Below are 144,179 nucleotides of genomic sequence, written 5' to 3'. Positions count from 1 at the left end.
CCTCCTTCTTTGCCTCCTTCTCCAGCTCCTCCTCCTCATTTGCCTCCAGCTCCACCTCCTCAGAATCATGTGGATGCTTAAAATCTTGCCTCCCTACAGGGCTTCCCTCCTCGATACTGTCTTCAGGGCCGGGCTTCTGGTCCCCCACATCACTCCCCTCCTCCATGTCTGCAGCTACAGTCTCCTCCTGGCTGCCAATCACTCCTCCCTCCTCCAGGTTCATTTCCTGCTGCTCTAGTTCCTCCCTGGGGACCTGGATCATCTCATCGCTGTCATCATTGCTGTTGTCTGCGCTGTCTCTGTTTTTCTTATCATCGTTGTCTGGTTTGTCGTCTTCGGAGGTGTCCTTGCTGTCATCTGAGTCGTTCTTAACGTCTTTCTCTGGCCAGTCATCGTCTGTGTCAGAGTCTGAGTCTGCAGCGCCTTGTTTGCTGTCGCTGTCTGCCACTTCCTCTGTCTGTGTGTCTTCTGCATGGGCCTTACCATCTAGTTCAGTGTCCTTATCCTCATCACTGTCATCTTTGTCTGTGGCAGCATCTGCAGACAAGTGAGAATGTTAAGACATCCTGGTAATGAATACGGTTCTGTTAGGGCAGGTATTCCCAAACCCCCAGGGATACGTACAATGCCGTCGGGGGTATGCCAAATAAAAATGTGATTCACATTTGTTTTTATATATATATATATATATATATATATATATATATATATTTTCTTTTTTTTTCTTTTCTTTTTTTCTTTTCACATTTTCAAACCGTCCATTTATATTTTCCAACGGGGCTAAACATTTGGTAATAAATTTTCTTGCCTGAGTTGCCTCGTTTCACTGCCAAAAATAAAATGTAACCATCTAGTGTTCAGCGAAATAACAACAAAGTCAAATAAGTTAGCCTAGTCAAATAATTAACATCCATTACTCGCTCGCTGGACACTAGATGGTTAACCATTACTCGCTCGCTGGAATTACACTAACGGTCCGTATGTAGCCAAACATAGCTGCTGCTCATGTTGTTATCTGTACTGATGGCGCAAAAGCCATGACAGGGAGACATAGTGGAGTGGTAACGTGCGTGCAAGCAGTTGCTCCCAACACCACTTGGGTACACTGCAGCATCCACCGAGAGGCTCTTGCTGCCAAGGGAATGCCTTGAAAAACGACAGCTTGAAAAACGTTTTGGAAACTAAAAGTTAAAATGGTTCACTTTAAAGCAAGGCCCCTGAACTCTCGTGTATTTTCTGCACTATGCAATGATATGGGCAGCGACCATGTAACGCTTTTACAACATACAGAAATGCGCTGGTTATCAAGGTGCAACGTATTGACAAGTTTTTTTCAAATTGAGAGACGAGCTTAAAGTTTTCTTTACTGACCGTAATTTTCACTTGTCTGACCACTTGCATGATGAAGAGTTTCTCACAAGACTGAATCTAGGATTACAGGGACTCTCTGCAACTATATTCAATGTGCGGGACAAAATTGAGGCTATGGTTAAAAAGTTGGAGCTCTTCTCTGTCTGCATTAACAAGGACAACACACAGGTCTTTCCATCATTGTATGATTTTTTTGTGTGCAAATGAACTCAAGCCTTCGGACAATGTCAAGTGTGATATACCGAAGCACCTGAGTGAGTTGGGTGTGCAATTACGCAGGTACTTTCCCGAAACGGATAACACAAACAACTGGATTCATTATCCCTTTCATGCCCTGCCTCCAGTCCACTTGCTAATATCTGAACAAGAGAGCCTCATCGAAATTGCAACAAGTGATTCTGTGAAAATGTCATTTAATCACAAGCCACTTCCAGATTTCTGGATTGGACTGCGCTCAGAGTATCCTGTCTTGGCAAATCGTGCTGTTAAGACACTGATGCCCTTTGCAACCACGTACCTATGTGAGAGTGGATTCTCGGCCCTCACGAGCATGAAAACGAAATACAGGCAGACTTATGTGCATCCTTTCAAGCACACCCTTCTCATTAACCTGTCGTGAGTTATTCACAATTTTCGATTAACAAATAAGGTTTTGTATGTAAGATGGTTAAATTAAGATCATAATTATTGATTATTATATAATTATTTGTGCCCTGGTCCTATAAGAGCTCTTTGTCACATCCCACGAGCCAGGTTGTGACAAAAGCTCACACCCATTTAATAAATGTATTGTATAGTGTGTGTGTGGCAGGCGTACAATGATGGCAAAAAACAACATTTGAGAGTTTGTTGACCCTGGTGCTAGAGGTGTCATACAGCTGGAGGTTGAATGTTTGAAGGGGTACGGGACTATAAAAAGTTTGGGAACTACTGTGTTAGGCTATATGAAGTAGAATATGTAGAACCAAGTGAGAACAAGAGAGATCTTAGTATTGAGCCTTTTGGGAGGCCAGTGATAAGACCTACCCTATCATGACCCTTGGGTGAGAGACTAACGTAACCTTCAATGAGCACACTCCCCTGCAGAGTCGTTATCTAACGTTTTTTCTTCATCTGCGGCATCCTTTTCATCTGCACCAAGAGGATGCAGATGAGAAGGAAGTCAAAAACAGGTTTATGACCAACTGAAGGATAGAACAGCTCAAAATTACAGTTTCCCAGACAATCAATGTCCAGTTCAGAAATGTCAACTAAACACACCTGCATCACTCTTGTCGTCACTCTTGTCATCATCTTTGTCCGTCTCTGTGGCCTCATCCATGTCATCACTGGTCACATCTACAATAACACATGATTTATGTCATCAAATTGCCGTCACCTATTATTTGATGTCTTTGAATTGCCAATGAACCTGTCTAGAACAACATTACAATAAAACCTTGATGTTGTTCTTAATACTTACCAGCAGAGTCAGCTTGCACGTCTGTCAGCACTTCATCTTGAAAAGAAACAAAAAGTTGGTTGTGTGTTTTATTATGAGTACCTAATCATATTTTCATTAGACAGGATAATGTATTGTCTACTTATCAATGCTTTGAATGGGGGATCAGTGTATGTGTGTCAGGACTGTCACAATGTCTGCTTTATACACATTTTACCTGTGGAGTCACTTCCTGGAGACTCTGTGGAGTCACTTCCTGGAGACTCTGTGGAGTCACTTCCTGGAGACTCTGCGGAGTCACTTCCTGGAGACTCTGTGGAGTCACTTCCTGGAGACTCTGCGGAGTCACTTCCTGGAGACTCTGTGGAGTCACTTTCTGGAGACTTATCCACACCTGCTGAGTCTGAAACCATAATTCATTTAATTAGCAACATAAATGTATTATATTTATTAATTAACAACATAGACCTGTTGATTTTTACAGCGATGTTTGTTACTGATTATGTTTATTATAATGATAATGCTTGTTACAATGATAATGTTTGTTACAATGATAATGTTAGTATGTTCTGATGATCTGTGAAGTTAGAGTTTGGTTATTGTGTAAGTAAGTCAGAGAGAATGGGTCTTACCCAAATCCTCTGTTGACACCTCTGTCGACACCTTCTCCATGTCATCAGCACCATCTGTATCTGTGGTGAAGACAGACTAAATGAGTCAAAATTCAAACAATTTATGGCCGTTTTGTCATGGGTGAGTGTTATTGTGGCCCTGGTCTAGAATGAGTTAATTGTTTTAGGGTACGTCCCAAATGGCACCCTATTACCTATACAGTGCACTATCGTTGACCTATACTAAACAGTCCTGGGTCAGTATCCCGATTCCAATAACTGGGTGTATCACAATTCCAATACTTATTGTTGATCTGTCTATCTATTGATTGACGTATGTCAAATCAAAATTATCATTCACAGTGATGAAGGACTTGAAGATTTAGGCTCAGTGGTTGTGAAGACTGCCATTGCTTTCTGTGCTGCAAGATGTGCCCTCACCTGGTATATCATAAGTGTCTATGGTCTCTGCCACAGCCTCAGAGGCATCTGAAAAAACAGATCATATTTGATCATGTACTGACAGTCATCATCAGCTCTACCCTACATCCCTCCATTAACGTAGCCATGTGGATTCAGCTAATAATGTAACCTAATGTAGAAGGAGTAAAAGAAACGCCTGAGTGGAGTTCCCACATCCACTTTTCTGCGGAAAAGGAAGCTAGGTTGAAGATAGCTGTATCCATGAAAACAGGATGCATCCGGTTGTTGGCAACTCCACTCAAGGTGCTAGTAATGTAACAGTATTTCTGTATCATTATATTACTATGTATCAGATGAACTATAATTTTGTACTTTATTATATTACTATGTATCAGATGAACTATCATTTTGTACTTTATTATATTACAATGTATCAGATGAACTATCATTTTGTACTTTATTATATTACTAGGTATGATAACTCTAGTCTAGAAGAATGTGCCTTTCATTTTGTATCTTTGTTTTGACTAAAGTAACTGTTGTGTCCAAAAGAATGAGACAACTTTGCCATTGGGTAGCAAGAACATCTCTCAAAACATATTGTTTCACTCACCAGCTGCATCCGTTGTATCTTGGCTGCCTGCTGCTTCAGCTGCATCTTAACATAATGACATTAATGTTATTGAAAGGTATGAAAATACTGTATAATTTCCTACCTTGTTATTGAACATGATTACATAACCATACAGTAGTTTGGCCATCTATTTGCTGCTGATGTTAATTGCCACTAAAATGGTTTATTTGATTAATGCTTGACAATTAGATGTATGGCTGTATGTATGTCTTCCCCCAGGTTTGTCCAATTCGCACTTGAAAGTAGACAGACAGATGCAGTAACTACTGTAAAAAAAATATGTACATTTAAAAGCACATTACAGCACAGCACAGGCCAGTGTGGCCTGGGGAAACAACAAATGCCATGCATTCTCATCGTCACCATGGAAATAATTTTAGGGTGTGTCTGACTTTCCCTCACAGATTTTCACTCAGGCTAATGTGTGGCACGCAGTGCTGTGACACACGATAGAAGAAGGCATCTGTACATCCTGCATTGTTATCAAATGATTTTGACCTTTGCCCTTAACCCTTATCATTGACCTTTGTGTATTTTGCTCCTAGGTCTCACCTGGGGCATCAGAGTCATCAGGATTGCCTGTAGTTTCCACGCTGGTATCTCTGTCTGTAGGACAAGGAAGGGTGAGTATGATGCTCTCTGTGAAATCCCTAGTATAGAGTGTTTTTCATTGAATTCAAATGAATTGGTTTCTCACTGTTTGTGTCTGGGAATATATCACTGCTACTGGCATCTGATAAATGAAGAACAAACATCAGGTGAGTTGGAATTAGACGTTTGGCATAAGACGTTTTAGCCATGGATTCTTCAGTACTAAAATCTGTCTGGGTAAGATTAATATTACCATGACATGTTTCCTTGGTAACTGGTTTTGATTGGGCTTACTGTCTTTCAGATAATGTATTCCTCTAAGACATCTGATGCAGTTTATAGTGGGTGTTAAAGAATGACAGTAAGTAAACAATGTGTTCTGTCATGAGGAGGTTTGGGGAAGTGGCTTGGATTTGAGACCCCTTCGTTTTACTGTCTGGACATTTACTGTCTGGTCTAGAAAGCATTTGTTTAGCTCTGTTTTTTTTTTGGGGGTGTTGTTATACCGTATGTGAGTATCCCCCATTGCAGATCCTCGATAGGGGCTGGTTAAGTGTTTTTTTATAGTCTTATAGCAGGCCCATTTTGTATGCTCACTAATTATTTGCTGTAATTTTGATAATTGTGGCTAATGAATGAGGTGTGTTTCTTACATTATAGTCTGAGCGGCTCAACATGTGTTGTCAACAGACCACACACACCCACCCACCCACCCACCCACCCACCCACCCACCCACACCCACACCCACCCACACACACACACACACACACACACACACACACACACACACACACACACACACACACACACACACACACACACACTGACCTGGGGTGTCTGTTGTATCAGGTGAGGAATCCACTGCACCTAAAAACAAATCATGATCAACAGCTCAGCGTTCCTTCTCTCATGTTGAACTTTCTTCACTGGTACTGTGAGGGGAAATGTTTTACTTTCTTAGGGAATCGGCATATTCATTCTTGTTCTCTAATCTACAGAGTTGGTTTCCTTGAAAGTCTAGTTGAGTTGGTTCTACATCATTCACTCAAGATGGCATTAACTTCTTCCTTGATGGAAAGATCCCCAGACCCTCATACCTCCTGCTAGCTCTTTACTGGAATCAGTCCCATCTGTGGTCCCTGTGAACAACAGAGGATTTCTTATTAGTGTCCGTCGGTATAAAATGGTGCATACCTTGAGTGGTTAAGAAGGTATTAGGTAGGAGATACATTGGCGTCAGTACAAACCTGCGGAGAATCCATCCGGGCTCCCTGTGAGGCCTCCGCCATCTTTGTCACCTGAGACAAAAAAAAGTATCATAGCACCCCTTGCCAATGATCACCCAGCTAAGCCAATACCAAACTGGAAAACTCAGTATCTTAATGTATCCAATTATGCAACAGTCAAATGGTTTGACTTTTAGCACTGTTGAGGTTTTAGTCCATTGTTTTCAAATGGAAATTAAATAAAACGACAAAGCACATATCGGAAGCGATCCATACGTGACCTACATGTGTAAGCTTTGACTGGAGGGGTTGTCCGTGTGCTTACCTTTAAGGTGCACTAGCAAGGGGGCAGCTCTCTCTGAAACACACAGCACAAGGAATGGTGTCATTACACCAGCATAAACAATAGTTCAGACTGAATAGAAAACCACTTCTAATTAACAAAGCTGATTAGCATGTACTTTTCTAACTGTTGTGGTGATTATGAATGTCATGATAAAACACAAATGACACATTACCATCATTCTCTGCCTCGGTTCCATCTGTCAAATAAATATGCATTAGAGAGCATTAGGGGAGCATGATTAGTGGTTTGGGGAACTAGCTCCATTTGAATGGGTCATATATGAGGCCCACCCTACTCCTCTCTCTACCTCACATCAGGCAAAGGACAACAGACCTCTTTTGTGTCTCCACAGAGAGACCAGGGTTCTGATTACACTGCCATTGTGGAGAGGCAGAGGACTCCCATTGTGATTCAATGAGATGGATGGAGGTCTCAGTATACATTGGAAAAGCCTCCTCACTTAAACATTATGTCATGGTCATTTCGGTTTATATATTTGCTCACTTTATGTTTGCAGTGTAGCTTAGAGTAGCTTAAACTGGATAACTGGAAAGGTGAAGCATGATGAATGAAATTAAACTTAAATAAAAACCATTGTCTAGACAACATCTTGTGCACATAACTATAAAATTGTCATTATTATTAAACTGTAGTTACTGATGGAAGAATTCTAAATTCACCCACATTTATATGATTTAGAAGAATGTTTACTTGAATGTTTTCTTACCATTAACAGGGGCTGAGATAGCAAGACCAGCCAAAGCAAAGATCAGAGGAACAATCAACAGTCTGTTAGATTAAGAACACAGAGATAGAACTGGTCACTTCACTTTTTAAACAATCATTTAGTCAAACAGATAGTCTGTGTTCTCCTAGAAGCCATTTTAGGGTTTTTAGTGGCAGTGGAACATTTTAAAACGACTATTTGAGAATGGAAGGTTGCAGGAAATGTGTTTGCCCTGCTCATAGGATTATAGCACATGTGAATATATGTACCTTGCAGCAGGGAAAGGTTCTTATGTTCAACATATCTTATGGATAATTACTGATCACTAAAACCAATTAAAAGTTCATCAATGAAAAGTTGTTAGATTATGTACTTTATCTTTGTAATATAATGAAAAGTCAAACACAGGGTGTTTATTCAACATTTAGACTTTCTCATATTCTGACTTCTCAAAAGCTTTTTAAAGACTGTCTAGTCCCATCATTTTATCTCGTACCACAATCATTATTGGGTTTTTATCCTATTGTTATTGGAGTTTAGAAATGAACAAGGAAATCTTAAATAAGAAAAAGAACTACATCTCCAATATATTGCGATCCACACAAAAACAATTCATTCAACTATCCCCTCTTGCCATCATTGAAATACCCAAGGCAGATGTAAACTTCTCATGTAGAGTGACAAATAAAACTTCCCCCAAGAATACAGATATATGTCCAAATAGATTGAGTAATTGTATAAGTACCCGTACACACATGTAAGTTCAAAATAAATACCAAAAGCTAGCCATCCTTGTGTTAGTATTCACTTACCGTGACAACATTGTGATGGAATAGTTTAGCCAGTGGGGCGAAACTCAGGTGTCTCTATAGTTTCCAGTAGGTCTACAGTCTGGCTGGAGGGAACCCAAGGGGTTTTATACGTTCACCACTCCCTCCGCTCCTAGGGGGCAGAGCCTGTGAGACACACAGAGAGACACAGGGGGCTTGCAGAGGAACATCATTGCACTCCTTTAAAATAAGGTTGAGAGAGGCTCTGACAACTTTGTTTGTGTTTCCAAACAGTGATCTGAATCAATCCCCCATATCTCTCCCCTAAACATTCAGCCCCTCACACATACTCATAGCATACACTCACCCCACCCCCTCTCAAAGTACCCAAACATATCACTTAGGTGTGTAGATCGTTTTGTTGTTTTATTTCTTTTGTTTGCCCGTGAGATTTTAATTGTGTTTCTCAAGTGAGCTGTGGTTGGTGTGCTCTTCTGGGGAACAAAACACAGATGTGTGGTTAGGCAGGAAATGTTCTTGGATTTTAACCACGTGCTTACTCTGTGCTTTTTTCTTGGCATAGCAGGCTACTCGTAGACTACCTGCCTAGAAGTTATCTAGTGGTAAGGATATGATGTAGCCAGATATAAAGTAGGTATGTTGTGAGGTTTTTATGGTGTGAACTGAGAGTCAATGGCAGTAGAGGAATGGGTTCTACAATGCTATTTATGAAGGTTATGTAATGCTCACCGACACCGGATGTTGAACATGTTGTCAAAAAAATGTAAGTTTCATCAAATCTGTCCCTAAAATCTTTACATCCTTGTCAGAGCTGAATGCCAGCCGGAGAGGAGGAGATTGTTGAGAGACCTTCAGTCTTTCTTTGTCTTACAAGGTTCAGTATGGTTGTAACAGGGAAGCAAACATCAAGGCAAATAGTCTTGATGTTACCATTTTTAAGAATGTTGTAACATATTTAAAGCTTTGTAACTTTTTGATGACGTTTTCTAGCAGTGTTGGGAACCTCTGTGATAGTCCAGGACTTTGTCCCACCCAATCAACTTTCAGTGACTTCATTAGTGATGATGATTAGGATTTAGCATGTTAGGTTTTGAGACATTGACATAAAGATAAACCTGGACCAACATGGATAACTTTAGTATCATCTCTATGGGGAAAAAAAGTTGCTACATTATCACCCTTATCATTTCACTCCTCACAAGTTGCATCACAGACTTACACTCTCACTCTGAGGAAACTTTTAAAGCCAGTGTTGAAGAGAAAGGATAGTTTTTGTTTCGTAGTTCCAACCCAAACTCTTTTTGCATGCTTGTCAAATAACTATTCTACTAACCTGATGAAAACATTAATCAAGACATTTTCACATGCAAGATACCCCACTGGCAGGATTATAATGGGTCTGGACTTTTTCTTATAGGTCAGATTTAAGTCTCTTGAGGATTGGGGATTGACTGTTTCAGATGCTAATCTGATGCTAATGTTAACATTTGTATGGTAATTAGGTGAAAAGCCAATAGATAGTTACTGTAACAGAATAGAAGATGACTGGCTAGCTTCCAATCATATTAACTCCCTGTTGTTAACTTGACCAATTCCCCCATACATAGTATACTCGGTCATATAATACTTTATATGGTCAAATAATATTCATAGAACAAAAAGGAAAGTTTTACATCTTCCTAAGTCTGAGGGTGGTTTTAACCTTCCAGACTTGGAATTGTATCAACTCACTACCAAAGGTTTATACTTGCGACATATAGTTAAAGCTGCAATATGTCACTTTTTGGGCGATCTGACCAAATTGACCTTGCTTGTTTAGTCACATACACTGAAATTAGGCAAACTATTAGAATAATAGCAACCAGGAAATGGTGGAGCGATTTCTGCATAGTGCATCTTAAACGCACTAAAAAGGAACAATGGGTACATATTGAAGATGTGGATGCTCATCCCCAGAATATTTTTACATGTCTATTTTCAAAGGATAAAGCTAAGAACGTGAACAACTTCATAGTTAAAAACACTGTAACAACATGGAAGACAATGAAACGTATTCTACAAGAACCAATGTGACTTCCTAAAAACACAACCCTATGGAACATTCCTTGGATAGCTTTTCAGGAATCACTGATAAATTGGTCCACATGGAAAACTACAGGCATAGCAATTGTAAATGACATGGTAACAGGAAATACATTCATTCCCATGGCAGAATTAAAAAGTAATTTTGGACAGACCAATGTAGATAGTATCAGATACATGCCACATAAAAGTTATATATCACAAAATTTGGATTAGAAATGTTTTGGACATCAGAGCAACCTTGGGGGAATCTTATTTGAGTCAGAAAATGATGTTAATTTGATAGGGAAAATAGACAAAACCTTGCAGAGAGCATATCCAACTGACAATCTCTTAGAAAAAAATATAAAATACTGGAACCAAGACTTCAGGAGAACTGATGTTGGCACAAGATGGAGGGAAAGTTGGAGCATAACTAACAAAATTACATTTAACAACAATGTACCATTAATCCAATATAAACAAATGTTAATTATACAAGAGACAAAATGCACAGATGCTACAGCACAACGTCAGAGTCATGTCTTAAGTGTAAAACTATTAATGACTCAATAATCCATGCTCTCTGGGAATGCTATAGTCTCCGGAAGTTGTGGGCAGAGCTAGAAAGTTGGTATTACAATGTAAACTTACTTTTAATCCGTCTGTCTGCATATTTCAAGACATGCCATATAGGGATGTCGTGAGATACCCAATGGTTTGGGTGATGCTCTTCTCATCACTCATCTTGAAACAACGTATACTAAAAACTTGGAAATCAATCCGCCATCATTAACACATGGGAAAATCTAATTATTTATTGTTGAAATATTGAAAGTATGTGGGCTACGGAGAGAAACAAAATGGTGCCGTTTCAGGCCATGTGGCAGAATGTGATGTGGGAGCTGGAGATAAGGGAAAGGGGTATACCTAGTCAGTTGTACAACTGAAATGTGTCTTCTGCATTTAACCCAACCCTTCTGAATCAGAGAGGTGTGTGGGGGGGGCTGCCATAATGACATCCATGTTTTTGCCGCCTGGGGGAACAGTGGGTTAACTGCCTTGCTCAGGGGCAGAATGACAGATTTTTACCTTGTCAGCTCAGGGATTTGATTCAGTAACCTTTTGGTTGCTGGCCTACCACTCTAAACACTAGGCTATATATAGATTGGGGTGGGTGTGCTAGTGTGTCTGGGCAGGTGTGATGTAATTGATGTTTGTTCGATGTTGTTGTTTGTATGTGTATGTTTTGTATTGTCTATAAAAGATGAAAAAACATTTTACAAAAAATAAAAAGGATAACTTTAGTATCATCTCTATGGAAAAACAGCTGCTACATTATCACCCTTATCATTTCACTCCTCACGAGTTGCATCACAGACTTACACTCTCACTCTGAGGAAACTTTTAAAGCCAGTGTTAAAGAGAAATGAGAATTTTTGTTTCTTAATTCCAACTGAAACTCTACTTGCATGCTTGTCAAATACAGTGGGGCAAAAAAGTTTTTAGTCAGCCACCAATTGTGCAAGTTCTCCCAATTAAAAAGATGAGAGAGGCCTGTAATTTTCATCATAGGTACACTTCAACTATGATAGACAAAATTAGAGAAAAAAAATCCAGAAAATCACATTGTAGGATTTTTAATGAATTTATTTGCAAATTATGGTGGAAAATAAGTATTTGGTCACCTACAAACAAGCAAGATTTCTGGCTCTCACAGACCTGTAACTCTTCTGTAGCTGTCTGAATGCCACCTGTTTGAACTTGTTATCAGTATAAAAGACACCTGTCCACAACCTCAAACAGTCACACTCCAAACTCCACTATGGCCAAGACCAAAGAGCTGTCAAAGGACACCAGAAACAAAATTGTAGACCTGCACCAGGCTGGGAAGACTGAATCTGCAATAGGTAAGCAGCTTGGTTTGAAGAAATCAACTGTGGGAGCAATTATTAGGAAATGGAAGACATACAAGACCACTGATAATCTCCCTCGATCTGGGGCTCCACGCAAGATCTCACCCCGTGGGGTCAAAATGATCACAAGAACAGTGAGCAAAAATCCCAGAACCACACGGGGGGACCTAGTGAATGACCTACTGAGAGCTGGGACCCAAGTAACAAAGCCTACCATCAGTAACACACTACGCTGCCAGGGACTCAAATCCTGCAGTGCCAGACGTGTCCCCCTGCTTAAGCGAGTACATGTCCAGTCCCGTCTGAAGTTTGCTAGAGAGCATGTGGATGATCCAGAAGAAGATTGGGAGAATGTCATACGGTCAGATGAAACCAAAATGTCACTTTTTGGTAAAAACTCAACTTGTCGTGTTTGGAGGACAAAGAATGCTGAGTTGCATCCAAAGAACACCATACTTACTGTGAAGCATGGGGGTGGAAACATCATGCTTTGGGGCTGTTTTTCTGCAAAGGGACCAGGACGACTGATCCGTGTAAAGGAAAGAATGAATGGGGCCATGTATCGTGAGATTTTGAGTGAAAACCTCCTTCCATCATTGAAGATGAAACGTGGCTGGGTCTTTCAGCATGACAATGATCCCAAACACACCACCCGGGCAACGAAGGAGTGACTTCATTAGAAGCATTTGAAGGTCTTGGAGTGGTCTAGCCAGTCTCCAGAGCTCAACCCCATAGAAAATCTTTGGAGGGAGTTGAAAGTCCGTGTTGCCCAGCAACAGCCCCAAAACATCACTGCTCTAGAGGAGATCTGCATGGAGGAATGGGCCAAAATACCAGCAACAGTGTGTGAAAACCTTGTGAAGACTTACAGAAAACGTTTGACCTCTGTCATTGCCAACAAAGGGTATATAACAAAGTATTGAGATAAACTTTTGTTATTGACCAAACACTTATTTTCCACCATAATTTGCACATAAATTCATTAAAAATCCTACAATATGATTTTCTGGATTTTTTTCCTTCTCATTTTGTCTGTCATAGTTGAAGTGTACCTATGATGAAAATTACAGGCCTCTCTCATCTTTTTAAGTGGGAGAACTTGCACAATTGGTGGCTGACTAAATACTTTTTTGCCCCACTGTAACTTTTCTACTAACCTGATGAAAACATTCATTAAGATGTTTTCACATGCAAGATACCCCACTGGCAGGATTATAATGGGTCTTTGTCTGCTCTGTTTCGTATAGGTCAGATTCAACTGCTGGGGATTGACTGTTTCAGATGTTAATCTGATGCTAATGCTAACCGCTTGTATGGTAAATAGGTGAATAGGTGATCACTGACGAAAGGCAATAGCTGGTTAGTATAACAGAATAGAAGATCATTAGCTAGCTTCTACTCCCTGTTGCTAACTTCGTTGGGTCGTCATTTTAGCATTGTAGTGGTAGAGGTTCACCATCAGCCCCACATAGTTTACGTAGAACTAAGGGGCTTTCCACCCTCGACTAGCGGGACTAAACTGCAGACCATGTTAGGAGCTAGTAACATAAGCATTTCGCTGTACCCGCTATAACATCAGCTAAACTGTGTATGCAACCTTTGATTTGATTTAGTCAGATGGTAGAGGCTAATTGAAATGACTCGGTACCATTAATACATTTGGTACAGATGCTAACTTCAGAAGGGGCTTCCCACCCTATAATAGCAGTAGGACTAAGCTTTAGACCATTCAACAGAGCAACAATCAGTCAGCCTGTGCAACAGATAAGCATTTGATATCTTTCTCTTTCGTCTTAGCTTCTTCCTGACTCTGATGTCTAACCCCCGGTAGATTTCCAGAACACCTTGATAGTCTTTCCTTGTTCTTTTTAAGTTACACAACATTTCAGTGGATGAAACTGTGAGTGAACTCAGGTTTTTGCTGACCTGGTTGCTAGCTTGGCATTATCAAAACGAACTGCATCGTATCAGATTTAAATCTATTGAAATCTCTCGGAAAAAGGCTTTCATGTAAATAAGGGAGATTTCAGTGCCAAATGCTGACCACTGATGAAACGTCTCTGTTTACTGTGCAGTTTTTGAATGAAAATAGTTCCTGAAATCTGTTGAGGAGGTATACTGTTGTGTAATGATGAGTCTTGTGATTGAACAATGAAGATAGTGTGGTATAATGGATTAAATTGGGTTTCAGTGTCAATGGTCTCAAATCACATCTTTTGCCATATTCAGTGGTTCACTAGTTGGCCTCAACACTACAGTATTAAAAAATAGTTCACTTCCTTCCCAACATGGCTGTGGACCATCAAGTGTGAGGCATGACCTTACAAGTTTTTAACAACCTGCCAACTGAAACCTACTGACCCATTAGTTAATACAGATTCAAGTCCAAGGTTTTAGGGATAGAGAGTTAGAGATCAGTGCCTGGTCTTTCCCCCTGCCTGCTGTTGTCCTTTCTAGTATACTGATGTATCTTGCTCCAACCGTATCACTCTCATGGCACGTTCTAGAACACTGTTTCTGGTCCTGGGCACGCTAAACACCTGGACTGAGGTCACCTCTATCACAATTTCTGCCAATTGATATGATATGATTCCAAATCTATCTGTCCAGTGTTATTACTGAATGGACTGAAATTAAAATGGTATTATCTCTCTCCTTCTTCCTTTATTCAGAGTTGGGTAGTTTATTGTATCATAACGGATGTACAGTAGTAGTACAACTGACCAGTCATATCAATGCTTTGAAAGTGAAGTCTTCAGTCAGTGGTGTTTGAGCTGGCGCACCTATGCCCGTTTGTACACCCACTCAGTATTAACAGGGAACACCTCCTCATTCCTCTGATGAGAGCTTTTGGTAGGGTGGCTCTTATCTTATCTTCTCAAATCAAATCTCCTTTTACCTGGATGTTAGCTCTGTAACACAAAATGAGAGGCCTGTTATTTTTAGCCTAACACTTATTTAGAAGCAAGCACCTGTTTTCTAGCTCAATCCCAACCCATCCCTTCTGCATGAATTACCCTATACTGTAGTGTACATTGTGAAAATAATTAAGCAAGACTTAATTCCTCAACTGTGCCATCTTTAAAAAAGATGGCCACGTCTTTGTCAGAAAATAAATTCCTTATGTCAAGGAACTTCATGGTTAGGTAAAGGTTGATTAAAAATACAGGGGAATGTTCCAGATGTTGTCTCCTTTTTTTCCAAAGGGAGCTTTTATGACATTTTCAAATATGACATTGTAATGTCATCACAGCCAAAGGAGAGAAGGAAATCAATTTACTCATTGCAGCTTTATCGACAAGTTCTTTGCAATGAATGCAATGTATTGATTTATGCGTCAACACTCTTGACGCTTATCTCTTTGCATTGAATGCAACGTATTGACTTATGTGTCAATACTGTTGATGCATATCTTTTCAAATCCAATCAAAGTTTATTAGTTGGGTACACAGATTTGAAGGAATTATAGCAGGTGCAGTGAAATGCTTATGTTACTAGCGGCAACAGTGTGTCTCCCAATACAATACAAATACAGAAATCAAAACAAGAAATCAAGATATGACAGAACGAATCCAATTAACAAAAGTAGATATGTTAGAGTGAGCATGTCTCAGAATCCAGAATATAAATATGTGGTGTGTATAGATAGGATATGATTTGGAAGGAAATTGGTACGTATATTAGGATGAGGATGAGAAATGTCAAGAATACAGTACGTACATACACAGTGAGTAAACAACAGAAACAGAATATGAGGTGACCAGCATTCAATGAGTCTATATATATATATATATATATATATATATATATATATATATATATATATGGGGCATTAGTCTCAAGGTGCAGGTCTGAGTACTGGGCAGGTAGCCCACTACTGATGGCTGTTCAACAGTCTGATCGCATTAAGATAGAAGTCGTTTCTCAGTCTTTCGGTCCCAGCTTTGATGCACCTGTACAGTCTCTGCCTTCTAGATGGTAGCAGGGTGAACAGGCCCTGGCTCGGGTGGCTGCGGTCCTTCATGATCTTCTTGTCCTTGACACGTGGTGCTGTAGATGTCCTGGAGGGCAGGCAGCATGTCCCCTGTGATGCTTTGGGTTGACCGCACCATCCTCTGGAGAGCCATGTTGTTGAGGGTGGTACAGTTTCCGTACCATGTGGTGATGCAGCACGACAGAATGCTCTCATAGAAGTTTGTAAGGGTCTTAGGGGCCTTGCCGAATTCCTTCAGCCTCCTGAGGTTGAAGAGGTGCGGTAGCGCGTCTTCACCGTAATGTATTGACTTATGCGTCATGGTCTTTCTTTGTATTACCAATGATACCATATTGGGAGACCTAGACGTCAGTTCAACGTCTAGTTTTGATTTACATTTGATTCACTTGTCAAACATGAAACAACGTTGAATCAGCCAGTTTGTGCCCAGTGGGAAAGGCCATATGTATTTTTCATCACATTTAAAAAGAACATCGTGGCCTATGGAGGATGGAGTTGTTTTTATGGAAAATCATGATGTATTCCTCATGGCTGTTCATTTGGTTATGGCTGATATCAGGAACAAATGATACATGTGCGTATATGTGGGAAGTACAAATCCCTCTTTTCAACTCAAGTCACGTAGAGCTAGTTCCTCTTTGTAAACAGACTACTTACCTGTGAATGTGCAGCTTCGTTAAGGAGAGACTTGTTAGCCTGCCCTTCAGTAGCCGTGCTCTATACAGCTGCAGTCACAACAGGCCTGGACAGAAAACCCGGAAAACAGAGGACAAAGTGAGGTCTCAGGAAACTGGGGTTGATGGATCCAACAAAAGAGAAAGGTAAATCTTGAAGACAGACACCTCTGTTAAAAGATGGAGGCCATTCAGTGGAAGTGCAAGCATGGTAACCAGCCAAACTCTTTCCATTGCTCTGTGTTTCTTCAACTTTTTTATTCACAGTTGGAAGCTGGTGGTATGCATACAAACTGCTCTTAATGAGAGAGAAAGAGAAAGAGAGAGCGAGAGATTACTCCGAACTTGGTAAAACCCAAACCCTGTATATAATTGACAGAATATACAGGCTACAGTTCCCCTAATATACTGTACATAGTATTGGTTAACAAGAATCCCACATCTTTATAGGCCTAACTAATACACTTAGCTGACTAGGTGATGGTGGAGAACCCACTACTCTACTACAACTTCTTACCACTGTCTGTGTTGTTGAGTGTCAATAGCAACCGTGTTGGGTGGTTGAAGCATGCCTCTAGCCTGAGAGAAAATAAGGTGCCGGTTTTCTGACTAATGCCCTCCTCTTCTCCCAAGCACTAGGCCTAATTGTACTTACCTCAGTGTCTGTGTTTAATGATGGTGAAGTCACACAGAGAGCAACTGGTTAGACTATTTATATTTTAAGGTCCTCAGTGAGTGATAGACCTTTCTGAAGTTTGTGTTTGGCCTGGTCTCTAAAAGGATATCAAACAGTTGTTGTTGTTGTTATGTTGAGTTGCTACCATGCCTTGTTGTCATGGGTTGCTGCCTTGCTATGTTGTTGTCTTAGGTCTCTCTTTATGTAGTGCTGTGTTGTCTCTCTTGTTGTGATGTGTGTTTTGTCCTATAATTATATTGTATTTATTTTTTTATTCTTAATCCCAGGCCCCTGTCCCCGCAGGAGACCTTTGGCATTTTGCTAGGCCGTCATTGTAAGAATTTGTTCTTAACTAACTTGCCTAGATAAAGGTTACACTTATTTTTTTTTAAACAGGCCTAAAATACAAAAGTAAATGTATTATGTGTGTGATTATGATTTTAGTTCTTCATCCTTGTTTCATTTGGATTCACTGTGTTTAGTCTTGTGAAACGTAAGCACAACAGACACCGTCTTACTAACACGAGTGGGGAAAAAATCACTCTGGTAATGTCTCACTTGTCTGCAATCCTTCTCAGGAGCAGCAGGGAGCAGCACTGATGCCTCCACCCGATGAACTGTGCACTAGCTCATAGACAGGACGTAACCCTAGCAGAACTTTATAGTAGCCACATCCTTTCCTAAATTCAGTTCAGAATTGGGTCCCTACAAAAACCTGGACAATACAATATGCAGGAGATGTCAGTTTGACACGTGACTGATATTTTAGAGAGCATGTTCACGTGATCCTTTTTCATGTAAGTGATGTGAAAGACTGTTGCTGTGAGCAACCGAGCGTCTTTGTCTTTCTGGCACCTAGTGTCTGTGAGGGAGGCCTTTGAATGACGCAGCACATCAGAGACAACAGACAGACCTTAAACTGCTTTAAAGTGGTTGTGTTCAGAGTCTGTACTGAGTTTAAGTGATGCTGCTGTAACTTTAGCTAGTCGGTTCACCTTTAAAGCCGTTTCAGGAAGCAGCCAATCCAAGTCATAGCAAAGATGTGTTCAAATATGCAAAGTTCGTTGAATTGTTCCCTATATTGACCTTAGGCAGTATATGCTAGGTTTGTCGTTAACATCTTTCAAATATTGCAAACCTTTACAACAGTTCATGAAACATTAAAACACAACTAAGAAACACACTGAGGTAGTACAGCATGATTAACATAGAGCTTTCGCTTCACTGAGTTATACCTGCAACAGAGGGCGTTTTGTGGTTGCAGGGAAGTGGGGGGGGAACCCAGCAAAGGAAGGTGACACCGGAGACCAGTGAACCATAAAAGGTCGATAGAATCTAGAGGAACTGGGCTGAGTGTTGTTTTGTCTTACCGGTGTGTGGGTGTCACTCTAGAAGTCAAACCCCTCACAGAAAATATAAGCGGGAGGATGGAGTGGAGGATTATGGGGAGGGGAGGTAGCCTTAATGCCTCATAGGATAGGCTTGGAGGGTTGAGCTCTATAACCTTCTTGCATGGTGGTGTGGGATTCAGCTGAGAGAGAAAATAGACCCTGGTTGCCTCTCTCTGAGGACGGCTGCCTGGGGTCGGGCCGGATCCAGGGGCTTATCCATCCGATAAGGGCTCTTGCAGGCCCCAGAAGTTTAATGTATCGGGCTGCAGGGGTGTCCAGTAACCTGGTGGGTATCCACTTCAGTGTAAGACTAAGAGTGGTCTGACCATTATCTGGGAATAGAACAGGTAATGCTGTTGTTGTATTGATGGTTCATAACTCTGATGGTTTAGTGTGGGGATTGGAAGTGGGACAATATTTCATGTTGCTGAAAAACCCTTTTACACTAGAAGGGACCTTGAGCAGGGTTACCCTCTGTCTGTGCATTCACACAGGTAATGGGGTTACTAAAGTCAAGTATACACTAAGAGGGTAGTTTGGGAAATGTTATTCTGATGTACACTGAAGGGACACCTGCTCTTTCCATAACACAGACTGGCCAGGTGAATCCAGGTATAAGCTATGAGCCCTTATTGATGTCACTTGTTAAATCCACTTCAATCAGTGTTGATGAAGGTAAGAGGTCAGGTTGTATGCCTTGAGACAGTTGCGACAAGGTTTATGTCCGCAATTGTGTATGTCCGCCATTCAGAGGTTGAATAGGCAAGACAAAATATGTAAGTGCCTTTGAACAGGATATGGTAGTAGGTGCCAGGCGAACTGGTTTGAGTGTGTCAAGAACTGCAACACTGCCGAGTACTGAAACGCGTAACGTGTAAAAATATGTCCTCGGTTGCAACACTCACTACTGAGTTCAAAAACTACCTCTGGAAGCAACGTCAGCACAATAACTGTTTGTCGGGAGCTTAATGAAATGGGTTCCATGGACGAACAGCCGCACACACGCCTAAGATCACCATGCGCAATACCAAGTGTCGGCTGAAGTGATGTAAAGCTCACTGCCATTGGACTCTGGAGCAGTGGAAACTTGTTCTCTGGAGTGATGATTCACGCTTCACCATCTGGCAGTCCGATGGACGAATCTGGGTTTGGCGGATGCCAGGATAATGCTACCTGCCCAAATGCATAGTACCAACTGTACAGTTTGATGTAGGAGGAATAATGGTCTGGGACTGTTTTTCATGGTTCGGGCTAGGCCCCTTAGTTCCAGTGAAGGGAAATCTTAATGCTACATCATACAATGAATGACATTCTAGACGATTCTATGCTTCTAACTTTGTTGCAACAGTTTTGGGAAGGCCCTTTCCTGTTTCAGCATGACAGTGCCCCCATGCACAAAGCGAGGTCCATACATAAAAGGTTTGTCAAGATCGGCGTGGAAGAACTTGACTGGCCTTGCCTTGAGGCAAGTCCCCGCAGCAATGTTTTAACATCTAGTGGAAAGCCTTCCCAGAAGAATGGTGGCTGTTATAACAGCAAAAGGGGACCAACTCAATATTAAAACCCATGATTTTGGAATGAGATGTTTGACGAGCAGGTGTCCACATACTTTTACTGCATGTAGTGTATGTGGTTGTGTTCACGCCAGTGGAACGGAGCAGGAGTTAAAGACTTCAGTGAAACTACACATGATTATTGCATTTCCATTTTCATTGGTGTGTTGCATTCAGTAGCATCCATGAATCACATGTTTATGCACAGTATTTACGTCAAACGGAAGAACCAAGGACACGGATGGTTTCTGATGTTGTGAGATTCTTTCTGGTGTTTACAGAACAGCTGGTGCTGTGAGATTAGGATATCAGGACCCGCTTAGACAAAGCAATTGTAACAGCAGAGCAAAGGAATTGCAATATATGGGAAAATGAATGGCTGCAGTATTGCTGTTATAATGAGTACATGATGCATGGAATGCTAAGGCATATATGTATGAAAGTGTGTATTCTTATTAAACATGTATGTAGTTCTGTCCTTGTGCTGTACTTGTCTATTCATGTTATGCATTATGTCATGTTTTATGTTTTGTGTGGACCCCAGGAAGAGTAGCTGCTGCTTTAGCAGTACCTGAAGGGGATCCTAATAAAATAAGAAATCGTCAAATGTATTCATTAGTGGTTACCTTGAAAAAAGTGTGTGCTCGAGAAATACTACGCTGGAGAGAAGCACAATGCTCATGTTGGCACCAAGACTCCAGGATTGGTATTCAGAACACAGGGAGCTTCAGGTCAGAAACAGAGAGCAGTGTGCACAGCCCCATTGTAAACACCAATAGTACTACTTACTGTATATACTAAGATGTTACATGGAAAATGGTAATAACACTAATAACCTATTATTTTTTTGTACTTAGGTCTTCTTTCATCCTCATATTTGCATGTCGAATTACATTTACAGATAACCTTTCTTGAAACAGTTAGAAATGATTTAAAGTAGAACACAGGTATCTAGGTTTTACAAGTTAACCAGAATAATACGTTTTGAAATGCCAGCAAATCAAGGCCATTCATTCTAAACAAAGGACCATTTAAAAAAAAATCCTTTTGTTATTTTGGAATGTATTGTCAATTCATTATTATTATTATTATTCATTTTTAACAATCTGGCATGGTTCAAGGATGGAAAACAGTCAGAAAATCACTTTGCTCAAAGAAGTTTATTTGGAAAGATATGATGTAAGATACAGAGGTTCACACTTAAACATGTTTTGAAATTGATATTCATCAAACATGTTTCATACATAATGTGTTGAATACTGTGGGTATAAAAATGATGATTAGAAAAAAGAAAGAAACATTTCTGATTGAAACACTGGTTTTGTGTTCGAGAGCAGGGTTGTTTTGAAAGATTATGCACTAAAAGATATGCTGACTGAGGACAGTATAACAGTCTTTGGGTAGGCAGCAACAGTAAAAGGTATCCTCATCAACTGAGAGAAATTATGGGATTTCTTTAGCCTTTTTCTGTAAAGAATATCTAGTCTTTTCACTTTAGCTAACAATATTGTATTGCTAGTTCGTAACTCCATATTTCCACCAACTGGCTCGTGATCAAAATAGCAAGTCTCTCTAAAGGCACTGACACACCGGTAGCGTTTGCCAGCCGAGAGTACTTAGCACCTCTGAACAGAGTGCCAGCTGTAATTTGCAAACCGAGTGCAAACCACGCGAAAATGTTGGCAGTCAGACGCCCACAGGCAAGTGGTCCATAAAACACACCACGCCGAATGAACGGCGATCGACATTTAGTGCGGTGTGTGCGCTCATTTAGAAATGGACCTATTTTCATGGGAGTGAGGTCCTTGCTATTTTGAAACAGGTTGGTGAATTTAGAGCCGTTTCAGTGGCTCTTAAGGTCAAGGTCAGTTATGATAATTTGGCCTGGTTTTATGTCATCACAATACATTGTTAATTTAATCCTACATTTTTATTCACAGAGAAATGCCCATGAGTTTGTATTGAACATACCACTGAGTGTTTTCCACAGACGTTACAGTAAACAATATGTCATGTCTTGCTGACTGTTCTGCTGCTCAAGATACATCAAAGCAGCTTCATCATGCGAGTACGGTTCTGTACACGTTCATGTTATGGCATATACAGTAATAGGATACAATATGTTTCTTCTTCTATGCAATTAACTAAAAGTAAATGTTTGCCTCTGTGTCTTTTTGGCATTTCACTGCTGACGGCGGGAGGGTCGTGATCTCCTCTTTTGTTGTGGGGCTGGGGCCTTTCTCCGGTTCCCACCTGCTGGCCCAACTAACTTTCCTGAGTTTTGTTGTGGAGCAGGAGGAGGAGGAGGAGGAGGAACATTTTTTTTTTTCAGACCTTCATCTGAGCTTTCATCCTCTGAAAGATAAGGAAACGTTCAACTTAATTGTGGAACATTACACACATTTGATTGGTTCAATATTTGTGTTGAAAAGGTGTGTGTGTGTGTGTGAGTGTGTTTCTCGTCCCCACAAGGATATCAAAACATGGAAAAGGGCTATTTTAGACTTAAGGGGTTAGGTTTAGGGTAAGGGTTAGGGTAAGGGTTAGGTTTAGGGTAAGGGTTAGGTTTAGGGTTATTTGGGTTAGGGAAATTAGGATTTTGAATGGGAATCAATTATTTGAGCCCCACAAGGATAACAAATCAAACATGTGTGTGTGTGTGTGTGTGTGTGTGTGTGTGTGTGTGCCACCTCTGGTCTTTTGGCCCTCTCACCCCTCTTCAAATAGTATTTTAAATAATCCCACAGCCCCCCACACACACACACACACCCGCTCCTCACGCCCAACCCACTAAGACTCCCACTTGACTTTTTCCCCGTTACTAGCTCTGACTTTGCTAATAACTACTTTATTGAGGAAAAGTGTACTTACTATGCCTGTGATAAGTGGTTGTGACCACCTAGCTATCTTAAGATGAATGCACTAACTGCACTAACTGCTCTGGATAAGAACGTCTGCTAAATGACTTAAAATAAACCATTTAAAAAATGTGTGTGTGCGTGGTGCTTCCCTGTTTGTATATGGTCTCTTACCCTCCTGGTCCTCAACACTGTTTGCTGCAACACCTACAATAAGGAATTAAAGCACATTCATATAAATGTTATTTTTTCTCTCCCCCAGGCAGGTGTCCTGGCTAAATTCCCAATCTGGCCCTTGAACCATCACAGTCACCTAATAATCCCCAGTTTACAATTAGCTCATTAATCCCCCTCCTCTCCCCTGTAAGTATTCCCCAGGTCGTTGCTGCAAATGAGAACGTCAACTTAACTGGTAAAATAACAGATAAATAAAAAATAAAAATACATTTGTGATTAAATGGAACCCATAGGTCTATGGGTTATATTCCTACACATAACAAAAGGATACCTACCAGGTCCAGTGACCCCATTAGGTTTAGGAGCTGTAGGGAGAGAAATGATGAACAGATACTTTAGATATCCACATAATTATGTTTATTTCTTCATTCATAATTGTTATTATACCAGTATTCTTTCAATGGTTTTATTGTGAATACAGAATGACATAAACTCATCATCTTGTCTAACCTCTACACTTGTGCTGCTTTACATCTAAGATGAAACATGTTGACATGTTACAGAGCAAGGCATACATTTTCTGTCTAAATAATGTTTTGTTTCCTTTAAATACATCATATTTTATTGTGTTTAATCTTGTGCTTTTTGACAAACTGTAATTATACTGCATCAGATCGTTAAAAAAGCCCCTACCAGCAATCCCTCATTGTAATACTGTGGCATATCTATAAAGAAATTGCAGAAAAATTGCATCATAAAAAACAGTATCACCAGCTATATTGTCTCATATATGGATTCAACATTTATGGGTTGCGTTATTGTTTGCCATCAAGCTTCACTATACTGAGGAAATGTTTCAGGATACAAGAAGTACCACTAGATGGCGATGCAGGACAAAAGGTTCCAGGATCTCTCCTGTTTTGGGCGGTTCTAATGAGTCACGGAAAGGGCTCTGCAGACTTTTCTGAAGTGCAATCTGATATATAATCTCAGAATTTGTTCAGCAGACAAACAACCATCTGACCTGGGTTGGTCAAGACTACAAGACCCACTTTTATTTAGAGAGAATCAGAGGCTTCGTACCAGTAATCCACTCTCTTCCTGAAATGTGCACTCGCAATCTCCCTTCCAGAGTTTGCCCCATGCCTAGACCTTCCCCTCTCCCATAGGTAGGACAGCATAAACGCCCCCTTTCTGCTGTGCTCACGTGCTCACCGTTAGGCTGATCCGAGGAGATGGCATTTATGCTCTCTGTGGAAAAAGCAGAGATTGCCATTATGAACGGGTATATAGACCACAGATTGATTACCGTTACGAATGGGTATATAGAACACATATAGACCACAGACTACAGGCATATTGAGCACTGGTTGTAGTAAAGAGTTAGCCAATGAGGTTATGATGCTCTTACCAGTTGGAGCTTCCTCCGAGGTTGAGTCCTTATCTGTTTGTGAGAAAAGGGAGTATGGTTCAGAATCAGGCAGCAATGGGCTAGTCTATTCATAGAATTTAGATCCAGACAACTTTAATGTCCTTAAATAGGCAATTCATTTTGCAGCAATCACGATACATACAGACAAAGTCAAAGTCACAAACACAACAAGATCAAAATAGCAATGGATATTTACAAGCAAGTTGGCTGGGTAAGTGCAGTGCAATTTCAGTATACAAATGACTGAATAAAAATGATTTTCAAAGTCACATAAAGGTCAACATAGGAGTTAGGCAAAATCAGAACATTTCTCAGAATACCTGTGGACATGGCTTGGACAGCGTGATCTGAAAGTGTCACACAGAGACACACATTGTAACCACCATTCACAGATACTGTTAGTAACTCAGTAATAACAGTTAATAACTACTTTATGCTGATGCTACTGTACATGCTGTTTGATTCAGCATCTGTTTTTCTGTATTCAAACACAATTGCCAACACTTACCGTTATTAGTATCGAAGTCAGCTTGTACTAGCAGAACTGCCAGAGAGCAGAAGAGGAGAAAATTCCTGGAAACAGAAATTCAAAATTGGAATTTAAAAACCAATGCTAATTGCAGACTAGTTAAAGAAGCAATGGCCTCGACACAGCTGCCTTCTCTGTTTCAGGCTCTTTGACTTTATGCCTGTCTCAGTGATTTTATGACCATCTGTTATTCTGAATTCTAATTTCCAATCACACACCAAATCCTTGTAATCAACAGGCTGCTTTGGGAATATTTGAGTTAAGGTGCCAAACAAAGGATCTCTGAAATCCACAACTTATTCCCATTGACCTGAGGGCAGACGTGTTCTTTAACCAGTGTATGGCATGGCCATTGTAAAATACCTAAGCCATCCTAATGTGGTGTTTTAAATCCACTTTCTATTGAAAACCCTGGAACCAACAAAAAAACATCTAAATTGTGAAGGTATAGTGGTATCAAAAAGAGGTAAAGTGTGTAAAAAAATATATTATTTTATTTTTTATTTAACTAGGCAAGTCAGTTAAGAACAAATTCTTATTTACAATGAAGGCATAGGAACAGTGGGTTCCTAGGCCTTGTTCAGAGGCAGAACAACACATATTTACCTTGTCCGCTCGGGGATTTGATCTAGCAACCTTTCGGTTACTGGCCCAACCATCTAACCACTAGGCTACCTGCTGCCCTGGTTATGTGACAATCATTCAAATTAAAGATGTAAACTAAAAAAAACAGCACTAAGTCTGCTCAATTCTGATATTTTGCCAAATGATTGATCTTTTGACCAATCAGAACAAATATTTTGCCAATAATTGGAGAAAATATCATAATTGGGCTGTCTGTGTAAATGCAGCCTTAGGGTCCATGATGACATGTCACATTCTGCATCATACACTTAACCTTTAAAAAAAATTGTATTAACAATAATACACTTACCTGGTCAACATGCCTTGAGGTTAGAGTCTGGATCCTGAATCGTACAGTACAGGCTTCAATATTGCACTTCAACTGGTCCTGACGCAGAGGATGGTGGTGCGTTTTTATACCTTTCCCAAAGCCCCTTGGAGATGGAAGGAGGAGGGGCCTGCTTATTGTGGAAAACCCGTGAAAGAAGAAAAAAACGGTGTCATACCTATTAGATTTCATTAGTTGCGTGGCTTAATGTACAGATTCATAGGTTTCCTACCTACATGTATTCTCTCAAAGGAATCTTATTCCCCCAAAGGCACATCTAAATATCACAGAAAACCTTTTGTTATATGAGGGTGTTTCTAACATCATATTTCCCTCTCTTTTCTGTGTGTGTTTTTTTTATCTGAAGGAGACGTTGCACTACAGTCTCTGTAAAGTTCAGCCTCTACGCTACAGTGGCTGTCTGAGGGGGTGTTGGGAACCTGTGCCAAGAAGCAAGGATAAGGTGGAAACCAGAATGGGCTTAGGGCCCATAGGGCTCTGGTCAAAAGTATTGCACTAATAGGTAATAGGGTGCCATTTGGGACGTAGCCCTGATGATGGGAAGCTTCGAACAGCCTCTGTCCAGACCAGACTACCTGGCCAGGATTACACACACTGCTTCTCCTGAGAAATGTGTGTACTTCCTGCATTTCAGGCTAGTGGGCGGCAGCATCTCGATAAGGGGAATTCCCTGGTCCCAAATAGGGATCCTAGACTGAAATTTAAGTAAGTAAGTAAGTAATTAAGTAAGGCAAACCCGGACTAGGTGAAGGTCAGGAGGAACAGTCTGATTTTGGTCCAAAATGTTGGTGAAATAAGGTTACAAGGGTCTGTTTCATTCAAACATAATCCCAAGGACCTAGTTTCTAGAGATGGGCTTGATAGACTTAACCAAGATTGTATCAAACTTAACAACAGTCTTAGCTTGGCACAGGCAGATCTTATCCTGTGGTATTCCACTTCAAACTCTCTACGTACAGTAGCTTATACTACACTCTTAGTGTGCTATCTAGAACCGAAAAGGGATCTTCGGCTGCCCCCATAGGAGAACCCTTTTTGGTTCCAGTTAGAAATCCAAGTAGAACCGTTTTGGTTTCTATGTAGAACCTTTCCACAGATAGGTCTACATGAAACCCAAAAGTGTTCTATCTGGAACCAAAAAGGGTTTTACTTGCAACCAAAAAGGGTTCTCATATGGGACATTCCGAAGAACCTTTTTGGAACCCTTTTTTCTAAGAGTGCACTTTTTAAGTGCAGTGGACGTGGAAGTGGGATCTCGCCTTACAATGCAGACTTCGTGATCTCAGGGTAGCCTACAGCATATAGTTACTATTGTATGTAGAGTTATGGAGAAGGCCTCAGGCCCTGACTGACCTAAGGATATACTCTTAGAAAAAAAGGTGCTAAGTAGAACCATACAGGGTTCTTTGGTTTATCCTCATAGGGGAATCATTTTTGGTGCTGGGTAGAACCCTTTGCAGAGGGATCTAGAACCACTATGAGGGTTCTTTTAAAAAACTACTGCATATGGTTCTACCTAGAACCCTCTACGAAGGGTTCTGTCTAGAATCTTCAATGAAGGGTTCCACTGAGAACCATTTTAACATCTAAAGGTTCTTCCTAGAATCCTCTATGAACGGTTCGACTAGCCTTATTAGCCTTTAAAATGTAAATCTTTATCACAATGCATTGCATGTATCATAAGGCCTAGTTATACCCTAACACACTGGTGTTAGGAATCTCCTGGTTTACAGGCCACATCAGTTCTGTAGTTTTGTAGAAATACACATTATGGAACAGCAGGGACTGTGAAGAGACACACGCAAAGGTACAGACATACTCATACATTGTAATATTATTGTATGGTGGTATTATACATTTTGTATTGTAGATATGTAGTGGTGTAATAATGTTATATGATACTGTCTAATCTTTTGTTTTATATGTAATGCAAGTGCTTTAATGTGTTTGGACCCCAGGAAGAGTAGGTGCTGCCTTGGCAACAGCTAATGGTGATCCCTAATAAATAAATATACAAAATCAGGCCTGCAAGTCACATTATGCTGGGTTGCAAAGTGATGTGTGATTCCTTTTGGAATCCAGCTAAAGTTAGGATATCCAACAAGTGGAATTGTTAATCATCTGGATCCTGACTTCAGTCAGAATGACTGCCAGGGTAGGGAAGCTACAATACTGAGACTAACTCAAACATCTAAACTGGAACAACCATCTCAGTAATGGGTGCAATAAATCCAATTACAATCAGATTGGATTAGTTTAGATGGTATGTATCTTTGTGTAGCATAAAATGAATCAACCAACCAATGTGCATGCAAAAACACATTTATTACAGTAAAACAAACAATTCTGAAATCCCCCTGTAATAGAGCATGCTGCCTTTCAAAGGATCATCAAAGAACCCTTCATTCCAAAAACAGTTCTTAGAATGTTAAAGGTTCTAGGTAGAACCCTTTGACTTACAAAGAACCCATCTTTTGATCAAAACAGCTATTGGTAGAACTCTATCCCTCCTTCAAGAACCCTTTTGGAACCCTTTTTTCTACGAGTGTAGTATATGCAGTCCTTTAATACACGAATGCCAAATCCAATGTTGTGTGAAAATATTATGGAGCTTATTTCAACAAAACCAGCTATTAATGAATGAAAACCGTCTCCAGCAGATAGCAATTTCATAAGTATAGAATAAGAGTAATTCGAGTACAGAAACTGTGTGAACTCATTACCCCAGTCTGAATACAATGGCAACACTGACATTGCTCTCTGGAGAATGAAAGGCAAATTTGAGCCCCAGACTGCGGTAAAGTTTGCCCCATGTGCATCCAAAACAACCTGAAAAAGATGAGAAAGAAATCCAGCACTACCTGCGCGGACATGGTCAATTTCACAAGCTCATGCAGCTAAGACTAATGCCCTTGTAAGCCCCCCCCCCCCCATTCACATCTCGTCCACCGCCGTCATCCGATCTGCGGGGTTATTTGCTTTTTATCAGACGGAACAAATGCCAATGGAAATGAATTGGCCGTCCTCAGACAAGACAGGAAGTCTAACCATCTGGGTTTTACCTTTCCTGGCTTTCTATGGGAAGGCTCCTCTCCAGAGCAGAACAGAGGTTAGAGTGCTGATAATGGGAGAAAGTAGTCTCCCTGTAGTACAGTTACATCTCACACGTCTCCTTGCTTTGGTATTTAGGCCTGCTCTGGCCCAGGTATCAAAGGAGTCCTCTGTCTGCTCTCACTAAAAGGATTTCTCTCTTTAAGTGTAAAAGGATAATTAGCTATTTCTCTCTCTCTCACATTATGGATCCCCTGATCAGGCCGATGGGAGCTGTCTTTTCAAGGCAAACATTGGCCTGGAAAGCCTTTGAAAGCTGGTAAGGTCAGATTTACATGTGCATAGGGAGGAGGAAGCCTATGAGTGCAATGGACTACTAGGGTTCCATCCCAAGCACTGAAAGGACTGGGACCCAACTTCACTTTTAATTAGGGATCGTCATACAGTAAGAAAATAAGAAGACTACAGTACTGTATATCAATGACAGTGGCAGTGACCCCTCTTAGGGAAAGTTCATGAGATTGTAAACACATTATACGGAACTCACTGACCTTCACTATTTTTGATGTATTGTTTATTAAACAACATACGAATCCTTGAGTATGAACCTTATACACTGGGCTCTAGTAAGGTCTTACCTCACAAAAAAAGTGGGGGGAAAGAAATTACGATATTCTTGATATTAATTACAAACCACAATATTATTTTTCAAGACAACATATTGATTTACTCGACTTTTAATGTAAAAATCTGTTTTGAAGACAATGTGATGACAGAAGACAAGAGCACAACACTCTCGGGTCTCCAGTGTCCTCTAAAATACTATTGAATAAGATCGTTCGGTGCCAACTTTAGAAATTGCCTATAAAAATTCAGCCGCAATTTTCAGAGCTCTCCATCACCATGAAAAATTAGACCCTTCGACCAGCACATACCAGACAGGATTTATTAAACTGGGGATGGTATTGAATATCTAAAGTGTCACACATAGGCCTAGAATTAACCTGAATCATGATGCATTGTTTTTATTGTGATGGGGAATAATCTTTGGACTCTATAATCTGTGGACTCACCAACTCTAATGAGCAGTATCGAGACTTACCTGTCTTTTGGGTTGTGCTGAGGGACATGTTCAACACCCATTTATGAAGGTAACACCTATAACATATGATATCTCCAGACTAGTTAAGAATTTATATCTGTATATATTATCTAAAAAGTACTCATGTCCCCTTTATGGTACAAACAAAGAACACTTTGTTTTTGGTAAATTGTGTTGCACAACAGCACTGGATTTACAGTACCAGTCAAAGTTTGTACACACCTAATCATTCAAGAGATTTTCTTTACTTGTACTATTTTTTACATTGTAGAATAATAGTGAAGACATCAAAACTATGAAATAACACGGAATAACATGGAGTCATATAGTAATCAAAAAAGTGTTAAACAAATCTAAATATATGTTATATTTGAGATTCTTCAAAGTAGCCAACCTTTGCCTTGATGATAGCTTTGCACACTCTTGGAATTCTCTTAACCAGCTTCATGAGGTAGTCACTTGGAATGTGTTTCAATTAACAGGAGTGCCTTGTTAAAAGTTCATTTGTGGAATTTCTTTCCTTCTAAACATTTTTCAGCCAATCAGTTGTGTTGTGACAAGGTAGAGGATAGCCCTATTTGGTAAAAGACCAAGTCCATATCATAGCAAGAACAGCTCAAATAAGCAAAGACAAATGACAGTCCATCATTACTTTAAGACATGTAGGTCAGTTGATCCAGAAAATGTCAAGAACTTTGAAAGTTACTTCAAGTGCAGTCGCAAAAACCATCAAGCACTATGATGAAACGGACTCTCTTGAGGACCGCCACAGGAAAGGAAGACCTAGAGTCACCTCTGATGCAGAGGATAAGTTCATTAGAGTTAACTGCACCTCAGAAATTGCAACTCAAATAAATGCTGATAAATAAAAAGAGTTCAAGTAACAGGCATATCTCAACATCAACTGTTCAGAGGAGACTGTGTGAATTGCTGCAAAGAAACCACTACTAAAGGACACCAATAAGATGAAGAGACTTGCTTGGGCCAAGAAACACGAGCAATGGACATTAGACCGGTGGAAATCTGTCTTTCGGTCTTGATGGTCCAAATTGTACATTTTTGGTTACAACCGTTGTGTCTTTATGAGATGCAGAGTAGGCGAATGGATGATCTCCACATGTGTGGTTACCACCGTGAAGCATGGAGGAGGAGGTGTGGGAATGCTTTGCTGGTGACACTGTCTGTGATTTATTTAGAATTCAAGGCACATTTAACCAGCATTCTGCAGCGATACTCCATCCCATCTGGTTTGCGCTTAGTGAGACTATAATTTGTTTTTCAACAGGACAATGACCCAACACACCTCCAGGCTGTGTAAGGGCTATTTGACCAAGAAAGAGAGTGATGTTCAGTGAACAATGATTGGGTGATGTGTACCTGCCTGATATCTGAAGACTTGCATTAGCTTTATGAGTGAATACTTTGCTTGGCAAGCTAACACAGTCTTGTGGTAACATTTTGTTCACTGCCAAAAATTACAGTGTGGGGCTTGTTGTGATGTTGCTTTGTCCCTGGCTCTATTCTGACATGCTTGGATATTACTAGCCTACTTGTCTATCAGAGTTTCCCAAACTCGGTTCTGGGGCACCCCCTGGGTGCACGTTTAGTTGTTTTGCCCTAGGACTACACAGCTGATTCAAGTAACTAATTTTCAAGCTTGGAATTATTTGAATCAGCTGTGCAGTGCTAGGGCCAAAAACGTTCAGCCATGTGGGGCCCCAGGATCGTGTTTGGGAAACCCGGAATAGTGCCCATCAAATGAAATGCAGACAAGCGCCACCCCGACGAGTGGAAGTCTTGAGGAACTGCCTTCCTTTATCGCAAACTGGTTGCCGGAGTTCGGTGTCGCCATATTTTCAATCCGAAGCTCTGAGAGGTAATATACTGTATATTTTAATCTAGTTTACCCCCGTTTAATTTGCCGTTTTTGCGTAGGAAAAACCTGAATGTTTAGATTGTAGTGTAGCCTTCAATACTTGTTCTGTCGCGCGCATGTTATCATCTCGTGGAATGAATGCGGTACCATAGCTTGCTAACTACTGGGAGTTTTTCCCCGGACACGGATTGCTGGTGAGCGGCTAATGTTAGCAAGCTACTATAGCTAACTATCTCTTATGGTTTTGTGGCAAGGCGTAAACCAAGGCACCGAGATAGAAATAAGACACTGTACTCACGTAAGAATATTGAAGTAGCTAATACACACACTAGCTTTAACATGAATAAAATCTCAATGTGGACATTTTTTTTTACCATTCTGAACCACCGGTTTTAGCTAGCCTCCTCGATTATCTAGCTAGGAAAACACCATGCTTGTGGCCTGATGACCGTGTGATAATCAATGAAATTTGCTTTTCGTAACAAGTATAACTACCAATGTTGATGGGGCTAGTGATAGCTTTAAATGGGTTTGAACCTTTTTACATATATTTTTAAAATGTAAAACTATAGATACTACTGGAACTAGCAAAGCGTTAGTGAATATCCAGTTAACTGTTAGTTAGCTAGATATTTAACGTTAGCTGGCCGGTTAGATGAATATATCAACAGCAAGCTAGCTAACGTTAGCTATAATTCTAGCCAAGATTAGTTGGAAAGCTATCTTTAGGGGTCTATTGAATTACCTTTTTTAATGTGTGTTGTTGTATCTTGTACAGGTGTTTGACCAACTCGTCTAGATAGTTGGGTTTACATTTTGACAGCTGACATTCTGATGTTGAGTGTGAAGCTAAAGAGGACAACTTGTCTTCCAACAAAATATCTAACCAGCCAGCTACCTAGCTAATTTGTTCAATGTATCTCGTCTGACTAATATTCAATTCAAATAATACAACTTGTTTCTATCTAGAAGCAATTAAATCACATGATTAACAGTTCATCAATTCCTTGAATGCTCACAAGCCTGACTCAAGCTCTGGCTATGTGTAGCCTTTTACAGGGTAGCTGACTAAACTCAAATCCATGGTGAAAGAAGTTTCTGATGGAGTTTAGTCAGCTAATTACAGGGGAATTCTAACAAGGTAGCTAGCTATCTTTTGCCGTTGTTTCCTTTCTGTGTTCAATTAGGTCCAGCACTACACAGACAGTAACTTCTGATAGGGAAATTAAGGGAGTGGAACCAGAGTTCACAAAATAGTAGGTAATATGTTGGTATGACTCATGTAGCCACATTTTTAAAATGTCTGTGTCCCAGACCCCATCACGTTTTTGGGCCATGTATCACATCTTGGTTTGCAATGGTTGCTCCTCCACCTACCATTCAAGGTGAATGCATGTTACCTGGGCATCTATATTTATCAGGTACACCTAGCCTATATTGCACTCTCAGGGATCATGTCTCCCATGATCATTAGGCTAATGCCCCTCTGCCCTTGTTATTGTTGAAAGCCAGCTGCTATCTTATCTAGGCCTATGCAATAATTTGATATTAATTGAGACAGTCTTTCAACGAAAATCTAATGTAGTCTGTTTGATCTAGTCTAGGTCTCATATGGTACCTTCCCAAATACTGAGATCAAGATCCCTTTGCATAGTTTTTTTTATTTTATTTTTTTAACTTAGAATGTCTCTGGTATTTTAGATTCGACTCCCTATCTTTATATTTTCCACTTTTTTATCTGAGGGGAACAAAGATCTGCCTTAAGTGCTGGCACACAGGCCTTGTGACTGGCTCTAACTTTGAGAGAGGCATGTGATCTGAAGTTAGTTTAGCTATGGTACTGTTTAACAAAACAGCTCACATTAAGGTAGTGTGTTGGAAAAGGGGTCCTTGGAGTCTCTGGAACGGTATTCTAACCAAAAAGTTATGCTGCAAAACACAATAGCTTTTCTTTCTGTTCACCTCTTACAATGCACAAGTGTCTGTTATATTTTTATTATGCGCGTTGGCTTTGGTGTTTTGGTTTGAGTGGAATGTGTCTAGTTTCAAGTTTTGGTATGTGAAGCCATTGTGATACTATGTGCCATTGTCATGTTGTGAGGCGATATGGGTTTGTGAGATTTGAGTGTTTCCCTTTGTTGCAGTAACAACAGGTTAAATGACAATGGAACAATTCTGAATAATATATTATTTTTAAAGATCTAGCCTAACCTATGTTTCCTTAAATTATTTCTGTAGCATACTACTACTGACTTTAGTTATCGTTGTGTTAATCAATTATGTTTGTGATGCTTCATCTTTAGCTTGTATAGGCAGGGTGAAATAAGGGTCAACAACATTCACTGAAGGAAAGGACAGAAGGGTCTGTTCTTTACTGGTGGGGGAATCTGTGAAGTTGAATATTGCAATATTATTTGAAGAGATTATAAATATATTTATTTCTGGGTTGCACTAGTCTGTTGTACCTATGTCAACTCCTTTGTAAATAATGAATGAACTTGTTTTCAGAACTTTTATTTGCATGACTGATCAAGAAAATTTATTTCTCTGCAGCTGACAGGCCTATAGTGAGCAGTATGCTTTGGAAAATTGAATCGCGATACTGAATCACAATGCATATGGTAACGGCACCTAAGTGTCCTGATAATATTGTATTGTGAGGTCCCTGACAATTCCCAATCCTACAGTTCTTATAGTGTTCTGCAGGTATTATACCATTAGGTCTGCTGCACAGAATTAATTCTTCACACAGGACAGGAGGGCTATCTCGTGTTTTTGTGAAGTTAGGCAGTGATACTCCCCTCCCATGCTGTTGCTGTTTTTAAAATTGCAATGGCACACAGTTACCATATGCCTTTTCCAGACAGACTTTACTGTATGTTATCTGAAAAATAAAAAAAATAACAATTTAGCGCTCAATTCATACAGTCCCGTTTGTACCACATTGCTTAGATAAGCCTTTTATCTTCTGTCTCACTCCTAGTTGCCAGCATGTGCGGTAGACGTGGGTCCATGTGGGTGGAAGTCCACTGTATGTATATATACATATCATCACAAATCATTATTAAATGGTTATGGGCAGGTCCTAAGAAACAAAACTACCGGTAATCTATTTTCAAAATAATAGAATGGCATATTTAGAGTTGAATTATGTTACTGGTCTGTGCAGTCTATATGCTACGTGGCTGTGCCATGCACAGGAACTCAGTAGTTCTTTTGTTCATTAAACAGACAAGACACACTTAGGCTACCCTTATCATAGTCAATACATATTTTATAGTAGGCTAAGAATAATATGAAATATAACAGAATCAAATATAAAGGACGTTTTTCCCACACAACTTGCGTCATGGCAATGTGTGGAGCCATTGTCATAAAAACAAAAAGAAGGGAAGCCCATACTTTATTGATCCAGGTTTCATATTTTTCTTACCAGCACTCTGCTTTGTTAGGGAGCAGGCGTAGGGTCTTACATTGAGTAACTTCAAGATACATTGAAAATATAGATTTATATTATTTTCTAAAGCATGTGTTCATATTTCACAACCTATGCATGCTTTTGTATGGGGCCAGATACCTGCCAAAAGGTTGAACGTACGTATCGTTAGGATCGTAAGAAAATCCTTGCGTGAAACATGACTGTGAAATTTAATCTGTGAACATACAAACACCATGTTACGATTACAGACAAAATATTTAGGCTTGTCGAAATTCTAACATGCAATAGTACCTTTCAGAGTTTTGGCAGTTTCATCTCCCCAACAAAATAAACATATACCAAATGGCCTGTGAGGAGTACTACCCCGAACATGTGTAACACTGTGTGTGTGTGGGTGTCAGCAAAAAAATAAATGTCCTCTCACTGTCAACTGCGTTTATTTTCAGCAAACTTAACATGTGTAAATATTTGTATGAACATAAGATTCAACAACTGAGACATAAAGTGAACAAGTTCCACATACATGTGACTAACATAAATGGAATAATGTGTCCCTGAACAAAGTGGGGTGGGGTCAAAAGTAACAGTCAGTAACTGGTGTGGCCACCAGCTGCATTAAGTACTGCAGTGCATCTCCTCCTCATGGACTGCACCAGATCTTGCTGTGAGATGTTACCCCACTCTTCCACCAAGGCACATGCAAGTTCCCGGACATTTCTGAGGGGAATGGCCCTGGCCCTAGCCCTCACCCTCCGATCCAACAGATCCCAGACGTACTCAATGGGATTGAGATCCGGGCTCTTTGCTGGCCATGGCAGAACACTGACATTCCTGTCTTGCAGGAAATCACGCAGAGAACGAGCAGTATGGCTGTTGGAGGGTCATGTCAGGATGAGCCTGCAGGAACGGTACCACATGAGGGAGGAGGATGTCTCTCCTGTAACGCACAGCTTTGAGATTGCCTGCAATGATAACAGGCTCAGTCCGATGATGCTGTGACACACCGCCCCAGACCATGACAGACCCTCCACCTCCAAATCGATCCTGCTCCAGAGTACAGGCCTCGGTGTAACCCATATTCCTTCGACGATAAATGCGAATCCGACCATCACCCCTGGTGAGACAAAACCGCAACTCTTTTTGCCAGTCCGTCTGGTCCAGCGACTGTGGGTTTGTGCCCGTAGGCGATGTTGTTGATGTCTGGTGAGGATCTGCCTTACAACAGGCCTACAAGCCCTCAGTCCAGCCTCTCAGCCTGTAGTGGACAGTCGGAGCACTGATGGAGGGATTGTGTGTTCCTGGTGTAACTCGTGCAGTTGTTGTTGCCATCCTGTCCCTGTCCTGCAGGTGTGATGTTCGGATGTACCGATCCTGTGCACGTGTTGTTACACGTGGTCTGCCACTGTGAGGATGATCAGCTGTCTGTCCTGTCTCCCTGTAGTGCTGTCTTAGGTGTCTCACAGTACAGACATTGCAATTTATTGCCCTGGCCACATCTACAGTCCTCATGCCTCCTTGCTGCATGCTTAAGGCATGTTCACGCAGATGAGCAGGGACCCTTGGCATCTTTCTTTTTGTGTTTTTCAGAGTCAGTAGAAAGGCCTCTTCAGTGTCCTAAGTTTTCAGAACTGTGACTTTAATTGCCTACCGTCTGTAAGCTGTTAGTGTCTTAACGACTGTTCCACAGGTGCATGTTCATTAATTGTTTATGGTTCTGTGAAGTTATTTGGATTTTTACGAATCATCTTTGAAAGACAGGGTCCTGAAAAAGGGACGTTTCTTTTTTTGCTGAGTTATTTATATATATGGAAACTGGAATGAGTTATCCTGCATGTTTTCAAGTTAAGACTCAATTACTCAGTTGAGTTGACTTCACAATAAGGTGGCTAATGTCATGGATTTGTTTGCCAGCCCAAGTCTAGATAGCATTAGCTGTGTTATGCCTACAACAGTGAAGTTTGAGTCCGCTAGGTGTACCTCTACAGCATGGACATATCTCTGGGTGACGTGAACATTGCCATTCATGCACCTTATCAAAATATGAGTAATTCAATATTGCACCATCCCATTCTCTGGGCTCTGTCTGCAATCACAACCAGTAGTATCTACCAGGAATAATTAAACAGAATAGTAGATGTTTGGTGAATCTATGAAATATGTATGACCACTGGAGTCTTTGCAACTCAATATTTTGATTATTTATTTCATCTCTCATTCTTGCCAATGCATATTCTGTAGGAAGGGTTAATATGAATTTGAAATAATTTGACATGATTTATATTGGGTCATGAACATATGTACTGTGAAATGAACAATGTAGAGGTTAAATGTAGGTTAAGTCTGTTATAAGCTTATTCCCACTCTTTACAATATCTCTGTTGCAGTGGTCTTAGGTAGTCTCCGTATAGGATATTCTCTCCATCGCGACACTGCTGCCTAGTTGAAGAGCTTGTGATCTCCATGCAGCGCCTTGGGAAAAGCACACCTCGGCCTCAGAAGATGCCCTTCTGGAGGAATGAAACCATTGTCATTATACCCGACTGTAGGTCTATTTGCCTACTAGCCAAATTAAGTGGAGGGCATGCATGATGGTTGCAACATATTTGAACATTTGAATTAATCCTTCATTCAGTTCAGTCATTATGTCATCCATTGTCATTTGTCTGAGTTGCAATCGGAACTAAATCAAAGAGAATAGAACTCTTATCCATATGTTTATTGAAATCCATGTGTGTATTCAAAATTAGGCTAAAGAACTTGAGAATTTAGAACTTACAAAAAACATGCATTTCAACTTGTAGGCATTGCAATTTAGGCAAATTTTGGGTACTGTTTTGTGGAATAGTTGAAATACTCTATTTGTGTTTAAAAAGAAACCCTAGCTCACACGCCTCTAAATACATTTTCAACAAAGTTGTTGAAGCACTTGCAGTGGCTGATAGGGAAAACAGATCTGACCATAAGAATAGGCTGTAGATAGTCTTGACCATTTGGGACCCCTTGGCTATTTCAATCAGGACAGGTTATAGCCAAGACGATCAATATTTTGTTTTCTCATTTATTTATATGGCTATAGCCTCTGTGGGATGGGGTTGTGCAACGCAAATGGCTATAACAAGCCTACATACGGAATGGAATTCACTAATACAACAGTCAAAATGCCTAATATAAGACCAATAGTCTGCTCCCAAATACTGGAAAAGGTGTGATTCATTACTCACCACAGTAGCCCCATGCGGCTATAAAAATCAATTATGAAATTATATGGCCATTTAAATAACACAACAGCATGGCATATTTAGATAGTGGAATAGGCCTAAACCTAAATCATAATTACTTTCTATTTTGCAGCCCAGGCGGTTATTCTAAATGAGGCTCGTTTGTGTCTTTATCATTCTCACACAAGTAATTTGCAGAAGGCCCAAGCCTATACTACTTCATCTACTGGTATAATGTCCTTATTAAATGCAATTCTAAAACACACTTTTATTTTGGAGATGAACTCGGAAGCTGCAAAGCAACTCTAACATCTGGGCTAGAGTTGCTTGATTGACAAGCTGACTTCGGTTCATGTCCTTTGCAGATGCCACGTTACTAACAAGTTTGTATAAAACACATCTAACCGTTAAGTAGGAATTGAAGGTGTAACTGTTCATTCATAGTCGTAACGCGGTTGGTACGTTTACACATCTAGTTTAACGTTTCTTGATTCCCACATGGCTTTTCTCATGGTCCTAATGATACCTGCCAAAAAGGTTGAGCGTACGTATCTGGTTCCATACTTTTGGAGTTGCCTATATGCAAAATAATGGGCTCCATTATTGCGTGCTGAATGTTTCTGATCAGTGGTAGATGAGGAAATGACTAGATTATCTGCCCAGCCAGAGAATTAACCAAATACACAGATGGAGATTCAGTGAAACAACAAAATCACATTAAGACGAGTCCCAGGCTTTTTGGTTGTGAATAGGCCTAGGCTACTGAGCGACTACGAGTGAAGAGTCAAATAATACCCTTGTTAAACTACATAACATGCTGACAAAATGTCAGTCCTAATAAATGAGCCAACTAGACAAGATCATCATGAACAGCACTCGCATCAAATTAAAAATAGTTTTTTTAACCCCTTTTCTCCCCAATTTCATGGTATCCAATTGGTAGTTGTCCCATCACTGCAACTCCCGTAGTACTCGGGAGAGGCGAAGGTCGAGAGCTGTGCGTCCCCCGAAACAACCCAGCCAAGCCGCACTGTTTCTTGACACAACTCCCGCTTAACCCGGAAGCCAGCTGCACCAATGTGTTGGAGGAAACACCGTACTCCTGGCGACTGAGTCAGCGTGCGTTACGCTCGGCCCACCACAGGAGTCGCAAGTGCGCGATGGTACAGGAACATCCCTGCCGGCCAAACCCTCGCGTAACCTGGACGACACTGGGCCAATTGTGCGCCGCCCCATGGGTCTCCCGGTAGCGGCAGGCTGTGACAGAGCCTGGACTCGAACTATGTTCTCTAGTGGCACTGCTACTTAGACCACTTCGCCACTCTGACCCCATTCAGGTCAATTTAACTAACGTTTCCAGAGCCTAGTTGTAAACTAACCAATATGTTGATTCAGTGAGAAGGAAAATTTGACCTTTATTGATTTTTATCAAGACCCCACACTTCTCTCAAAGCAGAGCGAAACGGTGCTGAAATAGTTGACCACACGTGGGTAGGCTAGTGTTTTTCAATGTTCTATAACAATTGGATCAGTAAGCAACAAGTTGATGCCTTCATTGCACTGGTCTACTTTATTCCAATATTTTAGTAATTTGGTTATTATTTATTCCCACAGTAATTCGTTATGCATTTGTCCAGTTGTGGTTAAGAAAATTGTGCATGTGGTGGGCTATGTGAAGAGATGGGTGAAGTGACATGGCTCGCAAAGTTTAGAACTGCCAGGAGGATAGTAGTAACGGGTGCTGCTTTAGCAACCATCAAGGGCTTAAGAAAGTAGTGCTGCCAATGCACCACGTGAACTTTACCGCTTTTTTTTTTTTTTTTTTTTCACCTTTATTTAACCAGGTAGGCTAGTTGAGAACAAGTTCTCATTTGCAACTGCGACCTGGCCAAGATAAAGCATAGCAGTGTGAACAGACAACACAGAGTTACACATGGAATAAACAATTAACAAGTCAATAACACAGTAGAAAAAAAATGGGCAGTCTATATACAATGTGTGCAAAAGGCATGAGGAGGTAGGCGAATAATACAATTTTGCAGATTAACACTGGAGTGATAAATGATCAGATGGTCATGTACAGGTAGAGATATTGGTGTGCAAAAGAGCAGAAAAGTAAATAAATAAATAAAAAACAGTATAAAAACAGTATGGGAATGAGGTAGGTGAAAATGGGTGGGCTATTTACCAATAGACTATGTACAGCTGCAGCGATCGGTTAGCTGCTCGGATAGCTGATGTTTGAAGTTGGTGAGGGAGATAAAAGTCTCCAACTTCAGCGATTTTTGCAGTTCGTTCCAGTCACAGGCAGCAGAGTACTGGAACGAAAGGCGGCCAAATGAGGTGTTGGCTTTAGGGATGATCAGTGAGATACACCTGCTGGAGCGCGTGCTACGGATGGGTGTTGCCATCGTGACCAGTTAACTGAGATAAGGCGGAGCTTTACCTAGCATGGACTTGTAGATGACCTGGAGCCAGTGGGTCTGGCGACGAATATGTAGCGAGGGCCAGCCGACTAGAGCATACAAGTCGCAGTGGTGGGTGGTATAAGGTGCTTTGGTGACAAAACGGATGGCACTGTGATAGACTGCATCCAGTTTGCTGAGTAGAGTGTTGGAAGCCATTTTGTAGATGACATCGCCGAAGTCGAGGATCGGTAGGATAGTCAGTTTTACTAGGTAAGCTTGGCGGCGTGAGTGAAGGAGGCTTTGTTGCGGAATAGAAAGCCGACTCTTGATTTGTTTTTCGATTGGAGATGTTTGATGTGAGTCTGGAAGGAGAGTTTGCAGTCTAGCCAGACACCTAGGTACTTATAGATGTCCACATATTCAAGGTCGGAACCATCCAGGGTGGTGATGCTAGTCGGGCATGCGGGTGCAGGCAGCGATCGGTTGAAAAGCATGCATTTGGTTTTACTCGCGTTTAAGAGCAGTTGGAGGCCACGGAAGGAGTGCTGTATGGCATTGAAGCTCGTTTGGAGGTTAGATAGCACAGTGTCCAATGACGGGCCGAAAGTATATAGAATGGTGTCGTCTGCGTAGAGGTGGATCAGGGAATCGCCCGCAGCAAGAGCAACATCATTGATATACACAGAGAAAAGAGTCGGCCCGAGAATTGAACCCTGTGGCACCCCCACAGAGACTGCCAGAGGACCGGACAGCATGCCCTCCGATTTGACACACTGAACTCTGTCTGCAAAGTAATTGGTGAACCAGGCAAGGCAGTCATCCGAGAAACCGAGGCTATTGAGTCTGCCGATAAGAATATGGTGATTGACAGAGTCGAAAGCCTTGGCGAGGTCGATGAAGACTGCTGCACAGTACTGTCTTTTATCGATGGGGTTATGATTTCGTTTAGTACCTTGAGCGTGGCTGAGGTGCACCCGTGACCGGCTCGGAAACCAGATTGCACAGCGGAGAAGGTACGGTGGGATTCGAGATGGTCAGTGACCTGTTTGTTGACTTGGCTTTCGAAGACCTTAGATAGGCAGGGCAGGATGGATATAGGTCTGTAACAGTTTGGGTCCAGGGTGTCTCCCCCTTTGAAGAGGGGGATGACTGCGGCAGCTTTCCAATCCTTGGGGATCTCAGACGATATGAAAGAGAGGTTGAACAGGCTGGTAATAGGGGTTGCGACAATGGCGGCAGATAGTTTCAGAAATAGAGGGTCCAGATTGTCAAGCCCAGCTGATTTGTACGGGTCTAGGTTTTGCAGCTCTTTCAGAACATCTGCTATCTGGATTTGGGTAAAGGAGAACCTGGAGAGGCTTGGGCGAGGAGCTGCGGGGGGGGCCGAGCTGTTGGCCCGAGGTTGGAGTAGCCAGGCGGAAGGCATGGCCAGCCGTTGAGAAGTGCTTATTGGTTGGTAGCCGGAAATAAAAGTAGAGGCTTTGTCGCTGGCAATACCTTTCATATATAAAGAACATTTGGTGAATTTTTTAAATTTTTTATTTAACCTTTATTTAACCAGGTAGGCTAGTTGAGAACAAGTTCTCATTTGCAACTGCGACCTGGCCAAGATAAAGCATAGCGGTGTGAACAGACAACAGAGTTACACATAGAGTAAACAATTAACAAGTCAATAACACAGTAGGAAAAAAAAGTCTATATACATTGTGTGCAAAAGGTATGAGGAGGTAGGCGAATAATTACAATTTTGCAGATTAACACTGGAGTGATAAATGATCAGATGGTCATGTACAGGTAGAGATATTGGTGTGCAAAAGAGCAGAAAAGTAAATAAATATAAACAGTATGGGGATGAGGTAGGTAAAATTGGGTGGGCTATTTACCGATAGACTATGTACAGCTGCAGCGATCGGTTAGCTGCTCAGATAGCAGATGTTTAAAGTTGGTGAGGGAGATAAAAGTCTCCAACTTCAGCGATTTTTTTTTTGCCATTTGTTCCAGTCACAGGCAGCAGAGAACTGGAACGAAAGGCGGCCAAATGAGGTGTTGGCTTTAGGGATGATCATTGAGATACACCTGCCAGAGCACGTGCTACGGGTGGGTGTTGCCATCGTGACCAGTGAACTGAGATGAAATGCGAAAGTTGGTGGAAAAACGTCTTGAATTAACCAAACCTGTAGTGTTGTCTTTTATTTAGCCTTTTTACATTTAGTTAGAGGCCATGTTTTTCCCTGTTCATTGATTCAGTAGCAGAAATCCAATTTGCACCAAATTAAGGAAGTTATCCTGCTAAATTTGTAAAAAATTAGCGCCCACATGATTACCATTTGGAATGGATAGGCTAAGATTCTACAATGGGCCGTGATGACAAAAACACCCGTTTCATATGGCTCCACACTACAGCTCAACCTATAGTTGATAAAGGTGTCTGGACTCAAATTAGGCCATAGGATTCAAAATACAGCGACGTGTCTGATGCCATCAACATCACAAACAACAAAAAAGTAGTAGTCAAAATACTCAAGCATTGGACTAGTAACCGAAAGGTTGCAAGATCGAATCCCCGAGCTGACATGGTAAAGATCTGTCATTCTGCCCCTGAACAAGGCAGTTCCTAGGCCATCATTGAAAACAATAATTTGTTCTTAACTGACTGGCAGCATTCGCGTGAAACTGAAAGCGCGAACCACTGCTTTTAATCAGGGCAAGGTGTCTGGTAATATGTCCGAATATAAACAATGCAGCTATTCCCTCCGCAAGGCTATTAAACAAGCTAAGCGTCAGTACAGAGACAAAGTGGAATCTCAATTCAATGGCTCAGACACAAGAGGCATGTGGCAGGGTCTACAGTCAATCACGGACTACAAGAAGAAACCCAGCCCAGTCACGGACCAGGATGTCTTGCTCCCAGGCAGACTAAATCACTTTTTTGCCCGCTTTGAGGACAATACAGTGCCACTGACACTGCCTGCAACGAAAACATGCAGTCTCTCCTTCACTGCAGCCGAGGTGAGTAAGACATTTAAACGTGTTAACCCTCGCAAGGCTGCAGGCCCAGACGGCATCCCCAGCCGCGCCCTCAGAGCATGCGCAGACCAGCTGGCCGGTGTGTTTACGGACATATTCAATCAATCCCTATACCAGTCTGCTGTTCCCACATGCTTCAAGAGGGCCACCATTGTTCCTGTTCCCAAGAAAGCTAAGGTAACTGAGCTAAACGACTACCGCCCGTAGCACTCACTTCCGTCATCATGAAGTGCTTTGAGAGACTAGTCAAGGACCATATCACCTCCACCCTACCTGACACCCTAGACCCACTCCAATTTGCTTACCGCCCAAATAGGTCCACAGACGATGCAATCTCAACCACACTGCACACTGCCCTAACCCACCTGGACAAGAGGAATACCTATGTGAGAATGCTGTTCATCGACTACAGCTCGGCATTCAATACCATAGTACCCTCCAAGCTCGTCATCAAGCTCGAGACCCTGGGTCTCGACCCCGCCCTGTGCAACTGGGTACTGGACTTCCTGACGGGCCGCCCACAGGTGGTGAGGGTAGGCAACAACATCTCCTCCCGCTGATCCTCAACACGGGGCCCCACAAGGGTGCGTTCTGAGCCCTCTCCTGTACTCCCTGTTCACCCACGACTGCGTGGCCATGCACGCCTCAACTCAATCATCAAGTTTGCGGACGACACAACAGTGGTAGGCTTGATTACCAACAACGACGAGACGGCCTACAGGGAGGAGGTGAGGGCCCTCGGAGTGTGGTGTCAGGAAAATAACCTCACACTCAACGTCAACAAAACTAAGGAGATGATTGTGGACTTCAGGAAACAGCAGAGGGAACACCCCCCTATCCACATCGATGGATCAGTAGTGGAGAGGGTAGCAAGGTTTAAGTTCCTCGGCATACACATCACAGACAAACTGAATTGGTCCACTCACACTGACAGCGTCGTGAAGAAGGCGCAGCAGCGCCTCTTCAACCTCAGGAGGCTGAAGAAATTCGGCTTGTCACCAAAAGCACTCACAAACTTCTACAGATGCACAATCGAGAGCATCCTGGCGGGCTGTATCACCGCCTGGTACGGCAACTGCTCCGCCCTCAACCGTAAGGCTCTCCAGAGGGTAGTGAGGTCTGCACAACGCATCACCGGGGGCAAACTACCTGCCCTCCAGGACACCTACACCACCCGATGTTACAGGAAGGCCATAAAGATCATCAAGGACATCAACCACCCAAACCACTGCCTGTTCACCCCGCTATCATCCAGAAGGCGAGGTCAGTACAGGTGCATCAAAGCTGGGACCGAGAGACTGAAAAACAGCTTCTATCTCAAGGCCATCAGACTGTTAAACAGCAATCACTAACATTGAGTGGCTGCTGCCAACACACTGTCATTGACACTGACCCAACTCCAGCCACTTTAATAATGGGAATTGATGGGAAATGATGTAAATATATCACTAGCCACTTTAAACAATGCTACCTTATATAATTACTTACCCTACACTATTCATCTCATATGCATATGTATATACTGTACTCTAGATCATCGACTGCATTCTTATGTCACTAGCCACTTTAACTATGCCACTTTGTTTACTTTGTCTACATACTCATCTCATATGTATATACTGTACTCGATACCATCTACTGTATGCTGCTCTGTACCATCACTCATTCATATATCTTTATGTACATATTCTTTATCCCCTTACACTGTGTATAAGACAGTAGTTTTGGAATTGTTAGTTAGATTACTTGTTGGTTATCACTGCATTGTCGGAACTAGAAGCACAAGCATTTCGCTACACTCGCATTAACATCTGCTAACCATGTGTATGTGACAAATAAAATTTGATTTGATTTGACTTGCCTAGTTAAATAAAGGTACAATTAAAAATGCCTTTAGCCAGTGAAATGCATCATGGGAGCGCAGCGGCTTCACAGCTCCGGTCCATCCGTCTGTGTGTTTCTCTCTCTGTTTAATGCATTTCTATGGTCTTCTTCTCTGCCTTGACCCACAGGTCCTGAGGCAGCCTTTGCGTCCACCTGAACATGTCTGGCCCGGTCACCAGTCGATCCCGGGTTTACCCCGACGTGAACACACAGAGACCCCGGGAGTACTGGGACTACGAGTCACACGTTGTGGAGTGGGGGTGAGCTGAGCTAGCCATCAAGCCATGTGACTGTCCACGGCAGCACCACACCCTTACCCATTTCAGTGTCAGACATACTGACGTACTACTCGCATCATCTCTTCCTTCTGGCTTTCTCATGCAATGGGTTTTGAGAACGAGGATAGGAGAAAGGTCGTGAGGAGTATGCCATTTAGATTCTCCCTATGAGATTTATCTATGGCGTGCTCCCCTATCTGGGCCGTGTTCAGCAGAGCACAGCACAACTTGTGTGGAAATGGAGCGTTCACATAAAAATATATGAAGTAGAACAAACATGCCTTGTGTAGAGTAAGGACTGGCATGGGCTCTATTCATCACATTCCACCTACAACACGGCCCTGGTGCGTTGCAACTCTAATTAAGAGTTGGAATGTGCCAGCTTTATCATCCCGTATCAGTGTTAACTCTGTTGGGGGAATCGTGGGCTTATCCGTCTTAACATTGTTGTGAATGTTTGTTGTCATTGTTTTTTTCTGTCTGACCCTCAGGAATCAAGATGACTACCAGCTGGTGCGAAAGCTCGGCCGAGGCAAATACAGCGAAGTGTTTGAAGCCATCAACATCACAAACAACGAGAAAGTAGTAGTCAAAATACTCAAGGTACTGGTTTTGGACTTCTATTTCACTCCATTGAATAGTTACTGAGACCAGTGTTTCTTTCATATATATATATATATATATATATATAAAGAAAAGTCCTTTTTTTCAGGACCGTGTCTTTCAAAGATCATTTGTAAAAATCCAAATAACTCCACAGATCTTCAATGTAAAGGGTTTAAACACTGTTTCCCATGCCTGTTCAATGAACCATAAACAATTATTGAACATGCACCTGTGGAACAGTCGTTAAGACACTAACAGCTTACAGACGGTAGGCAATTAAAGTCACAGTTCTGAAAACTTAGGACACTGAGGCCTTTCTACTGACTCTGAAAAACACAAAAAGAAAGATGCCAAGGGTCCCTGCTCATCTGCGTGAACGTGCCTTAGGCATGCAGCAAGGAGGCATGAGGACTGCAGATGTGGCCAGGGCAATAAACTGTAATGCCCGTACTGTGAGACGCCTGAGACAGCACTACAGGGAGACAGGACATACAGCTGATCGTCCTCACAGTGGCAGACCACGTGTAACACCGGCACAGGATCGGTACATCTGAACATCACACCTGTGGGACAGGTACAGGGTGGCAACAACAACTGCTCGAGTTACACCAGGAATGCACAATCCCTCCATCAGTGCTCAGACTGTCTGCAATAGGCTGAGAAAGGCTGGACTGAGGGCTTGTATGCCTATAGGCCTCAACAACTTCACCTATGGGCACAAACCCGCCGTCGCTGGACCAGACAGGACTGGCAAAAAGTGCTCTTCACTAACGAGTGTCTCACCAGGGGTGATGGTCGGATTCGCATTTATCGTCGAAGGAATGAGTGTTACACCGAGGCCTGTACTCTGGAGTGGGATCGAGGTGGAGAGTCCGTCATGGTCTGGGGCGGTGTGTCACAGCATCATCGGACTGAGCTTGTTATCATTGCAGGCAATCTCAAAGCTGTGTGTTACAGGGGAGACATCCTCCCTCATGTGGTATCCTTCCTGCAGGCTCATCTTGACATGACCCTCCAGCATGACAATGCCACCAGCCATACTGCTCGTTCTGTGTGTGATTTCCTGTCAGTGTTCTGCCCCCCCCCCCCCCAGAAATGTCTGGGAACTTGCAGGTGCCTTGTTGGAAGAGTGTTGTAACATCTCACAGCAAGAACTGTCAAATCTGGTGCAGTCCATGAGGAGATTCACTCCAGTACTTAATGCAGCTGGTGGCCACATCAGATACTGACTTACTTTTGTTCTCCCCCTCTCCTTTGTTCAGGGACACATTACTTCATTTCTGTTAGTCACATGTCTGTGGAACTTGTTCAGTTTCTCAGTTGTTGAATCTTGTTATGTTCATACAAATATTTACGCATGTTAAATTTGCTAAAAAGAAACGCAGTTGACAGTGAGAGGACGTTTCTTTTTTTGCTGAGTTTCTTTTCGTGTTATTTAGACAGTTGGAAACAGTAGGAGACAGGCAAGCGGGAATAACAGTAGGAACGGTGGAGACTCGGCTTGAACCCCGGTCTCCAGTTCAGCGAGACATGTTACCACTAGACTACGGGCTCTGCACCTCAGACCCAAAGTTACTCACGCTGTGGATGGGCTTCAGTAAGGGCCTGGCAGCTAGCCTTTTGTTTATAATTTGGCCTATAGACTGTACAATGGGCTCCCGGGTGGCGCAGCGGCCTATTGCACTGCATCTGTGCTAGAGGTGTCACTACAGACCCTGGTTCGATTCCAGGCTGAATCACAGCCGGCTGTGATTGGGAATCCCATAGGGCGGCACATAATTGGCCCAGCATCGTTAGGTTTTGGCCGGGGTAGGCCGTCGTTGTAAATAAGAATTTGTTCTTAACTGACTTACCCAGTTAAATAAAAAATAAAGTACATGTTCTGGGTAAGGCTTTCTAGATACTGCTCACAGCATGGTATTTCACAGAAGCACTGTCCAACTTTATTTTCCTTTCAATCTCCTGCATGTTCTTCTCTTGTGCCTAACAGCCAGTAAAGAAGAAGAAAATCAAGCGAGAAATCAAGATTCTAGAAAACCTGCGAGGTGGCCCCAACATCATCACACTTCTAGACATCGTCAAAGATCCAGTGGTCAGTTTCTCCACCTACTAATAATGCATGCCGTCATGCTGCCCGGTACATATCATATGACATTTTGGGCACCACTCTCGCTGAAAATCCAGCAGACTCTGGTATGCATCCGCTATGTAATGATTTTACTCAACATATTTGGTCTGTGTTTATGAACATTTCAAAAATACATTTTGTCTTATGATTGCAGTCCCGGACTCCAGCCCTGGTTTTTGAACATGTTAACAACACAGACTTCAAGGTAAGTATTGTCACTCATTTGTTTCCATTCAGAATGGAGGCCTTCGCTTGAACTGTGTGTCATTCTAGTGAACTGTTTTTTTTTCTTTTTCTTGTAGCAATTATATCAAACGCTATCAGACTACGACATACGGTTCTACATGTACGAGATCTTAAAGGTAAGACCTAATTATGGGGGGTAGACAGCGAATGGCTGTCCATAAGTGTGTCTATATATACACTATCGTTTAAAAGTTTGGTCACTTAGGAATGTCCTTGTTTTTCAAAGAGTAGTACATTTTTTTGTCTATTTAAAATAACATAAAATGTATCAGAAATACAGTGTAGACATTGTTCATGTTGTAAATGACTAATGCAGCTGGTAATGGCTGACTTTGTATGCCTATGTAGATATTCCATTAAGAGGCCTATTATCAGCAACCATCACTCCTGTGTTCCAGTGGCACGTTGTGTTAGCTAATCCAAGTTTACCATTTTAAAAGGCTAATGGATCATTAGAAAACACTTTTGCAATTATGTTAGCACAGCTGAAAACTGTTGTACTGATTAAAGAAGCAATATAACTGGCCTTCTTTAGACAAGGTCTGGATTATTAGCATTTGTGGGTTCAATTACAGGCTCAAAATGACCTTTCACTCTCGTCAGTCACTCGTCAGTCACTCGTCAGTCTGTCCTTGTTCTGAGAAATGAATGTTATTCCATGTGAGAAATTGTCAAGAAACTGCAGATCTCGTACAACACTGTGTACTACTCCCTTGCCAGAACAGCGCAAACTGTCACTAACCGGAATAGAAAGAGTGGGAGGCCCCGGTGCACAACTGAGCAAGAGGAGCCGCACATTAGAATATCTAATTTGAGAAACAGACGCCTCACAAGTCCTCAACTAGCAGCTTCATTAAATAGTACGTGTAAAACACCAGTTTCAATGTCAACAGTGAAGAGGTGACTCTGGGATGCTGGCCTTCTAGGCAGAGTTGCAATGAAAAAGCCATATCTCAGACTGGCCAATAAAAAGAAGATTTAGATGGGCAAAAGAACACAGACACTGGACAGAGGAACTCTGCCTAGAAGGCCAGCATCCCGTAGTCGCCTCTTCACTGTTGACTTTGAGACGGGTGTTTTGTGGGTACTATTTAATGAAGCTGCCAGTTGAGGACTTGAGGCATCTGTTTCTCAAACTAGACACTAATTATTTTAATGGACAAAAAATGTGCTTTTCTTTAAAAAACAAAGACATTTCTAAGTGACAAGGACATTTCTATAGTTATACAGCAAGTAACTGCATGTGTTTCACGATCAGTTAAAATCAATTGATCATGTGATTTCAGATACGTCAGGGTAGCCTCACGATACATCTCAATATTGGCCACCAATATTGGATTTGAGATTTGGCAAAACTGTGGCACTGTGTTGTGACACAACTGCACATTTTAGTAGCCTTATATTGTCCCCAGCACAAGGTGGCCCTGTGTAATGATCATGCCGTTTAATCAGCTTCCGGTCAGGTGGATGGATTATCTTGGCAAAGGAGAAATGCTCACTAACAGGGATGTAAACGACACCTGCCACTTACATTAAATGTCACAAGCATATTATCCACCTGGTACTGGACTGTTATGTTGAGTCAGGCTGCATCAATGACATTATGGCCTGACATCGGTAGGGTATAGGCCAGTACCTTGCATTCACCTCTGAGATTAGCCTACATTCTGATGCACGGTTCCTGTACTGTATTTAGGACATGTTATAGAGCTTTAGGGAGGACTAGGGTGGGGAGCATCTAGTCAGTCTCTCTCCCACGGGGGAGGGGATTTACCCTAGCTGCTACAGTGTTAATTTTGGCAGCTGTGTTAGATTGTTTTAGTCTTGGTCACGTTTTAGCAACTTTATCCTTCATTAGTTTTTAGTTCGACTAAAACGCTGGACAATTTGTCTAGTTTTAGTCACAGTGCATTTTCTTCCCATTTTTAAATAATGAATATTTGCCGTTAACGTTCATCATTGGCATAATCAGATAGCCTTGTCCAACTAGGCCTACTGTCCACTCTTATACCTTAACTGGCAACATTGATGTGGCAGATTGTAACCAATGCCAGCCATAATAACCATACAGGCTATAAAGCCTTGGCTACAGGCTAAACAATTTACATAACTGTTTGAGGGGGGTAAATAACAGTGATTTCATTAAGGTGTAGAATCTGAGCTTTCCAACAATGCTTGAAGTATTACTGTACACTTAAAATTCAGCAAATAGCATTTTGTTTTTCCAATTGGATAAAGGGAACCACAGCTCTCATTTGCAGACCTCGAGAGTGGCAAAACGGATGAATAACGGCGTATGTGGCAAAATGGATCTCATGTGATCAGAGCAGAAATTGCCTATACGAAAGCAAAGATATTGTTTCTAATTGAGGGAAGTTGCAATTGAAGTGCCCTGGCTTCGTGGCAGTTCAAGAGGCAAGTGATTGAATGACCTCCCTGGAACTGTGTGTGTGGAAGAGCCTGCTTTGCTCAAGCAGCCCACGCAACTGAAAAGTTATCAGCCATTGAGAGGATTGTATTAAATATTCTGAGAAGCCATGCATCCTTATGATTGGACAAAACGGTTGAAAAGGAGATTTGTGGCGTTTTCGTGAACTAAAATGAAAAGTAATTTTAAATAGTAATTTAGTAAATCGTTTTTTCCCCAGGGTGCCTTGTTATAGTCATTCGTTTTTGTCAGGAAAAATAGGTAGTTGACGAGTGTATTTCGTTGTAGTTCTTGACTAAATTAACTGAGCCGTCGCCGCTGCTGAGGGAATCTCTTTACTGTGGCAAGCAGAAACTCTGAGCTGAGCAGGTGAGGAAGAGGCAACCCATATGTAGGAGACGTGTTAAAAGCATGACGATTTATGAGTGGACAGGCCTGACACATTGTGCCTTTCTGTACTCTCAGCCCAACCCCTGCTCAGCTATAGTATTTCTACCACAGTTGCTCCTCACGCTGGTGCTACAGGAAAACTACTATGCCTGAGACTTCAGTTTATTATGTAGCCTGTATGGATGGATGAAAACCTACTGGTTTTATATTTATTTTAATAAAAATTAAGCATATACCAAATATGACTCTGAGGACAATGGGAAGATACTGTACTTTTGTCTTCATCTTTTTCTCTATAAATGGCTGGTGGTGGATTACAGTACAATGGTCTGTCACAGGGTTCACCATGGTTTTCTGCTCTATGGCAGCTCTGTCTCAGTGGTAGCAGCCTTGTTGATACGTGCTGCCAAGCTAAAGTGTGCTAAGCTGGATAACGGAAAGCTTTCCCCAGCCCACAAGCACGGTAAAGCATCTGCTCCTGTTCTTATCCCACAGACTTGGCCTTCTCGCATATCTGATGCTCTCTCCCTGGCCTCACTGATGCTGGTGAAACATCAGCTAAAGTAGCTGTCAGAGATCCGGAATTAAGGATCGGAATCCCTGTCCATGGTTGTTAGCCTATAGATTAGTAGTGATCTCAGGACTTATTAAGTCCGTTTAAGTGCTGTGTAGGGCTATATGCTGACAGTGGGAAAGCAAATGAATCATTACACCATCACCACCGATGATACTCAATGGGTGTTGGCCAAGTATTTTCCATTCTGTTTACATCGGTAGGACTTAATGCAGCCATAAAGATGACTGACAAGGCCACTGTCCCTGCTTAATTGGCTGGAATACATGAGAGACCTGTTATTCACCTGAACACCGTGGCATTTTTTTCCCGTTGCACAACTTTCTGTGTCCTAGTTCACCTGAGCCAGTTCCCAGCTGTTTCTGCTCTCATCTCTCCTCTCTGTTCCCACCCACAGGCCCTGGACTACTGTCACAGTATGGGCATCATGCACCGAGACGTCAAGCCACACAACGTTATGATTGACCACGAACACAGAAAGGTACTGGCCTATTTCTCCCTTTTCCCTCCCTTCTTTCCCTGATTGGCTAACTTACTCCACCAAAGACCAACGTATGGGTGGAGTATTGCCCCACAGTGTGCGACTTGTTTAGTTGGTTCACAAAGCACCCGGTCTCATCTGTGATTGGTCCAATTGTGACACACAAGGCATTTAGCCAATTTGTTGATCAAGGCACTTAACCCTGATTTGCTCCAGAGGTGCCGTACTACTTTCCCTGACCCTGTAAAACAACCCATCACTGCACCCATCCGGTGTGTGTGACAATACACTTTTTTTTTTACCTTTTCATTCAGTTGGTAGGATATTTCATGTTTCCTCCTGAGGTAAGACACATTTCAGAGATAGTCTTTGGTTTATTTTTGTAATATATAATTTTTATTTAAGGTTTTGTCCTCCATTGCGACTTGAAAGTGTAGACATCTGATACTCTATACACAATTAACCATTCATGTATTCCACCCACATGCATATCTGTTAAGTTTCGAACAAAATGTCCTGAGTGTTGGTTTGATTTTTCTCTGACTATAAAGTCCTGGCTGTTTGGTTCTAGTGATGTAGCTGTTGATTGGTTGTTTCTAGCTTCGCCTTATAGACTGGGGTTTGGCAGAGTTCTACCACCCTGCTCAGGAGTACAACGTACGAGTGGCGTCCCGATACTTCAAGGGTCCAGAGCTGCTAGTCGACTACCAGGTCAGGCAGTTCTCTGGCTTTTTAGAACATTTATCCCGGTGCTGTTGACTGTGCCCTGATGCCGTTCCCTGTTGACTGTGCCCCTATATAGATGTACGACTACAGTTTAGACATGTGGAGCTTGGGCTGCATGCTGGCCAGTATGATCTTCAGGAAGGAGCCTTTCTTCCACGGACACGACAACTACGACCAGGTGAGAGCTCAGCCACCGTGTCAAATCAACCAAACTATATATCAATCAATTACATTGTATCTGTATAGTGCTTTTAACTGAAGTGTCAGTGTTTTAATAGTAACCTGGCCTTAACCCCCAAAGAGATGTACACACATGTCCAATGTTAATGTGTGTACTGCTTTATCCTAACCCCTCTATATATCTAGTGATGTTCAGACAGCAGGTGCTGCCCCCCAGTGTTTAATGCATGTCAGTCTCGTTTGTTTTGCAGCTTGTACGAATCGCAAAAGTCCTGGGCACAGAAGACCTTTATGACTACATCGATAAATACAACATCGAGCTAGACCCACGGTTCAACGACATTCTGGGCAGGTAGGTTGATCTCAAATCTCGATGTTGTGTTAGTGTTGCGTCTATCTGTCAGTTTGAGCAAGGCGAGGCATAGAATCACATGAGTAGTTATGTGGGATGGAAGGTGATTTGTCGATCAGCGATTCAGAACATACCCAACTGCAACACACCAACACTTACCGTGTGACCATTTATGCTCTGTCAAGTGGTGGGAGAGGTTTGAGGAGAGGCTGTGTCCATGTTGTATTGTTGCTGATCGTTTAGTCTCTTTTTGTTACCCAGACATTCCCGTAAACGGTGGGAGAGGTTTGTGCACAGTGAGAATCAGCACCTGGTGAGCACCGAGGCTCTGGACTTCCTGGACAAGCTGCTGCGCTACGACCACCACGCCCGCCTCACAGCCCGGGAGGCCATGGACCAGCCCTACTTCTGTGAGCTGCACCTCATTATCCGTCTCTTACACCCACTCACCGTGGACCAGCCCTACTTCTGTGAGCTGCACCTCATTATCCGTCTCTTACACCCACTCACCGTGGACCAGCCCTACTTCTGTGAGCTGCACCTCATTATCCGTCTCTTACACCCACTCACCGTGGACCAGCCCTACTTCTGTGAGCTGCACCTCATTATCCGTCTCTTACACCCACTCACCGTGGACCAGCCCTACTTCTGTGAGCTGCACCTCATTATCCATCTCTCACACCCACTCACCATGGACCAGCCCTACTTCTGTGAGCTTTATTGTTACCTCCCTGTTATCCATAGTTTCCGTGTCACTTTTTCCAGTCTACACTGGAATATATTGGACTGTAATGCATCTCTGCACGCCATTTGTGTATTCAATGATGTGCTATGTTTGCTTGTGTGATTGTAATTGAGTTTGTCTCTCTGTCAGACCCCATTGTGAAAGACCAGGCGAGGATGGGCTCGACATCAGGGCTGTCGACTGGTTCTACCCCAGTTAGCTCCTCCAGTATGATGACAGGTAACAAACACAGGATCTGATGATATGTCTGCAAAGGATGATGGTTATTTGGTTATTGATCAAAAACAGAATCGGTTCTTGTGTGATAATTTGCTAATGGAGGAAGTCCCCAGGCACTTCTGTGTTTTTCATCTTCTGTCTGCTACTGCACAGTTTTCATCTTTTAATTTCTCTTCTCCAGGCATCACCTCCATGTCCTCGTCGCAGCCCCTGGCTAATGTGGCGGGCTCTCCTGTGATCTCCTCCCCCAGTGCTCTGGCCACTCAGGTCCCAGCCGCTGCCGGGGCCCAGCCCTGAATGGTGTCCTCAGCCTGGGGCCTGGGATGGACCCTCTGTCTGGCCTGGCCTACCCAGCCAACCACCATTTTTATGTTGAGTATAACAGAGACAAAGGAAAAGATATTAGGTTGCCCTTTTTTTTTCATACAATAATTATATATTGAGATCCGGGGGAGAGAGAAGAGAACAAACATTACTTGCGTCTGTCTGGATAAAAACCGTAGCTGCGTTCTTTCATGATGACGGTGTCTAGAAATGCAACTACGTAGAAAGTAAGCAACATGGACAATAAAAATGATTTTATATGTCCCTAAAGTACATGTTTGTTTTCTATGGATCAGAGGTTGTTGATTTTCTTTTTTTCCACATCAAATGACTCATGGGCTGCTTGTAACACTTTGTTAATTACGTTTTCTGTTGGTCATATTTTCGTCATTGAATTTCTCTCAATAGAACGGCACCCCTGATTTAGTTATTTCAGTGTCATCCCTAATGTTTTTATCACAAGGCAGTGTCACAATGATTATGCTTGTTATTTGGTTGTGGCTATTTCAGGCTCATTGAACTAACTTTTTGTACTTGAGTTACCCTGACATATGACTGTGTTTATAAAATGTATTCAATAAGCCCATGTTGTTTTTACTACATTCAGTGCACAGTGTGTACTTCCTAGTAGTTTAAGAGACTTCCCTGACCTGTTTTGTTCACTTGTGTTTGAAGCTGAGACCATGGAGAAAGTCCAGTTGGCTTGATTAGAGGCTTACTTTTTCTCTAAATCTGCTTGCTGAGTTTGTTACCTTACAGAACTCAGGCAAGGAAAGCACCCAGAATTATTAAACAACCATGTAAGTAGAGATACATCAATGAGACCAGGAATGGAATCTCTAACTCTGTAGCTAAAAGGGGTATTCTGAGATTCAATTTGCTTTAATAGATTCAGAACCAGGTGAGTTAGGGCTCTATTAAATCTGTTAATGTGATTATGCAACCTTCCTGAGATTGCATATATCGTCTCAATCGGAAATGACCTTAATTTATATTGTTGGAACACTTCAGCGATCCAGGTTGAATAAAGCCCTTACTGTAAACAATGGCCACAGCTCAGTGTTCAGTATCTGTCAGGTAGGACTAAGGATGTGCTTTGTGTGCCCTACTGAACATTAGAGGTGGACACCTGTAGATTTGGTAATGTCAAGTGAAAAAGACCCGGCCCTCATGCAATGCAGTCTCCCTAACAGTGGGTACATTCAACAGCAGTACATCTTATCTATTAGATTGAGTACTGCTGACGGGGTTTTCCCTGCTGTGAGTGAGTCACAAGGAGGATCGTGTTACAAAGTCAGTCTTCTGGTTAATTTGATACAGGCAACCTTTACTGGAGCAGAGCACCCACCTAGATTTCATGGAGTCCTGGGTCAGTGCTGGGTCCACGGGTAGCTTTGACCTAATTACCTATATAGTGTTCTACAATTGACCAGGGCCTATAGGGGGGATCAAGTTGGCATTTGGGACACAGCCTGGCAATCTAAATTCAAAGTAGTCTTCCCATGCTAGACCAGAGGCTCCCTACTACCTGGGGAAGGTTAGGAAGGGAAAAACAGCACAGGAACCATGGGGGTGACATGGAGGGCTGAAATGTGTGAGCCCCTAAACAGACAAGTGAGATTGTTTTTGGGGGGGGGACTTGTGTGTTGACCTCGTAGTAGACTTATGGGGGTTGACCTGAGGTAACAGGCTTTCAAGAGCTATGTTTATACCTGGTGCTAATGTCTCATCTATCCACGTTCAAATTGCCCACATTTTTGAGCAAAATAACTAATGAATTTCCACTAAATAGCATAGCCACAAAATCAATTGGCCATTGTAAAAATTCTAACACCTTAAGAGGGTTAGCCATAAGTTTACCAGTGTGGATAAAAATCTAATTTTAAGAAACTGTAGAAATAGGCTGGATTTGACTTTGTGGCTGTGGTAACTAGTGATGACACAGCCAGAGGAAAGGGATGAATTGATTGATTGGGTGAAAGGTCTGTGGGAGCAGTTTACAGGATGTCACCTGTGCAACTAGAGGCGCAAAAAAACTTGAACCTTTACTCCACACACTCATACAAAGCTCGCCCTCCATTTTGGAGAATCTGACCATAATTCTATCCTCCTGATTCCTGCTTACAATCAAACAGGAAATACCAGTGACTCACTCAGTAGGGAAGTGGTCTGATGACTCGGATGCTACATACTGGACCGTTTCGCTAGCACAGACTTGAATATGTTCTGGGACTCATGCGATGGCATTGAAGAGCTTAACACATTAGTCACCGGCTTCATTAATATGTGCATCGACGACGTAGTCCCCACAGTAGGGTACGTACATATCCCTACCAGAAGCCATGGATTACAGGCAACATCGGCACTGAGTTATAGGCTACGGCTGCCGCTTTCAAGGAGCGGGACACCAACCCGGACGCTTGTAAGAAATCGCACTCCCTGCCAACCAGGAACTCTATACCAGGCGGTGACACAAAGGAAGACTCTAAAAATTGTCAGACTCCAGCCACCCAAATCATAGACTGTTGTCTGCTACTGCACGGCAAGCAGTACCGATGCAGCAAGTCTGGAACCAACAGGACCCTGAACAGCTTCTACCCCAAAGCCATAAGACTGCGAAATACAGAACCAGTCAAAAGTTTGGGCACACCCACTCATTCAAGGGTTTTTCTTACTTTTACTGTCTTCCACATGGAATAATAGTGAAGACAAACTATGAAATAACATGGAATCGTGTAGTAACCAAGAAAGTGTTAAATCAAATTATATTTGAGATTCTTCAAAGTAGCCACCCTTCGCCTTGACAGCTTAGCACACTCTTGGCATTCTCTCAACCAGCTTCAACTGGAATGCTTTTCAAACATTCTTGAAGGAGTTCTCACATATCCTAAGGACTTGTTGGCTGCTTGCTCTTAGCTTTGTGGTCAAACTCAACCCAAATAATCTCAATTGGGTTGATGTTGGGTGATTGTGGAGGTCAGGTCATCCAATGCAGCACTCCATCACTCTCCTTAGTCAAATAGCCCCTACACAGCCTGGAGGTGTGTTGGGTCATTGTCCTGTTAAAAAACAAATGATAGTCCCACTAAACGTAAACCAGATGGGATGGCGTATCGCTGCAGAATGCTGTGGTAGCCATGCTGGTCAAGTGTCACCAGCAAAGCACCCCACACCACCTCCTCTATGCGTCACGGTGGAAACCACACATGCGGAGATCATCCGTTCACCTACAGTCGTGGCCAAAAGTTTTGAGATTGACACAAATATTAATTTTCAAAAGGTCTGCTGCCTCAGTGTCTGGATATTTTTGTCAGACGTTACTATGGAATACTGAAGTATGATTACAAGCATTTCATTGACAATGAAGTCAATGCAGAGAGTAAATATTTGCAGTGTTGACAAGACCTCAGCAATCTGCCCTGGCATGCTGTCAATTAACTTCTGGTTCACATCCTGACTGATGGCAGCCCATTCTTGCATAATCAATGCTTGGAGTTTCTCAGAATTTGTGGGTTTTTGTTTGTCCACCTGCCTCTTGAAAATTGACCACAAATTCTCAATGGGATTAAGGTCTGGGGAGTTTCCTGGTCATGGACCCAAAATATCGACATTTTGTTTACATTTACATTTATTAAGTCATTTAGCAGACGCTCTTATCCAGAGCGACTTACAAATTGGTGCATTCACCTTATGACATCCAGTGGAGCAGCCACTTTACAATAGTGCATCTAAATCTTTTAAGGGGGGGGGGGGGTGAGAAGGATTACTTTATCCTATCCTAGGTATTCCTTAAAGAGGTGGGGTTTCAGGTGTCTCCGGAAGGTGGTGATTGTTCCCCGAGCCACTTAGTTATCACTTTTGCCTTATGGCAAGGTGCTCCATCATGCTGGAAAAGGCATTGTTCGTCACCAAACTGTTCCTGTATGGTTGGGAGAAGTTGCTCTTCTCCTTCACAACAATTGAACCGCTCTCCTTGAAATTCTTGATGATCTGATAAATGGTTGATTTAGGTGCAATCTTACTGGCAGCAATATCCTTGCCTGTGAAGCCCTTTTTGTGCAAAGCAATGATGATGGCAAATGTTTCCTTACAGGTAATAATGGATGACAGAGGAAGAACAATGATTCCAAGCACCACCCTCCTTTTTAAGCTTCCAGTCTGTTATCCGAATTCAGTCAGCATGACAGAGTGATCTCTAGCCTTGTACACGTCAACACTCACACCTGTGTTAACGAGAGAATCACTGACATGTTGTCAGCTGGTCCTTTTGTGGCAGGGCTGAAATGCAGTGGAAATGTTTTTTGGGGATCCAGTTCACTTGCATGGAAAAGAGGGACTTTGCAATTAATCTGATCACTCTTCATAACATTCTGGAGTATATGCAAATTGCCATCATACACACTGAGGCAGCAGACTTTAAAAATTAACATTTGTGTCATTCTCAAAATGTTTGGCCACGACTGTACTCTAAGTCTCACAAAGACACTGTGGTTGGCACCAAACATCTCACATTTGGACTCATCAGACCAAAGGACAGATTTCTACCGGTCTAATTTTCATTGCTGTGTCTTGGCCCGAGCAAGTATTTTTATTGGTGTCCTTTAGTAGTGGTTTCTTTGCAGCAATTCAACCATGAATGCCTGATTCACACAGTCTCCTCTGAACAGTTGATGTTGAGATGTGGCTTTAATTTGAACTCTGAAGCATTTATTTGGGCTGAAATTCTGAGGCTGGTATCTAATTAACTTATCCTCTGCAGCAGAGGTAACTCAGGTAACTTCTTTTCCTGTGGCAGTCCTCATGAGAGCCAGTTTCATCATAGCACTTGGTTTTTGCAACTGCACTTTAAGTAACTTTAAAAGTTCTTGATAATTTCCGTATTGACTGACCTACATGTCAAAGTAACGATGGACTGTCGTTTCACTTTGATTATTTGAGCTGTTCTTGCCATAATATGGACTTGGTATTTTTCAAATAGCGCTATCTTCTGTATACCACCCCTACCTTGTCACAACACAATTGATTGGCTCAAACACATTAAGAAGGAAAGAAATTATACAAATGCACTTTTAACAAGGCACACCTGTTAATTGACATGCATTCCAGGTTACTACCTCATGAAGCTGGTTGAGAGAATGCCAAGCATGCGCAAAGCTGTCATCAAGAAAAGGGGGGACTACTCTGAAGAATCTCAAATATAAATATATTTAGATTTTTGACTTTTCTGGGTTTCTGCATGATTCTGTGTGTGTTATTTTTTATTCTACAATGTAGAAAATAGTCAAAAATAAAGAAACTCTTGAATGAGTAGGTGTCTAAACTTTTGACTGGTACTGTAGTTAGTTAACAAATAGCTATGCTGACTGTCTGCATTGACCCTTTTTGGGCTAACCTTTTCACATACACTGCTGCTGCTGTTTACCACGTGTCACTTGACTCCTAGTTATATATACACATATCTATATCAATTACCTCATACCTTTGCACAGACTCTGTACTTGTACCCTTTGTAAATAGCCAACTTATCGTTACTCAATGTGTATCTTATTACGCATTTTACGTTTCTTTCTGTCTGTTGGTAAGGGCCCATAAGTAAGCATTTCACTGTTAGTCCACACCAGTTTACGAAGCATGCCCCTCAATTTTTTAAATGTTTTTACAGGCTAAATGAAGGCATACTGTACTGTCTTTGGAAAAGGGAGGTGAATGGAGGGAGGGTGTTAAACGTAGGCTATGACACAAGGTTGCAAGTTCGAATCCCAATGTGGCTGTTTTCCAATCTTACCCAAAACATTTAACTAATCACATTTCTATCTTTCTATCTACTTGGCAAAACAGGTATTTTTACTGCTCAGAGAACTAAATATGACTTTCATAACAATTAAGACTTTTGTCATACTCTGATTTATGAATAATATATTAATAGTATTTTGGATTGAGTCCATCAAGAACAGTTTTAAATTCACACTGCGTCCAGCCGGTGGTAGCATTGCTTCAAGAGAGAGTAATGAAAGTAGTGAGTCACTAAAACACAGTGGATGGCAGCTACTGGCGGATCTCTCACACAATACTCCCACTCAGCTCTACTCATCACACCAGACAGCACCAGGAATGGACAGTGGATGACTGAAATATTTTATTATTTCTATACAACTGAAGGTGGTTTCTTCAAAGGCTGACAGAAGAAGGCGACTTTCAATGCGAAGAACAGAGACGAGGCTGTGTGTCTGTCTGGTGAGGTGTAAACTAACTACACCTGTACAAGAGTTGACCTGATATCAGAGAAACTGGGCTAGTAACTAGAAAACAACAATTCATGATGTGCATTCATTTTGTGTAGGCCTAACCAGCTATGCAGATGGGGGCGGGTGGGTTAAATCAAAGGGCCCTCAGAAGGCCACTGTGACCCTAAACTTCAACAACATTTTACTCCATGTGGGTAGATTCAGCATACAGCCTCCATGTAACAAAAAGCATGGTGCAGAGAGAGAAAGAGAGGGCCACGTTTCAGTACAGGATATGAACATAGAGCCACCCAAGTGTGCTCCACTCACAGTGTCCCATACGCTCTGGGGTGGTGTGTCCCTTAGGTACAGATCTGGGATCAGCTTACCCTCAACCAATCCTAACCTTAACCATTAGTGGGGAAAATGCTAAACTGACCCAAGATCAGCGTCTAGGGGCAACGTCACCCTACTTTGTCCCATACACCCATTTGCCACATGAGCCAGTGTAAGTGAATAGTCCTACCTGTCCTAACATCAATTACATAGTGTAGGTACAGTACAAATAAATCTGTTGGTTATTATCCAAGTGCACCCCACCTTATTCCTATAACCTTCCCACCTGTTCTCATCTGCAAGACCACTGAATATTAAAGCTAGAAAGAAGCATCATGACAAAAATATATTACAGTAAACACATTATCAGGGCATTGGAACAAGGGTCTTTGCTATCCGGTATCCTTGGGACGTCCAACTCCGACGTCACCCCATAGAGCTCGCCAGGTTGTAGTCCTAAAAAACGGAAATGAGCTACCTTAGGTTCGTTCAGCCATAGCCTATGTGGAAAATAAAATGGGGAAAGAATAAGGTTTTGAGATAAAAGCCTAAAATAAGGTCAAGGTTAACACAGGTTTAGGAGATTTTATGTTTTGTTCTATGAGATAATATCAGTCAGTTAACATGACCTTTATAGATGAAGCCTTTATGCGCATTTTTGATTACATAAATGCTTCAAAATCCAAATCCAAAAACCCAACATTAATTTCCCCATAGGCTTTGTCCAACGAACCACGGCAGAGTTAGTGGCTACAAAAAGACAGCATTACTATCTCTCTATTCAAGTTTAAATGTAAAATGCTAAGGGTTATGGTTGGGGTTAGGTAAGGGTTATGGTTGGGGTTAGGTAAGGGTTATGGTTGGGGTTAGGTAAGGGTTATGGTTGGGGTTAGGTAAGGGTTATGGTTGGGGTTAGGTAAGGGTTATGGTTGGGGTTAGGTAAGAGTTATGGTTGGGGTTAGGTAAGGGTTATGGTTGGGGTTAGGTAAGGGTTATGGTTTGGGTTAGGTTAGGTTATGGTTGGGGTTATGGTTATGGTTGGGGTTAGGTAAGAGTTATGGTTGGGGTTAGGTAAGGGTTATGGTTGGGGTTAGGTAAGGGTTATGGTTGGGGTTAGGTAAGGGTTATGGTTGGGGTTAGGTAAGGGTTATGGTTGGGGTTAGGTAAGGGTTATGGTTGGGGTTAGGTAAGGGTTAAGGATGGCCCAAGGATTCCGGATAGCATTAACCTTGGAACAAGGAGTGAACAGAAAACAGCTCAGTCCCCCTACTGTAGGCAGGGAGAGAAAGGGCAACCAGGCACAAACATTCCCCCTCCCCCATGATTCACATTGGTTTCAGATTCATACAGCTAAAGCTGTCTCTCTTTCAGACAATGATTTGAGGCGTTACCACCATTTGGTAGCAAGGGGGCGTTGGAGGTACAATGACAAAGTCAACTGCAAGTCAAATCATTTGCAGCGAGGCACAACCCCATGGTGATGACGGAGTTCAATGTGGCGAGTGTCAACGTCCTGTGCCACATCCACCATCCAATCCAAGCTACCTCCGGCTGGCTCTTGGATAAAAAGTCAGATTCAAGGAGGGCTTGATCCATCGGCCCCCTCAGTAAGAGCCATCTTTAGGCACCAGGGAGACTCATCACACCCTTCCCCTGGTGGAGCTGCTTAGCTCACTCCATGATTCATAGTTCTCATAGTTCAGTCACAAAGTGCATTGGCTGTGGACTCGTCCATCGTCGTTATCCATTCGGGTCAGATCGATCAGGTGGCAGGCAGTTGATTGGCTGAGGGTGGAAATGGGGGTCACATGATGCAGCACTTGTTCTTGAAGATGTGTGGGTCTTTGTAGCGCAGTCTCTGTTTGGGGCGGTACTTCTCCAGGTAGGTCAGCTGCTTGCTGTTGATCGCCCCTCTGCGCTTCCTGTAAAAAAAAGAAGTCACATTTATATAAGGAAATGGCAACCTGTTCTCATTCTGAGAAATCTTCTATCCAGGTAGGCCACTTGAGTTCAACATCTAAACATAGTGAGCAGGCTATGTTGTTCAAACAGTTAGTGATGGACAGGAGGGTGTGTACATACATGGGTTAGCTGGTAACATCACAAAAACAATGTGCACACTTCAATGTGGTGGAAGTCCATGAATTGTTGTGATTCTGGATGGTCAGATTGCAAGAAACTTCCATGTGGGGAATCATAAGTGGCTGATTTCAGCTAGTTTCATCTTGTTCTTAATACTATGTCTTGTTTTGAGGTGTTTTGACTGATGTCATGTCAATGCTAATATGGCAGAAATTCGCTAGCTAACCAACAACTGTAAGGATGCACGTGAGAGACAAATGTATTTTTATGTTTCAATAAATATTGGAGACAAAATATAGTTTATATGTTCAACATTCAACCCGCCTGTTTTGCCCCACAGTTGAGCACACATTGGTTTTGTTGCTAAACAACCAACCCGTCTATACAGTTCAAAGGTTCTACCTACATCCAAGTTGGCTAGACTTTAAATATACAGATTAGCTGGCTACTCACTAGCACGTGGGCTTGTGCTTGATAGATTGTTTATGAGACCTGTGTTCATTTTCTATAATGCCTGCTACCAGAAGTTTGTCTTTATTAGTGGATGTGCATGGTTCTGGTAAAATGTGTCAGAAAAATTGCATTTTCATAGACCGACATGAAAGCCAGATCAGTGATAATTAAACAAAAAGCAGGTTAAACTATTTTGGTAAAATAATTTAATTATTATAGTTGTGGAAGGCTTATACACTAAACAAAAATATACATGTAAAGTGTTGGTCCCATGTTTCATGCGCTGAAATAAAAGATCCCAGAAATGTGTCATATGCACACAAATCTTATTTCTGTAAAATGTTGTGCAAATTTGATTACATCCCTGTTAGCGAGCATTTCTCCTTTGCCAAGATAATCCATCCACCTGACAGTTGTGGCATATCAAGAAGCTGATTAAACAGCATGATCATTACACAGGTGCACCTTGTACTGGGAACAATAACAGGCCACTCTAAAATGTGCAGCCTTGTCACACAACACAATGCCACAGATGTCTAAAGTTTTGAGGGAGTGTGCAATTGGCATGCTGACTACAGGAATGTCCACCAGAGCTGTTGCCAGAGAATTTAATGTTCATCACTTCATGTTTTAACATGATAATGCACAGCTCCATGCCATAAGGACATGTTCACAATTCCTGGAAGCTGAAAATGTCCCAGCTCTTCCATGGCCTGCATACTCACCAGACATGTTTAGGATGCTCTAGATCAACGTGTACGTCAAAGTGTCCCAGTTTCCGTCAATATTCAGCAACTTTGAAGAGAAGTGTGACAACATTCCACAGGCCACAATCAACAGCCTGATCATCTCTATGCGAAGGAGATGTCGTGCTGCATGAGGCAAATGGTGGTCCCACCATTTTTACCATGTTTACGGACATATTCAATCAATCCCTATACCAGTCTGCTGTCCCCTCATGCTTCAAGAGGGCCACCATTGTTCCTGTTCCCAAGAAAGCGAAGGTAACTGAGCTAAACGACTACCGCCCCGTAGCACTCACTTCCGTCATCATGAAGTGCTTTGAGAGACTAGTCAAGGACCATATCACCTCCACCCTACCTGACACCCTAGACCCACTCCAATTTGCTTACCGCCCAAATAGGTCCACAGACGATGCAATCTCAACCACACTGCACACTGCCCTAACCCATCTGGACAAGAGGAATACCTATGTGAGAATGCTGTTCATCGACTACAGCTCGGCATTCAACACCATAGTACCCTCCAAGCTCGTCATCAAGCTCGAGACCCTGGGTCTCGACCCCGCCCTGTGCAACTGGGTACTGGACTTCCTGACGGGCTGCCCCCAGGTGGTGAGGGTAGGCAACAACATCTCCACCCCGCTGATCCTCAACACTGGGGCCCCACAAGGGTGCGTTCTGAAACCTCTCCTGTACTCCCTGTTCACCCACGACTGCGTGGCCACGCACGCCTCCAACTCAATCATCAAGTTTGCGGACGACACAACAGTGGTAGGCTTGATTACCAACAACGACGAGACGGCCTACAGGGAGGAGGTGAGGGCCCTCGGAGTGTGGTGTCAGGAAAATAACCTCACACTCAACGTCAACAAAACTAAGGAGATGATTGTGGACTTCAGGAAACAGCAGAGGGAACACCCCCCTATCCACATCGATGGAACAGTAGTGGAGAGGGTAGTAAGTTTTAAGTTCCTCTGCATACACATCACAGACAAACTGAATTGGTCCACTCACACAGACAGCATCGTGAAGAAGGCGCAGCAGCGCCTCTTCAACCTCAGGAGGCTGAAGAAATTCGGCTTGTCACCAAAAGCACTCACAAACTTCTACAGATGCACAATCGAGAGCATCCTGGCGGGCTGTATCACCGCCTGGTACGGCAACTGCTCCGCCCACAACCGTAAGGCTCTCCAGAGGGTAGTGAGGTCTGCACAACGCATCACCGGGGGCAAACTACCTGCCCTCCAGGACACCTACACCACCCGATGTTACAGGAAGGCCATAAAGATCATCAAGGACAACAACCACCCGAGCCACTGCCTGTTCACCCCGCTATCATCCAGAAGGCGAGGTCAGTACAGGTGCATCAAAGCTGGGACCGAGAGACTGAAAAACAGCTTCTATCTCAAGGCCATCAGACTGTTAAACAGCCACCACTAACATTGAGTGGCTGCTGCCAACACACTGACACTGACTCAACTCCAGCCACTTTAATAATGGGAATTGATGGGAAATTATGTCAAATATATCACTATCCACTTTAAACAATGCTACCTAATATAATGTTTACATACCCTACATTATTCATCTCATATGTATACGTATATACTGTACTCTATATCATCTACTGCATCCTTAACCTGTTAGGGAAGTTGCGAATTTTCGCAGCTTTTTGTTAAAAATCGCGCAACATTTCAGCGCCCTGCTATTCATGCCAGGAATATAGTATATGCATATTAGTATGTGTGGATAGAAAACACTCAGACGTTTCTAAAACTGGTTAAATCACGGCTGTGACTATAACAGAACGTGCGTTTCATCGAAAAGTGCAGAAAAATCTGATCACTGAAAATGGAAATAAATATCCATGCGTGACTTCAAGGAATTAAATGAGGTTGCAGTGCCTACAGCTTCCACACGATGTCTAGAGTCTTGTCATTTGATTCGGCTTTGATTCTTGGTCAAACCGAAACAAGGGAACCGATTCCCTCCGGTCTCCGACCGGATGTTTTTTTTGAGATTTCTCCTGACAATATTTTCCAAAGGAGACCTATAGAATTTACATCGCCTCCTGATGAATTTTATCGCTTATTAACGTGTACTAATACCTAAAGTTGCATTACAAAAGTATTTCGAAGTGTTTTGTGACAGTTTATCGTCGACTTTTTTAATTTTAAAAAATGACGTTACGTTAGAAAAAGCAATTTTTTTCCGTTGTTCACACAGTATTCTTAGATCGATATCTAGGCTATATATGGACCGATTTAATCGAAAAAAGACCCTAAATGATGTTTATGGGACATCTAGGAGTGCCAAGAAAGAAGCTCGTCAAAGGTAATGAATGTTTTATATTTTATTTCTGCGTTTTGGTTTGCGCCGGCTAACGCAAAATCTGTCGTGTTAGGTGACGTTGCAGTATTTTGAGGGTGCATGCTATCAGATAATAGCTCCTCATGCTTTTGCCGAAAAGCATTTTACAAATCTGACTTGGTGGATAGATTCACAACGAGTGTAGCTTTAATTCAGTACATTATATGTCCATTTTATTGAAAGTTTGAGTTTTATCAACCTCTATAGGTGGCGCTCTTGAACATTTCCGCTGATTGATGTTCCCACCACGGGACCACGGCCCTAACAAGTACATGTATCACTAGCCACTTTAACTATGCCACTTTGTTTACATACTCATCTCATATGTATATACTGTACTCGATACCATCTACTGTATCTTGCCTATGCTGCTCTGTACCATCACTCATTCATATATCTTTATGTACATATTCTTTATCCCCTTACACTGTGTATAAGACAGTAGTTTTGGAATTGTTAGTTAGATTACTTGTTGGTTATTACTGCATTGTCGGAACTAGAAGCTCAAGCATTTCGCTACACTCGCATTAACATCTGCTAACCATGTGTATGTGACAAATCAAATTTGATTTGATTTGATTCCAGTTCTGCCCACAAGTTGTCTATAGGACTGAGGTCAGGGCTTTATGATGGCCACTCCAATACCTCGACTTTGTTGTCCTTAAGCCATTTTGCCACAACTTTGGAAATATGCTTGGGATCATTGTCCATTTGGAAGACCCATTTGCGACCAAGCTTTAATTGATTTCTTGCGATGTTGCTTCAATATATCTACATCATTTTCCTACCTCATGATGCCATCTATTTTGTGAAGTGCACCACTCCCTCCTGCAGCAAAGCACCCCCACAACATGATGCTGCCACCCCCATGCTTCACGGTTGGGATGGTGTTCTTCGGCTTGTAAGCCTCCCTCTTTTTCCACCAAACATAAAGATGGTCATTATGGCCAAACAGTTCTATTTTTGTTTCATCAGACCAGAGGACATTTCTCCAAAAAGTACAATCTTTGTCCCCATGTGCAGTTGCAAACCGTAGTCTGGCTTTTTTATGGCGGTTTTGGAGCAGTGGCTTCTTCCTCGCTGAGAGGCCTTTCAGGTTATGTCGATATAGGACTCGTTTTACTGTGGATATAGATACTTTTGTTCCCGTTTCCTCCAGCATCTTCACAAGGTCCTTTGCTGTTGTTCTAGGATTGATTTGCCCTTTTCGCACCAAAGTACGTTCATCTCTAGGAGACAGAACACGTCTCCTTCATGAGCGGTATGACGGCTGCGTGGTCCCATGGTGTTTATACTTGCGTACTATTGTTTGTACAGATGAACATGGTACCTTCAGGCATTTTGGAAATTGCTCCCAAGGATGAACCAGACTTGTGGAGGTCTACAATTTTTTTTCTGAGGTCTTGGCAAAGAGGCACTGAGTTTGAAGGTAGGCCTTGAAATACATCCACAGATACACCTTCAATTGACTCAAATGATGTCAATTAGCCTATCAGAAGCTTCTAAAACCATGAAATACTTTTCTGGAATTTTCCAAGCTGTTTAAAGGCACAGTCAACTTAGTGTATGTAAACTTCTGACCCACTGGAATTGTGATACAGTGAATTATAAATTAAATAATCTGTTTGTAAACAATTGTTGGAAAAATGACTTGTGTCATGCACAAAGTAGATGTCCTAACCGACTTGCCAAAACTATAGTTTGTTAACAAGAAATTTGTGGAGTGGTTGAAAAACAAGTTTTAATGACTCCAACCTAAGTGTATGTAAACTTCCGACTTTAACTGTGTATAAAAAGAGAGCAAGAGCGAAATTGTTGCATTTTATATTTTTTGTTCAGTATATTTAGCCTAGGTATAATTTTATATTATTCCTGACTGTTGGAAATGTAGTGTATCGACCTTTATTTGTGCAACAAAGCTTAATTTGAGAAAATCAAGTAATTTTTAAATAATTTATTTCACATTTGTTTATCCATTTCACTTGCTTTGGCAATGTAAACATATGTTTCCCATGCCAATGAAGCCCCTCGAATTGATAAATATCATGAATTGCCCATAAATTTGAAAAAAATGATTTTTAGGCCATATTTCCCAGCCCTAGATAAAAAACCTAATCTGATTCTGAAGAGGTTGAAATCCTCTCATAATAGGGCCATTTAATTAAACAAATACAGATACATAAGTCATTTAATCATAGTCAAAGAATAGTTTGTCTGACGGCCATGACAATGAATGTAATATTACTCAAGAGCAACAACCCACTGGGCACTGACGTCAATTCAATGTCTATTCCACATTGGTTCAACACAGAGGTGTGGATTTGAGTCCCATGACATGGACTTGAGACTCGACTTGATAGAAAATAAAATAACTGAGACTTGATTTGGAGCCTCAAGACTCGGGACTCGACTTTGACTTGAGACTGATAGTTTGAAATTCTATGGCCAGGTTCTGTAACGTTTTGTCGCTCATTTTTGTGGCACAGACTCTGTGGATTAAGCTACTCCATCGTACTTGCAAAAAACCTAATTGGCTAGTGAAACGCACACTCGGGACACTGATTCGACAAGTAAACTGTCAATCAACACAGGTCGGGTGAGCTTGCACAGTGAGAAGATTTTAGGGGGGTGTGAAACTGAATGTGAAAAATACATATAGCCTACCATTTGTATTTTATATCTTTACCTTTGCTTCTTCGATCTGGTCACTAACATAGGCCTATGGCATTGCACTAAATTCTTGTTTCAAAAACAATCTGTGCCTCAGAACCAAAAAGTTGGGCATCTCGACTGTTGACCAATGATCAACATTGGTGAGCAAAGGCGGGCTCATATATCTAGATTAGCGACCAGAAAGCGATTGTTTTATTTTCTCTTTGCCAGAACAATAGGAACTTGTAACTTACTTGTGACTCGAATAGTAGTGACTTAGTCCCACCTCTGGTTCAACGTAATTTAAATGATGTGGAAACAGCTTTGATTCAACCAGTGTGTGCACAGTGGGAAGTTGCATAACATTACTGCAGTAGATGATGATCAAGCAATGGTTTGATAGAACAAAAGAAGAGAGAGAGAGAGAGAGAGACCGAGAGACCTAGTCAGGTGGACAACTGGAGGGAAGGAGGGAGAGTGGGAGAAAGGAAGGAAGGAAGGAAGGAAAGGAAGGGAAGGAAAGGAGTATGGGAGGGAGGGAAGGAGTATGGGAGGGAGGGAAGGATATCTAGTCTGTTGTACAACTGGAGGGAAGGAAGAAGGGAGGGAGGGAAAGAAGGAAGAGAGGGGGGATACTCACTGTCTGATGAACTGGATGGCATCCTCATACTTCATCCCACTCTCGATCAGTGCCAACGCCACCAGCACCGGGGCTCTGCCAAGACGGAACAAGCACAGCAGTCCCAGTCAGAAACTACCACTTGCTGATTACCTGCACAAACTGATAGAAAAAGATCTCTCTTTCTTTGATTACGTTCCAGATGGGACGCAAAGGGTCCCTAAGTATAGCCTTGGGAAGTAGGGGGTGCTGAGGGTGGGACATAGAAAGGCTACTCCATGTTTGAAACAATACGTATGTGCCTGTAGTTGGCTGTGTGTGTGTACACTGTCCCATTCACAACCTTTTCAAACAGCACAATCCTTGCAAGGCACGGACAGAGCCACGTGCTTTAAGCCAGACAATCTTCCACTTCCACTTTAATCCACAAAAGCTTTAGCTCAACACTGCTTCCTAATAAGGTGAAGGGGGCTCATCCGCTATAAACTCTGAATTTTGTGTTCTTTTTAATGACGAGGGAGGATAGAGATTTCTAAGTGGCCACAAAAACATGGCAGTTCAGTTCTCAGCATAACCAGGGGCAGACTAACAGATCAATCTGCGGCCATCAAGGTTTTTACTCTTACACACAAATCCAAAAGACTTTACCTAAACTGAAGCCTGCAACCCCCTTTTAGTGAGCCTCCCCTCATAGAAAAAGGGTACAAATGCTGAAAAAGTGTTTCCCCATCTGAAACACATGAAAAAAAAAAGTTGGTCCAAGAAAACATTGGCACCCTTTCAAAAGCCGAGGCTAGCTCCTTGGGGAGGAAGAGACGTGCGTCAGAGATGGGGATTCACCGCCCCCAAACCAGATCGCCAGGGGTGGTGGCCCCTCCCCCCCCACGTCACTGTGTTTTATGACTTTACCCCCCACTACATTCTGTTGAGGCGTTTGTTTCTGGTGTTCGGGTGTGTGTCTCCTACAGTATACACTTCAAGCAGCTACACTGTGAGTGTGTATGTGTGTGTGTGTACATGCGCCGCCACACACTCAAAGATGAAGGATGGCAGCAGCCACACAGTGTGTATGTGTTGATAGAAAGACTGATCAGTATAATACTGTCGTATTGTTCAAAAACGTGTCCCAGTTGGGCGGTTGTTAGCTACAAGTCACTTTCTCCCTTCACAGCTTCTGAGAGACTGGAGGGAAAGTTAGCCTATCCCTGCTGCAGACACTGAGGGGTGGATCCACGGTCATCTCTAGTTATCCTTCGCTGAGAGCTGGGGCCTGATATAATCACTCAAAGGAACAGCAGATTCAATTATAGGGTATTAGCCCCCCGCTCCTCTCCGACTGGGGCCGGGCCTGATCCCAGCAAAAAGGTCATGGAAAGAGCCCAGCGTTTGCATGTTATAGCGGGAACCGTAAAAACAAATGCCTCCGAAAAGCTTCCTTCCTGTTTCGTCTTCAGACTCCCCCGGTGCCTCTAATAATACTGTGGGATTACTGCCTTACTGCGGCACCAAGGGGACGGTTGGTGTTGACTTTGGCCCAGTGCTAGGCTAGAGGGGGGGGGGGGGGGGCTGGGTCTACAGACATGGGTCTAGAAAGAGGGTTCAGTTTGATGTGGTGTCCAATGGCAGTCTATTCCATATATAGTGTACAGGGAATAGAGGGCATTTGAGATGCAACCAAAGAGGTGCCCATCCTATTCTTGAACCAGTAGAGGTGTCAGCAGAGGGTCCACAGAAGAGGAAGGGGAGGACACTCCTACTCAGTAAATTTTTGTTTTGTTTTTGTGAAACATACTTTTTAGATAAGATAATATATTCACATCACCAAATAACTGATTAAAATACACTGCTTTGAAACAAAGGTCTACAGTAGCCTCAACAGTACTCTCTGGGGTAGCACCATGGTGTAAGCCGAAGGACAGCTATTTTCCATCCTTTTCTGGTTACATTTACTTTAGTATAATAAGTAGGAGGCTCATAGTTCTCACCCCTTTCTATAGACTTACACAGTGATTCATGTAATTGCAGCATGAACTGACATGTCCACCCAATCAAAGGATCATAGAATGAATCTAGTACTGAAAGCATAAGCTACAGATAGCGAGCACTGCAGTGCATAAAAGAGAGAGAAAGACGAGAGTTGAACAGTTTTGAACAAATTAATTTCTTCAAAAAATAAGAAGCAGCAGAGAGATAGCGAACTAGCTATACTTCGTTCCATTTTTTTCACTTACTTGCAGCTATTGTAGCTAATTTAGCATACTCAACCTACAGCTCAAACAGAGAGGAATTGTATTTATTTTAGCAAGCTGGCTAAGGTTATCCAACACTGGAACTCCTCCAAGTCAAGGTAAGCTTTCGGTTTTATAAATGTATTGCCACTGGGGCACGCCGGTGTAATTGCTAAACTGCTTGCTGTACACTGCGGGATTGTAGCGGGATTACTAATGTGTGAGATATAGTAACTATGTTGGCTATGACATTAGCTAATATGGTGACAACGATGTAGGGTGTGTGTAGCGGTTATGGTATGAAGGCTTGGAAAGGTTTTTTCGCCTGGTCACAGACAGCTGTAGTGTTGTGCACAACTGAAGTGAAAAGGTGAGAGGAGGACAGCGTGTAGCTGCGAGAAGGAATTATACAACGAGCAAAGTGATGATGCCGTTCGTATGTGACTGCTATGTAAGTCAACTTGTGTGCAGGTGATCATCCCCAAAGAATGATGTATTCATTCTGCCGATTCTAGTGAAAAATGTTTCTTAAATGGAAGCAAACAGAACGAAACAGGGATAAACCTTTATGCATTTCTCCAATAGAAACTATTTTGCAACTGTTTGGACTGATGATTACAGCTTAGTTCAGATAGATGCAGGCAAGATTGTGCAAGGCGGTATTTAATGTGTCACCTTGATTACTCTAATTTCTCTCGACTTGTGCACCTACAGTGGGGAGAACAAGTATTTGATACACTGCCGATTTTGCATGTTTTCCTACTTACAAAGCATGTAGAGGTCTGTCATTTTTTTAATCATAGGTACACTTCAACTGTGAGAGACGGAATCTAAAACAAAAATCCAGAAAATCACATTGTATGATTTTTAAGTAAATAATTTGCATTTTATTGCATGACATAAGTATTTGATACATCAGAAAAGCAGAACTTAATATTTGGTACAGAAACCTTTGATTGCAATTACAGAGATCATACGTTTCCTGTAGTTCTTGACCAGGTTTGTATACACTGCAGCAGGGATTTTGGCCCACTCCTCCATACAGACCTTCTCCAGATCCTTCAGGTTTCGGGGCTGTCACTGGGCAATACGGACTTTCAGCTCCCTCCAAAGATTTTCTATTGGGTTCAGATCTGGAGACTGGCTAGGCCACTCTAGGACCTTGAGATGCTTCTTACGGAGCCACTTCTTAGTTGCCCTGGCTGTGTGTTTCCAGCCACGACCCATCTTCAATGCTCTTACTGAGGGAAGGAGGTTGGGATGGTGTTCTTGGGGTTGTACTCATCCTTCTTCTTCCTCCAAATACAGCGCGTGGAGTTGAGACAAAAAAGCTTTTTGGTCTAATCAGACCACATGACCTCTTCCTATTCCTCCTCTGGATCATCCAGATGGTCATTAGCAAACTTCAAACGGGCCTGGACATGCGCTGGCTTGAAGGGGGACCTTGCGTGCGCTGCAGGATTTTAATCCATGACGGCGTAGTGTGTTACTAATGGTTTTCTTTGAGACTGTGGTCCCAAGCTCTCTTCAGGTCATTGACCAAGTCCTGCCGTGTAGTTCTGGGCTGATCCCTCACCATCCTCATAATCATTGATGCCCCACGAGGTGAGATCTTGCATGGAGCCCCAGACCGAGGGTGATTGACCGTCATCTTGAACTTCTTCCATTTTCTAATAATTGCACCAACAGTTGTTGCCTTCTCACCAAGCTGCTTGCCTATTGTCCTGTAGCCCATCCCAGCCTTGTGCAGGTCTACAATTTTAGCCCTGATGTCCTTACACAGCTCTCTGGTCTTGGCCATTGTGGAAAGGTTGGAGTCTGTTTGATTGAGTATGTGGACAGGTGTCTTTTATACAGGTAACGAGTTCAAACAGATGCAGTTAATACAGGTAATGAGTGGAGAACAGGAGGGCCTCTTAAAGAAAAACTAACAGGTCTGAGAGCCAGAATTCTAACTGGTTGGTAGGTGATCAAATACTGATGTCATGCAAATTAATTACTTAAAAATCATACAATGTGATTCTGTTTTTTTGTTTTAGATTCCGTCTCTCACAGTTGAAGTGTACCTATGATAAAACTTACAGACCTCTACATGCTTTGAAAGTAGGAAAACAGATACTTGTTCTCCCCACTGTATGTTGTAAACTTTCATTCGTAGACTAGGTTGTAACAACCTCATGATGGGTATAGGGAAAATTTGAGTATAATGTAGTAGCTTAACCTATCTATGTTACATTGAACTGGGTGAATGGAATATGAATGACAGTCATCCAATATGCTCTAATAGAAATAAGGACGTGCTCATTAAAAATAAATAATAATCCTCCATGATCTTAAACAGCACCGACTGCCACTGGGTGTTGGGTACAGTTAACCCAGGTTTAACCAACTGACTGTCAGATTAACATGGTAAACACTGTGCAAGCACAGTCTTTGCAGTGACAGTCAACACAACCTCTTGGGTCCTGTTCCCCGTGATACCTTGGTCAACAATGCCCCCTTGATCTGATTATAAGCAATGACAGGCATGATGACTCAAACACTGTTGTCTATTCACATCAAACTAAATTAACTACTTTATTTTTCACTGACTGTCTCCCCTATATGTCCCAGGCGTAAAGGTACAGTCTGTGGATTTGTGAATCTGTTCAGTAGTCATTTTCAGATGTAAGTAAACAAAGTATCCCTTACATGCCCAGTCCAGCCACACGGTGCATCCTACTGGACCCCTACAGAGCATCCTACTGGACCCCTACAGAGCATCCTGCTGGACCCCTACAGAGCATCCTACTGGACCCATACAGAGCATTCTGCTGGACCCCTACAGAGCATCCTGCTGGACCCCTACAGAGCATCCTACTGGACCCCTACAGAGCATCCTACTGGACCCCTACAGAGCATCCTACTGGACCCCTACAGAGCATCCCACAGGACCCCTACAGAGTATAATACTGGACCCCTACCAAGCATCCTACTGGACCCCTACAGAGTATCCTACCTGGACCCCTACAGAGTATCCTACCTGGACCCCTACAGAGCATCCTACCTGGACCCCTACAAAGTATCCTACCCGGACCCCTACAGAGTATCCTACCTGGACCCCTATAGAGTATCCTACCTGGACCCCTACAGAGTATCCTACCTGGACCCCCACAGAGTATCCTACCTGGATCCCCACAGAGTATCCTACCTGGACCCCTACAAAGTATCATACCTGGACCCCTACAAAGTATCATACTGGACCCCCACAGAGTATCCTACCTGGATCCCCACAGAGTATCCTACCTGGACCCCTACAGAGTATCCTACCTGGACCCCACAGAGTATCCTACCTGGACCCCTACAAAGTATCTGTAATGTGAATATGCCTTTTTTAATCCAAAGCGATTTACAGTCATGCGTGCATACATTTTTATGTATGGTCGTCCCGGGAAACCCAATATCCTGGCGTTGCAAGCACCATGCTCTACCAACTGAGCTGGTCCCCTCACCTGCCCAGTCCAGCCACACAGTGCACGGCCACGCAGCAGCCTGGGTCTTCCAGGAAACGAGACCGTAGCAGACCCAGCCAGTCCTCCACCACCTTAGAGGGAGGGGGCGCACCGTCGTCGAACTGCCAGTCCTGGGGAGAGATGGAGAAATAGTGTTAGACTGAGACCTTAGGTTTCAACAACGCACGAGTGGCGCAGAGGTCTAAGGCACTGCAGACCCTGGTTCGATTCCAGCCTGTATCCCAGCCGGCCATGATTGGGAGTCCCATAGTGCGGTGCACAATTGGCCCAGCGTCGTTAGGGTTTGGCCGGGGTAGGCCATCATTGTAAGTAAGAATTTGTTCTTAACTAACTTGGCTAGTTAAATAAAGGTTAAGTTTTAAAAAAACATTTAAAATGATGTTCCTGGGAACTAGTATGTTTTGGAATCTTATGCATATCGTTTTGTAATGTTGTGTTGACTGCACTGTAAGTGTTCTTTGTTGTAATTTTCAAAGCTTCATATACCAATAAAGTCATTTGAAATGAAATGACCGATGACCACAGTGGTGGAAACATTGGTTTGTATGCCACTGCAATGCCAAGCACAGCACACCTATCAGTAAACAGAAGGAGCAGGCATCCTTCCATCTTTTGATTCAACACAGGGTAGGGTGACCTCATTTTGAGGTTGTGCGAGTGAGCCATAGCCCCTCTATAGATATCTATATGTTAGAGACAGTTCACCCTATCAGCAGCCTCCAGTCTAAGACACACATGGTTTATGGTACAGATTTGATTTAGCACAGCTGCCTGGGGACAGAGGGGTACAATACAGACGCAGATACAAAGCAGATAGAAACACACACAGACAGACATGACGCAGGAGTCAGGAGGGTAGTGACGAGATAGGTGAGTGCCAGTCAGTCAGTGATTAGAGGCTTTCTCACAGCAGCCCAGGGATGAACCATAGATACTGATCAGCCATAGCGATCTGGACCCAGGGCCTGTTGATCTCCGGCCACACAGTATCAGCCATAGCGGTCTGGACCCAGGGTCTGTTGATCTCCGGCCACACAGTATCAGCCATAGAGGTCTGGACCCAGGGCCTGTTGATCACCACACAGTATCAGCCATAGAGGTCTGGACCCAGGGCCTGTTGATCTCCGGCCACACAGTATCAGCCATAGCGGTCTGGACCCAGGGTCTGTTGATCTCCGGCCACACAGTATCAGCCATAGCGGTCTGGACCCAGGGCCTGTTAATCTCCGGCCACACAGTATCAGCCATAGAGGTCTGGACCCAGGGCCTGTTGATCTCCGGCCACACAGTATCAGCCATAGCGGTCTGGACCCAGGGTCTTTTGATCTCCGGCCACACAGTATCAGCCATAGCGGTCTGGACCCAGGGCCTGTTGATCTCCGGCCACACAGTATCAGCCATAGAGGTCTGGACCCAGGGTCTGTTGATCTCCGGCCACACAGTATCAGCCATAGAGGTCTGGACCCAGGGCCTGTTGATCTCCGGCCACACAGTATCAGCCATAGCGGTCTGGACCCAGGGTCTGTTGATCTCCGGCCACACAGTATCAGCCATAGAGGTCTGGACCCAGGGCCTGTTGATCTCCGGCCACACAGTATCAGCCATAGAGGTCTGGACCCAGGGTCTGTTGATCTCCGGCCACACAGTATCAGCCATAGCGGTCTGGACCCAGGGTCTGTTGATCTCCGGCCACACAGTATCAGCCATAGCGGTCTGGACCCAGGGCCTGTCGGCCACACAGTATCAGCCATAGCGGTCTGGACCCAGGGCCTGTCGGCCACACAGTATCTCCAGGGAGGGAGGGACACACCTGGCTGTCTGGGGAGATTTTATAATGCACCACTGACTCATACATCTTAACAATAGTCCCACATAGCTACAACAAATACACAATGCAACCACACACAGACACACATGCAGGGTAGTATTACATGCACACACACACACACACACAGAGCCATGTAGAAGAACAAACAGGTATTAGAACAAAACAGTACACACACACACAATTTGGTTTCAGCTGGTGTCTGTCGTTTACAGTAAACAGTGTGGAATTACCACAGTAAAACCTTCTGAGAGAGGAGATAGCCTCATCACACGACTGGACTGGACGCACGCACAAACACAGACATGGAATCAAGCACCACCACAACAGACCAGTTCTCATTTGAGGGTTAGACTATTTATTTGCCTGAGCTGTGTCTTACACTGTTTTCCTGGGGTATTAGCATAAGCTCCTGAAGGTTCAATATTTGCAGTGTAGTACATGTTGTAAGCTACTGCATGATGTTGGCTGAGGTAATGTGGGATATGTCAACAGGGCAGGAACCACAGCAGCACTGGCCTACTTTGGGGACGAGGTATGGGCACACACATATACGCTTTCCTCGCACGCTCACACACGGTTCCATTCAACGTGACCTTGGAATGCTTTTTAGAATGTCAAGATGACCTGCGACAAGTCCATGCCCTGAACACACACAATATACAACACTGTTCACTCATTAGCTATACCAATATGAGGCCCTAGCTTTGAAAGCCTGTAAGCCAAAGCAACTCACTGCATCAGAGCGACAGTGGAGAGGAGACACCGGATAAACAAATCACTACAGATTTCCAATCAATTCCTAGTTAACAGTGATATCCCCATCCAGTTTTACACGTCTTCAGCTGAAAAGCGCCACGAACATCCCCCATTTTACATGACAACAGTTAATCAACGATTGAAGCAGCCATTAGTAATAACAGCCATCCTCCCAGGGCTATGATAACAGAGTACAGCTCTATCTGTCTGTCTGGTCCTATAGCTTCCTGGTTGTTGATATTTTATGTCACTGGACAGCAGGATTGGGGTCAATTCCAATTTAATTCCAGTAAATTCAATAAGTATACTGAAATTCCAATTATCCTAAATGATTTTCAATAAGGAAAATGTGACATTGGGTTTACGTTTCGGAATTGACTGGAATTGAAATGGAATTGACCCCAAGCTGATGGCTTGATCGTGTACAAGCCTTTAACTAGATCTCTCCAGATTTCCCCTATATCACTACGGAGACAGAGGAAGGGGAGGGGAGAGGTAGGCAACTCCCTCCCATGCACTGTTTTTCAAGACTCTGGAGAGCGAGTACCAATTGCCATGATCCTCAATGTTTTCCAGGGCTCTGGCAGAAAGCGAAGTACAGCCTTCACAGAAATAGCAGTTCATGGTGTTGTGCTTACGTAACAGCATACCCTGTAAATCTCTCCTTTCATATCCACACTATTCACTGAGAGAAAGAGGGAGAGAAAGATAGAGAGATTAAAGAGAGAGTGAGAGAGAGAAAATAGAAAAAGGAACTAATTTAATAGAGGAGGCCACGCGGGGTAACCAGGCTCTGCAGCTGTCATGGCAACAAAGGAACGTTGATGTACTGGTAATCAGAAACACGTGCCTTCAAGTTCAGTTACAGATACTGGTCTGAGTTATGTGTGTGTGTTAGTGTGTGTGCGTGTGTGTGCGTGTGTGTGTGTTTGTTTAGGAGTGACCCAGATGAGTCTTTGAAAGGGTTTTGGCTGCTTTCAGGTTGTTGGGTGTATATCAGTATTGATGTGTGTATGTGTGTTTGTTTACGAGCATATAAGGACGGAGCGTGCTCTTCCAGGAACTGGGCCCCAACCCCATTGCCCTCCTCTGAACACAGAACAGTCTGTTTGATAACACTCTGCCTCCTCCTTCCCTACATGGTCATGGCCTTAGTGGAAATAGTCAGTGGCGTCAAACAAACTGGACCAAAGAATGATGAAAATCATGAAATATGAAAGGAAAACGTACACATTATGGCGGCGCCGAAGATTCAGCACTGCTAAATGGACAGCGTGTTTTTACAGGTAGGTTGTTTAGCAACAAAACCGACACGTGTCCAACTATGGGGCAAAACAGACTGGTGGTTTAGAATGTTGACAACATGGAAACTATATTTATTTTTATTTATTTAAACCTTTATTTAACTAGGCAAGTCAGTTCAGAACAAATTCATATTTACAATGACGGCCTACCAAAAGGCCTCCTGCTGGGATAGGGGCTGGGATTAAAAATAAACAATTAAATAAATATAAATATAGGACAAAACACACATGACAAAAGCGACAACAACATAGCAAGGCAGCAACACATGACAACAACATGGTAGCGACACAACATGGTAGAAACATTATTGGGCACAGACAACAGTGTTTTCAATGTTTATTGAAAACATGAATACATTTGCACAATGAGCACTTGTTGTCTAACATATAGGGTTGCACATTTTGGGGAATATTCAGGTGGAAACTTTCTGTGGAAATGAACGGGAATATATGGGAATTAACAGGAATATATGCAAATTAATATTAATACCATTTAAATGTAGATGTTTTCTGCATAAAAAATATAAACATTTTACCTTCTCATAAGTAGACATAATTGCAAATAATTAAATCATTCAATAAATAAATAAATATATATAATAATTTAGTTACGAATTGAACTTTAATTAAATGAGTTGACTCTTCACATGGGATGATTTCACTGAATAACAAAGGGGATATCGAATGATCCCCAATGATCCATTGCATCTCCCAAAAACGTTTACAACATACAGAAAATGATAGTCTAGAAACTAAAGCTTTGGTTGTCTTCCTCTCAGGCTTCCATGTCTTCTCCCTGGACCTCCTCAATGCACACCTCGTGAACATCAGACTCGGAGGCCTCATCTTCAATGTCACTTTCCAACCTTGTTGAGGATGGCTCGTTATCAGGCTCAAAAAGCCTCAAATTTACCCTGATGGCCGCTCTGAGGCGGCTGATGTTGGTGGGATTTGGAGGATGATGGAGGCAACAGGGGAAAGAGCCTCAGATCCACAAAGTCCCTTCCAACAGCTGGTTGATGAGATATGTTGGCACAACTGCCATTTGCATCTCCAATCCAAAGCCCTTGCTTGGAAGTGTACTTCGCCAGACTGCCAAGAACCTTGCCCTCATCCAGGCCAAGGTGGCGAGACGGTAGTGATGAAACCATAGGCCTTGTTGATCTCTGCACCAGACAGGATGCTCTTGCCAGCATACTTGGGGTCCAACATGTACGCTGCGGCGTATATGGGCTTCAGGCAGAAGTCTTCACGCTTTTTGATGTATTTCAGAACTGCAGTTTCCTCTGCTTGAATCAACAGTGAAGTGGGCAGGGCAGTACGGATTTCTTCTCTTACATCTGAAAGCAGAGTCTGAACATCAGGCAGGATGGCATTGTCTCCCTAAATCCGTGCAATGGCTATTGCTATAGGTTTCAGGAGTTTCAGGCTGCTTACCACTCTCTCCCAAAATACATCATCCAGGAGGATCCTCTTGATGGGGCTGTCCATATCGGCAGACTGTGATATGGACATTTCTTGGAGACTCCTTCCCCTCCAGAAGACTGTCAAACATGATGACAACACCACCCCAACAGGTGTTGCTGGGCAGCTTCAATGTGGTGCTCTTATTCTTCTCACTTTCCTTGGTGAAGTAGATTGCTGCCATAACTTGATGACTTTTCACATACATACACGTATCCATTGTTTTCAGTGCCATGATGTCCTTGAGGAGAAAATTCAATCCATGAGCAGCACAGCCAATGGGTGTGATGTGAGGGTATGACTCCTCCACTTTAGACCAAGCAGCATTCATGTTCGCAGCATTGTCTGTCACCAGTGCAAATATCTTCTGTGTTCCAAGGTCATGGATGACTGCCTTCAGCTCATCTGCAATGTAGAGACCGGTGTGTCTGTTGTCCCTTGTCTGTGATCTTGTAGAATACTGGTTGAGGGGTGGAGATGTAGTTAATTATTCCTTGCCCACAAACATAAGACCACCCATCAGAGATGATTGCAATACAGTCTGCTTTCTCTATGATTTTCTTGACCTTCACTTGAACTCTGTTGAACTCTGCATCCGGCAAATGAGTAGATAAAACATGTCTGGTTGGAGGGGTGTATGCTGGGCGAAGAACATTCAGAAATCTCTTCCAATATATATTGCCTGTGAGCATCAAAGGTGAACCAGTTGCATACACAGCTCGAGCAAGACATTCATCAGCAAACTTCTCTGATTCCAGGAGGACCCTGAGCTGTTGCTATCGATAAGGTGTCTGATTCATCATTTTCACCTCAAATAGAAGTAGAGGGACTTTTGTCAGAGGTTGCTTGTTGTGAGCGCTGAGGGAACTTTATGCACTTGGCCAGATGATTCTGCATCTTTGTTCATCACATATGATTTGGCACAGTATTTGCAAAATGTACACAGCTTTTCCTTCTACATTAGCTGCAGTGAAATGTCTCCACACATCAGATCGTTCCCGTGGCATTTTCCTGTAAAGATTAGGAAAACAATAGTAAAAAAAAAAAAAATACAATTCCATGTAAAGATAACGAGTTAAGCAGTTAGATTAAACAACTCCTTTGTAAAGATAAATGTTTTAAATGAAACATGTATGGAAACAGGTGAATTAACACTCTTCGGTAAGCATGCTCAAGCAAGCTAAAACCCACATGGTAGCAAAAACTAACTAGCAGAAAATGTTTATTAATGAGTCAGAAATTTCCGCCTGAAGACATACCCAAATCTAACGGCCTGTAGCTCAGGCTCAGAACCAAGGATATGCATATTCTTGGTACCATTTGAAAGAAAACTCTGAAGTTTGTGTACATGTGAATTGAATGTAGGAGAATATAACACAATAGATCTGGTTTATATAAAATAATGAAAACAAACCATAGGTTTTTTTTATATCATCATCTTTAAAATGAACAAGATAAAACAAACATTCAGATAGGATGATGGGGACAATTTCAGTGAAAAATATAAGAGGGCAACAGTACTTGTGCAACGTTTCAGAATGATAACTTCCAAAATGAGTGTGCTACATGACATTTATCATGAAGTCACCCAGGTGTCCCACACAAGTAGCCCAAATGTACCCAAGTGGCCAAATTGGTGAAGGTATACATTTTGAAACAAATAACTATATACAAAATACCAAAATTGTATTCTAACACCCCCCAAAAGAAAAATGTAGAATTTTTTTTTGGGGGAATCATTATTGATTAAAAAAATATATTTAAAAAAATATATACATTTACAAAATGGGTAATAGCCTGCGGCTATGGAACCCTAAACTGTTCATTTTTACTCTTGAGGTGCTGTCCTGTTGCACTCTCTACAACCACTGATCTCCACCCGGCACAGCCAGAAGAGGACTGGCCACCCCTCATAGCCTGGTTCCTCTCTAGGTTTCTTCCTAGGTTTTTGCCTTTCTAGGGAGGTTTTCCTAGCCACCATGCTTCTACACCTGCATTGCTTGCTGTTTGGGGTTTTAGGCTGGGGCTAGGGGCTATATAAATACCATTTTATATCAAATGGGTTTGCATTCTACACAATACCATTTTAACACAATACCATTTTATATAAAATGGTATTGTGTGGAATGCAAACCCATACATCTCAACACAGCCAGCATGCTTCCTCCAACCAGTCTAGATTAGAGGGAGTATAATAAAATGAAATAAAATGTAAAAACAATCACAAATAATATTTTATATTAATTTCAAACAACGGCATTAGCATGAGAGCAACTTACCAGTCCAAAACAATGTCCTCTCCTTTCAAAAAATATGCCTCAGTTTCAGTCTTCAAAATGGAGTTTTCAAAAAAGCTGATCTGTCTCACTTTCACAATGAATTTCCTCAAATTGTTTCTACATTCGTATATCTAGTCTTAGAATTAGCTTTCCTTGACTTATTCGCCATGATGTTGGATAAATAAACAGCTGAAGGTGCAAGTCACCGAAATACTGCGTGCGTAATAAGCTTTGCTCCTTCGCGGTAGAATTGGCAATGGCGAAAGAACGGTCCTTACGCCAGCGTTCAATGGAAAGGTTTGTCTTACAACAAAGAATCATGGGATATTGCCGTTTACCTCTGCTCATTGGCCATCTAACCAGCTGGATTTCAAGATGATCAGTGGTCATTGGGTTAAAAGACAGTCAATCAACGAGACAGTGGTCATATAATTGGTGCACAATGGGCTCGTCACTTGTTGTATTCTAAATCGTTTTTTCCGGGTCAATACGTCCCGCAAAATTACCTATCATGTTTGGTTGTGTTACAAACAAACTGTTGATTGCAAGGAAACCAAACATGACTGGATAAAGTCAGGGAAAGGCTGTCTATTTTACGTTGGATGTTACGTTGAAAATTGAATGACACGAAATTCAACGAGATAAGCGTTCACAAAATGTTGTGTTAGGCTATAAAAAATGGATTTAACCGAACAAAAGACCATTCATTGTGTAACAATGAGCCTTGGGATTGCAACCAGAGCAAGATCTTCAAAGGTAAATGATTTATTTCAATGCAATCTGTGATTTTGTTACGCAAGTGCTGGTTGAATAAGTAGTTTGATATGAGGGTCTGTGCTCAGATAATCGCAGCGTATTCTTTCACAATAAATACTTTTTTAAATCTGACAACGCAGTTGGATTAGCAAGATTATGGGCTTTCGAACCATGTGAGACACTTGTATTTTCATTAATGTTTAATATGACTATTTATCAGTAGCGTGTCGTAGTTCTGGGCCCTGGGCCTTCAGTGAAGTCCTACACAGTCCCACCCGAATTAATCCATCTCTTATTACCATCATTATGATGCCATGGCTCTAGACACTAAACATTTAGACAGAAACGCAGTATAACCAGGCGTTGCGTCACCTTGAAATTGACATTTTTATTCCGAGAATTGCAGGGGAAGAGTACAATACCTTTTCATTGTGCAGCTTCGCTGCCCTGCGCGCTTGTTCGTTCAGCTGTAGATCCACTCGGGTGTCCCCAAAAGTTTTCAAAAGCACCATTGCTTGTAAGTGCCCAGCCGCACTTTGGTGTCTCGTTGCTGCCTTGGTTAGACAACTCAGGTTTGCAAAGCCAGTGTGGCTCCAAACACCAGATCGATCACTTGCAAATAATAGGCATTCCCAGCAGTACAGTTTGCAGTGCTTCTCGGAGCCTGTGAGTCATTCATAGTTGGAAGTGGCGAACGAACCCCTTTCCCGCCTGTGACAGGCTTTGTAGCGTCGGCGTCTACCTCTCCTGACAATGTCTAACTTTTCTTGAAAAGTTTGTCTTGAGAATGGCGTTATAATTATATCCTCGACCAAATCGATATCTTCTCCTTCCGCCATTGTGGGTTGAAAAAACAGCTTAGTAGTACGCAAATTAATTCGTTGATCAATTTCAGTTTCCTAGTTCTGAGACCTGCCCATATAGGACCTGCCTCTCAATATTGGTAATCCAATCAAAAGACGTGCACACACTACGCCTGCTAGCTGGCTCCTGTGTAACACTGGAGCCAGCCAGCAGGCCGTACAATAGCCAACTCTAAAGCTGATTGGTTGACACTAAATTTTAATTTCCATTCACTTTAAGCTACAAGCGCCCGCACTGTTGATTTTGAAGGCCCTGAGGGCAGATTTTAGACACCTGGCAACACATGATGGCTGAATATGATTGGATAAAAGATCTAACATAAAGACCAGCCCTCCAAATCTCAACCTGGGGCTGGAAGCAGTGCAACCAAGAGGAACGCTATGAAATGAAGAGTGTAACTCTTACTCTGGGGAATAATTTAAAACATATTTGTGGGAAAATATATTTAAAAAATGTTTTTATTCTGATGATGTTTAGGCCAGCAGAGAAGCCTTGCATTTATGTAGCGAGCACCTATGTTGTCGAATTTAATCCCGCTAACGGGTTCGGTGCGCAGAGAGGTTAAACACACTTTGCTGTAGGCTACAATTTACTAGTTAACAAAAAATCATGTATGTCATTAAATAAATTCACCCCACTCAGTATTGTAATCAAAACTTATCAGAAAGCATGTAGTCCTTGGCTAAGACAGTGTAGTAGAGTGAGCTCGATAGCATCTCATTAGTGTGCAAGATCTTGAGAATCTGCTGTGATTCTGATGGAAGAGTGCAACTGCACATGTGATGGAAGAATGCACAGTGCATGCAGAAGGCTGCAATTCCATTGAATTGGTGATAGTTTCACCAAAATATCCCACAAGCCCTAAAATTGCCTTATGTGTATCTCACAAAAAAGGTTCACTGTTATAAACTAACTTTTTTGATGAATTTCGGCAGAATTCCCCAAATTCCCGGGCTTAACTTCCCATGGGAAAATTTCCTGAAAAATTCTGGATATTTACCGGAACGTTTCCGACCCTTTGCAACCCTACTACCATAAATAAGTTTCTGCCATATTGGCATTGAGATGACATCAGTCAAAACACCTCAAAACAAGACATGGTATCAAGAACAAGATAAAACTAACTGAAACGAGCCACCTACGATTCCTCACATGGCAGTTTCTTGTCATTGTTGCTAGCTGTCTGGCCATCCAGAGTCACAACAACACACTGCATTCTGCCCCATTGAAGCGTTCACGTCATTTTCAAGGCGTTCTCAGCTAACCCGTCTATACTGGAGCTCTGTGGCATGGCCCTGAATGGACAGCACCTCCGTATAGTAGCCAGTAGACCGCTGCACCACTCAGGAGCCAGAGTGGCAGAGCGGTCTAGCTAAACAGCTGACCAGCAAAGCAGATGGCCCCATCTCTGCTCCCTGCCTTCTAAAAGTGACAGAAAAAGGTACGCAGGCTGACATGGTCTTAAAGTCAGCCATTTAATACTATAAACAGCAGTTGAATTTTAAATCGGGATTGGAATTAATTCAATCCCCCCCCCTAACCCTAACCTCCCCCCCAAAGAAAAAATGTGACTACTTAAAATGTGGGGTTTTGAGCTAGGGTATGGCAACTACCATACCCTACCATTAAACAAAGAGAGTCACACACTCCATGTGTGTAAACTCCCAGTCATTTATTGGGTAAAACACCTCACTGTGTCTTCTTCAGGGTAATGTCATGAATGCTTTAACCAGGTTATGTAGACAAATAGCGCAATCAGTGCAACCAATGACAATACCCTACCATACCCAACTGAAACCCCTGGAATCAGTACTGGAAGTCCTGTCCAAGACCGAAACACTCCGCTCTACCCTGCTCTTCTCTTCACAGTGCGTGTGTGTTTGTGTGTCCACTTCACAATGAAGTGTGAGGGACGTGACACTGGTCTGTACTCACCACCACGGTGATGCCATCCTTCTCCAATGGAGCCTTATCATAGGTGACCTCACACACTCTCACTACCGTCGTGGCTCCGTACTTCTTAAGGTCCTACGGTGGAGGAAGGAGGGAAGGAGTTCCATTGAAAAATAACTCAACACTGTGTGTGTGTGTTTTGGGGGGCGGGGACACGCATGTACAAATATATAGCCTATATACGTGCATGGACCCATACTCATAGTAGTACAGCAGGCTGATTTAGTTACTTTCAGGGTTCTGTCTGTCTGCCTGGGACTGTGTCTGTCTGCCTGGGACTGTGTCTGTCTGCCTGGGACTGTGTCTGTCTGCCTGGGACTGTGTCTGTCTGCCTGGGACTGTCTGTCTGGGACTGTGTCTGTCTGCCTGCCTGCCTGGGACGGTCTGCCTGCCTGCCTGGGACGGTCTGCCTGCCTGCCTGGGACGGTCTGCCTGCCTGCCTGGGACGGTCTGCCTGCCTGCCTGGGACGGTCTGCCTGCCTGCCTGGGACGGTCTGCCTGCCTGCCTGGGACGGTCTGCCTGCCTGCCTGGGACGGCCTGCCTGCCTGCCTGGGACGGTCTGCCTGCCTGCCTGCCTGGGACGGTCTGCCTGCCTGCCTGCCTGGGACGGTCTGCCTGCCTGCCTGGGACGGTCTGCCTGCCTGCCTGGGACGGTCTGCCTGCCTGCCTGGGACGGTCTGCCTGCCTGCCTGGTACGGTCTGCCTGCCTGCCTGGGGCGGTCTGTCTGCCGGTTTGACTGTTTGTTTGTCTGTCTGCCTGCCTGTCCGTGGCATTGTGGCACTCTTTAAGATAGCCCACATGTGGTTCTGAGAAGGCCAGCCTTAGTTCTGCTATTGTCTGCCTGCGAGGCACGCTCCTCTCACTGCCCGTGCCATGCGACCGACGTGGCAGCGGGACACATCGCCATGGAAACTGAGGCATTGTTGAAGAGGGAGCAGCCAGCGCACCGTTGTCATCGTCAGACCCGCTCTATAGTCTGTGCTTTTTTCTCAGTGTCATAGAAACACCTTTCTTAAGATTGGGCCTTGGAGCAGTGTCAAGAAGATGTGTCAGTGGAAACAAGGAGAGAGACAGAAAGACAAGGAAGGAGAGAGAGAATAACGACATGAAGAGAGGGAAAAAATAGGGAGGATGAGAGGGAAAGAGAAATGGGAGAAAAGAACCAGAGAGAAAGAGAGGGATGTATGGAGAGAGAATCATGAGGAAAAAAATATTAGCAGGTCTAAACGAGCGGGGATAGAATGGTCCTCACCTCGATGAAGCTGTTGAGGGTGGAGTTGGTGGGGTTGTGCGTGATGAGCAGCCGCATGTTCTTGTAGCACACCTCGGCCGGCGCCGGACGGTTCATACGGGCCATGTTGACAACCCTTACCCAGCTGGGGGGGCGAACGCAACACGGACAGGGACGCAAGGGGACCACAAACTGGTCGTCCACGGTGGCCACGGTCGCTGGTGGGCTAAACTCCTGCAGACGTTCTCAGTCCTGTCCCTCCTTTAAGACGATAAAAAATACAAGTCTGTCCTCGGGTTGGTCGATCCTTGGGAGGGTCACTGTGGTTGGTTTAGATGAGGTCTTGGGCTTTCACTGAAGAGTCGTGGAATAGTTAGTCCAATCATCCCATTAGGGTTCCTGAGAGAGGGTCTTAGAGTGACAGACCTAGGGTGTGCAGAGTCCTGGGAGGCAGGGAGCCCTCGATGCGTTGGTACCCAGGGATCAGTGCAGGGTATTAGGCGGACAAGGCAGAGCAGTGGGCATCCTCCCCTGGATCAGCCTATGCTCTGGGATGTTGAGCGTGGCAGTAGTCTCCAGTCCTCTGCAAGAACGCCATCAAAAGCACAGCACCAAGGGTGTAAAACTGTGCGGCGCCAACAGGGAGGAAAGGGGGGAGGCAAAGAAAGACAGAAGAGAGAGTTAACTACAAGCAAGATAAATCTGAGAAACAAACACGAAACACTGGCTGCATCCTCGGGAAGAGCTGACTGGAGAACAGATTAATGATATTTCCCTCTCTTTCACTCTCCCCCTCTCGTCTCTCCCCTCCCACATGACTGGCACTATGTAAACAGGGTCGGCTCCAAACATAAGCGACATCAGGGGGCCGCTAGGGGGCCCCGAACCCAAAAATAATGGAGAAAAAAATACATTTTAATAATAATAATTCATTAATAGATAAATAGATAGGAGAGAGCGATAGAAATACATGAATAGCTGGATATATACAGTCTGGAGGTGTGTTGGGTCATTGTCCTGTTGAAAAACAAATGATAGTCTCACTAAGCGCAAACCAGTGGGATGGCGTATCGCTGCAGAATGCTGTGGTAGCCATGCTGGCTAAGTGTGCCTTGAATTCTAAATAAATCACCAACAATGTCACCAGCACAGCACCATCACACCTCCTCCATGCTTCACAGTGGGAACCACATGTGTGGAGATCATCCGTTCACCTACTCTGCTTCTCACAAAGTCACGGCGGTTGGAACTAAAAATCGAACATTTGGACTCATCAGAACAATTAATGTAAAAATAGTCAAATTTAAGAAAAACCATGGAATGAGTAGTTGTGTCCAAACTTTTGATTGGTATATATACACAGTATACACACACACTGAACAAAAATATAAATGCAACATGTAAAGTGTTGGTCCCATGTTTCAAGAGCTGAAATAACCTTTTTGTTCACACACACACAATTCTGTAATTATTCAGACCTCTTGACTTTTCCCACATTTTGTTACATTACATCCTTATTTTAAAATGTTTTTTATTTTATTTTTATTGCCTCAATTTACACACAATACCCTATAATGACAAAGCAAAAAGGTGCTATGATGAAACTGTCTCTCAATCGGACAGCCACAGAAAATGAAAAGTTATTTCGAGTTACCTGCCTCAGAAATGGAGTAGGTTTTCATCAAATATCTTTCTGTACTTTGCGCCGTTCATCTTCTCTCAATCCTGACTCGTCTCCCAGTCCCTGCCGCTGAAGAACATCCCCACAGCATGATGCTGCCTCGACCATGCTTCACCGTAGGGATGGTGCCAGGTTTCTTCCAGAAGTGACGCTTGGCATTGGTTTCATCCGACTAGAGAATCTTGTCTCTCATGGTCTGAGAGTCTTTAGGTCCCTTTTGGCAAACTCAAAGCAGGCTGTCATGTGCCTTTTACTGAAGAGTGGCGTCTGTCTGGCCACTCTTCCATAAAGGCCTGATTGGTGGTGCTACAGAGATGGGACAATCTTCCAGAAGGACAACCATCTCCACAGAGGAACTCTGGAGCTTTGTCAGAGTGACCATCGGGTTCTTGGTCACTTCCTTGACCAAGGCCCTTCTCCCCCGATTGATTCCCTCGTCTGATGAAACCAAGATTGAACTCTTTGGCCTAAATGCCAAGCATCATGTCTGGAGGAAACCTGGCACCATAGTACAGAGAGATCCTTTATGAAAACCTGCTCCAGAGCGCTTAGGACCTCAGACTGGGGAAAAGGTTCCCCTTCCAACAAGGACAACAACCCTAAGCACACAGCAAAGACAACACAGGAGTGGCTTCAGGACAAGTCTCTGAATGTCCTTGAGTGGCCCAGCCAGAGCCTGACTTCAACCTGATCAAACATTTCTGGAGAGATCTGAAAATAGTTGTGCAGCAACGCTCCCCTTCCAACCTGACAGAGCTTGAGGATCTGCAGAGAAGAATGGGAGAAACTCACCAAAGAGGTGTGCCAAGCGTGTAGTGTCATACCCAAGAAGACTCAAGGCTGTAATTGCTGTAAGGTGCTCCAACAAAGTATTGAGTAAAGGGTCTGAATACATTGCTTTGTCATTATGGGGTATTGTGCGTAGATTGACACAGAAAAAGGTACATTTAATACATTTTAGAATAAGGCTGTAACCTAACAAAATGTGGAAAAAGGGGTCAAAATATTTTCCCAAGGCACTGTACAGCCGTGGCCAAAAGTTTTGAGAAATGACACAAATATTAATTTTCACAAAGTCTGCTGCCTCAGTTTGTATGATGGCAATTTGAATATACTCCAGAATGTTATGAAGAGTGATCAGATGAATTGCAATTAATTGCAAAGTCCCTCTTTGCCATGCAAATGAACTGAATCCCCCCCAAAATATTTCCACTGCATTTTAGCCCTGTCACAAAAGGACCAGCTGACATGTCAGTGATTCTCTTGTTAGCACAGGTGTGAGTGTTGACGAGGACAAGGCTGGAGATCACTCTGTCATGCTGATTGAGTTCCAAGTACAGACTGGAAGCTTCAAAAAGGAGGGTGGTGCTTGGAATCATTGTTCTTCCTCTGTCAATCATGGTTGCCTAGAAGGAAACACGTGCGGTCTTCATTGCTTTGCACAAAAAGGGCTTCACAGGCAAGGATATTGCTGCCAGTAAGATTGCACCTAAATCAACCATTTATCGGATCATCAAGAACTTCAAAGAGAGCGGTTCAATTGTTGTGAAGAAGACTTCAGGGCACCCAAGAAAGTCATTTTCTCTGATGAATCCCCTTTCCGATTGTTTGGGGCATCCGGAAAAAAGCTTGTCCGGAGAAGACAAGGTGAGCGCTACCATCAGTCCTGCGTCATGCCAACAGTAAAGCATCCTGAGACCATTCATGTGTGGGGTTGATTCTCAGCCAAGGGAGTGGGCTCACTCACAATTTTGCCTAAGAACACAGCCATGAATAAAGAATGGTACCAACACACCCTGAGAGCAACTTCTCCCAACCACCCAGGAACAGTTTGGTGACGAACAATGCCTTTTCCAGCATGATGGAGCACCTTGCCATAAGGCAAAAGTGATAACTAAGTGGCTCAGGGAACAAAACATTGATATTTTGGGTCCATGGTCAGGAAACTCCCCAGACCTTAATTCCATTGAGAACTTGTGGTCAATCCTCAAGAGGCAGCATGCCAGGGCAGATTGCAGGGGTCTTGAAAAAGAAGGGTCAACACTGCAATATTGACTCTCTGCATCAACTTCATGTAATTGTCAATAAAAGCCTTTGACAGATATGAAATGCTTGTAATTATACTTTAGTATTCCATAGTAACATCTGACAAAAATATCTAAAGACACTGAAGCAACAAACTTTGTGGAAATGAATATTTGTGTCATTCTCAAAACTTTTGGCCACGACTGTATATACACAGACTTTCTTATGGTGGGGGCGGACTCAGTAGAGATCTCAATTTACTGTTGAGAGTTAGAATAGTAGACTACACAACGTGCAATTTCAAAATGTGGTTGTGCATCAGCAGTTTCTCTTTTTATGTCAGTCAGTTCCCATCCCATGCAAGTAAAGTCGAAACGTGTAAAAAAAAAATATATATTACGACAGCTGTGAGGGACACAGGAAGTTTCAGCATCATTTTATAAATGCCAACAGATCATCATTTGACATGGTGGGATCTTTTTGTGTCTGTAAAATGTATTATGCGAGAAATGGAGGTGTAAATAGCGATATAATAACCAAATAATAACCATCACATGGAAGTAAACTTGGGTTCACGCGATGATATGGTGTGTGATCCTCCGGCGAAGACACGGGAAACCAAGCAGTTTGTTGAACTACAGATTAAATCAAGTGTGATGAACTTCCCAGGGTCCTGAAAGGGCACAGGGATGAACTTGACGCTCCTTTCCAATAAATGTAGAGTGATCTTATTCTGGTGACATGATGAGCAATGCTTGCCTGCTGTTTGACAAAAAAATATATTCTTGTCCTTATCCATAATAATCTCATCATGTAGCCTCGCTGTTGGCTAGAACACACGTGTCAAGACCATATTCGCAATTTAACGCAACAGTTTGTAACCAACTATCTGTAGAGTTCCGCAACAAGTCAGTTTGATGGGAACACACCACTGGTGGGAAAATGCACATATTTCATAGCTACTGACAGTCACTCAATTAACCATGTCAGCTAACAATTCTGAGATTGGTAAATTACTCTAGCCAGATATCTAAACGTGTAGTAATCATGGCCGAATACCGACCGGGCATGCAGGATATGTCTCCAGGGGCACCAATTTAATTTGTTTGCCACTCTCACTCAGATAACATTAACATCCCACTGGGCACAGACGTCAGTTCAACGTCTATTCTTTATTTACATTTGGTTGAGTTGTCAACTAATGTGAATTCAACAACAAAAATCACGTCATTGAATTTAGGTTAAAAGTTGGGGGGGGGGGGCTCTTCCTTGACTTTTTGCAAATCCAATCAGTTTTTCGTATTGACTTTTTTGTTGTTGAAATGACATGGAAACAGCGTTGATTCAACCAGGTTTTGCCCAGTGGGATGGCATAAGTCTTGACAACATTTGTAGAATTGCAGGAAATTAGCTATAAAAACCGCAAATGTCTCTCCATCCAATGGCAAAATGTGTAGAATTACAGAAAGCTTGCTTTAAATCTACAACATTTTCTCTACTCCCCAAGGCAAAATGTGTAAAAAGGAAATTGAACTTTAAAACGGACATTTTTCTCCTTATCATCAAGAGGGGGGCCACTAAAATGTTTTGCCTGTGAGGTGGGTGGGTGGGGACTGCAACCAAATCTCGCTTAGGGCCTCCAAAAGGCTAGGGCCAGCCCTGTATGTAAATTATAATTCAAGATGGTGTGCAACATAAAATAATGGTTTGTTTATTAAATGAGCAACAAAACGGCATTCAATTCACCTTCCATCACTGTTTTAATTTCCCCAACCAATTCTCCACATTAGATGTGCTGGAAATGATTCTCTAAGGGTCAAAATAACAATAAAAACATTACATTTATGAGAAAATTTTCACAGAGAACAGAATTGATCTGCTTTACAACCTACATACTATACGTGTTCAATAAAAAAATACGATTTCAGGAATTGTTTACAATTGCCCATATTAGTTCTGCTCCAGATTCAATTATATCATTATTAGCCTAGTCTACAATATTGAAGAATTGTGGAGGATTACACTGACACACACTAATACAGGTAAACTTTATAACCTCAAAATCCAATTCAATCAGTGCCATAAAAAGCCAATAAGAATGCCCCCAGTGAGCCGCTGTTTGACAGACACGGTAGACCCCCCAGCCGCGCAAAGACGCACCTCGGTTCACTCCGAAGATCTAAAACTGCCGGTGTAAAAAACACATTCAATCCACATCAGATCCATATATGTATCTAAATGTATGGCACTGGTCCACGTACATCGAATCCTCTTACCGCTCCTCGGAATTATGAGTAAACCCTACGACAAAGACAGACCAAACATCTCTTGCAGAACGGCTTTCAGCTTGTAGAGCGCTGGTTATGAGAGAACAGACCTGGCCAAAATAGTTTGTGCGCCCGTCTCTACCGCTCTCTTGCCCCTCCCTGTGCTGCTTTAGCCTACCTTACGCAGCTAGCTCCCTGCTCGGAATAATTCAGCCTGTTCTGTTATTCCCAAGAGAATCACTGGAGGTTAACAGCCGACACAAAATACCATTTTGTCTGACTCGGTTAAGACTTGATTTATTTATGTCACGTAGCCTACTCGGCTACACTAGGTCGGGTCTGCCGCTCATATCATAGCAAAGCAGACAGAGCCTCTGCTCATAAGAGTGGAGAGAGAGCCGCCCACAACGGTCAATCCCACCCATCTTCATTCTTCAGTTCTCATCTCAGTAAATGCTGCTGAACCCACCAAAAGTGTCTCTCACTTGCAGGAAGAAATAAACATGGCCAGGGAAGTGTACAACCGTCTTCCACTAAATCTTTCATTTATCCCCAATGTAGGATAATCAATGTAATTGAGATTAGGAGAGTGAAATTGAAGAGAATTGCTCCCCTTACTCCAAAGCAATGGAAATATTTGTGCCAATGTTCCATACATTTTTTTATTTTGTGTAGAGATTCTTGAAAGTTGATTAATTTATTAAAATGAATAAAGGCTCAGGTCCCCCACACTCTAAAAATTACGGGTTCAAATCAAATTGTATTTGTCACATGCTCTGGATACAATAAGTACTGTGAAATGCTTACTTACAAGCCCTTAACTCTTTAACTGCATTGTTGGTTAAGAGAATATTTGCCAAATAAACTAAAGTAAAAAATTCTAAAAAGTAACACAATAAAATCACAATAAACGAGGCTAGTCAGTGTGCGGGGTACAAGTTAGTTGAGGTAATGTGTACATAGGTAGGGATAGGTATGGGATGAAGGTAGGGATGAAGTGACTATGCATTGTAGGGGGGGGTCAATGTAAATAGTCTGGCAGTCTTATGGCTTGGGGTTAGAAGCGGTTAAGGAGCGTTTTGGTCCTAGACTTGGTGCTCCGGTACCACTTGCCGTGCGGTAACAGAGAAAACAGTCTATGACTTGGTTGACTGGAGTCTGACAATTTTTTGCCCTTTCCTCTGACACCACCTAATATATTGGTCCTGGATGGCAGGAAGCTTGGCCCCAGTGATGTACTGGGCCATACGCACTACCATCTGTAGCGCCTTACGGTCAAGACCCATGCCAAATCTTTTCAGTCTCCTGATGGGGAAAAGGTTTTGTCTTGCCCTTTTGTGACTGTCTTGGTGTGTTTGGACCATGATATTGTGTTGGTGATGTGGACACCAAGGAACTTGAAACTCTTGACCCGCTCCACTACAGCCCCATCGATGTTAATGGGGGCCTGTTCAGCCCGCCTTATCCTGTAGTCCACGATCAGCTCCTTTGTCTTGCTCACATTGAGGGAGAGGTTGTTGTCCTGGCACCACACTGCCAGTTCTCTGACCTCCTCCCTATAGGCTGTCTCATCGTTGTTGGTGATCAGGCCTACCACAGTTGTGTCGTCAACAAACTTAATGATGGTGTTGGAGTCGTGTTTGGCCACGCAGCCGTGGGTGAACAGGGAGTACAGGAGGGGACTAAGTACACACCCCTGAGGGGCCCCAGTGTTGAGGATCAGCGTGGCAGATGTGTTGTTGCCTACCCTTACCATCTGGGGAAGGCCCATCAGGAGGTCCAGGATCCAGTTGCAGAGGTAGGTGTTTAGTCCTAGGGTCCTTAGCTTAGTGATGAGCTTTGTGAACGCTGAGCTGTAGTCAATGAACAGCATTCTCATATAGGTGTTCTTTTTGTCCAGGTGGGAAAGGGCAGTGTGGAGTGCGATTGAGATTGCGTCATCTGTGGATCTGTTGGGGTGGTATGCGAATTGGAGTGGGTCTAGGGTATCCGGGACGATGCTATTGATGTGAGCCATGACCAGCCTTTCAAAGCACTTCATGGCTACCAACGTGAGTGCTAGGAGGCGGTAATCATTTAGGCAGGTTACCTTCGCGTTCTTGGGCACAGGGACTATGGTGGTCTGCTTGAAACATGTAGATATTACAGACTCGGTCAGGGAGAGGTTGAACATGTCAGTAAAGACACTTGCCAGTTGGTCAGCGCATGCTTTGAGTATACGTCCTGGTAATCAGTCTGGCCCCACAGCTTTGTGAAAGTTGACCTGTTTAAAGGTCTTGCTCACATCAGCTACCGAGAGTGTTATCACACAGTCATCCAGAACAGCTGGTGCTGTTCAACAAGGGTTCTTCTAAGATCCTCAAAGTTCTTTGAAGAACCTTATGGTTCTTGGCATTGAAAATTGCCCCCAAAAAGGTTATTCCAAGAACATCATAGGAGGTGGGGTTCATCGAGGAACCTCCTTAGTTGGTAGGGGTTCTTGCAGGAACCTAACTGCCCAATGAAATATTTGGACAGTTAGGACAGCAGTTGCAGGCACTTACCTGAACATTTTTAAGATCTCCTCAATTTAAGGAAAGGTTTGTCCCTTGTATGATCTAAATATATATTGTTTTATGATGATACCATCTATCTTTTAATATTTGTGAAAATCTTTCTCAAACAGGAAATGTACACAATTCATTGGATATCAATCAACAAAGAGGTAAGAATATGTATGCTATCAGAATATGTTGAAGGCTAGCTGTATTGGGTGCAGATACAGACGGAGGTATACAAAGGTATGTCAATTGGTATTGGTGTGTTATGCAGACCACTTGTATTATCCTCCTCCCTCACCTCTTCAATGAAAATCCCATAGACCTCTACATTATGGACAAGGCATGTGTATGAAAACCATTATCAACTGGTTTTTCATTCACATTTACCACAAGAACCAGGGTATAAATACTCTCATGTGCATGTTTTCTTAATCATCTGTACATATTTGTTTTAGATTCACAGACCGTTCCTACACCTCTGATGAGTACAACAGGAAACCTGTTCGATCACCATGCACTGAAAAATCATTCTGGCTGTGGATACGGAGAACATCAACACATTAACATCAACATGCCAGAGGATATACCCACTGGACTTGGGGCCCTGCTGGGAGTTTACCTCCTATTTAGATTTTTGTATTCTGCTTTGCCATTAAAATCATAATAAACACTAACAACTAAAATATTGTGTTATTGTTATGTGTATTATTATTAATCATAATCATAATATGGTGGAGGGTGCGGGTGTTCAAAAATTAACCCCAAAAGGTTCTTCAAGAGGTTTGAGGATCCATTAAAAGTGGTTCTTCTTCGAAGAATTTATAGGGGTTCCCCACACTTTCAATTTGAAGAACTCCTAAAGGAACCTTTACTTTTTAAAGTGCACCATATAAATCCATGAAGTTTGGCCAGTCATTTTCACTCTAAATAAACAAATGAGAGTAAAGTGATCTAATGTTCCCATTTGTTGTTTTCAAATCAAATCACATTTTATTGGGTTCAGAGTCCCTGGCGGCATAGTGTGTTACTGATGGTAGGCTTTGTTACTTTGGTCCCAGCTCTCTGCAGGTCATTCACTAGGTCCCCCCGTGTGGTTCTGGGATTTTTGCTCACCGTTCTTGTGATCATTTTGACCCCACGGGGTGAGATCTTGCGTGGAGCACCAGATCGAGGGAGATTATCAGTGGTCTTTTATGTCTTCCATTTCCTAATAATTGCTCCCACAGTTGATTTCTTCAAACCAAGCTGCTTACCTATTGCAGATTCAGTCTTCCCAGCCTGATGCAGGTCTACAATTTTGTTTCTGGTGTCCTTTGACAGCTCTTTGGTCTTGGCCATAGTGGAGTTTGGAGTGTGACTGTTTGAGGTTGTGGACAGGTGTCTTTTATACTGATAACAAGTTCAAACAGGTGCCATTAATACAGGTAACGAGTGGAGGACAGAGGAGCCTCTTAAAGAAGAAGTTACAGGTCTGTGAGAGCCAGAAATCTTGCTTCTTTGAAGGTGACCAAATACTTATTTTCCACCATAATTTGCAAATAAATTAATTAAAAATCGTATAATGTGATTTTCTGGATTTTTTTTCTCATTTTGTCTGTCATAGTTGAAGTGTACCTATGATGAAAATTACAGGCCTCTCTCATCTTTTTAAGTGGGAGAACTTGCACAATTGGTGGCTGACTAAATACTTTTGCCCCACTGTATACCTCAAATGTTGTGCACAAATTTGTTTGCATCTGTTAGTGGGCATTTCTCCATTGCCAAGATAACCCATCGACCTGACAGGGGTGGCATATCAAGAAGCTGATTAAACAGCATGATCATTACACAGGTGCACCTTGGACTGGGGACAATAAAAGGCCACTCTAAAATGTGCAGTTTTGTCACACAACAATGCCACAGATTATTCTAGTTGAGGGAGCCGTGCAATTGGCATGCTGACTGCAGGAATGTCCACCAGAGCTGTTGCCAGATAATTAGATTTTAATTTCTCTACCATAAGCCGCCTCCAACGTTGTTTTAGAGAATGTGGAAGTACGTCCAACTCGCCTCACAACCATAGACGACATGTATGTTGTCGTGTGGGCGAGCGGTTTGCGGTTGTCAACGTTGTGGACAAAGTGCCCCATGGTGGTGGTGGGGTTATGGTATGGGCAGGCATAAACTATGGACAACGAACACAATTGCATTTTATCAATGTCAATTTCAATACACAGAAATACTGTGACGAGATCCTGGGGCCTATTGTGAGGCCCATTTCATATTTAAGGTATCTGTGACCAACAGATGGTACTGGGCAGACGCCACCTGGCGGTGGCTATTTATCAGTCTGAAGGCCTGAATATTGAGAAACAGCTTCTGTCTTGCAGTCCCAGCGTTGATGCACCTGTACAGTCTCCGCCTTCTAGATGGTAGCAGAGTGAACAGGCCGTGGCTCGGGTGGCTGAGGGGCCAAGCCAAATTTCTTCAGTCTCCTGAGGTTGAATAGGCACTGTTGCACCATCTTCACCACACCGTCTGTGTGGATGGACCATTTCCGGTTGTCAGTGATTTGCACGCCGAGGATCTTGAAGCTTTTCACCCTCTCCACTGCGACCCCATCAATGTGGATGGGGGCATGCGCCATCAGCTGTCTCCTGAAATTCATGATCTGCTCCTTTGTTTTGTTAACATTGAGGGAGAAGTTATTTTCCTGGCATGACTCCGCCAGGGCCCTCACCTCCTTTCCTGTAGGCTGTCTCGTTGTTGTTGGTCATCAGACCTACCACTGTTGTGTTGTTGGCAAACTTGATGATTGAGTTGGAGACGTGTGTGGCCATCAAGTTTACCAATTGGCATATGCTGCCCACCTTCACCACCTGGTGTCGACCCATCAAGAAGTCCAGGACCCAGTTGCACAAGGCAGGGTTCAGACCCAGGGTCCAGAGCTTAATGATGAGCTTGGGGGGCTCTATGGGGTTGAAGGCTGAGCTGTAGTCGATGAACAACATTCTTACATACAGTGAGCTCCAAAAGTATTGGGACAGTGGCACATTTTTTGTTTTTTTGGCTCTGTACTCCATCACTTTGGGTTGAAATGATACAATGAAAATGAGTTTAAAGTGGAGACTGTCAGCTTTGTTTTAAGGGACATTTTTTATTAATATCGGGTGAACTGTTTAGAAAGTACATAGTCGCCCAATTTTTTGGCGATCAAAAGTATTGGGACCAATTCACTTATGTGTATTAAAGTAGTAAAAAGTTACATTTCAGTCACATATTCATAGCACGCAAGGCAAAACATTTGTTGGATGCATTTGCTTTTTGCTACTTAACTTATTACTACTTTTAAAATTGAACCGCCAGCATTTTAGCAACATTTTATCTTATTAAAATCTGTTCATATACACCCCCAGGAAGAACGACACTTTATATTATTTTTTAAAACATTTTCTGACAAGTGAGCACTAAGATATGGTCATTTTCACGTTTTCATAAAGTCTTAGAATGTTTGGGAATTGCGTATACTAAGGCATTTGTAAAACTTCTATAGCAATACAGAGTGGGAAAGCGGCCGTGCATTTGGACAATTAATAGACACGGCAAGAAATAAAAGTGAATAAAAACATCTGTCTTGTGCAGGACTGGAGCTACGCAGACCGGTGCGCCATAGCCAGTCAGAGGTACCGTAGGCCTTTATGCAAACAATGCAATTTGCTACAAGGGCCTGCCATCATTCACTTTGAACTGGACTGTGTTTACAGGCAGTTGCAACAGCATAACTTTAGATCATTAGAACACATTCAGCAAAAGCCACAAAATACACTTGAATGGATTTTTGCAAATTTGTAGCTAAATACCATGGGAGTCCAGCTCTCTTTCCCTATATGCACATCAACAACAACAAGATGAACAACTAATGCCAGCCAGAGCAAGATTAGCTCAAATCTAATGAAGGAACATTAGATAAACTCTCTCAAACTTTCTCAGCTAGTTGGCCGTCAATTTCACTGATAGGGTGGCGCAGCGGGCTACGCCACTGCATTGCAGTGCTAGCGGCATCACTACAGATCTGGGATTGTTCCCGGCTGTGTTGCAGCCGGCCGCGACCAGGAGACCCATGAGGCGGCGCACAATTGGCCCAGCATCGTCAGGGTTAGGGGAAAGTTTGGCCGGCTGGGATGTCCTTTTCCCATCGCGCTCTAGCGACTCCTTGTGGCGGCTGGGCACTTGGGCGCCAGTTGTACGGTCTACAGCTGTACAGTGTTTCCTCAGACACATTGGTGCGGCTGGCTTCCGAGTTAAGCAAGCAGTGTGTCAAGAACCAGTGCAGCTTGGCGGGGTCGTGTTTCAGAGGACTCATGGCTCTCGACCTTTGCCTCTCCAGAGTCCGTATGGGAGTTGCAGCGATGGGACAAGACTGTAACTACCAATTGGATCAACAACAACAAAAAATTGCACCAATCTCAAATTAAGCCAATCTCAAAGCTGTCACCCCTGGTGAAAATACTTGAAACCCTTGTAAGTGAACAGCTAAAATAGTTTTTATTTACTAACTCTATTTTATCAATGTACCAATCGTGCTTCAGGAAGAAGCATAGCACAATTACAGCAGCCATGAAGGTTTTAAATGATATCACTGAAGCCATTGACAAAAAACAGCACTGTATCTCACTTTTTATTGATCTCTCTAAGGCTTTTGATACAGTTGATCATGCTATACTAAGGCAGAGATTGTCGAGTGTAGGTCTTTTGGAGCATGCAGTTGCATGGTTTGCTAACTATCTGTCTGATAGAACTCAATGCACTCAATTTGATGGGCTTATGTCTGTTAAATAATCTGTCTTGAATGGTGTGCCCCAAAGCTCTGTACTTGGTCCTCTCTTACGCACTATTTATATAAATGATTTAGACAAAAAATGTCCCAAATGCACATCTTCATTTTTATGCTGATGCTACTGTTATTTACTGTTGTCCCGCGTCTCTTACAAAAGCTTTCCAGAACATGCAAACTGCTTTTTATACAGTTCAACATACCTTGTGTCAATTGAAGCTTATCCTCAATACTGACAAAACTAAACTAATGGTGTTTTCTAATGCAAGAAATCTGAACCTTTCACCTATTACTACCTGTCAGGGCAAGGAGATTGAGGTTGTAACCTCATATAAATATATTGGAATTTTAATTGATGACGGCCTCTCTTTTAAATTGCATATTCAACAACTTGCAAAAGAATTTAAGCTGAAATTTGGATTTTATTTTAGGAATAAGGCCTATTTTCTTTTGAAGCCAGAAGGAGGCTAGTATCAGCTACATTTATGTTTTTACTAGACTCTATGGGGATATTTTATATATGAATGCTTCCACTCAGTGTTTGAGATCAATTGACACTCTTTACCATGGCACTTTGAGATTTATTTTAAAATGCAAAACCCTTACGCACCACTGCACTTTGTATACTAGGGTTGGCTGGCCTTCTCTAGTTACTCGTAAGCTCAGTCACTGGTATACTTTTATTTACAAAGCCATTTGGGGTTTACTACCTTTTTATTTGTGCATTTTTGTTGTTCAGAAATGTGGTGGGTACTCTCTTCGTTCACTGGACTTTATCCTGCTAACTGTTCCAAATGTCCGAACTGAATTTGGTAAAAGGGCTTTTATGTACTCTGCGCCATCGTCTTGGAACACCTTACAAAATACTTTTAAACTGGAAGAACTTGTCCCGATTGGTGTTTTTAAATCACTGATGAAGGATTTTGAGGCTGATTCCCTGACCTGTCAATGTTTTTAATTTGCTGTTTTATACTCATGTGAATTCAATGGTTTTTACTAGATTACTTGTAGTTTTTCATGTTGTCTGTCTGTAATTTTTTTTTTGTAATGACTTGGTGCTGCCTATCTTGGCCAGGGCGCTCTTGAAAAAGAGATTTTAATCTCAATGAGCCCTTCCTGGTTAAATACAGATTTTTTTAAATTGCAAACCTATTCTATACCACCCTGACAATCAAAACAGTAAAGTCCAACCCCATAATCTTAAAGTGAAGTGACAAACAGATTCTAGATGGGTGAGCAGCACAGGGCATTGACTCAGCAGTTAAACAAACAGAAACACACAATTACAGGCTGAGGTCCCTGAGGGTCCAATTCCCAGAAGTCAGTACAAGTGGGAGCTATGGTGGAGCTTAATTGTGTGGTGCTGTGCTGTGTGTTTGTGCCGGTTAGACTCAAGGGTCACATGCAATCAACAGGAGAGAAAGCGAGAGGCAGGGATGTTGAGATCAGTAAATCTCAGGAGGTACAAGGTTGATGGATGCACACATACACAACACGTGAACTGACTGGAAAAATGTAAGGATCCGATCGAATGGATCAAGGACTTTTGACACCGCTAAACTAGAATGAGTTTGTTTTCATTCTATTACTATGGTTGACACACCAAGGGCAATTCCACATTTCACAAGTTTGGACATCACAGCGCAGCACAGTAGACACAGTAAAGTACAGTGCAGTAAAATACAGCACAGACCAGTAGATTAGGGTAGAGTTCAGTACAGTGCAGTAGAGTAGAGTTCCGTACAGTACAGTAGGGTAGAGTTCAGTACAGTAGTGTTCAGCAGAGTGCAGTAGAGTAGGGTAGAGTTCAGTATAGCGCAGTAGGGTAGAGTTCAGTACAGCACAGTAGGGTAGAGTACAGTACAGCACAGTAGGGTAGAGTTCAGTACAGTGCAGTAGAGTAAGGTAGAGTTCAGTATAGCGCAGTAGAGTAAGGTAGAGTTCAGTATAGCGCAGTAGAGTAAGGTAGAGTTCAGTAGAGTGCAGTAGAGTAAGGTAGAGTTCATTATAGCGCAGTAGAGTAAGGTAGAGTTCAGTATAGCGCAGTAGAGTAGGGTAGAGTTCAGTACAGCGCAGCGCAGTAGGGTAGAGTTTGCGGACGACACAACAGTGGTAGGCTTGATTACCAACAACGACGAGACGGCCTACAGGGAGGAGCTGAGGGCCCTCGGAGTGTGGTGTCAGGAAAATAACCTCACACTCAATGTCAACAAAACTAAGGAGATGATTGTGGACTTCAGGAAACAGCAGAGGGAACACCCTCCTATCCACATCGATGGAACAGTAGTGGAGAGGGTAGTAAGTTTTAAGTTCCTCGGCATACACATCACAGACAAACTGAATTGGTCCACCCACACAGACAGCATCGTGAAGAAGGCACAGCAGCGCCTCTTCAACCTCAGGAGGCTGAAGAAATTCGGCTTGTCACCAAAAGCACTCACAAACTTCTACAGATGCACAATCGAGAGCATCCTGTCGGGCTGTATCACCGCCTGGTACGGCAACTGCTCCGCCCACAACCGTAAGGCTCTCCAGAGGGTAGTGAGGTCTGCACAAGGTCTTGGGCAAACTACCTGCCCTCCAGGACACCTACACCACCCGATGTCACAGGAAGGCCATAAAGATCATCAAGGACAACAACCACCCGACCCACTGCCTGTTCACCCCGCTATCATCCAGAAGGCGAGGTCAGGTGCATCAAAGCTGGGACTGAGAGACTGAAAAACAGCTTCTATCTCAAGGCCATCAGACTGTTAAACAGCCACCACTAACATTGAGTGGCTGCTGCCAACACACTGACTCAACTCCAGCCACTTTAATAATGGGAATTGATGGGAAATTATGTCAAATATATCACTAGCCACTTTAAACAATGCTACCTAATATAATGTTTACATACCCTACATTATTCATCTCATATGTATACGTATATACTGTACTCTATATCATCTACTGCATCCTTATGTAATACATGTATCACTAGCCACTTTAACTATGCCACTTTGTTTACATACTCATCTCATATGTATATACTGCACTCAATACCATCTACTGCCTATGCCGCTCTGTACCATCACTCATTCATATATCTTTATGTACATATTCTTTATCCCCTTACACTTGTGTCTATAAGATAGTAGTTTTGGAATTGTTAGCTTGATTACTTGTTGGTTATTACTGCATTGTCGGAACTAGAAGCACAAGCATTTCGCTACACTCGCACTAACATCTGCTAACCATGTGTATGTGACAAATCAAATTTGATTTGATTTGATTTAGAGTTCAGTACAGCACAGCGCAGTAGAGTAGGGTAGAGTTCAGTACAGCGCAGCGCAGTAGAGTAGGGTAGAGTTCAGTACAGCACAGTAGGGTAGAGTTCAGTACAGCGCAGTAGGGTAGAGTTCAGTACAGCACAGTAGGGTAGAGTTCAGTACAGCGCAGCGCAGTAGAGTAGGGTAGAGTTCAGTACAGCGCAGCGCAGTAGAGTAGGGTAGAGTTCAGTACAGCGCAGCGCAGTAGAGTAGGGTAGAGTTCAGTACAGCGCAGCGCAGTAGAGTAGGGTAGAGTTCAGTACAGCACAGTAGGGTAGAGTTCAGTACAGCACAGTAGGGTAGAGTTCAGTACAGCACAGTAGGGTAGAGTACAGTACAGCACAGTAGGGTAGAGGTCAGTACAGTGCAGTAGAGTTCAGTACAGTAGAGTAGAGTTCAGTATGGTGCAGTAGAGTATTGTTCAGTACAGTACAGTAAAGTAGGGTAGAGTTCAGTGCAGTCGAGTTCAGTACAGTGCAGTAGAGTAGGGTAGAGTAGAGTAGGGTAGAGTTCAGTACAGTGCAGTAGAGTAGGGTAGAGTAGGGTAGAGTTCAGTACAGTACAGTAGAGTAGGGTAGAGTAGAGTAGGGTAGAGTTCAGTACAGTGCAGTAGAGTATTGTTCAGTACAGTACAGTAAAGTAGGGTAGAGTTCAGTACAGTAGGGTAGAGTTCAGTGCAGTCGAGTTCAGTACAGTGCAGTAGAGTAGGGTAGAGTAGAGTAGGGTAGAGTTCAGTACAGTGCGGTAGAGTATAGTTCAGTACAGTAAAGTAGGGTAGAGTTCAGTACAGTGCAGTAGAGTAGGGTAGAGTAGAGTAGGGTAGAGTTTATTACAGTGCAGTAGAGTAGGGTAGAGTAGAGTAGGGTAGAGTTCAGTACAGTGCAGTAGAGTATAGTTCAGTACAGTAAAGTAGGGTAGAGTTCAGTACAGCACAGTAGAGTAGAGTTCAGTGCAGTAGAGTATAGTTCAGTACAGTACAGTAAAGTAGGGTAGAGATCAGTACAGTAGAGTTCAGTACAGTGCAGTAGAGTATAGTTCAGTACAGTAAAGTAGGGTAGAGTTCAGTACAGCACAGTAGGGTAAAGTTCAGTACAGTTCAGTACAGTAGAGTATAGTTCAGTACAGCACAGTGCAGTAGAGTATAGTTCAGTACAGTGTAGTAGAGTAGGGTATAGTTCAGTACAGTGCAGTAGAGTAGGGTATAGTTCAGTACAGTGCAGTAGGGTAGAGTACAGTACAGTGCATTACACTGTACTGTGAGAGAGAGAGAGAGAGAGAGAGATTGCTGAACATAACAGTATGCGAGTGGAAGGGAGGACAGTAGCAGGTGACCCAATTGTGGTTTGTGACTATTATGATTTCCCATTATAGCCTTTTCAGTTGCAGTAATTCAGTTTGAGTTTTTGATAATTCCGCTACCAATTCAAATTTTAATCACAAAATGTATATCAGTAAAATCACTAACTAATTGTCAGGTCTATCATTAATAATGTTAATTCTAATCATTTACTTGTTAATTCATCCTTTCTTTTTCAGCTTCAGACCAATGCCTACTTCTCACTTAAAACATATTTTTTTGTTTTTAAAATAGCCTTTAATTTGACACCCAATTTGAAATGCTCTTATGAACTAGTTTGTGTTGGTACATGTTGGTTCTCATGGGTACTTTTTGACTGGTTGTGACTGAATGTGGCCTGTGTGTGTTTATGTGGGAGTTTTGTCCGTGTATGTGTCTCAGTGTGTTTTGTCTCAGTGTGTGTGTGTGTGTGTGTGTGTGTGTGTGTGTGTGTGTGTGTGTGTGTCTCAGTGTGTAACCTCCATGTCCAACAGGGCTGTTTTGACACCAGGCACTTCAGTGAAGCGATTTCCCTGAGTGGGGACCTGATGCTTTCGACTGAAACTGAACTAAAAATAAACCTGCCAGCTGCTTTCTGATGCATTTAGGCCAGTGGGTACAGAGAACCGAGGGCTGCACAGTATGACATAACATGGGAGAGTTGGGGAGGGAGGCTGTGTGTGTGTGTGTGTGTGTGTGTGTGTGTGTGTGTGTGTGTGTGTGTGTGTGTGTGTGTGTGTGTGTGTGTGTGTGTTGAAATCAAAGACGTGCTTCATGAATTTTGGGCCATCCACTGACCACTGCCTTTTGAAAATTAAGAAGGCAGGCCATACTAAATTAGGAAATAAAAATGATTGGCATGGAAATGGATACTGATATGGAGGGGGAAATTAAATTAGTTGCAACAAATTGATTTATCAACATACCTAACTAATGTCCTACAGTAACCAACACAGACTACCAAAACAAGAATCACAGCATATCAATCGTTCCAATAAGAGTAACAATCAAACTTCAAATGCATGAAATAGGTCTGCTACAACAAGCTTCACATTGTAACACTGTTGTCATGGTAGCAGGGTAACACACAACACAGCAATGGGGTGAGAATATCCTATACATTCATGAAGATGTTGCCGCCAACTTCAAAGCAGCACCATTCCACTAAGGGTTAAAGGTCGCAACCGGAGGTGCCCAAACAGAAGAAGCAGTAGAGCAGCAGCTGAGAGCCCTTACCCAGAAGTCAGTGCTTCAGAAGGTGTCAATGCCACCCCCCCTCCCAGATGTCATTAGCAGCAATATTTCACACATCCACCTAGAGGAATGCAGGTGGCCTCTAAACCATTTCAAACCAGCGTCACGTCTATAGGCCTGAAACGTCAGCATACGTGTGAAGGTTTACAACCGACCTGGGAGCTCCATGTACAGAGTGTGACTTGTTTGGGTCGTGTCCAGAGGGGAGAGAACGTTTTGAAACTGGAGGTAGACTACCTGAATTTATCCATTATGAACACACACATTTTCCCTTTCTGTTGCAAAATGTTCCGCTACGGTGTGCCCTGCTGAACACGACCCTGAACTGAGGTGAACTACACCATAAAACTCTTTATGCAGCCAGTCACATATTAGGGGTTAGCATTTTGAGTCGTATTTACCAGTTGGGGGAGTGCGGGAGCTTTGATTTTCATTGCCTCAACATGGCTCCTGAAGTCCCTCGTGCGACATTTACATAACTTGATCCCTGACCTTTGACTGGAACCTTTCCCGACCGAGGCTGGGCCTCCACTGGCTGTCATCACGAGACATCTGTCATCGATCAACAGCACACAGAACTGGAGCAAAACTCCAGGCATGGTATGTCCATGTCCTGAACACATGAACACAACCTTTCCTCCATGCGAAACTGAGTAGGTCAGCAAGCAACCCACGGTGAAAAACATTAGCCATCATGACTGAATACATTATCAAAGTAATGATGGCTCCAAACACTGATCTTCAGTCAGTTTTGCATTCCCCCACCTAATCGTTATGGTTAGGCAACAAAGCAACTTCCACACAACTTTTGTTGCAGTTACAAGTGACATCTCAAGGAACTGTGCTGATACATGAAGGAACTGAAGCACTATTTCCAATGGCATGCAACATCCAATCAAAATGAAGCTGCTTTTGTCATTTAATTCCATATGGTTTTGGAATTCTCAATACCAATGTCATCTGCTGCATTACATCGTGATTTCACAAAGTATGGGATTTTAATGAATGAATCCTTTATCGTCCCATAGGTACATTTGCTTAGCAACCTTACATGCATTTGTTCCAGACATACATATCACATCGGACCCCAGTAAGACTAGCTGTCGCCATTGGCGTTATTGGCACCTGATCCTAATAAATCAAAATAAAATAAATCACAAGACACTTCACTTAGCCTATACACAACATACACCAAATGGACAAAACATTAGGAACACCTGCTCTTTCCATGATATGGACTGAGCAGGTGAATCCAGGTGAAAGCTATGATCCCTTATTGATGTCACTTGTTAAATCCATTTCAATCAGTGTAGATGAAGGGGAGGAGACAGGTTAAAGAAGGATGTTTAAGCCCTGAGACACAAATTGTGTATGTGTGCCATTCAGAGGGTGAATGGCCAAGACACATTTTCTTTTTATTCAAGAATGTGCCACCACCCAAAGGACATCCAGCCAACTTGACAACTGTGGAAAGCATTGGAGTCAACATGGGCCAGCATCCCTGTTGAACAGTTTCGACACCTTGTAGAGTCCAAATTGAAGCAGTACTGAGGGCAAAAGTGGGGGTGCAACTCAATATTAGGAAGGTATTCCTAATGTCTGGTATACTCAGTGTACAGGAACCTGTTGCTGGTAGATATGAGGGGTAAACTCTGTGCATAAGATAATCTCTACCCCAACCTAATGATAGACTGCTAGTGTCTGGGGTTCAATGCTCTGCTTCGCTCTCTGATCAGCTCTGTATTATTGGGAGGAAATGGATTCATCATGATTTCCATCCTCCCCCATTCTCACAATCAATGAACCAGACCCTGGGTCTACTGTGACACACACACATGAGGAAGGGAGAAAGGACAGGAGACAGGCCCTAGGACCAGTGTGTCTGGGCTGGCTCAGCTTGGTTGCCTACTGTGGTATCCCTGAGTTGTTCATCATTCTGGTGGTTGGCAAGGGAAAATAAAATATTTCACTTTTTCTGGTAAATACAGTTCCTAGAGATTATACATATGCTTTTGTTGACAGGAAACGTTTTTTAGGTGAAGCCGGCTATATTGAGATATGGTTATTTTCCGTTGCTAACCACCAGAACGACGCACAACACTGGGAGTTCGACCAATGCACACACTCCAGATGTTGTGTCCCAAAGCTAAGGCCCTTTATGGAGATTGTCTGTGACCTGCTGCGAGGGAGGCAATGGGTGTGTCCAAATAATCTCTCCTTCCTCCTGAAGTGTGCACTCGTTCACTGATCCCCACAAATTTAAAAGCATTGGATTGGTGTTGGAATGGGCTAGAGGGAGTTTCCATATACCAGTCATTTCCTTTTAAATCCATGAAGGGAAGTGAACAAGTGCACACTTCAGGAGAAAGATCATTTGTACGCACCCCTGTTGTGTGGGTGTTAGTGGCTTCTACAGACAGGAGTGAGTTTTTAGAAACCACTACTTTACAGCAAGGATCCACTTAACCTAATTTATCCTTTCACTTCTGACACTGCATCCTAGCAGTCAAGGGGGAAAAATATACTACCACAATCTAGGCCAATCTACTCCTTCCACCCAAAACATCCTAATGTGAGTAACTAGACATAATTCAAATGTGACTGATATTACACAACGCTAAGCATTCATATTTTTAGGAGGATAAAAAAACTAAATCAGATGTTATTGGTCACATATTTATCAGATGTTATTGCAGGTGTAGCTAAATGCTTGAGTTCCTAGCTCCAACAGCGCAGCAATATCGCACAAATTCACAAATCTAAAAGTAAAAGAATGGAATTAAGAAATTTATAAATACTAGGATGAGCAATGTCGGAATGGCATTGACTAAAATACAGTAGAATACAGAATTTACATACAGTTGAAGTTGGAAGTTTACATACACTTAGGTTGGAGTCATTAAAACTCATTTTTCAACCACTCCACAAATTTTTGTTAACAAACTATAGTTTTGCAAGTCGGTTAGGACATCTACTTTGTGCATGACAAGTAATTTTTCCAACAATTGATCGTATTTTTTAAAGTCGTATTAATAAAAAATTTGAGCAGTAGATCTCGGCCTGCATTTTGACTCAGAAAGTGATCTTGACTCAGAAACGGTTGGTGACCACTGGCCTAGTGGTTAGAGCGTTGGGCCAGTAACCGAAAGGTTTCTGGATCGAATCCCCGAGCCGACAAGGTAAGAATCTGTCGTTATGCCCCTGAACAAGGCAGTTAAACTACTGTTCCTCAGTAGGCTGTCATTGTAAATAAGATTTTGTTCTTAACTGACTTGCCTAGTTAAATGAAGGTTAAAAATAAATGTTTAAAAATGGAACATTAGCGAGTAATATACTCTGAAGCAGTGGATGGTGTGCACGCCTCGAGTTGGACTAGAAGTCCACTGTGACGATGTGCGCTGAGAGTCGGGAAGCAAGTTCAGGGAGTGAGTGTTTTAATAAATAAAACGCAACATAATACAAAACAAGAAACACGAACAGACATGAAACAGAATCAGTAACGCCTGGGGAAGGAACCAAAAGGAGTGAAATATATAAGGAAAGTAATCAGGGAAGGGATGGAGTCCAGGTGAGTCTGATGACGCGCAGGTGCTCGTAACGATGGTGACAAGTGTGCGCCATAATGAGCAGCCTGGTGACCAAAAGGCCAGAGAGGGAGCACAAGTGACAGTACCCCCTCCCCGACACGCAGCTCCAGCCGCAGGAAGCCGACCAAAATTACGATCCCGGGGATCAGGAACAGACACCTCTGCAGAGGCGCTGGAAACCTGTCAATCTGGCTGAGACGCAGGAGCATGGCGACCTAGAGCGCCGGAGACAGAGCATACCTGACGTTACCCCCTCCCCGGCGCGTTCGGCTCCAGCCGCAGGACGCCAACCCAAGGGATGATCCATGGGAACCAGGCGGCTGCTGAGTATGCGCTTACCTTCCAGTGGATGGAATGAGCTGGCGCTCAGCACGTTATTTAGAAGGGGTCTGCGCGGGGAGGACAACCGGACATCTCCCAGATGATCAGTGAACAAGGTGACCTTCTTCGTCAACACCATGATCAGCTGGCTCAACTGGGGACGGCCATGAAAGAGGTTCTCCACAGTCTACAACGTCTCAACAGCGGAGGATATTCTAGAGCCAGTCTACCCAACGAGTCAGCGGAGGATATTCTAGAGCCAGTCTACCCAAAGAGTCAGCGGAGGATATTCTAGAGCCAGTCTACCCAAAGAGTCAGAGTCAGCGGAGGATATTCTAGAGCCAGTCTACCCAAAGAGTCAGCGGAGGATATTCTAGAGCCAGTCTACCCAAAGAGTCAGCGGAGGATATTCTAGAGCCAGTCTACCCAAAGAGTCAGCGGAGGATATTCTAGAGCCAGTCTACCCAAAGTCAGCGGAGGATATTCAGAGCCAGTCTACCCAAAGAGTCAGGGATATTCTAGGAGTCAGCGGAGGATATTCTAGAGCCAGTCTACCCAAAGAGTCAGCGGAGGATATTCTAGAGCCAGTCTACCCAAAGAGTCAGCGGAGGATATTCTAGAGCCAGTCTACCCAACGAGTCAGCGGAGGATATTCTAGAGCCAGTCTACCCAAAGAGTCAGCGGAGGATATTCTAGAGCCAGTCTACCCAAAGAGTCAGCGGAGGATATTCTAGAGCCAGTCTACCCAAAGAGTCAGCGGAGGATATTCTAGAGCCAGTCTACCCAAAGAGTCAGCGGAGGATATTCTAGAGCCAGTCTACCCAACGAGTCAGCGGAGGATATTCTAGAGCCAGTCTACCCAAGGATATTCTAGAGTCAGCGGAGGATATTCTAGAGCCAGTCTACCCAAAGAGTCAGCGGAGGATATTCTAGAGCCAGTCTACCCAAAGAGTCAGCGGAGGATATTCTAGAGCCAGTCTACCCAGGTCAGCGGAGGATATTCTAGAGCCAGTCTACCAGTCAAAGAGTCAGCGGAGGATATTCTAGAGCCAGTCTACCCAAAGAGTCAGCGGAGGATATTCTAGAGCCAGTCTACCCAACGAGTCAGCGGAGGATATTCTAGAGCCAGTCTACCCAAAGAGTCAGCGGAGGATATTCTAGAGCCAGTCTACCCAAAGAGTCAGCGGAGGATATTCTAGAGCCAGTCTACCCAAAGAGTCAGCGGAGGATATTCTAGAGCCAGTCTACCCAACGAGTCAGCGGAGGATATTCTAGAGCCAGTCTACCCAACGAGTCAGCACACCAGCCCATTCAGCAACCTGCTCAGGTCGGCGATGCCTGTTTATCCCTCCCGGAGAAATATGACGGGACACCATCCAAATGCCGTTGCTTCCTCCATCAGTGTTCCCTCTATTTCGCACATCAGATGGGAGCCCCCACCCCCGAGAGGTCTAAGGTTGCCGTGGCTTTTTCTCTGCTGACTGGTCGGGCATTGGAATGGGCTCCGGCCGTCTGGAAGAGAGGAGAGGAGGAGCTGCAGTCTTATGAGGGGTTCGTGGCTCTGTTTAAATGTATTTTCGATCATCCTTCGGAGGGCAGAGTTGGAGGTGAGCGTCTGCTTCAGCAGTGGAATCAGATGGCTGCTGAGTATGTGCTTACCTTCCAGTGGATGGAATGAGCTGGCGTTCAGCACGTTATTTAGAAAAGGTCTGCCCGAGGAGGTCAAGATGGAACTGGCCTGCCGAGATGACAACCTCACCCTGGACACACTCGTTGGGATGACAAACTCACCCTGGACACTCATTGGGATGACAACCTCACCCTGGACACACTCGTTGGGATGACAAACTCACCCTGGACACACTCATTGGGATGACAAACTCACCCTGGACACACTCATTGGGATGGCCCTCTGTCTGGATAACCTCCTCCGGGAGCGTCGGCATCTACATAACTTCTCCCTCCTTCGGCGGGTGTTCGGGATCAGAGCCTGAACCCATGGGGGTAGCGGTTACGCGCCTTCCCGCAGTGGAACGACGCAGACGGATACAGATGGGGAATTATCTGTACTGTGGCCAGGGAGGACACAAGCGCCAGCCGTGTCCGTTACTTCAGAATCAGGGGTCCACTAGAGCAGAGGGACGGTCACGTGATGTTACATCACCTGGACCAGGAGTGAGTATTCCCTCTACTGCTCTTCCTGTTAAACTCTTTAGTACCCATCACTCTGACTGACTGTCCCTCATGCCCTGTGTCCACAGATGTAGTGGATTCCGACGTCGCGGGGAACAGACCCTTGCCTCCTCTCTCAATATTACTACCTACCCGCTCTCCTCTCCTTTTCCAGTTCAAGGTCTCGACTGTCGGCCTCTAGGATCCAGAACCATCACACATCACCCAACCACTGACCCTCACCGTGGAGCCAAATCACCAGGAAAACATCCCCTTCTTCATCTCCAGTACACCCGTTCACAAGATCATCCTCAGCCTACCTTGGTTTCAGCGGCATGACCCTACCATCTCATGGTCGAGGATGAGAATCACTGACTGGTCACCTGAATGCCAGAAGACCTGCTTTCCTGTCCCCTGTGGTTCCACGTTGGTTGAGAGTCCTGTGGTTGCCCTCCAGCCCAACATCCCGGAGGAATATCAGGATCTAAGGGAGGTATTCTCCAAGACCCACGCTACCGGTCTCCCTCCTCATCGCCCCTGGGACTGTGCCATCGACCTGTTTTCCAGTGCTACACCTCCGAGCAGACACATCTACCCTCTGTCTGTGGCTGAGACCCAGGCCATGGAGGACGACATTCAAGAGGCGTTATTCTGTGACGATGTGCGCTGAGAGTCGGGAAGCAAGTTCAGAGAGTGAGTGTTTTAATAAATAAACGCAACATAATACAAAACAAGTAACACGAACAACGCACAGACATGAAACAGAAACAATAACACCTGGGGAAGGAACTAAAGGGAGTGACATATATAGGGAAGGTGGAAGGGAAGTGATGGAGTCCAGGTGAGTCTGATTACGCGCAGGTGTGCGTAAGTAACGATGGTGACAGGTGTGCGCCATAATGAGCAGCCTGGTGACCTAGAGGCCGGAGAGGGAGCACACGTGACATCCATTCCGAATACCTCTTCTCCATATCTTGGAGCAGCCTCTGGGATAAGTCCAATTGCCCTGGAGGGGTACGAACAAAGGATCCAATTCGGGAAAGTCATATTTCTGGTCGTACTGCTGGTGATATCCAAAAGTTATTTCCGGCTGTACACTACTGGTCAAAGGTTTTAGAACACCTACTCATTCAAGGGTTTTTCTTTATTTTTACTAGACATCAAAACTATGAAATCACACATATGGAATCATGTAGTAACCAAAAAAAGTGAGGTGGGGGAGGGATAGCTCTTGAAAGAGTAGGTGTTCTAAAACTTTTGAACAGTAGTCTATGTAATAACATAAAAAACATTCTGAGCTAATAATGTAATACTGCAAAGTTGCTTAGGAGCTAGAAGCAGAGCTGCCATGTCTGTCAGCTCCATCTTCTTAGCAGCTATAGCCTAGTGGCTTTCTGTTTTTTCCAAGTGCCTCAGACGCCACAGGACCACATATTAAAACCTCTACTTGGCATTTGTCACCAATGCCGGCCAGGCGTTTTCAGACAGAACACCCCACAATGACTAGGTGTGTGTTACTGTTAAGCAGGGGGGCTTTGGGTGTCTAGGTGGCACAGTGAGTCATTCTGTGTGTGTGTCTGTGTGTAATTCCTGCGTTACGTAGAGTCTGAGGAAAACAGGTCAGTCAGGCTGAGTCGTGACTAAACACAGACACCAGGAGTCCCTCCCGTTCCCTCCCTCTACCAATCTCGCTCTCGTTTCCCTGAATTGTAATTTAGTCAGCTATTACAGAATTGTCTGTCAAACAGATTTCTCTGACAGTGCTCACGACAACGCTCACAGCAGCTCCTCTGGGTCCAATCACAGCCGCAAGCAGTGCATCTTTACAGCCCTGAACCAACTCTGTTGAAGTTTCCCCTATGTACAGATCTAGGATCAGCTTCCCATCCTCCAATCGTAACCTAAACACTTAGAGGAGAAAACGCTAAACTGACTCCAGATCAGCGTCTACGGGCCACTTCAGCCTACACTAGTCATATCACTTTGCTTGAGGGCTCTGAGAAGAGGGAATTCAAATCAAACTAAAATTAGAGGATGGGTGTTTAAAGACCACTCATCCATCACAACAACATACTGAATGCAGGTGCTATGTTATGGAGAAAACACACCACATTAAAAGTCAGTCCATTTGCTGTCTGTTCGCTTGCTGTCTGCGCGGTGTGTTATAGTGACCGCCAGGGGGAAACAGACAGACATCATTTGCGCCCGTTTCTACATATAGAATCGGTTTGGAAGTTAGTGCCGGCACTTGAACAGAGGTGCCTACCAGCCTGGCCGTGCCTTTTGGTTAAGTAAACATTGGCTATAGGCCTTTAAATGAGCAAATTTACATGTAGTGTACATGGTGAACGTCCATCACAGTCACTAACTTTGTTGTTCTCCACAGATAAATCTGACCGGATTCCAGTCATTGTTTTGAATCAAGATTGTTTTTAACCTTGTGTTCACTTGACTGTGAACTATGTCAAAGCCAAGGCTATTGATGCAGAAGAACAGGTCCAGAGTTACAGGCAGACACACACACTATACTCAACAACAGCAGAGCACCACTTCCCCTAGCTTTAGATAGATAGATAGATAGATAGATAGATAGATAGATAGATAGATAGATAGATAGATAGATAGATAGATAGATAGATAGATAATGGGTGAACTGAAAGCAAGGAGGATGGAAAATAGATTATAGGAAGAGGGAGAAAGAGATGGATTGAGAGTGAGATCATTCCAGAATATGAAAGAAATTGAGAGGGAGCGAGAGAGAGAGGGATCAGAGAAAGGAAAGACAGTGAAAGAGATGAGCTAAATGTAGGCTAAAATGAAAGGGCTGGGGATTTGGCAACAAGAGATTTCTCTCTCTCTGTATGTATTTTTATTTGACATTATAAAATCTCTTTTTCCCCTAGTTGCTCTGAGAGTCAGAATTCCCACAGCTATCAGTAGGTCAGGACTATCCCATCGTGGTTTTGGTGAGTCCCCCCACATGTTGTCAGTAATGGGTCAACTGTGCGCTAAGGAAAGTCCTGATAGTTGAACTACTTGGCTCAAGTGGTCAAGCTACACTAAGAGCTGCTCAGGCTTCTCTGGGATCGCCTCGTCACACACCAAAAAGCAACACCACAGCTTTGATTCAGAAACCAAAGGAAGCGGCTCACATTCTGGCTGTGTGTTCAAAGGGATATTCCCATTCCCTGCAGCTGGATGATTTCAAATGACACACACAAAGCTAGGCTAATGTCACGGAGCTTCCTGTTTCAGATAGTCACAGCCGGTGCCCCAATCTGCATAGAAAACACCATGTCTGCATTTCAAATGTAACACTATTCCCTACGAGGGCTCATAGGGCACTGGTCAAATGTAGTGCACTATATAGGGAATAGGGTGACAAATGGGATGCACAACATGAGAGAGAGGAAAGACCAGGGAGAGTAAACCTACCCCCATCCTCACCCCACTTCTCTGCCATACAAATATGTATGTATTCTGCTTCCTTAAAGTTGGAGTTCAGTGCAGTACATTAAAGTACAGTTAGGTACAGTAAGGTAAAGTACAATACAGCAAATTATACTGTACTAAACTCTACAGTACTGTATTGTACTGACCTATACTCTACTTTACTGTGCTCTACTGTACTATCCAAACTTCTATGATAAGTTTAGATTTGTACTGACCAAATTTGAACTACTTTTCAAAGAGAGAGCGAGAGAGAGAGAGGGGGGGGACAGAGAGAGAGCGAAGAGAGAGAGAGAGAGAGAGAGAGAAGAGACAGAGAGAGAGAGAGAAGAGACAGGGGGAGAGAGAGAGAAGAGACAGGGGGAGAGAGAGAGAGAGAAGAGACAGGGGGAGAGAGAGAGAGAGAAGAGAGAGGGAGAGAGAGAGAGAGAAGAGACAGAGGGAGAGAGAGAGAGAGACAGAGGGAGAGAGAGAGAAGAGACAGAGAGAGAGAGAAGAGACAGAGAGAGAGAAGAGACAGAGAGAGAGAGAGAGAGAGAGAGAGAGAGAGAGAGAGAGAGAGAAAGAGACAGAGGGAGAGAAGAGACAGAGGGAGAGAGAGAGAGAGAGAGGAGAGAGAGAGAGAGAGAGAGAGAGAGAGGGAGAGGAGAGAGAGAGAGAAGGGGAGGGAGAGAGAGAGAGAGAGAAGAGACAGAGGGAGAGAGAGAGAGAGAGAGAGAAGAGACAGAGGGAGAGAGAGAGAGAGAAGAGACAGAGGGAGACAGAGAGAGAGAGAAGAGACAGAGAGAGAGAGAGAGAGAGAAGAGACAGAGAGAGAGAGAGAGAGAGGAGAGACAGAGGGAGAGAAGAGACAGAGGGAGAGAGAGAGAGAGAGAGAGAGAAGAGACAGAGAGAGAGAGAGAGAGAGGGAGAGAGAGAGAGAGAGAGAGAGAGAGAGAAGAGACAGGGAGGGAGAGAGAGAAGAGACAGGGGGAGAGAAAGAGAGAGAGAGAGAGAGAGAGAGAGAGAGAGAGAGAGAGAAGAGACAGGGAGAGCGGGAGAGAGAGAGAGAGAGAAGAGACAGGGGAGAGAGAGAGAGACAGGAGAGAGAGAGAGAGAGAGAGAGAGAGAGAGAGAGAGAGAGACAGAGAGAGAGACAGGGGGAGAGAGAGAGACAGGGGGAGAGAGAGAGACAGGGGAGAGAGAGGGAGACAGAGAAGAGACAGAGAGAGAGAGAGGGAGACAGAGAAGAGACAGAGAGAGAGGGGGAGAGAGAGAAGAGACAGAGAGAGAGCGGGAGAGAGAGAGAAGAGACAGGGGAGAGAGAGAGAGAGGGAGAGAGAGAGAGAGACAGGGGGAGAGAGAGAGAGAGAGAGAGAGACAGGGGGAGAGAGAGAGAGACAGGGGGAGAGAGAGAGAGAGGGGAGACAGAGAAGAGACAGAGAGAGAGGGGGAGACAGAGAAGAGACAGAGAGAGAGGGGGAGACAGAGAAGAGACAGAGAGAGAGAGGGAGAGAGAAGAGAGAGAGAGAGAGGGAGAGAGAGAGAGAGGAGAGAGAGGGAGAGAGAGAGAGAGAGAGAGAGAGAGAGCGAGAGGGAGAGAGAGAGCGAGAGGGAGAGAGAGAGCGAGAGGGAGAGAGAGAGCGAGAGGGAGACTTACTATCTCAGGATGGTAAGTTGGTGGTTGAAGATATCCCTCTAGTGGTGTGGGGGCTGTGCTTTGGCAAAGTGGGTGGGGTTATATCCTTCCTGTTTGGCCCTGTCCGGGGGTGTCCTCGGATGGGGCCACAGTGTCTCCTGACCCCTCCTGTCTCAGCCTCCAGTATTTATGCTGCAGTAGTTTATGTGTCGGGGGGCTAGGGTCCGTTTGTTATATCTGGAGTACTTCTCCTGTCCTATTCGGTGTCCTGTGTGAATCTAAGTGTGCGTTCTCTAATTCTCTCCTCCTCTCTTTCTTTCTCTCTCTCGGAGGACCTGAGCCCTAGGACCATGCCCCAGGACTACCTGACATGATGACTCCTTGCTGTCCCCAGTCCACCTGGCCATGCTGCTGCTCCAGTTTCAACTGACCTGAGCCCTAGGACCATGCCCCAGGACTACCTGACATGATGACTCTTTGCTGTCCCCAGTCCACCTGGCCATGCTGCTGCTCCAGTTTCAACTGACCTGAGCCCTAGGACCGTGCCCCAGGACTACCTGACATGATGACTCCTTGCTGTCCCTAGTCCACCTGACTGTGCTGCTGCTCCAGTTTCAACTGTTCTGCCTTATTATTATTCGACCATGCTGGTCATTTATGAACATTTGAACATCTTGGCCATGTTCTGTTATAATCTCCACCCGGCACAGCCAGAAGAGGACTGGCCACCCCACATAGCCTGGTTCCTCTCTAGGTTTCTTCCTAGGTTTTGGCCTTTCTAGGGAGTTTTTCCTAGCCACCGTGCTTCTACACCTGCATTGCTTGCTGTTTGGGGTTTTAGGCTGGGTTTCTGTACAGCACTTTGAGATATCAGCTGATGTACGAAGGGCTATATAAATAAATGTTATTTTATTTTATTTGAAGAGACAGAGAGAGAGAGAGAGAGAGAAGAGACAGGGGGAGAGAGAGAGAGAGAGGGGGAGAGAGAGAGGGAGAGAGAGAGAGAGAGAGAGAGAGAGAGAGATAGAGAGAGACAGATAGAGAGAGAGATAGAGAGACAGTGGGAGAGAGAGAGAGACAGTGGGAGAGAGAGAGAGAGACAGTGGGAGAGAGAGAGAGAGACAGGGGGAGAGAGAGAGAGAGACAGGGGGAGAGAGAGAGAGAGACAGTGGGAGAGAGAGAGAGAGACAGAGAGAGACAGAGAGACAGGGGGAGAGAGAGAGAGAGACAGGGAGAGAGAGAGAGAGACAGGGGGAGAGAGAGAGAGAGACAGGGAGAGAGAGAGAGAGAGACAGGGAGAGAGAGAGAGAGAGAGACAGGGAGAGAGAGAGAGAGAGAGACAGAGAGAGAGAGAGAGAGACAGAGACAGGGGGAGAGAGAGACAGGGGGAGAGAGAGACAGGGGAGAGAGAGACAGGGGGAGAGAGAGACAGGGGGAGAGAGAGAGAGAGACAGAGAGACAGGGGGAGAGAGAGAGAGAGAGAGACAGGGGGAGAGAGAGAGAGAAACAGAGAGAGAGACAGGGGGAGAGAGAGAGAGAGAGACAGGGGGAGAGAGAGAGAGAGAGAGACAGAGAGATAGAGACAGGGGGAGAGAGAGAAGAGAGACAAAGGAAAGAGAGGGGAGGGGGTTGTCCAGACTGTTTTCACACTCTTGCATTGACCACCATGTGACAGAAAAAGAAAGAAAACTTTGAGGTGAACATAACAGTATGCCAGTGGAAGGGAGTAAAGTAGCAGGTGACCCAACTGTGGTGTGTGACTACTATGTATTCCTAGTTGCATGGGTGGAATGTTACATATTTCTACGTATAAAAACCAGCCAAAATCTGGTGTTTATATGTCAAATGGTTTTGTTATATATATTGATCTTCTGTGATGTATATAAAGTGTAATATTGGGATGCAAACTCAAAATGTAATACATTTCAACTCTATATCTGACATGGTACATGTGTCTTCTCAAATTAAGCTCATAACCATGTGGGAGAGGTGTATACTTTTGTTTTAAAGTAGATTTGTTTAAGACTACCAAGAAATTCTCTGTGTGACCCTGATTTAGCCCACTGTAGTAAAAGGTTAATCACTTAATAAATCCTAATCCAAATTATTAACAGTAAAAACTAAGTAATTGGTGGGTTTAAATTTACTTGTTACTTCTGTGACCTTTCATTATCTTCCCTCCTCATGAACTTAAACTTACAGATAGTTTCTGCAAAACTAAATCTAAATATTGTAATTAGTTGGCACTGGCAGGGGTCTTTACGTCAACATTTTTGTGTTTTGATGAATTTCTAATACCTTTTAAGACTTTTTCTGCTAGATGTTTTATAAAGAACCCTTTTCCATCTGTTAAACCAGAAATCAAAGCCTATGCTTATTCCTTTCATTGATGGGAAATGGTTTAAATAATTATATGTAATTAATATATTTTTAAAAAATAGTCTGCTTTCATTTGAACTTCACATTAGTGCTCATGGGGCTTTTACATGGAAATGACCCTTGGCACAGCATGACGTCAGACATTAGACTGTGGTTAAACCAGAGAAAACATGAACAGCCTAAATGTCCTGGAGCTGTGTTGTGTACATGTGTTGTGTACATTCTGAAACCATAGCGTTGTCAAAAAACTTACAGAACTAAGTCCATTCCAACACCCCATCCTGTTACCACCTACCTACCTAGAAAAGCCTGCTCTGTTTCTCATATTACTCAATGTGACTTGGTTGAGCTTGCCTCGCTTAATGGACCAATAGAATAGTCCCAAAACCCTGCTCATCTTCCATTCCAGACAGACTAGATCAAACGCTCAACATATTTGAAAGATTTCAAATAGTATTTGATTTTGAACCAAGGTCTGAATCTGATACATTGGATAACAGCAATCTGACCAATTTGAATGAATCCTGGTGAGATGACAGCAGGGAGGTCGAACCCCACCGTGGGACGTTTCACTATGGCAACTTCTTGTCATCTTCATCCAATCTTTTCAATTTCCACATCCTTTCCAGCAAGCATAGAGTTGTCCCAATAATATGTCCTTTCTCCTGAAGTGTGCACTCGTTCACTAATTCCCACAAACCTAAAAGCATTAGATTGGTGGAGGCATGGGCTGGTGGGAGTTTCTACTATTTTTCTTATATCAGTCATTTCAAATCAGTGAAGGGAAGTGAATAAGTGCACACTTTGGGAGGAAGGAGAGACATGGACTCCAGTAAAACAGTCTCACAAACAATTAGCCAACCCAATGGTGGTGCACAAGGGGTTAACCCGGCCACCCATCCTCTGCATGTAACATTATATAAACAAAATGTTCTCATATTTTACTAAATGAATACGCTGAAATGTCCTATAAAAATTAAGAACATTTTATAAATGGGGCCCAAAAACTGGCATCACCTAACGAGAGCCTAGCTTCATCATCATCATCGTTGTCACCACCATACCAGCCTGATTTATACACAGCCCTAAAGGAGGTCCTCCCTAGTGTCCTGTTATACCTGGTTATACGCACAGAGAGTACCACTAACACCGCTGGGGACAAACTGTTTTTATTAGAATCAGTGACGCTAGGCTGGGGTTGGAGAAAGTGCCATCTTTTGCCCACTAGATGCCCTTTCATCTATTTTGCTGGTTTATTGTGTTTATGTAATGGATTACAACATCGTCTTTGAAACTTTTGGTGGAAAACAAATAGTTTGCAAATTGATGGACGTCATGACTCATGATGCCTAAGTCAATAAATGACATTCAATGGGAAAAGATATGCTGCAACGGGTAAACTGGTGAGAGACTCAGAGACAGAGACGCAGGCAGGCAAATTATTAGAACATTACTTGCATTTACAATTAATTAAACAGATGGATTTTGATGGGTATTCTTTTTTATTATTATGCGAATGAGATTTCCACGCGTACATCGACTCATACCGTTACAAAACACTATACATTGTATGTTTGGGACTTTTACCATTGAAGACTATAACATTGAAATCATTAGAACTGCTATAACCCAATGGTTTAGTTGTTTACGAGGAATGGGCCAACTAATCCAGAACTTTTTTGAAGGGAATAAACCACACACACAGGGGACGTTTCCTGGACACAGATTTAGCCTAAGAGAAGGACAAACTGAATTGCTTTCATGGAGGACTGTCTTAAATTGTGAGGTTGACCACACAATTTATTGTCATCATGAGCAAAAGCTATTGGTTTTCTACCCAAAGTTGCAAAGAAAATGTTGTGATCTATATAATAAACACAAAAGACAATATCGATAAAAGGGAGTGGCAGGTACAGCAGCATCTAGGGGGCACATTCTGTTCATTTCAAACTCATTTACTATGGTAAATAATAAATAATGCATGTGACTTCAATGGCTAATTTCTCTGAATGACCAGATTCACAGGGAATACATGACATAGTATAAAGAAGCAATACTCCAAGCCACAGCTACATACTACTTGTCAGACATAGAGAACTGATACTATATACTAGTTGTTTGGGTTGGATTAGCATGGAGGTCTGTGGGTGGCTTTTGATCAGTTTATTGAATTCCCCATGTCTTACTTAATGATAGGAAGAAGTTTGGTCCGAATTAGATGTTAGGTACTATATTTAATTAATACTATATGAATCCTATAAATTAAAATAACTCATTTGGGTGCAATCAACTAGCTTAATCTCCCCGATCAAATTATATTTCTACAAAATAATGTTTCAGGAACACTAATCTTATCTGTTTCTGACTAACAAATCAATTCCAACACAATCTGAGTCAAAATCCTCCTGTGCTTTGAGGTGGAACGACCCACTGATTTTGTGGAAGTCGCTGTTTATTTTCTGAAAGACGAGATGTTGAGCAGCAACTTCACAACTGGGCTAAATACGGGGTTGTGTTCATTAGGGACTAAGAGAAAGAAAACACGTGTTTCTCATTGGAAAGGTACAGAGCTGAATGTAGAGTACAAATGCAGAAACAGGCTAAATTAGGCTAAAATAACAGGGTTGTGTTCATTAGGGCAGGGTTTCCCAAATTCAGTCCTGGGGCCTCCCGCACAGTTTGTTTTTTGCCCTAGCACTACACAGCTGATTCAAATAGCCAACTCATCATCAAGTTCGAGGACCGAGTTTGGGAAACGCTCCATTAGGGCACAAGAGAAAACAAAAACAAGTGTTTCTCATTGTAAAGTTGAAGGTAGTATCTCCCTGTTTCACATTATTTTATACCATTATGCGTCTACTGAATACGACCCCGTCCTAAACGGAGCAGCAGGCATCTGGCCAAGACCAGACCTCAAAAACAACCACAACTAGACGTCTGGAAGCATCTCGAACGTCATTTAGACTGAGTGGAGAAAATCACTGCTCCCGTCTCTGGCATGGGGACAGGGGGTCATGTGGACCCTTTCGAAAGAGAGGGAATTCTCAGTGGCTCTACAGGTAGGACCAAAGCACTTGGTATAGCTTCCTTGTGAGGTCCCTCTCGTGGTGGATGTGTAGAAGAGCTCTGTGGCCAAGCAATTCTCACTGGAATCCCAAAGAAATGCAGCAATGTGTATATGTAGAGATCACATTTCAATGTAAAAGTGTAAACCATTTAAGAGCACATAGAAACAGCCCAACTCTTTATTCACCGGAATTTGTATTGGAGGACAAATTGCACCACATACTCCTCTTACGCAGTGGTAACGAAAATTCTATTGTCTATATTTCTATTATTTCAATCAGTTTCCTATGGAAGATTGACAGTTGAATTTATAACAATGGATATCCCAACTCAAGTCAACATTCTCTGATGTGTGGACCTAAAAACATCTTTGTGGTACCATTTAAAATGTTACTACATTTATTAGCCAAAACATGACACCCACCCTGTATTCAAGAGTATGCCATGTCTCAACTGATGGCAGGCACAACAAACACCTCAATTTATGTAAAATAGGGTCCAAGTTACAACATACACCCCCACCCCCCCTTTACCCTCAGAATAGCCTCAATAAATCAGGGAATAGTCCAAGGTGTCGAAAGCATTCCACAGGGATGCTGGCCCAAGTTCACTCCAAGGCTTCCCACAGTTGTGTCAAGTTGGCTGGATGTCCTTTGGGTGGTGGACCATTCTTGATACACACGGAAAACTGTTTAGCATGAAAAATCCAGCAGCATCGCAGGTCTTGACACAAACTATATCTCTTTTTAACCCGTCTCCTCCTCTTCATCGACACTGTTTGAAGTGGATTTAATCAGTGGAATCAATAAGGGTTCATAACTTTCACCTGGTCAATTTATGTGATGGAAAGAGCAGGTTTTAAAAAATGTTTTGTACACTTTTTTTTATAATTGCTGTTAACGTTTTTTTAATGACAATTTAAAAAATATATATAAATCATAAAACAGTTTAACAAGCCTGTTTGTCAGCTTTCAAATTATTATCAACCGTTTATCTTTTTCAGTGATGAAGACATGGATGGGGTATTGAAAATGGGTCAATTTGAGCACCTCTATCTCAGGAATGTTTTGGCATTCAGGTCCAAAAAGTACATTTGTGACCACTTCTACTATGGGGCAAACATGTAGGCCTACGGAAGGTTTCGTTCAAATCAAAAGGGACACAGTCAGAAAGTGATTGAAATCATATGGAATGACCTTACTTACTATCGACGTTAGTTTCATGATTGAAGAATAAAATAACCTGCAAGAACTGCCCTACTTCTGCCTTCAATGATTGCAACAATGCTGCAAATGTCCATCGCCCACTATACATTTGGACATAATGTAGTCTACATGGTGGTTACAAAGTAGCAAGACATTACACGATCCTTCCACTCAAATGTTACATTGTATCGCATTGTTGCTACTTCGACAAAAAGGAGATAACAGAACAAGAGACGTGGAATCATGTTTAGACTGTCTGCATCAATCGTTATCATTTCAAACTGGCTTGCCACTAATTTAATAGGCTATAGCTAATGTTGCCAAGCTACCCTGACCAAGAAGCAGGAAGACACCCAGCACTGTCGCAGGCAGAACGCATGAATTGCATAGCGATCTCAGCGCATGGCTGTTGGAAATTGTCATAACGTTATATTTCGATCTATGTGCAGCAGTCTGGCCGGCAATAGACTATTTGTCAATAGAGTAGTGTCTAAACAAGTTATTAGCCTACTGGTGTAGGTTTGTGATTAGTAGTTTACTCACCAGTCGTTTTCTTGCTGATACTACCGGTAGGTCCAAGGTGGAGTATTGGGTTCATGTGCACTGACGTTCATCCCACTAGCTACGTGCGTCAGTCAAGATTCTGAATGCATGATTTCGGGACAAAAGCATGAAGTCGTTATAGCGGGAATTCGAATCGCCGGCTGGACTGGGCTACACAAACTCTATGCTGTGGACCACCAGATGGGCTCCCGAGTGGCGCATCGGTCTAAGGCACTGCATCTCAGTGCTAGAGGCGTCACTACAGACCCTGGTTAGATTCCAGGCTGCATCACAACCGGCGTGATTAGGAGTCCCATAGGGTGGCGCACAATTGGCCCAGCATAGCTAGGGTTTGGCTGGGGTAGGCCTTCATTGTAAATAAGAATGAGTTCTTAACTGACTTGCTTAGTTAAAAAAAATAAAAAAAATACTTGCTTAGTTAAATAAATATTTAAAAAATGTAAAATGCACAGGACTTGGAGATGACAATTTATATTTCTCTGAAGCCCTATTATAGTCTACTAATGTGATGAGTTCAAGCCGGTTCAAGCCCATGTAGACCTAGCCCATTTAATATTACCTAGAGCTTTCCAAAAACACAATCTTCATAGTCGTGAAAAAATGAATAAAAAACCAATGTAAATGATTTATAGACTGGACATCACTGCAGGGTTAACCTAAAGTAGCATGCTGTATTGAAACTGCATTGGCAGCCCTGGCCTATCAATCAGCCTACAACATATCTCAGTGTAGTCCTAGAATTGAGGTTACTTTTCGCTGAACAGTAGTTCATTTCCTGTCCAACATTTCCATCTAGTGAAGAATTGTTGAATCACATTCAATCGAATGTTAGGATGGAGAACGCTATACAAAGCAGGATTGCCTAAACTATACACAGGCAAGAAAAAAAACATTTAGAAAACAGTCCCCTGTTTATCTGCTTTTGAATTATAGGCTAAAACTGTGAGTGGCAAGGCAGCACTTCCGAATGTTATAGTTCTGTGAATGTCTAATACATATTTAGTGGATGCAAATGCCACAGAATTCCTTGTTATACAGAACGCATTAGCTGGGACAATGGAAGAGATGAGTGAGGTGAACATAATTTCAATGAGGTCAGGCCCTTTGTATATAACGAAATTTAAATAACAAAAAAAAAGATTGTGGAAAATAGCTGACCAACCAACTACTACTTTCTACAAAACTGGAGCCGGAAGGTCTATCAGAACTGCAGCCCATTTAGGTCTATCAGTTCCATTTTCCAGGGGCAAAAGGCTTACTGATGAGGCTACCTGTACCATTCACATGCAGCAAATTGTTTATCACAGGGCCATAACATTGGAATGTTTGCAAATCACAGTTTTGACCTAGCCCTGACTCATCCACAGATTATTTACATTTTTGTTCACAGTTTGTTTGTCTTTAGGGACAGGTGTCTAAACCAGGGGTACTCAAATCAAATCAAATGTATTTATATAGCCCTTCGTACATCAGCTGATATCTCAAAGTGCTGTACAGAAACCCAGCCTAAAACCCCAAACAGCAAGCAATGCAGGTGTAGAAACACGGTGGCTAGGAAAAACTCCCTAGAAAGGCCAAAACCTAGGAAGAAACCTGGAGAGGAACCAGGCTATGTGGGGTGGCCAGTCCTCTTCTGGCTGTGCCGGGTGGAGATTATAACAGAACATGGCCAAGATGTTCAAATGTTCATAAATGACCAGCATGGTCGAACAAGGCAGAACAGTTGAAACTGGAGCAGCAGCACAGTCAGGTGGACTGGGGACAGCAAGGAGTCATCATGTCAGGTAGTCCTGGGGCACGGTCCTAGGGCTCAGGTCCTCCGAGAGAGAGAAAGAAAGAGAGAATTAGAGAGAGCATATGTGGGGTGGCCAGTCCTCTTCTGGCTGTGCCGGGTGGAGATTCTAACAGAACATGGCCAAGATGTTCAAATGTTCATAAATGACCAGCATGGTCGATTAATAGTAAGGCAGAACAGTTGAAACTGGAGCAGCAGCATGGCCAGGTGGACTAGGGACAGCAAGGAGTCATCATGTCAGGTAGTCATGGGGCATGGTCCTAGGGCTCAGGTCCTCAACTCTTCTCCCACGAGGTCAGGAGCCTGCTGGTTTTCTGTTCTACCTGATAATATTGATTTATTTTTCTTAAATGTAACCTTTATTTAATATAGGCAAGTCAGTTAAGAACAAATTCGTATTTACAATGACAGTGTCCTACATTGTCCTACAGTGTCCTACCCGTATTTACAATGACAGTGTCCTACCTGTCCTACAGTGTCCTACCTTTCCCAACATCAACATACAGTACCAGTCAAAGGTTTGGACACACCTACTCATTCAAGGTTTTCTTTGTTTTTACTATTTTCTACATTGTAGAATAGTGAAGAAATCAAAACTAGGAAATAACACATATCGAATCATGCAGTAACCAAAAAAGTTTTCTCTCAACCAGCTTCATGAGGTAGTCACTTGGAATGCATAGTCCCACTAAGCGCAAACCAGATGGGATGGCGTATCACTGCAGAATGCTGTGGTAGTCGTGCTGGTTAAGTGTGCCTTGAATTCTGAATATATCATTGATAGTGTCACAAGCAAAGCACCCCCACACCATCACACCTCCCCCTCCATGCTTCATGGTGGGAACCATACATGCAGAGGTCATCTGTTCTCCTACTCTGCATCTCACAAAGACACGGCACTTGGAACCAAAATTTGCGAATTTGGACTCATCAGACCAAAGGACAGATTTCCGCATTTATTTGGCCTGCAATTTCTGAGGCTGGTGACTAATGAACTTGTCCTCTGCAGCAGAGGTAACTCTGGGTCTTCCTTTCCTGTGGTGGTCCTCATGAGAGCCAGTTTCATCATAGAGCCTGACCTCATTGAAATTATGTTCACCTCACTCATCTCTTCCATTGTCCCAGCTAATACGTTCTGTATAACAAGGAATTCTGTGGCATTTGCATCCACTAAATATGTAATAGACATTCATAGAGCTTGATAGTTTTTGCGACTGCACTTGAAGAAACGTTCAAGGTTCTTGACATTTTCCGCATTGACTGAACTTCATGTCTTAAAGTAGTGACTGTCGTTTCTCTTTGCTTATTTTAGCTGTTCTTGCAATAATATGGACTTGGTCTTTCACCAAATATGGCTATCTTCTGTATACTACCCCTATCTTGTCACAACGCAAATGATTGGCTCAAACGCATTAATAAGGAAATTAATTAATTCCACAAATGAACTTTTAACAAAACACACCTGTTATTTGAAACCCATTCCAGGTGACTACCTCATGAAGCAGGTTGAGAATCTCAAATATAAAATCGATTTGATTTGTTTAACACTTTTTGGTTAGTACATGATTCCATGTGTCATTTCATAGTTGGTATATTCACTATTATTCTACAATGTAAAAATGAGTAGGTGTGTCCAATCTTTTGACTGGTACATTACCAGTCAAACGTTTGGACACACCTACTCCCCTGCATCTCAGTTGGATTTATAAAACAGGGTGATTTATGGAGCCCAACTTGGCAATGTGGTCGTACATTCCTCTCCCAATGTTATAACAGCCCTTAGCCGTGGTATGTATTTTGGCCATATATCCCACATCCTCGTGCCTTATTGCTTAATTATGCCCTCGAAGCCAGTGTTTGGAGGATATTTTGGCCAATATTTGCCAAACCATGCCAATATACCCTCCAACATCGGCTTCGAGGGCATTAGCACTTTTATACCACGGGTTACAAACATATTCAAATAATTGACATATTTTCGTTAAAAACGTTATTTTGATGAATTTATTCATACTATTTCATCCTTCCACAATATATAGTCCCGACACAAATCTAGGGTTGCTAACCAAGCCGGCTGGTTGTTCATTCTATAGGTTCGGTTGCTAGAGACGTGACGCAGTCGTTCAGTTTCTGTATCTATGGATGCGACCCAGTCGTTTGTTCTAAATGTACCATTGCCATACTTGCTGGCAACGTTCTTATGCCTTACTTGCTAGCTAACCAACTACGGCTAATTTACAGTCAAAAAGTGCAGTCAGAATAACAACAAAGTAGCCGCATTTGCTTCAGCTGTTTCCAAGGGACATTTATTTGGAACATATACTGCAAAGGTTTCAAACTCATTCCACAGAGACCCTGGGAGTTTCGCTTCACCCTTGTACTTGATTGATGAATTAAGGTCCCTAATTAGTAAGGAACTTCCAATTCCTGGTTATCTAGGGCCCTACTTCTGCCTTCAATGATTGCAACAATGCTGCAAATGTCCATCGCCCACTATACATTTGGACATAATGTAGTCTACATGGTGGTTACAAAGTAGCAAGACATTACACGATCCTTCCACTCAAATGTTACATTGTATCGCATTGTTGCTACTTCGACAAAAAAGAGATAACAGAACAAGAGACGTGGAATCATTAAAAAATACGAAATGTCATTGCATTGATGACTTTTCTCAAATCCAGTTAGTTTTACACGTTAATTCAACGTCATCACATAGATTTTTGGGGTCGAAATGACGTGAAAACAACGTTGATTCAACCAGTTTTGGAATAGTGGGGCAGTACTGTATCCTCATGTTTCTTCCAGACACTAATCAAGAGATATCCATGGCTAAATAGACAATATTTATTCTATACACACTTTCTATCGAAAATCTAATGGCCTATGTTCGTTTTGAACTTGTATTTGAAGTTGCATAGACCTATTTAAATGATTATAAACTGGGTGTTTCAAGCACTGAATGCTGATTGGCTGACAGCCGTGGTACATCAGACCTATACCATGGGTATGACAAAATATTTATTTTTACTGCTATAATTACGTTGATAACCAGCGTATACTAGCAATAAGGCACCTATGAGGTTTGTGGTATAAAGTATGGCCAATATACCACGGCCAAGGGCTGTATCCAGGCACTCCACGTTGCGTCCTGCGTTATAACATCCCTTAGCCGTGGTATGTATTTTGGCCATATATCACACATCCTCGTGCCTTATTGCTTAATTATGCCCTCGAAGCCAGTGTTTGGAGGATATTTTGGCCAATATTTGCCAAACCATGCCAATATACCCTCCAACATCGGCTTCGAGGGCATTAGCTGTTATGCAGGTGAGTGAGGACCCAACAGCGATTCAACAGAAACAGAGTCTTTTAATGTCCAAACAGGGAAAACATAAATCCTCAATCTTTACAGGAGATGTCCAAACAGGGAAAACATAAATCCTCTATCTTTGCAGGAGAGTCCTCCTTCTAGTAGTAGAGGAGAATTGCAGGGCTAGCGGCAACAGACTGCAGGTCCCTCTGGGTAGGCGCGGGCCGTAGAGGACAGAGACACCTGCTCACACGCAGCATCTGATGAAGAGGCAGATTACGACAGGACGGGACAAGGGCAAAGCAAACAAGAATCCGACAAGGACAGAAGCAGAAACAGAGAGAGAAATAGAGACTTAATCAGAGGGCAAAAGAGGAGACAGGTGTGAGAGAGTAAACGAGGTCGTTAGGAGAATGGGGAACAGCTGGGAGCAGGAACGGAACGATAGAGAGAGAGAGAGATAGTAACCTAATACGACCAGCAGGGGGAAACGAAGAGAAGAGAAAGCACAGGGACAAGACATAACATGACAGTACCCCCCCACTCACAGAGCGCCTCCTGGCGCACTCGAGGAGGAAACCTGGCGGCAACGGAGGAAATCATCGATCAGCGAACGGTCCAGCACGTCCCGAGATGGAACCCAACTCCTTTCCTCAGGACCGTAACCCTCCCAATCCACTAGGTACTGATGACCACGGCCCCGAGGACGCATGTCCATAATCTTCCGGACCCTGTAGATAGGTGCGCCCTCGACAAGGACGGGGGGGGGGGGAGACGAACGGGGGCGCGAAGAAAAGGCTTGACACAGGAGACATGGAAGACCGGGTGGACGCGACGAAGATGTCGCGGAAGAAGAAGTCGCACTGCGACAGGATTAACGACCTGAGAAATACAGAACGGACCAATGAACCGCGGGGTCAACTTGCGAGAAGCTGTCATAAGGGGAAGGTTACGAGTGGAGAGCCATACTCTCTGACCGCGACAATACCTAGGACTCTTAGTCCTACGCTTATTAGCGGCTCTCACAGTCTGCGCCCTATAACGGCAAAGTGCAGACCTGACCCTCTTCCAGGTGCGCTCACAACGTTGGACAAAAGCCTGAGCGGTGGGGACGCTGGACTCGGCGAGCTGGGACGAGAACAGAGGAGGCTGGTACCCGAGGCTACTCTGAAAAGGAGATAGCCCGGTCGCAGACGAAGGAAGCGAGTTGTGAGCGTATTCTGCCCAGGGGAGCTGTTCTGCCCAAGACGCAGGGTTTCGAAAGGAAAGACTGCGTAAGATGCGACCAATCGTCTGATTGGCCCGTTCTGCTTGACCGTTAGACTAGGGGTGAAAACCGGAAGAGAGACTGACGGAAGCCCCAATCAAACGGCAAAACTCCCTCCAAAATTGAGACGTGAATTGCGGACCCCTGTCCGAAACGGCGTCTGACGGAAGGCCATGAATTCTGAAAACATTCTCAATGATGATTTGTGCCGTCTCTTTAGCAGAAGGAAGCTTAGCGAGGGGAATAAAATGAGCCGCCTTAGAGAACCTATCGACAACCGTTAGAATAACAGTCTTCCCCGCTGACGAAGGAAGACCGGTAATAAAGTCTAAGGCGATGTGAGACCACGGTCGAGAGGGAATGGAAAGCGGTCTGAGACGGCCGGCAGGAGGAGAGTTACCGGACTTAGTCTGCGCGCAGTCCGAACAAGCAGCCACGAAACGACGCGTGTCACGCTCCTGAGTGGGCCACCAGAAACGCTGGCGAATAGAAGCAAGCGTACCCCGAACGCCGGGATGGCCGGCTAACTTGGCAGAGTGAGCCCACTGAAGAACGGCCAGACGAGTAGGAACGGGAACGAAAAGAAGGTTCCTAGGACAAGCGCGCGGCGACGGAGTGTGAGTGAGTGCTTGCTTTACCTGCCTCTCAATTCCCCAGACAGTCAACCCGACAACACGCCCCTCAGGGAGAATCCCTCGGGGTCGGTGGAGGCTACTGAAGAACTGAAGAGACGGGACAAAGCATCAGGCTTGGTGTTCTTTGAGCCCGGACGATAAGAAATAACGAACTCGAAACGAGCGAAAAACAGCGCCCAACGAGCCTGACGCGCATTAAGTCGTTTGGCAGAACGGATGTACTCAAGGTTCTTATGGTCAGTCCAAACGACAAAAGGAACGGTCGCCCCCTCCAACCACTGTCGCCATTCGCCTAGGGCTAAGCGGATGGCGAGCAGTTCGCGGTTTCCCACATCATAGTTACGTTCCGACGGCGACAGGCGATGAGAAAAATACGTGCAAGGATGGACCTTATCGTCAGAATGGGAGCGCTGGGACAGAATGGCTCCCACGCCCACCTCTGACGCGTCAACCTCGACAATGAACTGTCTAGAGACGTCAGGTGTAACAAGGATAGGAGCGGATGTAAAACGCTTCTTGAGGAGATCAAAAGCTCCCTGGGCGGAAACGGACCACTTAAAGCACGTCTTGACAGAAGTAAGGGCTGTGAGAGGAGCTGCCACCTGACCGAAATTACGAATGAAACAACGATAGAAATTCGCGAAACCGAGAAAGCGCTGCAGCTCGACACGTGACTTAGGGACGGGCCAATCACTGACAGCTTGGACCTTAGCGGAATCCATCTGAATGCCTTCAGCGGAAATAACAGAACCGAGAAATGTGACGGAGGAGACATGAAAAGCGCACTTCTCAGCCTTCACATAAAGACAATTCTCTAAAAGGCGCTGGAGGACACGTCGAACGTGCTGAACATGAATCTGGAGTGACGGTGAAAAAATCAGGATATCGTCAAGGTAAACGAAAACAAAGATGTTCAGCATGTCTCTCAGTACATCATTCACTAATGCCTGAAAGACAGCTGGAGCGTTAGTGAGACCGAACGGCAGAACCCGGTATTCAAAGTGCCCTAACGGAGTGTTAAACGCCGTTTTCCACTCGTCCCCCTCCCTGATGCGCACGAGATGGTAAGCGTTACGAAGGTCCAACTTAGTGAAAAACCTGGCTCCCTGCAGGATCTCGAAGGCTGAAGACATAAGGGGAAGCGGATAACGATTCTTAACCGTTATGTCATTCAGCCCTCGATAATCCACGCAGGGGCGCAGGGTCCCGTCCTTTTTCTTAACAAAAAAAAACCCCGCTCCGGCGGGAGAGAGCTACAGACAAATAATCTTCGAGAGCCTTACGTTCGGGAGCCGACAGAGAGTATAGTCTACCCCGGGGGGGAGTGGTACCCGGAAGGAGATCTATACTACAATCATACGACCGGTGAGGAGGAAGGGAGGTGGCCCTGGACCGACTGAAGACCGTGCGCAGATCATGATATTCCTCCGGCACCCCTGTCAAATCACCAGGCTCCTCCTGTGAAGAGGGGGCAGAAGAAACAGGAGGGATAGCAGACATTAAACATTTCACATGACAAGAGACGTTCCAGGAGAGAATAGAATTACTAGACCAATTAATAGAAGGATTATGACACACTAGCCAGGGATGGCCCAAAACAACAGGTGTAAAAGGTGAACGAAAAATCAAAAAAGAAATGGTTTCGCTATGATTACCAGAGACAGTGAGGGTTAAATGTAGCGTTTCACGCTGAATCCTGGGGAGAGGACTACCATCCAAGGCGAACATGGCCGTGGGCTCCCCTAACTGTCTGAGAGGAATGTCATGTTCCCGAGCCCAGGCTTCGTCCATAAAACAGCCCTCCGCCCCAGAGTCTATCAAGGCACTGCAGGAAGCTGCCGAACCGGTCCAGCGTAGATGGACCGACAAGGTAGTACAGGATCTTGAAGGAGAGACCTGAGTAGAAGCGCTCACCAGTAGCCCTCCGCTTACTGATGAGCCCTGGCTTTTACTGGACATGAAATGACAAAATGACCAGCGGAACCGCAATAGAGACAGAGGCGGTTGGTGATTCTCCGTTCCCTCTCCTTAGTCGAGATGCGAATACCCCCCAGCTGCATGGGCTCAGCACCTGAGCCAGTGGAGGAAGATGGTAGTGATGCGGAGAGGGGGGAAACGGATAATGCGAGCTCTCTTCCACGAGCTCGGTGACGAAGATCTACCCGTCGTTCTATGCGAATAGCGAGTTCAATCAAAGAATCCACGCTGGAAGGAACCTCCAGGGAGAGAATCTCATCCTTTACCTCCGCATGGAGACCCTCCAGAAAACGAGCGAGCAACGCCGGCTCGTTCCAGTCACTGCAGGCAGCAAGAGTGCGAAACTCTATAGAGTAATCCGTTATGGATCGATTACCTTGACATAGGGAAGACAGGGCCCTGGAAGCTTCTTTCCCAAAAACTGAACGATCAAAAACCCGTATCATCTCCTCCTTAAAGTTCTGATACTGGTTAGTACACTCAGCCCTTGCCTCCCAGATTGCCGTGCCCCACTCACGAGCCCGTCCAGTAAGGAGAGATATGACGTAGCAATACGAGCTGTACCCCTGGAGTACGTGTTGGGCTGGAGAGAGAACACAATATCACACTGGGTGAGGAACGAGCGGCATTCAGTGGGCTCCCCAGAGTAACACGGTGGGTTATTAATTCTGGGCTCCGGAGACTCGGAAGCCCTGGAAGTAGCCGGTGGATCGAGGCGGAGATTGTGAATATGTTTCAAGAGGGCGGAGACTTGGGCGGCCAGGGTCTCAACGGCATGTCGAGCAGCAGACAATTCCTGCTCGTGTCTGCCTAGCAGACTGGATCTCGACGGCTGAGTAGAGAGGATCCGAAGTCGCTGGGTCCATTCTTGGTCGGATTCTTCTGTTATGCAGGTGAGTGAGGACCCAACAGCGATTCAACAGAAACAGAGTCTTTTAATGTCCAAACAGGGAAAACATAAATCCTCTATCTTTGCAGGAGAGTCCTCCTTCTAGTAGTAGAGGAGAATTGCAGGGCTAGCGGCAACAGACTGCAGGTCCCTCTGGGTAGGCGCGGGCCGTAGAGGACAGAGACACCTGCTCACACGTAGCATCTGATGAAGAGGCAGATTACGACAGGACGGGACAAGGGAAAAGCAAACAAGAATCCGACAAGGACAGAAGCAGAAACAGAGAGAAATAGAGACTTAATCAGAGGGCAAAAGAGGAGACAGGTGTGAGAGAGTAAACGAGGTCGTTAGGAGAATGGGGAACAGCTGGGAGCAGGAACGGAACAATAGAGAGAGAGAGAGATAGTAACCTAATACGACCAGCAGGGGGAAACAAAGAGAAGAGAAAGCACAGGGACAAGACATAACATGACATTAGCACTCTTTACCACGGGTTACAAACATATTCAAATAATTAACATATTTTCGTTAAAAACGTTATTTTGATGAATTTATTCATACTATTTCATCCTTCCACAATATATAGTCCCGACACAAATCTAGGGTTGCTAACCAAGCCGGCTGGTTGTTCATTCTATAGGTTCGGTTGCTAGAGACGTGACACAGTCGTTCAGTTTCTGTATCTATGGATGTGACCCAGTCGTTTGTTCTAAATGTACCATTGCCATACTTGCTGGCAACGTTGTTATGCCTTACTTGCTAGCTAACCAACTACGGCTAATTTACAGTCAAAAAGTGCAGTCAGAATAACAACAAAGTAGCCGCAATTGCTTCAGCTGTTTCCAAGGGACATTTATTTGGAACATATACTGCAAAGGTTTCAAACTCATTCCACAGAGACCCTGGGAGTTTCGCTTCACCCTTGTAGTTGATTGATGAATGAAGGTCACTAATTAGTAAGGAACTTCCAATTCCTGGTTGTCTAGGGCCCTACTTCTGCCTTCAATGATTGCAACAATGCTGCAAATGTCCATCGCCCACTATACATTTTGACATAATGTAGTCTACATGGTGGTTACAAAGTAGCAAGACATTAAACGATCCTTCCACTCAAATGTTACATTGTATCGCATTGTTGCTACTTCGACAAAAAGGAGATAACAGAACAAGAGACGTAGAATCATGTTTAGACTGTCTGCATCAATCGTTATCATTTCAAACTGGCTTGCCACGAATTTAATAGGCTATAGCTAATGTCGCCAAGCTACCCTGACCAAGAAGCAGGAAGACACCCAGCACTGTCGCAGGCAGAACGCATGAATTGCGTAGCGATCTCAGCGCATGGCTGTTGGAAATTGTCATAACGTTATATTTTGATCTATGTGCAGCAGTCTGGCCGGAAATAGACTATTTGTGAATAGATACTGACGTTCATCCCACTAACTACGTGCGTCAGTCAAGATTCTGAATGCATGATTTCGGGACAAATGGGAAAAGCATGTGTAATATTTGTTTTGTGGAGAAATGACCAGGCAGGAGACGGGAGTACAGTTAGTTGTCGTTTAGTCCAAAAACCCCTGGTGCTCTACAGTTCCCGGCATTCCAGTGCGCATGTGCATTTCCTATTAGGTGTAGTAACGTAACACTGCCGTAATGCATTACTGCTTAGTAACAGCACAGTAACTAATATAAACAGATGTAGATCCCAGATACTACACTCCTCCCCCATAGTGTTTAACTCCCAGAGAACAAGGTAAATATGTTAGGTAACTACTAATGCAATATCTGAACAATGCATTCTTAAACATTTTTCAACTACTGGGTTGAAGCAGACTTTTCAGAGCCCAGCACAAATCCAGGGGATTATTCTGCCCCGAAGATGGAGTTTGTGTCCTAATAACTAACCCAGGTAATGTCCTTTTTCTTCCCTTTTATCTTGGACATATTAAAGTGTTTGTTTTACTGTCCGTTACCTCCTTAACCAGCTCAACTCACAGGTCAAGCCTTTGAGGTGCCCTTCGCTGTCGAATAGGATATCTCCGCTCCTCCTGTGCTTCCTGTGGTGGGCCAGGTTCGGGTGGAAGGTCAGGCTCTGTCTCTTCCGTACGTCCACAGTCAGGAGAATAGTCCTGGGGGTCGTTATTGTTCTTGTTCTCTCGGTATGTCTCTGCTGGGGCGTTGGACCGTAGCAGATGATCCACATGAACGTTGACCTGGCGATGACCAATTTGGACTTGGTAAGTCAAAGGTCCTCTGCGTTGCAAGATCACACCTGAGTTCCACAGGCGCTTGGGGTGTCTGAAATCACGTACCATCACCCTCTCTCCCTCTTTGAATTCTCTGACAGTCTTTGAGTGTCTGTCATGAGCTTTCTTCTGCTGTAGCTGGTGCTTTGCCACAGTGCTTGACAAGTCTGGTTTCAACAATGTCAGGCGGGTACGTAGTTGGCGTTTCAGAAACAGTTCAGCTGGTGTACATTCCGTTACTGTGTGTGGGGTGTTACGGTAAGTAAACAGGAACCGGGGAAGCCTTTGGTGGATGGGCACAGACTGAACCTCGAGTCTAGTCCAGGCCTTCTTAAAGGTTTGCACGGCTCTCTCCGCTGCTCCATTTGATGCCGGATGGTAAGGTGGTGACAGGATGTGCCTTACCCCATTGTTCTTGAGAAACATTTCAAAATCGTTTGACGTGAACGGAGGGCCATTGTCCGATACGAGCTCCTTGACTAGTCCAAAGGATGCAAACAGGTGTCTGAGAAGATTGATGGTCTTCTCAGCTGTGGTCAGTTGAGTAGGGAACACTTCCATCCACTTGGAATGGACATCGACGACAACAAGGAAGTGTTGCTTGTCAATTTCGGCGTAATCCACATGGATGCGTTCCCAAGGTGTAGCAGCCCAGGACCATGGATGAAGAGGTGCAGCAGCAGGCTTGTTGCGAACAGCTTCACAAGGTGAGCAGTGGCCTACATGCTGTTGAATGTCCTGATCCAGTCCAGGCCACCACAGATAACTGCGAGCGAGTGCTTTCATTCGAGTGATCCCTGGATGTCCCTCATGCAGGTCAGATAGCAGTCTCCTCTGGAATTTGTGAGGTACCACCACCCTTGATCCCAACGTTGCATTCGAAGTGCCGCATGGGTTGGTATAGCTGATTTTGGTCCAAGGATGGCCAACAGAGGCTTGTGATCTGTCAGCAGTTGGAACTTCCTTCCGTAGAGGTATTTGTGAAACTTCTTCACTCCGAATATTATGCTCAGGGCTTCCTTCTCAATGTGAGCATAATTTTTCTCACTTGGTGACAGAGTCCGTGATGCAAATGCAATAGGGTGTTCTTCACCTGACGGTAGAACATGTGAGATGACGGCTCCTACTCCGTATGGAGATGCATCACACGCGAGTCTCAGCTTCATCTCTGTGTTATAGTGGGCAAGCCACTTGCTCTTTAGCAGACGCTGTTTGCAAGTCTTGAATGCTTCTTCGCATTGTGGGGACCAATTCCACTTTGTATCGGCCTGCAGCAGTTGGTGAAGCGGATGCAACAATGTGGACAAGTTTGCCACAAACTTTCCGTAATAGTTCAGGAGCCCCAAAAATGACCTCAGCTCTGAGATATTTGTGGGTGCTGGAGCGTTTACGATTGCTTTCACCTTGCTGTTGGTTGGGTGCAGGCCTTGTGCATCAATCTTGTATCCGAGATACTCCACTGAGTCCTGGAGGAACTCACACTTGCTGCGTTTCATTCTCACTCCGTATTTCTCCAGTCTTGACATCACTTTGTCCAGCACTACAAGGTGCTCTCCAATGGTTGGTGCTGACACGAGGATGTCGTCCATGAAGCACACAACATGGTCTATACCGTCCAAGATCTGATCCATTGTTTGTTGGAATATCGCTGGAGCTGTCGAGATTCCATAAGCCAAGCGATTGAATCTGAATAGCCCCTTGTGTGTATTGATGGTCAGATACTGTTCTGACTCCGGATCCAGCTTCAGTTGCTGATAAGCGAATGCCAGGTCCAGCTTACTGAAAACCTTCCCACCAGCTAGAGTGGCAAACAGATCTTCAGCGTTTGGTAGTGGATATTCCTCTGGTAGTATGCAGCGATTTACTGTGACCTTGTAGTCACCGCACATTCTGACGGTCTTGTCTTTCTTTGGGACTACAACAATCGGAGCGGCCCAGTCGCTCCTCGCTACTTTCGTTATTATGTTATTCTTCTGTAGGCGGTCCAGTTCCTTCTCTACTGCTTCTTTAAGAGCATAGGGAACTGGACGTGGTTTGTGAAAGATAGGCTTGGTTCCTTCTTGCACTCTGACTTTTGCTGTGAAGTCTTGTATTTCACCGTAGCCATCTTTGAAAAGTTCTTTGTGCTTCCCCAGCATGTTAGTGAGTGTAGCCTGACTCACTGGTTTGTCATTTCTCAGACTGAAGATTTCTCCCCAGTTCAACTTGATCTTTTGTAGCCAGTTTCTGCCTAGCAAGGCTGATTTTTCTCCTTTAACAATGACAAGCGGTAGCGTCCACTCCTTCCCCTCATACCGGACTGGTACCTGGATCTGCCCTAACACAGGAATAGTGTCACCAGTGTATGAAGAAAGGCGGATGGACGCGGGCTGAAGAGGGCACTCTTTCAGTTTTTCTTTGTAGAGTCTCTCTGGAACCAGGGATACAGACACTCCGGTGTCCAGCTGCATTTTTACTGGTTTTCCCGCTAACTCCATATTGAGATAGATTCCATCTTTTAGTTGTTGAGCTGTGTACACTGTGAACAGTTCCACTACTGTTTCAGTTGTACCTTCCTCTTCTTGTGCTGCGTCTGACACTTTGTGCGCTCTTGCTGTGCGTTTCGAGGCTTTACACACTCTCTGTAAATGTCCAACCTTTCCACAATTGTGGCACTTTTCCTTTTGGAATCGACATTCACTGTGCTGATGATTATCTCCCCCACATCTGTAGCAACTTGGCTTAGACCTTTGAGATGTGGGCTGCTTTGTTCTTGTGTAACCTTGAGGACGGGACTGAAAAAAGTGTGACTTTTGTGAGCTTTTTCCACCACTTGCATCACTGACCTTGTGAACACCTTTCTGACGTTCTGCATGTCCCGATAGCTCAATAGTATCCCTGTGGGCAAGCTCGAGTCCAAGTGCTATATCACAGGCTTTCTTAAAGGTCAGGTCCTTCTCTGACAGGAGCCTTCTGTGATATGCTTCACCTGTGAGACCACATACAAACTTGTCTCGGAGAGCATCATCAAGAAATCGTGCAAACTCACATGTACTTGCCAGCCTTTTTAAAGCAAGGATGTAGTCAGCCACGGTTTCCCCTTGACTCTGGTGATGTTGGTCAAATCTGAAACGTTCTGCAATGAGAATTGGCTTAGGCTTGAAATACCTTGAAAGAGTTTCAGTCAGTTCTGCATAGTTCAACTCCACTGCTTTCATTGGTTCAATGAGACCTTTCAGCAATCCATACTCAGTTGGACCCAAAACACTGAGAAATACGTCTGCTTTCTTTCCATCTTTGATTTCATTTGCAGCCAGCCAACGCTCAAAACGCTCCAAATAGGAATCAAAATCCTCTTTTGTAGCCTCAAACTCTGGTACTCGACCAATGGTTGCCATTTTCACAGTTAATTGTTCAGTTTCCTTATATTCCTTAATTTTCTGAATATTCATCTACTTCTTCACTTCAGAAGTTTCTGCAATTACTTCATTCACTGCACTCATTTGTATTAATGTACACACCGTGTTACGTCCCTTCTTCCTTTTTTTTTTCTTCCTTGACAATATTTCTCCACTGAGATCGCCTAATTTCAATGGGTTCAATGACAGTTTATTTTATTTAACCACCAGAGGGCAGTGTCGCTATTCTGGACTCCAATAGTCTTGCTACTTGGCAGCTCCTGAATACTGTACTAGCAGTGCTAGCAGTGTTTAGCCTACTCTACTGGCGAAAGAAAATAAAAAATAACTGACGAATTACATAAAAAAAAAATTGAGTTTCATTACTCACGCAACATTCTTCCCTTCAAGCAATGTCCGTTTATGTAGTTTAATCACCTCGTCGCCACTGTAATATTTGTGTTGTGGAGAAATGACCAGGCAGGAGACGGGAGTACAGTTAGTTGTCGTTTAGTCCAAAAACCCCTCGTGCTCTACAGTTCCCGGCATTCCAGTGCGCATGTGCATTTAATATTAGGTGTAGTAACGTAACACTGCCGTAATGCATTACTGCTTAGTAACAGCACAGTAACTAATATAAACAGATGTAGATCCCAGATACAACAGCATGAAATCGTTATAGCGGGAATTCGAATCCCGGTTGGACTGGGCTACACAAACTCTATGCTGTGGACCACCAGATGGGCTCCCGAGTGGCGCATCGGTCTAAGGCACTGCATCTCAGTGCTAGAGGCGTCACTACAGACCCTGGTTAGATTCCAGGCTGTATCACAACCGGCGTGATTAGGAGTCCCATAGGATGGCGCACAATTGGCCCAGCATAGCTAGGGTTTGGCTGGGGTAGGTCTTCATTGTAAATAAGAATTCGTTCTTAACTGACTTGCTTAGTTAACAAAATAAAAAATAATACTTTCTTAGTTAAATAAATATTTAAAAAATGTAAAATGCACAGGACTTGGAGATGACAATGGATATTTCTCTGAAGCCCTATTATAGCCTACTAATGTGATGAGTTCAAGCCGGTTCAAGCCCATGTAGGCCTAGCCCATTTAATATTACCTAGAGCTTTCCAAAAACACAATCTTCATAGTCGTGAAAAAATGAATAAAAAAACAATGTAAATTATTTATAGACTGGACATCACTGCAGGCTTAACCTAAAGTAGCACGCTGTATTGAAACTGCATTGGCAGCCCTGGCCTATCAATCAGCCTACAAAATATCTCAGTGTAGTACTAGAATTGAGGTTACTTTTCACCGAACAGTAGTTCATTTCCTGTCCAACATTTCCATCTAGT

The 144,179-nt window shown here is 43.4% G+C and overlaps 3 protein-coding genes and 1 pseudogene across 11 annotated transcripts in view; 1 reads left to right on the top strand and 3 right to left on the bottom strand.

Moving 5' to 3' along the window:
* LOC115131332 (otolith matrix protein OMM-64) overlaps positions 1 to 8,291 on the bottom strand; it is an 11,365-nt gene extending 3,074 nt beyond the window's left edge. Inside the window, exons 1-16 of one of the 3 annotated variants that reach the window (XM_029662956.2) lie at positions 8,184 to 8,291; positions 7,372 to 7,433; positions 6,817 to 6,840; positions 6,624 to 6,656; positions 6,320 to 6,370; positions 6,170 to 6,211; positions 5,901 to 5,939; positions 5,178 to 5,213; positions 5,033 to 5,086; positions 4,460 to 4,504; positions 3,865 to 3,912; positions 3,445 to 3,504; positions 3,030 to 3,215; positions 2,834 to 2,869; positions 2,632 to 2,709; positions 1 to 537 (exon numbers count right to left, since the gene is read on the bottom strand). The exon at positions 1 to 537 is cut by the window's left edge and continues 216 nt beyond it. In XM_029662956.2, the coding sequence (XP_029518816.2) occupies positions 1 to 537; positions 2,632 to 2,709; positions 2,834 to 2,869; positions 3,030 to 3,215; positions 3,445 to 3,504; positions 3,865 to 3,912; positions 4,460 to 4,504; positions 5,033 to 5,086; positions 5,178 to 5,213; positions 5,901 to 5,939; positions 6,170 to 6,211; positions 6,320 to 6,370; positions 6,624 to 6,656; positions 6,817 to 6,840; positions 7,372 to 7,433; positions 8,184 to 8,194 (1,342 nt within the window). In that variant the 5' untranslated portion in view covers positions 8,195 to 8,291. Of the gene's footprint in view, positions 538 to 2,631; positions 2,710 to 2,833; positions 2,872 to 3,029; positions 3,216 to 3,444; positions 3,505 to 3,864; positions 3,913 to 4,459; positions 4,505 to 5,032; positions 5,087 to 5,177; positions 5,214 to 5,900; positions 5,940 to 6,169; positions 6,212 to 6,319; positions 6,371 to 6,623; positions 6,657 to 6,816; positions 6,841 to 7,371; positions 7,434 to 8,183 lie in introns of all 3 variants that reach the window. The other 2 variants (XM_065020330.1, XM_029662957.2) reach the window with 2 other exon arrangements.
* A 23,978-nt stretch (positions 8,292 to 32,269) lies between these two features.
* On the top strand, positions 32,270 to 56,149 carry zgc:86598 (STKc_CK2_alpha domain-containing protein). 2 transcript variants are annotated; one of them, XM_029662953.2, is made up of 13 exons: positions 32,270 to 32,425; positions 46,530 to 46,661; positions 47,171 to 47,282; positions 49,276 to 49,377; positions 49,568 to 49,618; positions 49,716 to 49,775; positions 53,449 to 53,532; positions 54,133 to 54,243; positions 54,335 to 54,436; positions 54,690 to 54,790; positions 55,052 to 55,200; positions 55,665 to 55,754; positions 55,936 to 56,149. In XM_029662953.2, exons 2-13 carry the CDS (start codon positions 46,561 to 46,563, stop codon positions 56,049 to 56,051), a joined length of 1,179 nt encoding a protein of 392 aa, XP_029518813.2. In that variant the 5' UTR covers positions 32,270 to 32,425; positions 46,530 to 46,560; the 3' UTR covers positions 56,052 to 56,149. The 2 variants fall into 2 exon arrangements, with proteins under 2 accessions (XP_029518813.2, XP_029518814.2); XM_029662954.2 differs by lacking the exon at positions 32,270 to 32,425 and adding an exon at positions 32,432 to 32,619.
* Positions 56,150 to 63,686: 7,537 nt separating this feature from the next.
* Positions 63,687 to 127,580, bottom strand: LOC115131329 (protein tyrosine phosphatase type IVA 3-like). Of its 6 annotated transcripts, none has more exons than XM_029662947.2 (6): positions 127,303 to 127,574; positions 89,756 to 90,359; positions 88,484 to 88,576; positions 77,277 to 77,407; positions 71,579 to 71,653; positions 63,687 to 64,560 (listed from the first exon to the last, which is right to left on the bottom strand). In XM_029662947.2, exons 2-6 carry the CDS (start codon positions 89,858 to 89,860, stop codon positions 64,443 to 64,445), a joined length of 522 nt encoding a protein of 173 aa, XP_029518807.1. In that variant the 5' UTR covers positions 89,861 to 90,359; positions 127,303 to 127,574; the 3' UTR covers positions 63,687 to 64,442. The 6 variants fall into 6 exon arrangements, with proteins under 6 accessions (XP_029518807.1, XP_029518808.1, XP_029518809.1 ...); XM_029662948.2 differs by lacking the exon at positions 127,303 to 127,574 and adding an exon at positions 95,886 to 96,074; XM_029662949.2 differs by lacking the exon at positions 127,303 to 127,574 and adding an exon at positions 95,702 to 95,863.
* Positions 127,581 to 138,785: 11,205 nt separating this feature from the next.
* On the bottom strand, positions 138,786 to 141,895 carry LOC135572617 (uncharacterized protein K02A2.6-like; annotated as a pseudogene).
* Between the last annotated feature and the right edge of the window lie 2,284 nt (positions 141,896 to 144,179).

Source organism: Oncorhynchus nerka, linkage group LG7 (assembly GCF_034236695.1).
Source record: "Oncorhynchus nerka isolate Pitt River linkage group LG7, Oner_Uvic_2.0, whole genome shotgun sequence".
Classification (NCBI taxonomy): Eukaryota; Metazoa; Chordata; class Actinopteri; order Salmoniformes; family Salmonidae; genus Oncorhynchus; species Oncorhynchus nerka.
Note: the sequence above shows the minus strand (reverse complement) of the source record. Positions and strands in the feature narration are given on the sequence as shown.

Bases quoted from the DNA above. Each gene is read 5' to 3' on its own strand.
- zgc:86598 (XM_029662953.2), top strand. From the start codon at position 46,561: ATGTCTGGCCCGGTCACCAGTCGATCCCGGGTTTACCCCGACGTGAAC. The intron at 49,776-53,448 runs GTAAGACCTAAT...TCCCACCCACAG, and splicing joins ACATGTACGAGATCTTAAAG to GCCCTGGACTACTGTCACAG. The intron at 55,201-55,664 runs GTGAGCTGCACC...TCTCTCTGTCAG, and splicing joins CATGGACCAGCCCTACTTCT to ACCCCATTGTGAAAGACCAG.
- LOC115131329 (XM_029662947.2), bottom strand. From the start codon at position 89,860: ATGGCCCGTATGAACCGTCCGGCGCCGGCCGAGGTGTGCTACAAGAAC. The intron at 88,577-89,755 runs GTGAGGACCATT...CCTCCACCGTAG, and splicing joins CCCTCAACAGCTTCATCGAG to GACCTTAAGAAGTACGGAGC. The intron at 77,408-88,483 runs GTGAGTACAGAC...ATCTCTCCCCAG, and splicing joins AGGATGGCATCACCGTGGTG to GACTGGCAGTTCGACGACGG.